The following is a 144,179-nucleotide window of genomic DNA, read 5'->3' as shown; positions in this document are numbered from 1 at the left end:
AGAATCCAGTGTTTCATAAAAGGAACCGGGGACAGCAAAGCCACCTTCAGGAAATTCCCTCCATCCTGGATGGAGATCTAAACAGCTCAGATCCGAGGCCCCTGCTTCTTCCCATCCCTCACCCCAGGCAACCTCTAGGTGAACTTCCTTGATCTGAATTTGAGTGAAGGAGCCCATCTAATTTGCATAATCATTGATATTCATGAGAATGTAGTAGGAAGCAACATCTGTTACTTTACCATTCACAGACTGCTTGCACATAGTTTGCTTTATTCGATCTTTAACCACTTTACAGATGAGGAAACGAAAGCTCACAGAGGTCTCTGTCCCTGGCCCAGATCACACAGTTGGTGAGAGCTACAGCCAGGCCTCTAGTTGATATGCCCAGGCTAGGAGGCCTTCCCTGCCCCTGGTGACCATGCCCACCTCCGGACTGTGCGCTACATCTGCTGCTACTCTCACTTCTCTCCAGTATAAGTCAGGTGTTTATTTGTCTCACAAACAGGAGAAAGTGAGCTTCTGGAGGGCAGGGGCTCCAACCTACCTCCATACACTGAGCTTTTAGTACAATGCTGGCCACCGAGTAGATTGACAGTTAATGTCACTGAATGGATCCTGTGCTATTTCTGTTACACCCAAGGTGGGGGTCATCTGCCTGCTTACAAGACGTGCCAATAGTCAAGAGGCAAGGTGGTAGGTGAGAAAGGGATTTATTACAGCTTGCTAGCAAGGGGGAAGATGGCTCACTAATGTCTAAATGTCCTTGTCCTTGTCTTGTCCTTGTCTTACAGAACAGGGACGACAGGCCAGTTATATAGGGGGCTGGTCTCTGGGAGCAGGGGGCGGGCAGACATCTGGTCTTAGTCCCTGATAATCTTGTTTTCCTGGCTATGTATCAGAGACCGAAGCAATGCCCTATACCCTGATCTTTCAGTTGTCATTGATGGTGGCTATCAGCATAGACTCTTCTGTCCAGGTGTCATCACATTCCTAAGAAACTCAAAAGAACAAAGTTATCAGTTTGTAGCAGCTGGGAGGGGCCACAAAATCTGCAGAGCATGCATATCTCCTGGAGGGTGCGTATCTAGCTGGGTTAGTTAATCAGAGGTCATTCAAAGTTACAATATGGTTTCTTTTCTACAATATGGCTTCCCTTATGTCAACCTTGTGTTGAGCCAGTATCATTTCAACTGCCCCAGAAGGCCAGGGACTCTGATGACCAGAAAAATAATGACAATGGCAACAGCCAACATTTGCTTCTTGCTTATCAGTGCTTTGGCACCAGAGGCACGTTTGATTCTTACAAAGACCCGAAGGCCCTGACCATTATTTCCATGAAGTGGCCCAGGAGACTGAAGCTGAAATAAACCACAGGACTTCTCAAGGCTCTTTGGTGAAAAAGATGGAGCAAAACCTCCAACCCAACTCTTCCAATTCCAAATTCTACATGCTTATATAACATTCTTAATTTTATTCTAATCAATAAATGAATACTCATATATCTCTTGTTATGTGCCAGGCACTAGTTCTTACTTCATTTAATCCTCATGGCAGCTCCGGAAGCAGATTGTAGCATCCCTTACTGAGACTCAGAGTGATGTAGATGGTGAGTGGTGGAGCTGAATTTGAACCCAGGTCTATCTGATTCCAGAACATGGGATCTGTCCTTCCTGTGGCCCTGTACTGGCTTCTTGCTTGTTTTGCAGTGGGCTAAGAGGTGAGTTCACAACCACAGGCCACACCCTTAGCTGTGATTCAGATGTGCTGGGGTGAAGATGAGGTTGGGAGCTGGGGTCTCTGTGGAGCTGGATTTTCTAAGTTAGGAGAATTAAACCTGAGCCCCTAATTTTGGGGCACTGTCTAGGGCTTTGGGAGCAGTGGGAGGATGGGGCACCACCAAATCCTGCAGTCAGGGCTCCAGGCTCTGATGCCATGAAGAGGACAGCACCTCAATTTGAATGAGGAGGGAGCTTGGCGTTAGCACAGCCCAGTTCCCTGGGCCTGTGACCCCTAGGAGCAGGGATGGCTTGATGGCCCTGTAGGGGAGCAGAATTTGCTACCCCAAAATGTGCCTCTTTGACTAGATTATTTTTAAGAACAAAAGACTCAGGAAGAAATTTTGATGTTTCCCCTAGCTGCCTAAAAAAATTTAAGATAGAAGGTCTGTTCCAGGAAGAAGCTAGATATATAGATAACTATAGTGTAGGGGAGGAAGATAATTCCCCCACCCTCTAGGTCCTTCTGGCTGGTCCAAGAATTAAACTGACATGAGACAGAATAACAGGAGAAAGTCAAACAAAGCTTTATAACATGTATACATGGGAGAAACCCAGGAAAGCTGAGTAACTCGCCAGAATGGCTGAGGTTGCCACCTTAAATACCATCTTCAGCTAAAGACAAAGGAGGATGTTGGGGATAGGGGAAGTCAGTTATGGGAGATTACTAGAAAGAGCACAGTAAACAAGAGTAAAGTTATTGTGCAGATTTAAGTCCTTGCCTTCCACATTGATAAAAGAGTTTCTAGAGATAATAGAGTGGGAGACACCTTTACAAATGGAGATTTCCCTTACAAACCTAAATGTCTCTTACAAAGGGTAACTTCTGCTTGGTTTTCAGAGCTTCTCCCATGTCTGCAGTTTTTGAAAAAATAGCCAGCCCAAAATAATCCTCATGCCAAAGAGACACATCTTGAGGTGGTAAATTCTACTCCCCTACAATAGTATAATATGTTGGTGATTTTTTCTTTTTTTTTTGCTGAGGAAGATTCGCCCTGGGCTAATATCTGTGCCAGTCTTCCTCTATTTTGTATGTTGGTTGCAGCCACAGCATGGCTGCCAATGAATTGTGTAGGTCTGCACCCAAGACCTGAACCTGGGTGGCAGGCGGGGAGCACACCAAACTTAACCCCTAGGCCATGGCATCAGCCCACAATAGTATAATATGAACTAGGTGTGGTAGACAGGGAGGAACTTAGCAAGGCCCATTTGATCAAAGTCCTCTCCATGTCTCATTGCTATGCAAGGCATGGCAGACATTTGTTTACCAAACATTTGCTTTTCCATGTCCATGTGAATTGCCTTCCTCCCCTGTGAAGTCCCAAACTAATCCCACCAACATCCTCTTCTGTCTTTAGCTGAAGATGTTATTTAAGGTGGTGGGTCCAGCCATTTTGTCAAGTTACTCTGTTTTCCAGGGTTTCTCCCATGTATACTTGTTATTAAACCTTGCTTGATTTTCTCCTGCTATTCTGTCTCATGTCAGTTTAATTCTCAGACCAGCCAGAAGAACCTACAAGAGTAGAGGAGAATTTCTTCCTCCCCTAAAGCCCCATGCTTCAAAGAGCCCCATGCTTGGTTAAACTCTCTGCTGTCACCTATTGAAATCATTAATTTTTGACAAGGGACCCCACATTTTCATTTTTCACTGGGCCCCACAAATTATTTAGTCAGTCATCCCTCTGAGGGAGGCCTCTTCACTGGATCTTTCATCTGAATCACATGTGCCATTTCCTGGGGCCAATCACACTTTTTGCACCCAGGTTGGCTGCATTTGGCAGAGACTAAGCCCAGAGGGGGTCACTGAGAATGCCTGGACATCAGCTAGGGAGGAGGTTTTGGAGCCTGTGAGAACAGAAGGTGGTGAGGGAACTGGTCTTCAGGTCTAAGTCATCTTTGTGTCCTTGTAGCTGAACCCAGGAAGCTGTGGGGGAAGCACCATGCAGCAGACATGCAGGAAATGGCCAGGGGACCGTGGACTCTGTGACATCCTCCAGCTGCAAGTTGGCTGCACTCAAAATGCATCTCACCACCACAGTCTTGTCCCTTTATCTTTGCTCTTGTCACCTCACTTACCATTCCATAGCTGCTTACTTACCATTCCAAGGACTCAGTTTCCCCATCTTTAATGGGGAGGGAGCATTGGCAGTAGAGACCTAGATGAAAATGCAGTTGAGTGTTTGCCTGTCAAAATGTGGGGTAGAATGGTGTAAGGATAAGGGCAAAGCACAAGTCATGAAGGAGAACAAAGACCACAGTTTGATTACACAGACATTGTACAACTTAACATTTACAAACAAACTCTTGTATACTTAAGAGAATGGGTTATTTAGCAAATTGTATTGCTACTCGTCTGGAGGAAAATAAAACTAGATGTACAACCTCACCATATGCAAAAGTAAATTCTTCATGGGTTGAAAAAAAGGATAAAACTATTAGAAGTGAAAAGATGGTCAGAATTAACTATATAAAAATTTCAAATTAGGTATGGCCAAAGGGAACATAAACAAAGATGAAAGACAAATGGTGGTTGGAGTCAGTGCTGAGAGAACTTTCTGTGGTGGTGGAGATGTTCATCCTGAGCTGTCCAGTATGGTAGCCATTAGCAACATGTAGTGATTGGGCCCTTGAAATGAAGCTGGTGTGACTGAGGAAATAAATTTTAAATTCTAAACTTAAATTAGTTTAAATCTATATAGCCACAGGCAGTTGGTGACTGCCATGATGACCAGTGCAGGCCTGAGAGAAAATACCTAAAACTTATGTGATAGACAAATGGTAATACCTTTAATAAACAAACTCCTACAAAATGATAAGAAAAAGACTAACAGCTCACAAGGGGAAAAAAATAAAGGACATAAAGAGGAAATTCCCAGAAGAGGAAATGTAAACAGAAAATAGACATTTGCTTAAGTTCACTAGTCATCAGGGAAATGCAAATTAAGATAAAATGAAATATCAATGTTTGTAGATGACGATGAAATTTAAGAAATCAGTAGCACCCAGGGCAGTCAAGGGCATAGAGAAATGGGAAGTCATATATTATTGGTAGGACTGTAAATTGCTATAAGTTTTGGGGAAAATTATCTATTGTGATTGAAATTGTGCATACCTTTGATGCAGACAACTCACTTCTAAGAATATATCTTATGAGAATAAAAGCAACAATACCTTAGGATTAATGTCTAAAGAAATAGATTACATCACTCTTTGTAATAGCCTCAAACTGGAAACAACCTTAGTATTCATCAATAAGGGAACTGGGGAGAGGGATTCTTCTTTTTCTTTTTTTCTTTAAAAAGATCCGCTGGTGATTCTAATGACCAGATTTGGGACCAACAGAATTAGATGTACCATAATTGAGTTACCCACTTCTCTATTGAACATTGAGGTTGTTTTTGGCTTTTCGCTACTTTGAAGAATATTTTTGTGGTGAAATCTTAGAGCACATCTTTAATTTGTTCACCAGGATTAGATTCCCCAAATTGGAATGGTTGGATTTAAGGGAACATACATTTTTGAAAGCTTTTTTATAAGTATTGCTAGTTTATCCTCTTCTGACCTATTTTAGCTGATTATTTTGTTTCTTCGTTGTGCCAATTATCTATTTCTGTGTAACTAATCATTGTACAATTGAGTGGCTTCAGTAACAGCCATCATTTATTTTGTTCACAAAGCTGCCAGTGAGGCAGGGCTGGGTGGATATAGCTTGTCTCTACTCCATGCAGTGTCAGCTGGGGTGCCTCCACCTGGGGCCAAAGGATCCTCTTTCAAGATGTCTCACTCACATGGCTGGCAGGCTGGTGCTGGTTAAAGCTGGGAGCTCACCCGGAACACTTACACATGACCTCCTCACGGGGCTGCTTGGGCTTCCTCACAGCATGGTAGCTGAGTTCCAAGAACCAGTGTATCAAAAATACCAGGAAGAATATGCATCACTTTCTATAACCTAGCTTTGGAAGTCACACAGCATGGCTTCCACTGTAGTCACAAATCCAGATTTAAGATGAGGAAACATGGATCCCATTTCATTATAATCCACCACATACTAATTTTGGCAGCCAAGTTTTACCACTTTTCTAGAGTCTGACCTCTGACATTATTTTTCCAGTTAAAAGAGATTTGAGTTATTAAAATCCAAGCTTGTGCCAGAATTTCGTACTTTTAACAAGGATTTTAAGAATGCTAGCTCTTCGGAGTTGGAATAGGCAGCCCTCTGTTCACATCTTTCCAATATCCGTTCACGTCCTGGCACACAGAGAAACATTTGCCTTGCGCGTGGGGGTTAACGGAGGGGACTTGGGGGCATCTATGGGGCTAGATGAAACAATTCGTTATATTTCCTTTATCGTGTATAATTAGGATGAGTGAAATAACATAAAAATGTTATAGAAAATACTAATTATTGGATTTGTATACGTACAAATAAAATAATTTGTTTCTTAATGAGAAACTTGAATTTGCCCCTGTTCTTTTTTAATAATCAGGTTTTATACCTGAAATGGCTACATGAAATTTCTGACCAAGATTTTTAAACTCAATAGACTGACTAGAAATTTGTTCAATCCAGTAAATGATAAAATAAAAAAATAATTATGTTTAAAGAATCGAACAGTCCTTTCTTTTCTTTCTCTGGCACTTGTAATGTTGAAATTTCTTTGGTTAATGTGAATGGATTTTGAATCCAGTCAAACATTTCTATTTGAATTTGTGAAAATTATCAGTGAAGATCTATTTTGCATAAGTGTACTCATTGTTAGAGCAGTCACTTGCAGATATCAGGGATGTCACAAAATGGTGCATTGGCCACAAGTGAGCAGAGATTCAGGATGGCTCCCCACTCCCGCCATTCAGTCATACCTTGTCTATGAAGGGCAGGTCACGTTCAGCAGCTGGCTGCACAGTTGATGCCTAGGTAAGAGGGCACCTCTTGGCAGTGCTCAGGGCTTGCAGCCTGGGGAGGCTGCTCTGGGTCTCCGGCCCCCCAGCCCTGCCTATCCAATATCTTGCAAAGGCCCCAGCACACTGGTTGGGAAGAATTGCTTCCATTCAATGTGCAAATTCCCTCCACAACATGCACTCAACAAACATTTACTGGAAACTTGAGTCCTGGGCAAGAAGCTCCCTGCTAGGGACATAGGGTGTGCAAAGACAAGGTCTTTCCCTCCATGGGTAGAAAAGTGGAATGACTCCAATTGGACCCATTATGTCCCTCATTCAGAGAGCCCTGTCCAACCTGTTCCTGAGAAGAGCTGAGCTTGCAAAAGAAAATAAGCAGTGGCGCAGTCTTCCAATTGGACACTTGAAGCTTTGTTTTGTGATCACTCTGGAAGGCAAGGTTTGCTTTAGTTAGGCCTGCCATTAGGTTTGTCAGGCCGAAGGTCACAGACATTTCACAGCAGAGACATCTCCTATTATCTAAGGCCTCAGTCTGGAGCCTGGGTGCCTTTGTATAGTGGGAACATGATAGGGGAAAAATGACGCTTGTTTTTCAATGGGTTCATTCACACATTCGTCTATCCGTCCAGTCAGTCAGTCAGTCATTCCATTACTCATCCAGCCATTCATCCAAGAAACACTCACTGAGCACCTCCTATGGGTCAAGTCCTCACTGGGTACTGGGGAGAGAGAGATGAATTAGGTTTTCCCTGCCGCTGAGACTCTCTTAGTCCGGGGAGAGAGATGGCGTCCTGAGCAGTCAGTGATCATCCAGTGTGGTCACTGCTGTGGAAGAGAGAAGCCTTGGGACTTTGTGAGCTCAGAGGAGGCCACAGCCTGGTGGCTGGACCAAAGGCACCATGATGCGTGATGTCCTTCAACCTCCAGATCTTTCCCCACAGGTTCTACACTGTGGGGCCTAATAACCAGGGCGCACAGCAACTGGTCAGCACCCTTTTGGAATGAACTTCCACAAGCAGAATGCCACATGGAGGCACTCGGCCCCTTTTCTTCCCTCCTCACTGTCAACTCAAATCCAGACCCCAGCCTGGCATTCCTGTCCCTCCCCAGTGGAAGCTGTCCCTCCACAGTGAGCCCAGCTGGCCTCAGCAGTGGGACCCCTTTGGGCTCTGCTGTGCAGCCGCATCCCTGGTCATATCTGTGGTCCCTGAGTGTGTGCCTCCCTCTCCTGTCTCCAGGTGTTAGAAAGTTTCCAGCCAATCGGTTTTTATTAGCATAACTGGTTTATTAAGCAGTTGCAACTCATCAGAGTATGAACATGAAATGAGTTGTTCTGATTTCCTGGAAACTGTCCCGGCTGTGTTATGGTGAAGGCCTCCCCCTCTGGATAGCAGCAAGCCTGGTGATGGCTCAGCCTACTTACAGAAAGTTCAGTTGCTTGCAATTAGGAAGAACTCAGCTCTGTTCATTTTAAAATGCAGATCTCACATCTATTTAAAGCTCTTCTCTTTCCCCCCAGAGCAGGCTAGACTGGGAGTGCTAAGCATTTGGGATGGAGGCTGCAGGCTGGGTTGAGGGGGCGGGCAGGGCACGCACTGCTCTCGCTGGTGCCTGCTCTCACCATCCTGGCATGCCCCTTGGAGTAGGTGGGTGAGGAGACAGAGGAAGACACATCTCCGTAGCAGTTGTCCTTTGACCTGGCCAGAACTGCCAAGCCACCAGCTACGACCAGGTGGGATCCATTTTACACCCTTTTAGTGGGCAGGGGCGGATGACCCTGGCCCTTCCTGTCTTCCTGTGACCCCGTTACCCCCTCTCTCTCCCAGCTCTGGTCACCTAGAGGCCGGTGGAAGTCTGGAGACCAAGCAGGTGTCTAACTAGGGAACCAAATCTAGTCTTCTCATTTTGAAAGCACCTCCTCAAATTTACATGTTCTCTTGGGACCTCCCTCCTTTTCCTCAGGGAGGAGAAACGCTCGGTTTCCCGTTCCCACAGGGCAGAGGATGACAGAATTCTCTCTTTGTAATAGGGCGTTTCCTGAACAGCTCCTTTCCTCCCTTCCTGCCCTCCCTTCTGTCCCAGGGGCTGGGCGTGGTTGTAGGCCAGGTCTCCAAACTGTCATCTCTAAGCCAGTCCTGCTGTCAGGTGACTGACCCCATTGTTAGTAGTTCTCTGGACGTTAAATGTGGGCTAGTTGCCCACTCTTGTTCTTGGCTGTGGGCTTCAGTGGTCATTTCAGAACAATGAAAAAATCTTGCTGGGTACCATGTTACACTGGGACACTGCTCTTGGCCCTCAGGGTCATTTGTAAAGGAGGGAAGAAGCCTCCAGGCCTGCTGAGATAGGGCGGGGTGCTCTTTCTCCATGCCACCCATCTCTCTGAGGCTCAGCTCACTCACTGTGGGCACAGGGGCAGCTGAAACAGGGTGTACTCACAGTGCTGGACTGGGCATATGAGTGTCAAGCTAACAATTTGGGCCCCTTTAAAACCCTAGTGTTAAGATAATTTGTTCAAAAGTTGTTTAGAGGAGGGGTTGTGTTCTAATGGCGAAGGGCAGAGAAGGAGGATGGTCAGAGGGTGCAACCTCATCTCTCTTTCATCCAGGCTTCAAATCTGCATATGCCCCAAGAGCAAAATATAGCCCTGCAGCTAAGGACCTCTGTCCTCGGAGGGCAATGTATTGCTATTTGAACACTCCCAGGGCCCCGAGGGGCTGGGGTACAATTCTGCTGCTCCCCACAAGATAGCAAGGCACTTCATCCTGACCCTCATGAGGACCACGTGGAAGTTCTGATGGCTTCTGTCCATCTGAAACCTTGGCCTTTAGACCTGTTCGAGCACTGGCAGGGGCTCTCTGTGTGATCTCAGGGCCTCTGTTTCCCATCTAGAGAATGTGCTGTGGCACTGGGGAATTAAAGAAAACCTGAAGCCAAAGCCCCAGGGCTTCTGAACTCTGGCCTTCTCTTGGTTTCCCTGCCCTCAACTACAGCCCCCTTGGCTGGGCCCTGCACCCTGCCCCTGACCTTGGTCCCTCCCCTGGAGCTGCTTTTGCTCTCCATTCCCTACAGAACCAGCTGTGCCAGTGCACCTGTGGCCTGGCTTCCCTGCTGTCTGTGCCCTCACCCTCAGACTCTCTGCCTAGGGCTGCTCAGATGTCCACTGGTACCAGGCTTAGAGGACCCGCCCCTTCCTTCTCTTCATATGCTCCGTGTCCAAGCCTGACTCCTTGGGGCACCAGGAGCTGACGTTCTCTGGAGAAGTGTGACCATCTACCCCCAGGCCACTGTCCATGGTCCTAGCACTAGCCCTGTTGCAGGTTTGTTTTGCTGCAGAAGCTTGTCACACAGGGGCAGGGGCACGCACAGAATCGGGGTAAGCTATATTGGGTGCTCAGGTCAAGGTTATTTCAAACCTGTGTAATAGCTTGGCCTGCATTCCTCTGACCTTCGATGTCACATGACTGTCCTTTTGCCATTCTGTTTGAGCTCATCTTCTCCTTGACAACCTTTGGCACCTGTCATTGCAGAATGTTCTGAAGGCTCCTTTCTTTCGTGATTGGCCACAGTTAGACTCGGAATTCTGTAGCCTCTCTGTTCGTGCCATGTAGGGGCTACAGAACATTGGGGTTCACCTTATTTGTTGCTGTATTTGCTGGGTGGGCATCTGTGCTCTAGCAAGGTCCCTTGTGTCAAGTTCAGGAGCCATCGGTTCTGATTACCCAGGACTGGGAGTCTCAGCAGCTCTCCTGATCATCCAACAGACCCTCAAAAGACAAATCTTTCTAAACTGGGGGCAAATTACCTGTGCAAGCTCACTTTGCTTATCCTCCCTGATAAAGAGTCTTGCTGATTATTACGGGATGTGGGTTGTTACAGCGATGGGAAAGGCCCTGAATTGGGAAGTCATGGTGAATGATGCTGAAGTATCTTGGTTTTCTCTTTCTTTCTTTTTTTTTTTTGTGAGGAAAACTGGCCCTGAGCTAACATCTATTGTCAATCTTCCTCTTTTTGCTTGAGGAAGATTGTTGCTGAGCTAACAGCTGTGCCAATCTTCCTCTATTTTATGTGGGACGCCACCACAGCATGGCTTGATGATCGGTGCTAGGTCTGCACCTGGGATCTGAACCGGTGAACCTTGGGCCCCCAAAGCAGAGCGTGCAAACTTAACCACTATGCCACTGGGCTGGCCCCTGAAGTATCTCGGGGAAGCTTTTGCCTCTGAGCTGGGTTCAAAACCTCACTGTGTCTCCGTTCATGACACTGGTAACTGTCTTGAGGTCCAGAAAGTCTTAAGCATCTGGGAGCTAGACTGGCCTCTGACTTCCCTGCACTTACCTGGGGACTACAGGGAGAGACAGCTATGCTTTCTCACCCCTTCCTCTTCTCTATCATTTCTTTTCTCCCTCCTGCCATAGCCCCCTCTGGGATGGTGGACCTACAGGAGAGAAGGCACCTTCCAGTTTCCTGTTCCCTGGTCTGTGGTTGCAGTTCCAGATGTTCTGCAGTGTCCAGATGTGTGAGCCACCTGAATCAGCCCTGTGGAAGGTGTATTTTTCTTGACCCTTTCTGCAAACATTACTGAATTCTGGAGAGTTTTATGATTTCTTGTGAGTGTTTTGCATATATTAGTCACTTCCAGTCATTTCTTGGAAGGAAGACTGGGCACTTTGGCAACCTCTGCCTCCCTGGCTTGTCTTCTGTCTGCCCTCTTTCCCCTACACCATGGCCTGTAGTTCCTGCCAGCCCTAGGACCTGCAGGAGCCCTACCTGCCCTGAGTGCTTCTCTTTAATCACTTGCAGAATTGCCACGGCAATCAAAGATTGTTTTAACCCTTAAGGTAGTGTCTTCGTTAAGCTCCTGTTGGAAGCGTCTAGAGCTGGAGTCTGTAAGCTACATCTTTAGGCAAGTCCTATAATGTCAAAGGGTCTCTCTGGGTGAGACTCCAAATTGAAAACTATCCTCAGAGCTTCTAAGGAAAGCCATCCAGACAGAGGGCTTGACCTTTTTTCCTTTTGGAGAGGGAAATCTGGAACATTTTTGTTCTCCCACCAGCTTCTCCAAGCTCCATTTTATGACTTTACATACAGCAGGTGCTCTATTGATGCTGGTTGACTTGAGTAGGCTGGCCTTGAACAACATCCTGCCTGTTGATTTCCCATAAGTGATTGGGGTGCCCCTCCTGCACTGGAGTGGCCCTCATCCTCACTAGTCAGCTAGCTAGGTGCTGGCAAGTATGCCAGGCACTGAAGTGGGGCTGTGATGAAGCAGGCAGGAATCTCACCCTCAAGGGTCTCAGAGTGGTGGGAGAGTGAAGGCTTGTACTCAACAGCCTGCACACAAGGCCAAATACTTTACAAAGGTTCCAGAGAAAGCACGGCTCCCACTGGAGCCCTGCCCTGCTCAGAATATTCCAGTGACATCTACAGCCTTCCTGCTGGGCTTCACCTCCACCCATGTCCTGCCCAATTCCTATTCCACTTTGCAGACATACCTCTGTACCATTGACTCTCTTTTGCCCCTGGGCAAAGTCTAGATTCCTAATATGCCATTCAAGGACCTTCATGGTCTCTCATCTTTTCCTGTCCACTGTCTCCCTTTCACTGTATGCTCTAGACAGAGATTCTGATTTAGTTGCTGCTGTGAGGCCTGGCCAACGGCATTTTGTTAAGCTTTCCCAGGTAATTCTAATGTGCAGCCATTGTTAAGAACTATTGCTCCAGCCAAATCAAACTATTTTCAGTTCCCTGAAGACATCATACACTTTTCCACTTCTGGGCTAGTGAACATAACAACTGCTCTGTTTGAAACACTCATCTCTTCTTTGACCTCAAACCCAAACAATCCTAGCCCTAAGATGAATTCCAATCATAACTCACTATTCATTCAGCAACTCCTGCTCCATTGTCTGCCAGGGAGCTCCATGTTTTCTTCGTAGCACCTACTGCTTACTCAACCACTCACTTACATCACCGCTTATGTACAGCAATGCCTTTATTCTCCTCCTCCTCCACTGCTTCATAGGCTCTTGAGGGCAGAAGTTGTGCCTTGTTCAACATTTTTCTTTTTCTTAAAGATTAGTACCCGAGCTAACGTCTGTTGCCAATCTTTTTTCTTTTTTCTTCTTCTTCTCCCCAAAGGCCCCCAGTACATTGTTGTATACTCTAGTTGTAGGTTCGTTCAACATTTAAGAGCTGTGCCCAGCACAATGTTTGGCACATACAAAGGACTTAGAAATGTATTTGTGGAATGTATACTTGGAAAGTAAATGAGATTAACCTATCATGGCTTGTTCTTAATGAACATGTGCTAGTTCCTAGTAATTACCTGAAAGTGGCTATCATCATTAATCTCACAGATAGCTCTGGAATCTTGCCTAAGATTGGTGCTACATTTGCTGACCATAATGTGTGGCATCAACCTGTGTCATTTTTAAAGAGCAAGTTACTAAGCTCTCAATGCCAAATTTTCTTTCTGTGTAAAATGGGGATAATCATAGTACCTACTTTATAATGTTTATGGAAGGATTAAATAAGATAATCCCTGTAAATCCCTTAGCAGTGTGCCTTGCCCACAGGAGGGGCCCAATAAATGTTACCTATCATTATTATTATTGTATAGTTCAGTGATCTCACTTGCAAAGTTTTTTTCAATTCCATTCAGTAGTTACTGAGCTTGTTCTCTGAGTCAGGGGCTGTGACAGGCACTGTCAGGGGAACAAAAAATGGCATGTTCTATGAGATTGCAGTCAAGAGGAGGGGCAACCATTCATGTAAACACCTTGAATTCCAGACAGGTGGTGATAAATGTTCTGGAATAGAGGAATAAGCAGAGATCAAGGACTGGAAGAAGCCCTGGCCCCATTTTGTGTGGGGCTGATGCAGAGAGTCCATCTCCCTGGCTGTCTCCTTAGAGTGGCAATATTTCTGTGTCTTTGCCGATAAAGCTGATCTACAGCCAAGCTGTAGCTCACTAGTTTGGCTGGGTTATTTTTGGAATGGTTCTGTAACAGTTTCGCCTCTATGAGTGGAGGGAAAGCTTAACAAATGTCTTTCCTAACCTATAGTATGCCTCCTGATGTACCCTGAGACACTAATTGGATGCCAAGTGCTCACTTTCCTGCTGAAGGAAATGTCAGGTTCTAATAATATTCCATTATTAGGTACACATAATTTCCTGCCTGGACAATTCTAACAGCCTCATCACTGGTGTTTCTTCTTCAAATACTTTCCTTTAGGGCCTATAGTCAACATTCCCACTTTGGAATTGCCATTTCTCTTCTCAAAAGACTACAATGGTTTCCTATTATATGAGTCTGGGAACTGAGAGATGGAGGAAAGAGTGGCCCTGCTAACATTACTCCCAGTGACCGACTTGGGTAATGTCTGCATCCCATTCTCACAACATTGGACTCTGTGGGTTTAGGGGTCTTGACCTTTGGGCGGGGGAAGTGATTCCACCAAGGGTTATGACAAGAGTTCCATTAAATTTCAAATTACAGCTGCTGCCTGGTCCCTTTGGGCTCTTTGTGCTAATAGGGAAATAAAGTCACCATTCTGGCAATGATAATTGACTCTGATCATCAGGTGAAAATAGGCCTGCTGTCATCCAAAAGGGGTGGAGAAGAACATGTTTGGCACCAAAGTGATCCACTGGGGCATCTCTTAATACTCCCCTGTCCAATTTTGATGGTAAATGGTCAAGTGCTGCAGCCACAGCTTGAGAAGGGCATAAGGATCAGGGAATCAGACCACAAGGTAACCCACAAAAGGAAACCACCTAGATGAGAAGAGGTGCTCACTAAGAGTGAAGGGAATCTCAAATGGATAGTAGAGGAAGGAGACGATGAACACCTGTTGTGACCTTGAGACAAGCTTAAGATAAAGCCATAGTTCACCCCATTACCCTCTGTTTGTAAGTTTCGCCCTGGAAAAGAGGTCCACCAGAATCCCAAAGGAGCTGCTCTTAGAACTTATACAAAGCAAGTGGATGTGAATGGCGCAAGGGGTAGACTGTAGTGGACTCTCATTTGCCACCCAGATTTCTCCCACCTTCAGGACTAAAGCCCTTATTCTTCCAGCTACAGGGAATGGTGTGTGTTGACAGTTTTCAGACGAGTGCTTCTTCTCAGTGATTGTCCTTGGCTGAAGGGAGCCACCTCACTCAAAGTTATGCCCCTTCCTGGTGCAGTCTACATCTGGTGACTGGGTAAAGTGGGGATAAAAAGATAAACTTCCTAGAGGCTGGCCCGGTGGTGTAGCAGTTCAGTTCATGCACTCTGCTTTGGCGGCCTGGGGTTCACCAGTTTGGATCCTGGGTGCGGACCTACGAACCGCTCATCAAACCATGCTGTGGCAGGTGTCCCACATATTAAATAGAGGAAGATGGGCACAGATGTTAGCTTAGGGCTAATCTTCCTCATCAAAAAGAGGAGGATTGGCAGCGGATGTTAGTTCAGGGCTAATCTTCCTCAAAAAAAAGAAAAAGTGTTTTAAAAAGATGAACTTCCTCTAGGATTGGCTGAGGTCTTGTTTTGACACACCACAGTTCAACTTTTCCTTCTGCCCAGTCCTACTTCCTTCACTTACCCACAGGTGTTGACCTCAAGTATACATCCCAATAAACTTCCTGTATGCAAATATCTGTCTCCAAGACTGCCTCCTGGGGAACTTGACCTGCAATAGCTCCTTCATCACCCCTTCCTTCATCCTAGTGCTTGGAACTTTATTATGATGGATGGGGCTCCACCTTGTGCCACGAGGCTGAGGGCTACACTCTAAGTCTGTTGGAATAGAAATCTAGTAAAGCCTGGATCCTAGATGACTGTGGACCTACCACACTGGCCACAATGGCTTATGTCCCAGCTTCTATCCTTTTAAAGTCACCGTTAGTTTGGATCTTTGTTATATGCAACTCAATATTAATTCTGATACAGATACCCAAGTAGAGACGGGAAGTAAGCAGTTGAATCTGGATCTGAGAGGTGGCGGTATGAAGCTATTGATATAAATTTGGGATTTATCAGCAGATAGATGGTCCTGAAAGCCATGGGAGTGTGTATACAGAAAGAAGAGGAACAAGCCAAAGACTGACTGTGTGTGACATGCAGACACTTAGAGGGTGGAAGAGGAGAAGGATTCAGACATGGAGGCCACATTGGAGGAGCCGTTGAGGAAGAAAATAAGGAGAGTGTCCAGTGTCAGAAGGGAAGAGAAGAAAATGATTCAGCAAAGACAGTTTGGTCAGTGGCTCCCCATCACTAACTTGATGAAATACCAGGACTTGTAAGAGGGCACCCAAGGTCCTTTATGGCCACTGTCTGTCCTAGATTTGATACTCCTGCAGTACCAAACTACTTTTGCCTCTTCAGCACCCACCATACTGTTTTTGGCCTCAGTGCCTTTGCTCATGTGGGCTCCTCTGCCAGGAGTGCCTTTGCCACCTTCACTAGGCCAACTTCTACTCAGGGGTTCATACTCAGCTGTGTTTTAATTCCTCCAAGAAGCCTTCCTTGACCTCTCTCCAGCCAGCTCCTCCATCTCCCATACAGTATTAGGTGCCCTCCTTGGGACAGCCATTGAATCTCTATCACAGGACTGATAACGCTGCTTTGTAATTGGCACTTTACTCCCATCTTCACCAGTAGATAGTGAAACTCTTGATGGTAGACAGTGTGGGACAATCAATCATCTTTATATCATAGGTAGTATATAAAACCCAGGTGATCTACAAATGTTTATGGAAGGAAGTAATAGTTACTTGCGACTTAGAGAGCTTGTATAAATCCCTGCATCTATTCGTTGTTGTTGTTGTTAGTGCCCTGGAGTTGACTCTGTCTCCTAGTGACCCTGTGGACAGCAGAGCAGAACCCTGCCTGGCCTTTTTGAACCATCCTCTCACCTTCCAGGGCTACATCAGACAATGCTCCACTGCTATTCATATGTTTTTCATAGCCTTTTGTTTTGGAAGTGGTGGACGTCTTCCTAGCTTGTCTGAGTCTCGAAGATCCACCGAAACCTGTACACCATGGATGACCCTGCTGGTATTTGAAATAGCAGTGGCATAGTTTTCAGCATCACAGCAACATGCAGCTGCTGCAGTATGACAGACAGGTGTTGCAGTTCCCTGACTGAGAAACAAATTTGGGCTGCAGTGCTGAGAACCCCGAATTTTAACCACAGGATCAACAGGACTGGCTTTCCATCTATTTAGGAATCCCATAATAAATCCCTTTATTAGGTTGTCACATGCATTTATCCGTTTTCCTTAAAATGCTAAATGTACACGTTCTTTGCAAGCCGTAAGCTGCCAGATGCATTTAAAAGATGGTGGCAGGGTCAGAATTATGGACTGGCCCCTACTGGTCATCTCTGGGCTGATTGCTGAGCCTCCTTCCAAACTGGTGCCGCTGGTTGTCAGGGGACCCATGGGCTCTTTCCTCCTTCCTGTGGCAAGAACATTACACTCTCCCCACCTACACCTTTAAAATCTTTTCTTTGGAACAGCAGACTTTACCTCCCACTCCAGACAGGTTTCTGTGCTAATCTTAATTTGGAAATAATCACCACAAATTGGATGTCTCTTCAGCACCTCCTACACCTCTCTCTTACCTCCAGTACCTTAACAAATACCAAAATATTCATGCAAAAATATTTCTCCCTTTAGAGAACATCGTTCCTTGTTCCAGCTTCCTCTGTTTAATGCTATTTGAGGAATTGACTATAGATTTAATTATAATTTTACTGAAATCTGACATCTCCGTCAGACATGTAGTGAAAAGAACTCAGAGTGGGAACTAAGAGAGGAGACAGCCGTGAAAGATGGTGGCATACAGAGGAGCGCGTAACCTCCTTTTCTATAAACTTAAAAGAAACAGAAAACGAAGACACACCAGTAAAGGATCAAGTGGTCACGTTCAAATAAATGAAGGATTGCAAACTCTGACCATAAATTTGCAAGGGGTCATCAGAGATGGAAGTTTCTAGGACTCAAAGCAGGGGCTTTCTTCACTGCTGAGAAGCAGCATGTCTGCCACGCATCTCACTCTGAAACCTCCATTTGGAGGGAACAGATGGGGCTAGGTGGGTGGGAAGCCCTGGAGAAAGGTATGGAATAGCCCTCTAGATCAGTGATTCTAAACGGGGGAGATTTGTCCTCCAGCAGGCGTTTGGCAACGTCTGCAGACATTCTTGGTTGTGACAAGCAGGGATGGGTGGTGGGTGGGGGTGCTACTGGCATTTAGTGGGTAGAAGTGAGGGTTGCTGCTACACATCCTGCAGTGCCCAGGACAGCCCCCCAACAAAGAATCATCCGGCCCCTTTTGTCAGCAGTACCGAGGTTGAGACCCTGCTAAGAGGTAGAAGCCGTTATCTTCCTCACACAGATAAACTGAATTCACTAAGAGTGGAGGAATTATTTTGTTTTTCTCTGACCTTATTCTCTGTGTTTAACTTGTTATTTGAACAGTATATATCAGTTCAGTGAAAACCCAGCTGTTTACAAGAAAATTCATCTAAAAAAGGAAGGTAAATCAACAACAGGAAAATGCCAACAAAAGCAGAACTTGTATATTAATATCAATGAAAGTTTAGGGCAAAAAGACAACAAAAAGAGGAAACTTTACAAAGAAAAAATTTATAATTTCCAATGAATATATAGCTCTTCCAAATCCTTAAATACTAAATAAAATAACACCAATGTAAATTTTTAAAAATTCACCAAAAAAAAAAAGGTAGGAGGAAATGAATAGAAACAAAATAATCAGAGGAGATGCTAACTTAGTTCACAGTAGATTCGGTAGTCTCCCATCACAAAATAGATATGGACATTATGAATAATGAAATGAACTCTACCTCCTAAAGATAGACAATTCGTCTCTTTTTCAAGGACCTGTGGAACTTTTATTTGAAAACCGTATTTTGAAAATATGATTAATATTAATACGACATTAAAGAAAAAATTAGCCAAATTAAAAAATGGAAATAGTACAGATCGTATTCCCTGATCCCAATGCAAACTACCAATTAAAGACAAAACATGAAGAAAAAGTCCAACTCTGCTTACGTTTTTAATCTCTCCCTTAGACAATTCTGTGTCAAAGAGGAAACCAAAACAATGTGTAACTTAGTGTAAAAAGCCAGAAGTATTCCCACTAAAGCCAGAAATAAGAACTCCCACTCTCACGGGTGAAAGAGACATAAGAGATGCAAAACTTGGAAAGGAAGAGGCATCTGGTCGTAAATTTATGCAGAAAATCGAACCTTTACTCTATTACAAGTTATAACCAGCTAGAGAATTTGGAGGAAGAAAAGATGCCCTTTACAATACAAACAAAAAAATATTTAGGGATAATGTTAGGGCCCTATGCTAAAAACTTTAAATTCCCATTAAAAGCCATACAAATTATTTCAGTAAGTGAAAACCCTCCCTTGTTTTTCTTCGGAAGACTAGTAGGTAGAGTAGTTTCAAATTCTGAATCTAATCTCTAAATTCTGGGTGTTTCCAATCCAATCACCAATAGAATTTTTGTTTGGAATTTCATAAATTAAAGCTAACTTTTATCTGGTAGAGTAAACACATGATTGGAAGCAGAAAAAGATTTGAAAACGAAGAATAATGAATATGACAATGAAATGATCACATATTAAAACACTGTTCAAGGTCACAGATATTCAATACAATATAATTTTAGAGCAAAAATGACAAAGAGAGGGGGCCGGCCCGGTGGCGCAGCAGTTAAGTGCGCATGTTCTGCTTCGGCGGCCTGGGGTTCGCCAGTTCGGATCCCGGGTGCACACACGGCACCGCTCATCAAGCCATGCTGTGGTAGGCATCCCATATATAAAGTAGAAGAAGATGGGCATGGATGTTAGCTCAGGACTAATCTTTCTCAAAAAAAAAAAAAAAAAGCAAAGCACCTTTTTAGTGTGTGGTGAAAAGCACTAGGAGACAGATCATCCCAAGGGAACTGCGAGATCACAAGAAGGCCTCCTGACAGGTGACTCTGGAAGGCAGAGTTGAAATCACGTATGTGGACAGGTGGGAAGTGTGTTCCAGGACAAGGCTTTCCCCCAAAATGCCCTTCCCTCCATCATCTTTTGTCAAGGTCCACTCCTCCAGAGGTCCTCTGAAGTAGAAATGCAAATAATAAATATCAGACCAAAAAAATTGGCAGTATTAGTATTCAAAAGACACCGTAAAAAAGACAAACAAGTCAGCTGTCAAAAATGAATAGAAATAAAGACATTAGAAAGGTGACTGATTACCGATGAATGCTCTGATATAAGATGAATACCAAGCATAATCAGTTAGAAAATCTATGGCTAATGAGATTCCATTCACAGTAACAAAATATAATAACTACTTTGAAATAAACCCAATGCAGGATGTTTGTGACCGGTAGAGAAAGCCATAATACCTTTGATTACTAAAAGGAGACCAGAATAGAGAATTGCACTTTCCTGGCAAGCAGGAGTAATATTGTGAAGATATTGATTCTCCTCCCATCAATGTCTAGGTCTCATGCGTTCCAACTACAACGTATCTGGTTTTGTTGCTGCTGTTGTGTATTAGCAGTACACTTTCAAGTTGCGTCTATGCAGCTGACCAGGCTACCAGCATGTCTGAAATCTCGGAAATAAGCAGAGGTAGGCTTTCAGTAAATCTATGCTTGATTGGTCCGGCGGCTTTCAAATTCAAGCGGGCACTAGGACCACCTGAAGGCTTATTAAAAAATAGATCGCTGTGCCCCAAGAGTTTCTGTCAGTAGACCTGGGGTGGGGCCAAAGAATTTGCATTTCTAACAAGTTCTCAGCTGCTGCTGCTGCTGCTGGTCCAGGGACTCCACTTTGAGAACCACTGAATTAGTCAAATGTTTTGGAGGCCAGAGGAATGGGATGTCAGTAAAGCAGTTCTAGACTCCGAGGTTCTTAGGATCTCTCTTGAACTTTCTTTTCTATCACTGGACAAATTTCCAGCTTCATCCCCAAGACTTTCTATAGGAGGAAAACCTGGCAAGGGATTGTATTTGGGCACCAAATAGTTGTTATTCTTTACCGTCTTCTTCTTATGCTTTATCGGTGGAGAAGTGTCAAGGGGCAAGTGGGCGGTAGGGTCAGCTTTGTGTGTGTGTCTGTGTGAGTATGTGTGTGTGTGTGTGTGTGTGTGTGTGTGTGTGATGCCAAGTGCCTGAGATTTCAAGGCTCATGAGATTTAGACACAAGTTCTTGAAAGTAAGAGCTAGCCCTAATATCCTCTGTGTAGCCCAGCGAATCCTAATCTAAAGCTCCAAAACTTCTCTTGGAACTTGACAAAAGAGCATAGCTGGGAGAATAAACGGCCAAGGATAATAAACAATTCTGGTGGGAGTGGGAGAGCAGGAGTAGGGAAGAGTTATCTGCCTGGTATAAAAACCTATTTTAAAGCAATAGTAATAAAAATAGCTAGAGTGCAGCTACAAAGAGAAAGCTGTATATAAATCATGCAGAAAAGGGCTAAGATTTAGATCAAATTACATGGCAGCCTGTAACGTATGATGAGTCCAACATCAGTAAGCAATATAGAAGGAAAGGGTAATTTAATAAGCCATGTGGTAATACTGATGATTGAATTAGAAGAAGGAATCGGATTCATACCTTATTCTACTCACCAAAATTAAAGTGAAATATTTAAAAATAGGAAACCATAGGGGCTGGCCTGGTGGCGTAGTAGTTAAAGTTTGCGTGCTCTGCTTCAGCAGCCCAGGGTTCGCAGGTTTGGATCCTGGGTGCGGACCTAAGCACTGCTCATCAAGCCAGGCTGTGGCGGCATCCCACATACAAAATAGAGGAAGACTGGCACAGATGTTAGCTAGGGGCTGATCTTCCTCACAAAAAAAAAAAGGAAAAAAGAAACCGTAGAGGATTAAGTAGCATAGTCAGAATTTACCATTTGCCATACTCCCTTGCAATTAGAGAGGTGAGGGGAAAAAAGCACTTGCTGAGTGCCTACTTCAGATAAGGTAATAAAGTGTATTACCTTATCTTGTTAGTACTATAACAACCCTGTAAGACAGATATTAGCCTCAACTTTCAGATAAGGAAACTGAGGCATGGAGAAATCCAGTTACTTTCTCAAAGTTAAATGGGGAACAATCAGAAGCTTGTCAGCCTGCCTGATTCCACATCCTGTGCTGCCTAACTACTGCCCAGCAGCCCAGGCTGCAGGGGAGACGAAGCCGCCCAGTTCAGAAGACTGGGCCCAGCGCCAGTCCAATCCTAGACTGGCCAGGAATGGTGGAAGCAGAACAATTTAGGACCAAGGTCAAGGTCGAGGTAGCTGCCCAGTGGTACAGAATTGATGAGTCTGGTCAGGAGTACAGGGGCGGTGAGTGCATTCCAGGGGCCACTTGCCTGGAGTTGGGGAGAAGGATGAGAAGCTGGATCCCAGGGAAGGTTGGGAAAGTTGATGGAGACATTGGGGCACATAAGAGCCATAATTTGTGGTCCATCCCTACATACTCCTTCTACCAAACATAACTTTAACTCCCCTTCCTAAGGGGCCTGGAGAAGCCACGTGGTATCTAGAAGATCAGGTGCACAGGGGTCAAGTAAGCTTGGGTTTAATTGTGCTTCTGCCACTTCCTAGGTGTGCGACCTTGATCCAGTAACCTAGCCCCTCTGAGCCTTAGTATCCTAATTTGTACATCAAGATAACAATGCTTACCTCGTGGAATTCACATGGGATTAAGTGAGACAAGCCAGGTAAAGTGTCAAGCACAACAAATGGTGCAGAGTAGGCACTCAATCAATATTTGTTGAATAAGTGAATTTATATATTTGTTCAATGTATATATTTACTGGTTAGCTCTGAAGAAAGCTTGAAGCCTAGGGAAAGGAGGTTTATCTAGCCAGTTCTGCTAGGAAGACAAGAATTTCACATTTTTCATCAGTTGTAGTCTAAACATTCCAGTTTGAGAAACTGGGTCAAGCCATATCACTGTGCGTTAATTATAAGTTGTGATTCCAGCAACCTGTGGAAAGACGAGAAAATGGTCCAGCACCTGCAGTTTCCCACAGCAACAAACGTGCCTCAGATGACAGTTTCCATCATCACCACCCCTTCCAATTGCATGGATCTTGACAATTCACAAAGAACTGTTCACACTCATGATTATATAACTTGCCTTCAAGGAAGGTCATGTTATCCCATTTTGTGCATGAGGAAATTAAGGCTCCAAGAAGCGAAGGCACTTGCTTAGGTCATGCCCAGTGATTGGTGCCAGAGATGGAGCTGGAATCCCTGGGATTTGCACAGACATCATTGCCACCACACGCGTTTGCTTATTACATCATGGAGGATTCTGCCTAGTTCCATCTGCCTCTGTTTCCCCTGAAGCCCTCAGGTGGAAGTTCTGAGGACCCTATCTGTAGATTGTATCCCATCCCCATTCCTGAGCCGGTTTGGAAGGAGACAGAAGGAGTGCAGCAGCCTCAATCCTGTAGACTTGTGTGGCCAGAGGAACTATGTCCATAGTATCATTGCATCCCAGGGCCTCGCAGCATAGCCAGGATGCTACAGTCCACTCTGGAGCTGTGGAAACCTGGCCAGAGAACTTGAGTCAAGTCCAGCCCAGGGTTAGGGGTGATGGGATTTATCTGGAGTAACAGGATGTTACACAGGTGAGGAAGAACCTGCTACTTATTGATCACCTACTATGTGCCATGTCCATACATTATTAATAATCCCCACAGCATATTGTGATCCTATTATTATCATTCCTTTATACTGATGATGGAACAGAAGCTTGGAGAGGGACATCTTATGCATCATCTCAAAGTGGGTAGTTGTCTAAGATTGAAACCCTGTTCTGTTTTCCATGATCCCATGCCTTTCTTTTCAAGGCCCCTGTGACAAGTCGAACTCTGATAGCCTCTCTGTTTTCTGGAGAGAGATGAGCCACAGCCTTCGATCATGACTGCCACTGGCAAGGGAGGAGTTAAGTGTAATGCTCTGTTTGGATCCAATAACTAAATTCTACTCAACAATTGAGTTCCTATAGAGAGCCTGCAAAGTTGGGGCAGGGCCTCCCTCCTGCATCCTGCACATGTGCAGGAGGGGAGGCCAACAGGGAGACCCAGTCTGGAGCCTGGAGCACCAGCAGCCATAAAGATCCCCATGGGGACCCCACATGGGATCCAGCACCTGCTCCCTCCAGAGATGGGATGCCATGGTGTCCTTGCTCCCTGAAGGCTGCCACTCTTTCCCAGCCTGCCACTCACTCTTCCTCCCTGGTGTCTAGGGGAGTGCCTGCTGTAACTGATGAGAGTGGAAAAAGGACCTGAGATTGTGCCTACCAGCCCCTAAGTGTTCTCCCTTTTGACCCTCCTGCACGCGAGCACATGTTTTCCTCCTGGTCCCCTCCGTTCCTGCTGCTCACATGGTAGGCTCTGCCCTGGCCTGGACACGCCTGTAGTTTGCGGTGGGTAAGCCCAATTCAGAGAAACGTATTGGGAAACCAGATTGTGGTTGCATATTCAAGGTGCTTTTCCCTGCTGAACTTTACTAACTATAGATTGGTCTTTGAGGACTCTTTTGTCATTTTTCTGGGGCCCATGGGGAAAAGGGGCTGGATTGAGTTCCATCTCTGTGGTAATAATAAGCCCTGAAATTCCAATGTGGGAAATGTGGGAGAGCCGGGAACGAACCAGAGGTGGCGTCAGGCACACATTCACATTCTGCAATTGTTCCTGCCTCCTGAGATACTGTGCTGCTTGCTCTCCTGCTCCGAAACCCTCATTATTTTCCTTAATACATCCAGGGGCGTCTGGTGTTCCAGGATTCAAGCTCCACCCACCTCTCCAGGCTCATCTCCCACATGCTCTGACCCACTGGGTCAGCACAATGGCCAGAATACCCCTGCTCGATTCCTGCATCTGTGGTACCCTCCCAGCTGGCAATGCTAAGACAAATAATAGACTGTGGAAGGAGCTTTAGAGGTCATCTTGCTCAGCCCTCCATCCAGAGAAGGGGCCATCTGAACTTGGCTTTCTGGTCTTGCTTCTGGGAGCAGTCTCTCCAGTGACTTGGCATTTCTGCTTCTTCTAAAACGTTTCTTCAAGACAACAAGAAATCTCCCTTCTTGCTACTTATGTCTGGTACAGGTGCCTTCTGTGCCACCTACACACATTCTAGGCAGCCCTTCCTGGGCACCTGAACCCTCTCTGATCCCTTGTGCCATAGAAATTAGATGGTGTTTTGACATAGAGCAGGCATGAAACAATACAGCCAGCTTCCTTTATCCCCTCTCTCTGGACACGTGCCTTGTCCTCTCACATGGTTTTAAGCTCATTGGGACTGGGACTGCCCTCGAGCCATCTCTCTACTCCTGGTGCCTGGCTCAGAGGAGGTACCCAGGAAACCTGTTAATTGTCTGGGCCCAGCACCTTGTCCATCCCCTGATATTTCAGGTGCAACTGTGGGGTGAGCCGTGCAGACAGCCTCATTCATTCCTCACCCAATGAGTGTCTTCCACGGGTCAGCCCGGCCTTGGAGCTGCTTACCACCTAAAGGAGGAAACTGACAGGCACGCAGAAAATCACAACATAGTCCGGCCCCTGCTAGAAAGGAGGTATACAGAAGATGCTGAGGGAGTGTGGGAAGGAGCAGTCAGCAGACCAGTGCTGGCATGAGCTGAGCTCCGAAGGGTGAGTAGGAAGAGCCAGTAGGCTGGGGCAGGAAGGGCAAGCAATGGGGAGGGGGGCTGGAGAGCTCAAGTTTCCTACTCCCCACATGTCTCAAACACGGTCTTTTATCTACCAGCGTTGGGCAGACGGCCACAGCGGTACACGGATGGTTCTGAAAGAAGAAGGTCGTCACATGCCTGTGAACTGCTGTTCCACACTTAGGGTGACCAGCTTGTTCTGGTTCACCTTGGGCTTTCCTAATTTTAGCACTGACAGTCCCACTTTGCAGGAAAGGCCCCAGTCCTGGCAAACATGGAGAGATGGGCACTCTACTTAGATCTCAAGGCTGGAAGGGTGGCCTGAATTGTTGTACTCTGTGAACCCTTTCATTCTCTTCTGACCAGCACAATTACACTGCATTGTAATATTTTTGTGATAAAGGCGTTAGTGAGTTAGTTGCAAATGTTTTAAAAACACTGCCTTTTATGAAACTCTGTATGGGGATTTCTTTATGTTTTAAACATACTGAGCACCTCAGGCTTCAAGAGGCTCTGGTAGTGAGCAGAGGATGTGGAAAACGCAGAGGTGAGAGACAGCATGGCGCATTTTGGGGCCTGTGAGGAGCGAGAATATCCAAGGCATAGGGGAGATGCCCTTGTTCAGGAAGGGTTGTGAAGGTGAGACTGGAGGGGTGGGCAGTGGTCACAGGGTTCTATGTGCCAGGCCAAGGATTCTATCTCATAGCCTTGGGGAGCCAAAAAAGATGTCACACAGAGAAATGTCATGGTTGGATCAGAAAGTTCATGTGGATGGAGTTTTGGAGAATTGATGAAGGTGAGGATTGTAGAGGCCAAGATCAGAGCGGAAGACCATTCTGGGTGCTGCTGTCATTACACAGGTGCAGTTATGTAGAGATGGAGAGAAGGGAGCTGGTTAGTAAGAGAAATGGACAGGACTCAGTGATTTGAGAGTGGATGTGTGATGCTGGGAAGTGACTCACTTGGGATCTGGGTCTATGGCTATGACAACCACCAAGACAGGGATTTAAGGAGGAAAATAGATTCAGGGAGAGATGCTGGGTTTGGTTTTGGATGTGTTGTTTGGTCCTGGGACCACCAAGTGGAGACATCCCCCTGGCAGAGGGATATAAAGGTCTGAAACTTAGGAGAGAAACATTCCCCTTCCAAGTCCAAGGTGATCAAAATGGGCAAGTTACTAATGGAGGACGTGAGGGAAAAGGTAAGAGGCTGTAGCCCAGGGACGAGGGGAGGGTTGATTCTCCACCTCCTGGAGGAAGGGCTGATGGCCAAACTGGCTTGACCAGCGCAGTGGCTATTGCTAGTGTCTTCAGTGTGCCTGAGCACAGTCGGATCCCTGGGAACCATTTGGAAAGTCTGTCCTTTTTTTGTGACCCAGTTCTACATAAGATGACACTAATAATACCCATTCACTTCTCAGGACTGTGAGGAGTCAGGAGCTAATGTATGCACTGGGATCATTATGCAAATAACCTGTCCCGCAGCGCACACAGGGCTCACCAATCATTCCTTCCTTCCTCTCCTCTCTCAGGATTTGGGAATTGTCTGCAGCTGCCAACACAGAACCCTTGTCTTCCTCCAGGATCCGAAAGCCTTTACGTGAATACCTCTTGAAAACAATTATCTTAATTGCCAGAATTGTCTTAAAACAATTCTGGCTATGAGAATGCTCAATTAAAGTCAGCTTCTATTTCTAGATAAGAAAAGCCAGTAAAGAGAAAGCATTGTGCTGAGGGACTCAGGAGATGAACGCTGCGCGGGTGACTTCAGACAGGTCTCCCTCTCTGAATTTCCATAAAATGAGGCTGTTGAGCTAGACGAGCTGTCAAGGCCCAGCCCAGACACGCTGGGTAGATGATTCTAGTCAATGCAAACCAGTCATGGCTTACTAGTGCATGAGTCAGAGACATTAAAGCATATTTCAAAACAAGGAGTTAAAAATGGCAATTTTCATGATGTAGTTTTTTTTATTCCATAAATGTATATGGAATACCCATTAAAGGTCAGGCGTTGTGCTAGCAGCAGGCAAAGCAGGGGGAGCAAACACAGGCTCTACGGGCCTCTTAGAGTCCAGTGGGAGGCACAGGACTAAGGCAGTAGCTGCAAAGCATGAGGGCACTGGGGGAGAAGGAGGCAGGGAGGCCCTGGAGGAGGCTGCCGTATCTGTTCCCGGCTCCCTCTGGTAGCTGACAACATCCTGCAAGATGTGCCTGCTCCACCTCTACTTACGTAAGAAAATCTGCCGAACCACCCAGAGGATGTGGTGCACCCCCCTTTGTGAGAAGCACCCCATCCTGGGAGGGACTGTGCCCTCTTGCTAGTCTTTCCATACCACCAGAAGCTTTCCCAGCATCAGTGCGCATTGACTCCGCAACCTGTGCCTGAACTATTTTTAACTGACTGTCACCATGGCAGCGTGAGAACTGCTGGGAAAGATGTGGCTTTTCTGACAGCATTCGAGATGCTGGCTGCCCTCTCGTCTGGCTTAATTCCCCATGCCCTGGGCCAAGATCATCTATATTAAATCCTCACCTTCTACTGGCAGAGCTGGAGCTAGGACTTCTTTCTGGGCTCCCTCATCTGCAAAGGAGGGATTTTAATAAAACAAAAATAAAACCAAAAAAACACACCTCCCTTTGTGAGTCTGTTGTAGAGGTCGAATTTGTTATTAATGCATGAAAGCATGGTGTATGTCCCATGTTAGTTTCTGTTGACCATATCTTAATGGCAACATCAATCCCCTTTCCATCTCTGGTTTATGGGCTGATGCCTGTTAGCATTCTATGGTGTCCATAAAGTCTGGAGACATAGACAATATCATTTACTTTGTAGGGGAGGAAGACATTTCCTCTACCCACTCTGGGTTCTTCTGGCTGGAGAATGAATTAAATTCACATGAGACAGAATAACAGGAGAAAATTAAACAAAGCTTTATAACCTGTATACAATGGGAGAGGCTTAGGCAACCTGAGCAACTCACCAAAATGGCTGAAGCCACCACCTTAAATATCATCTTCAGCTAAAGACAAAAGAGGATGTTGGGGGTGGGGGGAGTCAGTTATGGGAGGTAACCAGACAAGTACAGTAAATAAGAGTAAGATTATTATGCAGATTTAAGTCCTTGCCTTCCACATTGATTAAGAGTTTCTAGAGATAAGGTCATCCCCACTTCTTCCTGGTACAGAGAGGGAGACACCTTTACAGATGGAGATTTCCTTTACAAATGTAAATGTCTCTTACAAAGGGTAAGTAAATTCTACTTTTCAGGGTTTCTTTCTGGTCTACAGTTTTTAAAAGTAACCAGCCGAAAATAATCCTCATGCCAGAGACATATCTTGGGGTGGCCCATTCCAGTCCCCCACAACTTTTTCACAGATTGGCGATGTACTTGATGACATTCCACACATTTTCCTATGTTTCCAGACGTTTATGGACCCCCTGCATTACCAGGTCCAGCACCTGCCTCCTCCAGGCAGAGGTGGGTGCTGAAGCGCACAAGGGAGCTCTGGCCTCTTAGTGTATCACAGTTACACACATACTTGCATCCCTGCCTTGTCTTTACATCCTTCAGAGCAGGGACCGCGTATCTTTTCCCCGTTGTACCCCAGCACCCAGCACCAGATCTTGAGGATGGTTAGACACTGGGTTAGTATTTGTTGCCCGAAGGAGGTGAGGAGAGAATACAAGGGCCAATGGAGAGTGTAGGTGTGGTATTGTGGTTTATAATAAGAACTATATATTTGGTCTCTGTCCCTGTTTCTGGCACAGAGCTTCTAAAACCCTTGGAATTTCCTAAGCCAGGAGAATGATGTCTTTTGTTATGTTAATTAGGTAACTTTTGCATGGCCTCCAGGCCACCTAATGAAGGGAGCTGATCACCAGAGGAACCAACCATGTGATTAGAGGGTTGAAAGTTTCAATCCCATCCTCCTGACCTCCAGGGAGGGGAAAGGGGCTGGAGGTTGAATCAGTCACCAATGGCTGATGACGTAATCAGTCATGCCTATGTAATGAAGCCTCCATAAAGACCCAAAAGGACAAGGTTTGGAGAGCTTCCAGGTGCATGATCTTGTGGAGGTGCTGGGAGAATAGAGTGCTCAGAGAGGGCATGGCAGCTCTCCGCCCTTTCCCCATACCTTGCCTTGTGCATCTCTTCCATCTGGCTATTCCTAAATTATATCCTTTTATAATAAGTCAGTAATCTAGTAAGCAATATGTTTCTCTGTGTTCTGTGAGCCACTTTAGCAAATTAGTTGGACCCAAGAAGGGGGCAATTGGAATCTCCAGTCTATAGCCGATTAGTCAGAAGTACAGGTGTCAACCTGAATTTGCAGTTAGTGTCTCAAGTGTGTGTGTGAGGGGCGCAGTCTTGTGGGACTGAGCCCCTAACCTATGGGATCTGACAATATCTCCAGGTAAATAGTGTCAGAATTGAGTTGAATTGTAGGACACCTAGTGGGTGTCAGAGGATTTCTTGGTGGTGGGGAACACCACCCACACATTGGAATTGGATACAGAATCATAGCAAGCCGACAAGGCTATCTCTGACGGTTGGCATGAGTGAGGCTTCACAACTCAGGACTTGAGTCAGGGCATGGAAGATGGATGGAGAAGGAGGTAACCCCTCCTGAGTACCTCTGATTTAATCCTCACAACATCCCCACTTCACAGAAGAGAACACTGAGGCACAGGGGGCCCAAGACTACGTGGTTAGTGCATGGCTGAGTTGAAATGCACACTTTGCATGGTTTTGCTCCAACGCTCTGGTTCTTTCCTCTCTGCTTGGCCCTCTGGGAGGAGGAATAGAGTATGGGGGTCAGGGGAGAGAATTTCCAGAAGTCGGAGCAACAGGAGTCCAGCTTTGGGGAGAGTGAGTACTACCTTGAGGGCAGGAGCTCTCCCTGCCCAGCATTGCCTGGAGGCCCAGAAACCCCTGGCATTCGGCATAGGATCACAGGTTATGTGGAGGGATGTACATTTTCAGTGGGAGAGACGCACAGCCTTTGCCGGATTCTTGAAGGAGCCCTGAGCCTAGACAAGCACCCTCACGCTGTAGGCAGAGCTTCATGAGAAACCACACAGAGGCCAGATCAGAACAAGGAGCACAGGGGAGCAATTCAGATGAGTTCTGGCTCTGTGCCCATCTCCACATCTCCCCTTGTGTCCAGGATGCCTCTCCTCCTGACAGCCAGTTTTTACTTCTGTCCCTTTGCTGCTCTTCACACCGAAACTCTTTCCTTTACACCTGGCCTAGAATGCAATCTGCCTCCTTTGGGTCATTTTTCATACGCTGGGGTGCAAATGTCTGTGTGGATTTTCTAACTGCACTCTCAGAGGACAATCAGAAATTTCTTTTCAAGTTTTTTTTCCCCATGGAATTATCTTCTAGGATGCTTTAATAAAAAGATATTTGAGCAGCAGGAAAAGCCTACAGAATCTGGTAACTGTAAGTAGCTCGTTCCAAATTTTCCAGCTAAAAACAAATAGTGGCCATGTAGACAATAAACAGGAAGTGGAAGCACTATCTGAAGGTGGCGTCTCCCAAGTTATTTCAAATAGAACTGCAGCAGACAGGGAGCGTGGCTGGGATGCCTGCCGCCAGGGAGATGTCAGCACCTCCACTGGCAGAAAGTGAAGTCTTTCTGGAGAAAAGCTGCCATGGAGGGCTGCTCCTGGGAGCGCAAGCCTGGGATGGAGTGACCACCTGCATGGTGTCATGGAGAATCAACTGACCTGGAAGCCCGACCACAGGCACCTGAGCCCTACAGAGGGACCCCGGGAGCACTTTGAGCTGGCTCTGCAAAGAGCCTGACAAGTATGCCCCGAACTGAGTGTAGGAGCAAGTCCAGAGGGAATGCATCTTCAATGATTTCTCCTCTGGGAGGCCATGGGGAAAACTGGAGGAACGCTCTAACTGGAGAGGCTAAGACCCGGTGTCAGAGCCCCTGAGGCCAGAACAGTTTTGCTTGAGAGAGGAGACAGCAATCCCCATGGAAAATGCTCCGGCTTTTACACGTGCTAAGCAATAGCTGGAACTATCAGGAAAACCAAGGAGACATCCTGCCAGATCTCTGTGTGCTACTGAAAGAGACTGACTCATCCATTCATCCTTTGCCATCCCGCACCCCCAAAGGTTTCCCATGAAGGCTGGACTTGAACAATGGGGGTCTGATCTATGCCGTCATCCTAGTTTCCTCTCCAGGCTTGTTTTTAAAAATAACTTCTATTTTTCTTATAACACAAGTAATTTACCCTTTGTGGGAAATCTAGAAATATAGAAAAGCACAAAGAAAAAGAACGAGCTATAATTCAATCATCCAGAGATAATCACTCTTCACACTGTGGTATCTAGTCTTTTCTCCATGAAGGTTAATGTGTATTATAATGGACATATGTGTATGTATGTGCATTGATTTCTGTGTATTTATTTCTAGAAATATATATTTATGCAATGTATACTTATTTTTGGAAAAAAGGCATCATATTGTGATTCAGAGCTCAGACTCTGGAGCCAGACTGCCTGGGTTCTAATCCTGGCTTTGTTATCTGCTGGCTCTGTGATCTTCATCTTAATCTCTCTGTGCCTCAGTTTCCTTATTTGTAAACAACCTAATTGGTTGATGAAAAATACTATCTTGTTGTTGCTTAAATTTGCAGTTATTTGTTGAGCATTTGTGTTTCTTATAATCGCTTGTTCACACCCCCTGCCCATTTTAGGGTATGCTTCATGTGTGTGTGAGGGCACGTGTGTGTTCTAGGCCATTCCCCAGTTGTGGGCCCTGGACCCCATCCCATCTGCCTCCTTAGCTTCTGATTATCCACCATCTTTGCTGTCTCTTCATCTTCTCTCTATGTATTGGTTCCTGTCCACCAATTAATAAAACCAATTAAAATGTTGATTCTAAAACATTCTTGTCTCTCCCATTTTAAACAAATAAATAAAAACCCTTGTTGAGTACCGGTGACCTCCTTCCTTCGTCAGGCAAACTTCCTAAGAGTTGTCTACACCCACAATTTAACTTCCTTATTCTACTTTCTCAACCTCAGTCTTGTCGCTGCCCCCTCACACCACCCAAACTACTGGGGACAAGGTTACCAATGGCCTCCTTGTTGCCAGATCCACTAGGCACTTTTGCCTTTATTCTCACCTAACCTCTTGCATTTGGCGTTTCTGCCTGTTCCCTCTTTCCCTTAGCCTCCTGGACCACACACTCTCCTGCTTCCTGGTCTCCTTCCCCTCCCCTCTGCTTATTCCTTACTGGTCTTCTTCCTAAGTTTCTCTCCTTGTATGTGCTTTTTCTCAGCCTTCTCTTCTAGTTCCTTCTGCCTTCTGAGAACCTGACTGAACTCATTCACACCCATGTCTTTAAAGCCTTGTGAATTTGAACAATCCCAAAATCTTGGTCTCTAATTCAGACCACTCTCCTAAGCTCCAGACCCATATACCCAACTGGATACCCATTAAGACATTCCCTAGATCCATAAAATCCAACTGTCGCAAACAAAATTAAACGTCTCCCCCACAAATCCGTCTTTCCCCTTTGGGTTCTATCTTTGAAAAGGGTCAGGCTCATATCCTATTAAAGTGCCAGTGACTAATCTCAAAAGAAATCAAAGCTGTAGTTACATTAATGGTTGAATTTTGGAGATGAGAAGATGGGAAGGTACAGGTGCAGCTGGGTCTTCCTGATGTCACTCATCGAAGTGCTACTGTGCTTTGTGTTCTTCTCCTGCAGGAGGCGGACCCTGACGCTTAATAGACCATCAACACTTATAATCACTAAATGAAGGGAAACTCATGGGACCAAGAGTAATCGCTTCTCGTGAAGTGTTTAGCTGGAAGGGCTCTCAAAGATCATCCAGTCCAACAGCAGCCCAGAGAGGGGTCTGTGGTCCTCTGCATATTTCCAGTGGTATAGAGAAGCGACCTCAGACCTCCCTATTTCCCCAACAGTGTGATTTCTCCAGGAGCTACTAGGCACGGCCATCAAAGATACCCACCTCTGCCATTAGCTGAGAGTCTTGGGCCCAGATAAGGGCTTTTGACTGGACTTTGCTCTCCTGTCACCCTCCAGGTCCCTTTTCTTAGATACCCTTAGAAAAAGTGGGTACTCTATATTGCTTGCAGAGCATTTTCCTACTGCTGGCTGGGCTCCCAGGCCCTGAAGTCATGTGCTGGTGTAGTTATCAACATCCCAGTGAGGGAAATGCTCTCTTTTAAAAAATCATTTATTATAGACAATTTGGTGCATACTAAGAAATGAGAGAATAGTACAATGAACCTCCACATGTCCATTACCAATTTCTACTCAATCCTGTCATATCTATCTCCTTTTCCTCCAACACTTTTTTGTTTGTTTGCTTTGGTTTAGTTCTAGATGATTTTAAAGCACTATTTCTCAAACTTTTAGGTCTCAGGACTCCTTTGCGTTTTCAAAAAATATTGAGGACCCCGAAGAGCTTTTGTTTATGTGAGCTGAATTTTTGATATTTGTCATATTTGTTGTTAAAACTGAGAAACTTCTTAAAAATATTTACTTATTGATTCATTTGAAAATTATAAGACACCCAATAAATGTTAATGTAAGTGACATTTTTTAAAATGAAAAATAACTGTATTTTCCAAAACAAACAAAATTAGCAAGAAGAGTGACATTGTTTTACATTTTCACACATGTCTTCAATGTCTGGTTTAACAGAAGACAACTGGATTCTCCATAGAAAACAGGTGGATTCTTCTGTTTGTTCTGCATTCAACTGGTCAAAATATGCTGTTTGATTGAAATACATGAAGAAAATCTGGACTCACATGGATATGTAGTTGGAAAAAGAAGGCATATTTTAATAGTTTCCAGATATTTGTGGCTATTCTTCTTTGGTACTATGTTGAAACTTGATAAACCCTAGTTTCTTAAAGGCCAGTTGCAACAGGGGATCTGAAATTGTATGATGAAACTGAAAATGAACTTTGATATTTTGTTACATTAAGATCTGTTGTTCTCTCTTGCACTTTGAGTAGATCTATGCGATTTGTTTCATCATGCCTTGGTCATTTGGAAAATATTGGTTGCTAAGTTATGCAGATCTTCCAAATGTTGACATATTTCATCACACAATATCAAAAAATTATATTTGTTAGGGGCCAGCCCCATGGCCAAGTGGTTGGGTCCTCGCACTCTGCTTCCGCGGCCCAGGGTTTCACAGGTTTGGATCCTGGGCGTGAACATGGCACTGCTCATCAGGCCATGCTGGGGCAGTGTCTCACATAGCACAACCAAAGGCACTCACAACTAGGATATACAACTATGTACTGGTGAGCTTTGGGGAGAAGAAGAAAAAAAAGATTGGCAACAGTTAGCTCAGGTGCCAATCTTAAAAAAATTATATTTGTTAATATCATCACCAGTTTCTCAGAATGTCTTTACATTCCGACAAGCTGGCATGTAGAAGTTTTCTTAAATTCTACTTTTCACTCGAAAGCTCAAATTTTATGATTGGAAACAAATTTTGTCCATTGTTTTACTTAAAGCGACACCTGACTTTGTTCATTTTTGGGAAAGTGTCTGCCAAATAGGACAGGATCAAGTCTGAATTGACCATAATTTATCTATTAGTCAGTTTTTCGAGTAAACGTCATGCTCCATGGAAAAAGCAGCTAGTTCAGCTCGAAATTCAAATGATACCATAGTTGCTTTTCCTCGAGACAACCATCACCTTTGGGATGCAGCAGAAGTGCTTTTTTCCATCATCACATGGAATATTAAAAAGATGTATTCTAAAAGGTCAAGATTTAATGAAATTAATAGTTTTTACCGCTTCATACAGCACATTCTGAAGTGAAATTGGCTTTTTAAAATGTTTACTATGGGGCAGTAAATAATACAATGACAGGGACAGTTTGGTGCCACTGCCTTGATTTGTGCTATGGCACCAGCAGTTTTACCCACTGTCGCTTTTGCACCATCACTGCAAGTGTCAAAGCGGTGGGAAAAGTAAATAACATCTTAGTAGTGTTATAAAGTAGTTCTGATTCTAGATATCCCTAAATGAGTCTCAGGGGTTCCCTCAGGGGTCTATGGACCTCACTTTGAGAACTGTTGTTCTTAAGCAACTCTTAGACATCATATCATTCACCTGTAAGTAATTAATATGTATCCCTAACAAAGACTTAAAAAAAATAACACAAATATCACATATAACACAATTAATAACATTTTCCTATCATCTAATACTCAGTCTGTCCAAATTTCCCCTAATATCTCAAAAAATTTTTATTTTTGCAGTTCCTTTGTTTGAATCAGGATCCAAATTATGTCCACACGTTGCAGTTTTTGCTGTATCTCTAAAAAATCTATTTTAGAGTCCCTTCCTCCCTCCATTTTTATTCCGTATTTTTGTTGAAGTAACAGAATCATTTGTGCTATAAAATTTCCAGCATTCTGGATTTGGCTGATGGCATCCTTGTGGTATCATTTGTCATGTTTTTTGGTCTCCCATATTTCCTGTAAACAGCTTAGATCAAGAGCAGGGTTTCTCAACCCTACGGTGTTGATATTTTGGACCAGACAGTTCTTTGTGGAGGGAGCTGTCCTGTGCACAGGATGTTAGCAGCATCCCTAGCCTCTAAACACAGGGTGTTAGTAGCTTCCAACACTAACTCCCCCACCCCCACCAAGCCTTGACAACCAAAAATGTCTCCAGATGTTGTCAAATGTCCCCTGGAGGGCAAAGCACCCCTAGTTGAGAACCTCTGTTCTAGCCGTTCTAGAGACTAGACTGGATTCTGGTTCAGGTTTTATACTGGCAAGAATAAGCCATGGGTGATTCAGAGTATTTCTTTTTACATCTTATCAGGAGGCACACGGTATCTGATTGCCCCACTTTTAATGATGTTAAGATTGATCCATGTGTTCAAGCATTGTCAATCTAATCTAGCAACTTTAAATCTCTCCAACAATCCTCCTAAAAGTGTTAGCATTGTCTGTTGATTGCAGCCTACATCCATTATTTTATTAGGGATCGCTAAGTGGTGATTTTCTTTTTCTAATTCAATCATTTGCTTCTGTCTTTATTAGTCAGGATACCTTTCTAAAGAAGGATTTTCCCTGATTAACCATTTGGTTACCCTGAAATAACACCCATACGGAAGAAAGCATGATAAGTGTCTGATTTTTTCTCTTTATTTCCTAATTTGGCACTATAACCTGGAGCTCACTCCACAGCAGAACAGAAGTCTTCCTTATTCACCTTTGTTCAACAGCTTTATTGAAGCGTAGCTTAAATAGCATACAATACATCCAACGTAAGTGTACAATTCAGTGATTTTAGTAAATTTTTAGAGTTGTGCAACTATCACCGCTATCCATTTTAGACAATTTCCATCACTCCAAAAAGTTCCTTTGTGCCGATTAACAGTCATTCCTGCCAACCCCAGCCCTAGGCAACCACTCGTCTGCTTTTTGATTCTTTAAATTTGCTTTTTCTAAACATTTCATATAGTCAGAAGTCTAACTTCTTTCACTTAGTGTAATATTTTTGAGCTTTGTTCATGTTGTAGAATGTGTCAGTTACTTTGTTCATTTTAGTTGTCTAATTGTTTGCCACTGTAGGACTATACCACGTTTCGTTTAGTCATTCACCAGTTGATGGACATTTGGACTACTTCTAGTTTTTGGCTATTATGAATAACTCTGTGATGAACATTCGCATATGTGTCTTTGAATGGACATGTACTTTTATGTCTACTGGCTAAATTCCTAAAAATGGAACTGCTGGTCATCCTTACTCCTTTCTACAGCTGCATCAAACTCCATTGCATAGTTGTATCCCTGTTGTTGGACGTTTGTGTTGCTTCAGTTTTCCTTTTCACTATTACAAAAAGGAGCTACAATAAATAGCTTGTGCATATGTAATCTATTCCTTTTGCCAGTGTATCTGGTTGACAGATTCTTTGATGTGGGTTTGTTGGGTCAAGTGGCAATGACATATGCAGCTTGGATAGATATTACCAAATTCCTCTCCATAGGTGTTGTGTCATTTTGCATTCCCACCAGCAATCTATGAGCATGGTTTTTCCACAATCTTGCTATCAGTATATATTATTCAACTTTTGTATTTTCATGATATATAATAGGTAAGAGATGGTATCTCAGTGTAGTTTTAATTAGGAACGCTCTCTTTTCTGATGTGCCATTTCATTTGTTTGTTTATTTATTCATTCATCCATCCCATACCACAAAGTGATAGCACCCCATAGGTTGCTCTTATTGCTGCTATTACTGTCATAAGTGCCAAGTGGAGCTCCTAATGAGGCAGGAAATATTCTTGACACCTTGGAGCTTACATTCTGATGAGGAAAGACGAACAATATCGTTAATAAGTAAGAAAATGTTCACATAGTGGTAAGCGTTCTGACAAGAACTGAAAGAGGGTGGTGTGAGACATCGATGGATGACATCCATTCATGCATTTGCTGAGGCACACCCACAAGGTGCCAGGCACGGGGTGAAGTGCTGGGGCTTTCTTGGCCCAGGTGTAGCCAGAGTCTTTTGTAAAGATGATGGGAGTAAGTGTGTGGGCTCCAATAGGTCATATAGAGCTGTGGGTACAAACTGATACTCAGGTACTGGGCCCTGGGAACACAGAAAGGATGAGGCGTGGTCTCCGTGCGCAGTCTAGTGGGAGAGAAAGACATGACATCAAGCCATACGGTAAGAGTGCAAGCCTAATAGTGCAGTGGGAGCATAGGCAAAGGCATTCTGGAGCATTCCTCAGCCTGGTTGAGGGTCATAAAAGGCCACACAGGGCCCCAGAAGCCTTGCAGGGAGAGGGCATGTCAGGCTGTCCCAGGGACAGAGCACCACACTCAGGGTGAAACTGTGAGGTAGTGGGAGTCTCTTTGGAACAAACTTCTTTTCGTCCTCCAATTTGCCCACCTGTGCAATATCTGGGGCCTGGTGGCATGTGATCTTGGGCACTTTATTTCTCTTGTCTACATCTGTGGTAGGCAGAATAATGGCCTCCAAATATGTCCATATCCTAAACCTTGAAACCTGTGAAATATGTTACCTTACACGGCAAAAGGCACTCTGCAGATGCGATTAAGTTAAGGATCTGGAGAGGGGGAGATTATCCTCCATTATCTGAGTGGGCTCGATGCAATTAGAAGGGTCCTCATGAGGGAAGCAGGCAACCAAGAGGGTCAGAATGAGAGAAGCAAAGGTCCGAGTGATGCAGCCGTGAGCCAAAGAGTATGGTAGCCTGTAGAAGTTGGAGAAGGCAAGGATCTTGCTTCTCTCTGGAGCCTCCAGAAGGAATACAGCCCTGCTGACACCTGATTTCAGCCCTGTGAGACCCGTTTCTAACTTTTGACCTGCACAACTTGCAAGACAATAAATTTGTGTTGTTTTAAGCCACTAAATTTGCGATAATTTGTTATAGCAGCCCTAGGAAACTCATACAACCCCTCAGTTTCCTTATCCTCGGAATGGGGATGATGATAGTTCCTGCTTCGTAGAGGTGCTGTGAGGACGAAACGGTGTATGCAGGCTGCTCAACAGGGCTCCCAGCTCAGTAAAGCTTTGCTGCTTTTATTCCCACTCAGCTCGGCCTCGGGGCCTGGCTCTCATCTTGTTGCCAACTAGTGCCCCAAGGCCTCTATCTTCGCCTTCATCTCCCTCCTCATCCCTTAAATCTGTGCGACATGAGGGCTTTAATAAATGGCCTTCAGAGCCAGCAGCCTTCTGAGTAGAGCCACTGACCTGATTTCACAGCTGAGGACACTGAGGCTCAGAAGGAAGTGAACTGCCTGAGGTCACACACAAGGAAGGACAGAACCAGGGCCCAATGGATAAGGTTTTACGTGTTCTGACAGGAAACTAAAGCTTACTGTGAAAAGACACAAACGAGAAAGGGACTCAGACCCAATTCCTGATGTGGCCACTCATCCGTTGTGTGACCTTCCCCCCCCCCGCCAACAATTTAGGCCTCAGTTTCCTTTTGGGTAACATAGGGGCAAGAACAGATGATCCCTGAGGCCCTTTCAGTTCTAAATTTCTATAAATTGAGACAAAGAATGGCTCTCTGGGGTAGGACCTAAGGGTGTTGGGGGAGATATTTGGAGTGATGAGTTCTGCTAAAGTGTAGACACAGCTGCTTCCTGGTGAGGCCAACTGAGCTGCTTAGAAAGGTGTAGACACTTGATGACAAGGCCTGGAATAGCAGATGTGCAAGAATCCAAATGTCCATGTGGTTCACTTTTCAAGGGAACATGGGAGAATACAGCTTATCAGCTGTTGCTCTGGGGTCTTTACAATGAAGCATTATTTTAGGAAAGAGACTTCAAGATCTGTAAACACCAAACGGGTACGTTAGGGTAAACTTTTTCTTTCATCAGACTTGAGGTAATGAGAACTCAGTGCCTGTTCATATCTCTTCTCATTCAGTGACACATCGAGCAGGCCCCACTTTAAATTTATTTCAAAAGTAATTTGAATTTGTCTTTAATTAGCAAATGCATGTTCATTGTAGGAAAAAATTCTATGGAAAATACAGAGGAATAAAAACTAAAAATCATCCGTAATACTATCATATGGATATAGCCATTGTAATTTCCAGAATTTTATACGCACAAACACACACTTTTTACACAGACACACACACACGTATCATACATGTCTTCCCTTGTTACGTATTTCTATAACATTGGGTTTAATGGCTTCCTAGAATTCAACTTTAAGGAAGCCATAGTTTATTCAACCTATCCCTGACTGTTAGGCATTTAGAATACAAGGAACATCCTTGTACATATTTCTCTGTATTCTCACTTAATTAGTTCTTTAGGTTACATTCTTCAAATGAAATTACTGGGTCAAAGAGCATGCATATTTCAATGGCTAAACACGCACACACACATGCACACACACGCACACGCATGCGCGTGCATGTTTCTGCACTGAGGTCGAGAAGCGTGTTCCGCTCGCTGCTTCCTGCAGTGGTCTGCCAGTGTCCGCTCATCGCCCCTTCGCTCACATTAATGATTAGCACTGAAATTTTAAATTTTGCTAATCTCTTGGGGAAGAACTTGGGCTCATTGTTTTAATATTCATTCTTTGATCACTAGTAGAGTTAAATTTGATTCACACGTTTATTGTTCATTTGCACTTTTTTCGTGACTTGTCCATATCCTTTGTCCATTTTTCTATTAAAGTGTTCATCTTTTTCTTAGTCAACCATTTGTCATATAAGTTGTGAATGCTTCTTCTAGCTCATCATTTTTCTTTTTACTTTGTTTACGGTATCTTTACTCCAAGATCGATCGATCAATCATTTCTTTTATGGCATCTAACTTTCATTTTATGCTTAAAAGTCCTTCTTATAAAATTTTCTCTACTATTTTCTTGGCCCACATTTATGGTTTATTTTACAATGTAAATTTTAACCTATGTAGAATTTGTTGGTGTAAGAAATGAAGAATTAATTCATTCCCCCAAGTGACTTATTTGTTTTTTAGACATCCATTCCATCACCAATGGTTTGAAATTACATATTCATCATGAATTGACTTTCTATGCATAGTTGGCTTTATCATTCATTAATCTATATCTTTTCCTGCAATATATTACTTCTAATTATCTGTACACTAAATTTCTAGGACAAAAATGTACTAGAACTCTCCCTCTGCCTTTCAAATTATCTTCCTTTTCAACATTTTACATATTTTTCTGAACAAAGTTTGGCATCATTTAGCTAAGTTTCAAAACACTGACCTTTGAGACTTTGATTGTGATTCTAAATTAACTCTGAGGGTGTTGACATCCTTACAGCATTAAGGCTTCTAATTCAAGCACACCTATGTCCTTTGATTTATCCAAATATTCTTTTCTGCACTTCAGTAGTGATTGTGATTTTTCTCAGTGTGATACCATACAAAGATACCGGCTCTTTGTCCCTGGGTCCTGGCACAGAACTCCTAAAACCCTTGGAATTTCCTGAGTAAAAAGAGTGCTAGGAATGTCCTTTGTCCTAATTAAGCACCTCTTGGTGGGCCCCTAGATAACTCCAGGCTGGGGCTAGTCTCCAGAAAATGGGTCTCACTAACCGAGTCTAGTACATCACACTGTACTGACCTTCTGTCTGACATATTGCAGAGTTTCTTAAAGTGAGTTTTCCAGAAACTCTGCATCAGAATAACCTGGGATATTGCTTGTTAAAAAGTTAATTCCTGGACCCTGCACAGGATACATAGAGTCAGAATATTTGGGTACAGCAAGTGACATTTTCGGTAAGCTGCCCAGGTTATTCCTGTGTACACAAAGCTTGAGTGTGACTTTGCTAAGTTGTCAGTTCTCAAAGTGTGGTCCCTGCATCAGCATCACCTGGGAACTTGTTAGAAACGCAAGTTCTCAGGCCTCACCCACGCTTCCTGAATAGGAACTCTGGGGGTGGGCTGGGTACTCCATTTTTGAGAGGGCTCCCGGGGATTCTGATGCACACTCAAGTGTGAGAACTGTTGGATAAAGGCAAGGGTCCTCAACCGAGGCTGTACATTGGAATCACATTAGAGAACTCCCAAGGAGCTCTAAAAATTCCCACTGCTCAGGCCCCAGCGCCCGAGGATCCTGGTTTAAGTGATCTGAGGTGGAGCCCAGGCAATTGTAAGCTCCTCAGATGATTGTAACATACAGCCAGCAATGACAACTACTGGTCTAGGATAGGGGTTCTCTGGGGCAATTTTGCATCCTGTGGGATGCTTGACAAAGTTTGGAGACATTACTGGTTGTCACATTGGGGGGGTGCTACTGTCATCTAGTGGGGAGAGGCTAGGGATGCTGCTAAACATCCTACAGGGCACAGGACAGCCCCCACACACCTGTGCTGAAATGTCAATAGGGCCGAGATTGAGACACTCTGGTCTAGGGCAACAGTCACATGCAAGAATCTCAGCTCCTAGACTTAGCCAAACAAAAGCTATATATTTGCTGAGCATTACTTCATTCTCAGAAACAAAAGACACTACATAGAGCTAAATCATCCCCACCTGCATGACAGCAAATACTGATATGCTTACATACTAACATTCATAAAAAGGCATCCCCAGTAGATATGTAGACACATGCAGAAAGATAGATGTACATGTTTGTCCACATACATGTCAACACATATTTACACACACAGCCATACACCCCACAGTGACTCTCAATCATTAAAGCATGCACACCCACACACTCACACACCGAGAACCCCATTCATTAAACTCCAAGGGTCTCAGGGTCACCCAAAGTTCTCATACCTGTCTTCGGAGGTCTAGGGGTTGGGCCTGACACAGTGGAAACCCCATATGCCGAGGTCACGACTGCATATCCTTGGGGTGCTAACCAATCAGGTAGGGTGGAAGGAGAGCCTCTACTGCTCACAGGGCTCAGAAGCAGCACAGGGGAACAGTGAGAAGGGACTCAGAGTCGCAGGCACTGCAGGAACCTGAGAAGGATGAGGGCAGGGAGAAGGAAAGGAGCCAAACTGAGGCCCAGAGAGCTCAGGGAGGAGAGAGGGAGAGAGGGAGGACAGAGGAGAGGGTGGACCTGGGCTAAGGCACCTGATGGAACACATCATCGCTGTCAGCTTCTGTTGTCTCCTCAGCTCCTACTCAGATTCAGGCAGAAAGAAGACTTACTAAGGGCCCACTCGACACTTCTTTAGACACTTCCATACATATCCTAAAAGACTAGTGGAAAGAGCTTGGGTTTTTGGAGACAAGTAGACCAGGTCTGAATCCCATGTCTGCCACTTGCTGGCTGTGTAATCACAGGCAAGTTTCCCAAACTCTCTGATCCTCGGGTCTCTTATGTGAAAAGTGGGGATCATGATACCTACTCTGAATGGTTTTGTAAAGATTAAATTGCATGTTATGCATAAGCTTTTTTATAAAGTGCTTGCCATAGAGAAAGTCTTTAAGAGTACTAGATCCTTTCTGGTGCCCTTCATCTACTCCAGCTACTTTATGTTAATTCACGCATGTCTGTTTCCTAGAAGGAAAGCCTTTGCATGCATTGTTGAATTGAAAAACATTTCAATTCAATGTTTGATTGCGTTAAAGGATATGACCATTTTGATGATCTTTCATATTATTGTCAATTGCCATTTCTGAATATTTTTTCCAGTGGACATCTCTAAAAGACATGAAAAAAACTTTATGAAGATATTCATTTCAGTGTTATTTATAAACAACCTAATTATACAATAGAAGGATAATCACTAACTTAATCCTTTTAGGAATAAGGCAGCATGTAGACAAATAAGCACTTAATGCTTAAGCCATGTATGAATGATACTACTTCTTGATAGATCATTGATCAGCCATTGAAATAATAAAAACAAAGACTAAGTAGTAAAATTGAAAACTCTACCTGACCAAATGAAAAGAAAACTTGAAATTGTTTCTCAACAATTATTATAATGTTCTACAGTGTTCATTGACCTCCACTTTCCAGGGACACTGGGATTTGGGGCCTACGTGAAAGAACATGTCTGGGCTCAGAGCCGGAGATGGCCACTTGGACACTGTCCCCAAGGCACAAGTTAATAAGAAAATGTCCCGTGTCATGCTCCTTGTCTGGGCTGGTCAGCCCGATGGGCACCTGACCAGACTATAGAAACATCCCATCTGTGGGAACAAAAAGATAAAGACATCCCATCCATGGGAACAAGAAGAAATAACTCAAAGTCTCCAAATGTCTGAAACCCTGAGTCAGAACCCAGAGAAACTTTAGGATAAAAGGGAGGCACAGCATAGAACAATTGGGAGTCTCACTGAGGAGATGACACTTTGTCTCAGATCCTGACAATCTGCCCCCACTGCTGTACAAAACTATTGGGACTTTCCCAGCTGATTGTGGTGTGGATGTTGTAAGCACCGATTTGTTGTTTGCTTCCCCGCTCCTTGTTCTGTCCCCCTTTATCAATAAACTCTGATTGCTTAAACAACCAAGTAGCCTTGGTGGTACCTGTCATTCCTTGCCCTTTGGTGGCTGCTGACATTTTATTTTATTTATTTATTTATTTTATTATTTTATTATTTTTGAGATTAGCCCTGAGCTAACATCTGCTGCCAATCCTCTTCTTTTTGCTGAGGAAGACTGGCCCTGAGGTAACATCTGTGCCCATCTTCCTCTACTTTATATGTGGGACGCCTGCCACAGCATGGAGTGCCCAGCGGTGCCATGTCGGCACCCGGATCCGAACCAGCGAACCCTGGGCCGCCGAAGTGGAACCGGCACAGTTAACCGCATTGCCAGGAGGCCGGCCCCTAAACACAACTTTAGACAACACTTTAAAGTGAAGTTTGGCAAACTTTTTCTGTAAAGGGCCTGAGAGTAAATATTCTAGCCTTTGCAGGCCACATGGTCTCTGTCACAGCTACTCAAGTCTGCTGATGCAGTGCACAAGCAGCCATCGACGATACCGGATGGAGGAGCATGGCTGTGTTCTGATAGAATTTCGTTTACAAAAACAGATTGCAGGCTGGATTTAGCCCGTGGGCCGGTTTGCCAACCTCTACTTCAAAGTGAAAATAATTGTATTGTAAATATATGAGAATATTTTTCTTTGTAAATTTCCTTTTGCAGCTTTACTATATGATTATCTTTTAAAATCTTAAGAAAAAGATGGGCATATAATATAAAAATGGGCAAAAATCCTGACTTAATGATTCACGGAAGGAATACCAGATAATGTAATCATATGAAAATGAAATATTCACCACTTTTCAAATATAAAATGGAACTTTTTTAAACTCTAAAATACTTAGTGCTTACAGAAGTATAGCGAGATAAACATGCTATTACAGTCCCAGTTGGAAAGTAAATTGGCACCCCCTCGCTGGTCAGAAAATTGTTAATATGCCAAAAGTCTTCCAATTGTTCAAGGTCAATAACCCCCATTACCTGTCATTGAGTAATAATTGCAGCTATGGAAAGATTTCTGTTTATTACAGAAAAACAAAAGTAAGCAACCTAAGTATCCAACAATAGGGGAATGGCTCATTAATTATGATGGAATGATAGAATTATGATTCCATATGATGGAATAAAATATATCATTAAAATAATATTTTAATCAAGAATAGGCAGAAAACATAAGTAACGAGGGGTGATTAATCCTACCAAATATTACAACGAAATGTAAAATTAGAATAATTAAATTAATGTGGAACATGTAAGACAGAGCAATGGAAAAGGATAAAAAGTTCAGAAATAAACCTCAAAGCATGTGGGAGTTTATTATATCTTATAGGTGGCATTTCTTATCAGGGAGAAAAACGTATTCCTTATTCAGTAAACAGTGTTGGGACATCTAGGCAGCCATTTAGAAAGAAAGACTGGATTCTTACCTCACACTTTCCTCCAAATTGATTCTATATCAAAGATTCAAATGAAATAAAACTATAAACGTACCTTAAAAAACAAGGGAGTTAAAAAAACTCAGAGAGGAAGGCCTTTTGTAGTATGACAGATGCCATAAACAATACAACTATAAGGTAGTATTTTTCTTAAAAATTCTTTTCAATCATACTCAATTAGATATAAATTTTCAAAAGTTTGATAACATACTATGTTGGGAAGGGTGTGGGAAAGCAGGTCCTCTTAGACGTCACCGTAGTATGGAAATTTGGCAATATCTAGCTAAAAAGACCCACATCCTCTTTGATTCAGCAATAATTTCACTTCCAGATATTTATTTTATAAATATAATTGCACATTTAATTGAAATATATACAAGGTCCTTATCCTTTTCCAAGATAGCTTGTCATAGCAAAAGATTGGAAACGAAACTTAAATGTCCATCAACAGGGGACTTGTTAAAAACAATATTATACAGATTACATATATTCATGCAATGGAAAACTATGAAAATTATACAACTGTATAAAGAATGACAATACTCTAACCTTATTAATATGAAATATTGCAAGGTATCTGGTTAAGTGGAAAAAGGCATGGTGGAAACTTGTGTGTATATTATGCTAAAATATTATGGAGGAGAAAAAGAAAATGTATACCTATAAATGTGTAGACTGTTTCTGGAAGCATATATGAGAAACTTGTGAAAGAGGACATACCCAGGGAGGAGAGATGGGTGGTGAGGCAGAAGAGAGGGAAATAAACTTAATTTTCCTTATATTCTCTTTGTACTTTCTTTGAATTTATAATACAGCGTTACCTATTTGAAATTTAGATTTTCTAGTAATATTTAATGACATAGGGAAATATTTTTCTCAGCTGCATCCCCTACTTCTCCACCTGGATGGCTAAGAATTATCTAAAACTTAACCTGTTCAAAATGGAACTCCACATGTGCTCTCTCTGCCATTTTCCTCGCATCACGTTAATGGCATCTCTGTTCTTACTATTGTTCAGGCCAAAAATCGTGGAGTTATCCTTGGCTTCTCTCTTTCTCTCATATCCCACATCCAGTTCAGCCACACTGGCTTTCTTGCTATTCCTAGAAAATGCCAAGCCCAATCCAGTCTCAAGGCCTTTGCACTGGCTGTGCTCTCCTGCCTAGAGGGCTCCCCCGAAACCTGCATGCTTCACCCCCTCTTCTCATCCAAGTCTTTGTTCATATATCACCCCACAGAGAAGTAACGAGCCCTCTACCCAGCACTCCTGACCCACTTCCACTTTGCTCAAAAAAATTAAAGGTGGGGCCAGCCCTGTGGCCGAGTGGTTAAGTTCACGCTCTGCTTTCACCAAAAACCCAGGGTTTTGCCAGTTCCCATCCTGGGTGCGGACATGGCACCACTCATCAGGCCAGGCTGAGGCATCGTCCCACAGAGCACAACCAGAAGGACCTACGACTAGAATATACAGCTATTTACTGGGGGACTTTGGGGAGAAGAAAAGAAAATGAGGAAGATTGGCAACAGATATTAGCTCAGGGCCACTCTTTAAAAAAAAAAAATTAAAGAGTATCCGTGACTTTTTAGCATAATATACGATTTACTTCCTTTTATATTTATCTGTCTCTTCCCACTTGACTAGGCTTCATGAGGTCATTCATTTTTGTCTGCTTTTTTCATTGTTGTTTCCTTAGTGAGTTCTGGCACATAATAAGCCCATGATAACTATTTGCTGAATGAATGAATGAATATAATGTAAAGTTTACAGATCACAATATAAAACTGCGCCTATAGTATAATTGTAATTTTGTAAAAAATGTATGTAAAATACTTAGAGATTTTTTCTAAAAAAGTTACATTATGGACATTTGCAGTATTTTTTCTCCCCTTGCCCATGAAAGAATATTCTATCACTGATTGCTTGGCTGCTTCTCCTCCTCCAGCTTCCAGGGGAAGGAATGTATCTGCTAGCTCAGATTCTTCCAAGCTAGCGAGTAGAAAGAAAAGGTGAACTGCGAGGAGAGAAACAAGTTTAACTAATTTAATATTCGGAAGAGGAGCAGAGTCTCTCAGAGGAAGAAGACAAACTTGAGAAAGGGGGAGGAGGGGAAAAAGGGAGGGAGACATCTTGACGCCGGGGTTTATGATAGATTTTTGGTGGAAGTTGAGAGTGAGGGGCTCAGAGAGCTTTGTGGAAGCGGCAGAGCACGGGAGGCATCAAGAGAATGGGAGCGGGAAAGGAACTTTAACAAGTATTTCTAGGGATTCTAAATTGGATTCCCTTTGATTTTAAGAATCTCCAGTGAAGATCTCAAGTGCTTTTGATTACTTTCGGATAGCGACTTTTTTTAAACATAACTGTGCTAGGACTCGACCACATGGATTCCTGACTGTTTTGTGGGCGAAAGAAATATATGGCGATACTGTAAACGGTTTGTGCAGGGTTGTTGTGGTTTAACGTGATATTTTAATTTTCTTTATGTTTTTCCGTACTTTTCACAGTTCTTTACTATTAAACCTATGCCTTTTATAATAAAAAAGAACATGCTTTAACATTTTTGTTTTTCCTTACTCCTTTCAAGAGTCTCTGCAGAGCAGCCAGGAGCTGCCCGGGGCGCCCATCCTGTGCTGGCCTATTTTAGGCAGCCTCCTGGGCCAGGAAGGGGAGCGGCCCTGCTGCAGCCAGGGTCTCCTCAAGGCCACTGCTCAGACCTCTTCCCTCGACTCTCACACGATCCTCCCTCCTGCTGGCTCCGTTCTGTGCTTGCCTCAGCTCCCCGGGACCCTCAGCAGCTGGCTGCATCGGGTCAGATCCCTTAGCCCAGAGCTAAGTCTGGCCCTTTGGACTGGTAACTGCAGCTGGATCTACTCTCGTTTCTCCCTAAAATGAGGGTTTGGCTAATAGCTATATCCATTTGACTCATGTACACGGAGACTTTGTGTTTTAAATTTTAAATTTTATAAAATTCCATCATTATACTCAGCTGAGGCTACTCTTGCAGATCATAGGAGAGATGGCTTTGGACGCCACCTAGGCTGAGCAGTTGTTCTGGTTTGCCCAGGACTGAGAGGGTTCTCGGGCCCTGGGCATTTTCAGGGCTGAAACTGTCAAAGTCCCTGGCAAATTGGGATAAGTTGGTCACTCCTGTCATTACAGACACTGACGGACGTTAATGCCACTGTCTTGGTCAACTTCTGAGTTTAGCTGTGAGAAGGGCACCAGCCTCCGTCTCTCTCCAAAACAGGTGAACAACATGCTCATTTCTCGCCTGGGTCACGGCAGGAATCAGATAAAAATGCGGGAACTTTCTTCCACATCTGTTCCTCTAAAGGGAGTGACAAACATGTTCAGAGCAGGACAAGGGGCCCTGGAGAAAACTGACACAGCTGGCTCCGTCCCTGCCCCCACCACCAGCAGAGAAACACAGCTCAAAGGACACCTGGCAGAGGGGCTCCAAAGCGTCTCCTGCTCAGATGCAGCCCCTGGTGCAAGCCCACACAGCACTGCCTGGGGCGCCTGCAAACAAGAGCTGCACCTCCACAAACAGGTCAGCTCAGTGGTCCTAGTTCCTGGAAATTTGCATATGATGAATCTCCATCGGGAGATGAGAAGAGTTTTTAGACAAAATTATTTAAAAACACGAGGTTCTCACAGGACCTAAAAGCACACGCTCACAGCTTCTAACTAGGTTAGCTAAACAAGGATGCTCCTTGGAGGGAACTGCCAGCATGGACTCTATTTTAGGCATTTCAGAGGCACATTGGTGATCATGACTTATACTGGATAGAGTGGCTATTTAGGGACATTTATTTTTGCTGAAATATTTGCTGAATATTTTTATAAAGTACTTCAAATCTGAAAAGGTAAAAATTTCCGTAGGAGCCTTTAGAAGAGGGTGGGAAGGAAGATAGTGACCATAACACTGGAGCATTTGTGTTGCAATGAGACCTTTGATACGATCTCTTTAGAGTGAAGTGAAAAAGAGCCAGAGCAGAGAGGGCAGCACAAATTTGGCATAAAATGAATACTGTGAGCTTGCTGTCTCTGCTGGTTTTCCCAGCGCTTTAGTTTTCCCAAAAGGACAGGATAATATGAAAGAAGTTCCAAGGGGGTTATGATTCCTTCTTGGGAGGAAACGGGCTTTTGGGAATGGTGGATGCATTTAGGTCTTGGGACTCAGGCAGCCTGCTGAGGATGGTTTCCAGCCACCCAGACCACTGGCATTGTGCTACCTCCAGGTGCAGTCACTTTCACCCCTGCTTCTCAGAAAGAGTCTGTCTCAGCAACCTCGGCGGTCAACAGGGACATTCTGATTAGGGAGTCATGGAGGAAATGTGGTAGATCTGAGACCCTTAGCCCTGGTTCCACATTAAAATCATCAGGAGAGCTTTTAAAACCATCCCTGCTTGGGCTCTGTTCCTCTCAATTAAACAACTTCTGAGGGTGGTACCCAGGTATGGGAAGTACTTTTTTTTTAATACCCCAGGTGATTCTAGTGGACAAGCTGTGTCAGAACCACCACAGTAATTCAGCGTGCTTCAAACTTTAGTGTGCATGTGAATTACCTGGAGAGTTTATTTTCCGGATTCAGCAAGTCTGGGAGGGGCCTGTGATTTTGCATTTCTAACAAGCTCCCAGGTGATGCTGCAGCTGCTGGTGCCACACTTTGAGTAGCAAGATGTAGAGTAGAGCATACTGGACTAATTGCTGGGAACCAGAGGGTTTCCTTAACGGTCAACATCTTACCTTAGGTTTACTAAGACTGCAGTTTCTCTGTGCGTACAAAATATGAATTAGACCAAGTCATTGCAAAGGCCTCTTCAAGCTGAGCTGCTCTATGATTTCAGGGGTGTCAGACAGCAGTATGCTGGAGCTGGGTTGTACCAGCTCATGAAAACTGATTGTTAAATTTTCTAGAATTTTGTAAGCTTGTTGTCAAATACAACCCTTACTAAAAATTGTTATACAAACTTACAATTAAACAACTTCTATTAAAAATGAAGGTAGTAGATACTCAAAATTCATCAGTTCCTAATTACTTAATACTTTTCACTATTCTCTATGTTCTTGAGGTTATTTGGTTCTATTGTGTCTATGTGGTGGAAATACTGCAAAATGGTTTGCATCCCTTCCCAGCTCTGCACTCAGTGACAGCCTGTTGGGAGCTTGAAATCAGCCATGATGGAAGAATCTACACTACAGAGTCAGCAAGTGTAACCAATAAGGGCTTGATTTATTGCTTTAATGATCGTCTACACTTAAGAAAGTACATATGGAGAAAAATTATAATGATGCAGACTAAACTTAAAGTCAGTGCTAAAACTAAGCAGGTTTTAGTGTAATGAATGTAATTGGTACGAGGGTGAGAAATAGTGTAACAGTAGATCACATATCTGATGTGATGACAGTAAATTTATTGAGAAAAAGAGTTTGTGGATTGAGATGCAAGTCCATTTGTCAAACCACGGTTAAATTGCATTCATAGGTTGACTAGGGATACAAGAGTTTGCCGCAAATAAATGAAACTATTCTGTGAGAATCAATTGATTGCATGGAATTTACCAAAAAAAAAAAGCTATTGTATATTTTATTATTATTTGTAAACAGTGTACTACACATCATTTATATCAGTCAAGTTTAGGATAAACTTTTATATATGTGTGTGTATAATATACATATGTGTATACACACATATATATACATATACATCCATTTTTCCCACCAGAAAACCAGTGGCATTTACCAGCATACCACTAGATGCAAAGATACTGGTTTTCCAAAATATCTTCCCAAGTTACTTCCCAGGTGACGATACCTTTGAACTCATAATTAAAGGTAAGTTTTGAGAGGCAAAAATCCCTGAGATTCTGGTCCCAAATTCCCACCAAGGTGTTTAGGGTTGATGCCACAGCCTTTGTGACGATATATATCTGTATATACATAAATATATAAAAACGTATGCATCCTCACTGGGTATCAACTTATGTGTGAGGTACCAACTTACATCAATATTACTGCTTTACCTAGGCTAGTGTCCAACTTTTTGAGGGGTTTCAGGAAGGTCTCACTGCTTAGGAAGCCATGTGCCATGATGGTACCCCATGATGGCTGCTTTGAAGGATAATGTCCCTTGGGTGACTTATTCCCATTACTGACTACACGAATCAGAATGGCTAATCCAAGCCATCATGCTAAGTGTTCCCATGCTTATAGAATAGACCTGAAGAGATAAAAGGAACCTAGGAGTTACTGTCAGAAAATACTTTTTGTACTTCTGGAAATCTCATGCAAATAAATAAGCTGTGAGCATCATGGGGACAGAATCATCAGTAAACTGTCTCAGGTGGTTGAACTCAGATAGCTTATGGTCAAGTGTTTGTAGATTGTCTTTTTCTGCTTGGGCTGCCATAAAATACCATAGACTGGGGGGCTTAAACAATGAAAATTTATTTCTCACGGTTCTGGAGACTGGGACATCTGAGATCAAGATGCTAATGGATTTGGTTCCTGGTGAGAGCTCTCTTCCTGGTTTGCAGATGGCCATTTTCATGCTGTGTCCTCACATGGCAGAGAAGCAGAAAACAAGCCCTCTCATTTCTCTTCTTATAAGGGTACTACTCCAGTCATGAGGGCTCCACCCTCATGACCTCATCTAACCCTAATTACCTCCCAAAGGCTCCACCTCCAAATACCATCACATTAGGGGTTAGGACATCAACATACGAATGGGGGTCACAATTCAGTCCATAGCATAGATTTAGCCCTGGGGGCTTATGGCCAAAGAGACATAGGCTTCTCTATGGAGGTCTACACTGCTGTAGTCACTAATCACCTTGAAAAAGACTGGGGTTCTACCCCAGACTGTTCCTGATGACTTTTAAAACAACATGAGATTTTTTCACTGGAAATATGGAGTTCAAATTTATTTTCAGCAATAAGAAGATTGTTTAATAGTATCATAATGATCAGAAAAGAAACAGTATTTGATCAAAAATGTAATCTTTAGAATATAAGATGATCTAAAATTAATCTGAAAGAGCAAATCCATGGTAAAATTCAAGAAGTTTAAGAAAAGGAGTTTAAGGAGAAATCTGTCCTATTTCATTTGAAACTGTAATATAAGCTTCTAATAATCAGAATGAGGTGACATAAGTATAGAGGGAAAGACAGATCAATAGAATAGAATGAGAAGCTCACAGAGAAATTCAAGTTTTTATGTCAATTTACCATATGACGAAGGTGATATTCAAAAACAATAGTGAAAAGGTGGATTCTTCAAAAATTTTATTGGGATAATTAGTTTGTCATTGGGAATGCAATTAATCTTAATGCACATCTGTTAATTGCACAAATTAAATACCAGATGGAGCAAAAATCTAACTGTAAAATATCAAACCCTAAGAGTGTCAAGAGAAGGCAGGGATTTTTAAATAACATTCAGGTCAGAAAATTTCCAAGCATGACACCTTAAAGGCAAGAATTTCAAAGGAAAATATAGATAGATCTGGACAACTTAAAAATTAAAACCTTATTGGGGTCGGCCTGGTGGCGCAGCAGTTAAGTTCACATGTTCTGCTTTGGCGGCCCGGGGTTTGCCAGTTAGGATCCCAGGTGCAGACATGGCACCACTGTCAGGCCATGCTGTGGCAGGCGTCCCACATATAAAGTGGAGGAAGATGGGCACAATGTTAGCTCAGGGCCAGTCTTCCTCAGTAAAAAAAAGGAGGATTGGCAGCAGATGTTAGCTCAGGGCTAATCTTCCTCAAAAAATTTTTTTCTATTATTACTAAAGTGTCATTTTTTTCCAAAAAGTTATTTTCAGTTTGAAGACCAAAAAAGAGGGATTTAACAAAGCTGTGCCCTGAGGATAATTAATGTCCCCAAATGAATTCAATTGTATACAAAGTAAAACAGAATTAAGTATGTATTCAACTTAAAAAGCTACGAAACAAGCAGCGAAAGAAACAAGGAAAATAGGACTATGGAATTAATAGAGATGAAAGTAAAACATAATGAATCAAAAATAGAAAAATGTGGGGCCAGCCTGGTGGCGTAGTGGTTAAGATCACACGCTCTGCTTCTGCAGCCCGGGGTTCACAGGTTCAGATCCCGGGTGTAGACCTAGCGTGGCTACTCATCAAGCCACGCTGTGGCGGTGTGGAAGAAGCGGAGGAAGGTTGGCACAGATGTTATCTCAGCGACAATCTTCCTCAAGCAAAAAGAGGAAGATTGGCAACAGATGTTCACTCAGGGCCAATCTTCCTCACAAAAATAAAAATAAAAAAAGAAAAATGCTACAATTAACAAATGTAAAAGATCTATCTTCGGAAGAAAAATAATTAAATAGATAAGCCTTGATTAAGTCTTATTAAAAAAAAGAGAAAAGAGGTTCCAAATAGCCAACATTAGGAATAAATGAGGATATGATCACAGAAAAAGAAGAAAACTTAAAAATTTGCCTCTCAAATTGGCAAATATTTTAAAAAATAGTATTGGGGTCAGCCCAGTGGTGCAGTGGTTAAGTTCGCACGTTGCGCTTCTCGGCAGCCCAGGGTTCGCCGGTTCGGATCCCGGGTGTGGACATGGCACCACTTGGCAAAAGCCATGCTGTGATAGGCGTCCCATGTATGAAGTAGAGGAAGATGGGCATGGATGTTAGCTCAGGGCCAGTCTTCCTCGGCAAAAAGAGGAGGATTGGCAGTAGTTAGCTCAGGGCTAACCTTCCTAAAAAAAAAAAATAGTATTACTGTAGGGCTCATGAAGGCGTATCATGAATTAATACATTGGTAGCATATTTCAGAGAGCAATTAGACAATTATTATTCAAATCCTAAGCATTTTTGTTATCTATTGGCTCAGAAATCTGACTTTTGGGTATTTATCCAAAGGGAATAATAAAAAAGATAGATACGTAGATAGATAGATCAAAAAATAGATGGATGAATGGGAGATGAAAGAGAGAGAGAGAGAGAAACAAATATATAACCCATATGAATAACAGATAAATAATAGTGATTATCTTTGGAGAGGGAAATTATGAACAATTTTATTTACTTTATGTCTATTTTCTAATCAACTTTGAATCACCAACACCAACCAAAAAATGATTCAAAGACATAAATGAGCAAATTACAGAAAGATAGGCAATAAACATTTAAAAAAATTCAACCTGACCAGTAATAAAAGAAATAAATCAAAACAATAACCTAGCACATTTTTAAATGATCACATTGGCAAATTTCTTTAATGATGAGTCCCAGTGTGGATGAGTTTGCATTTAACCATGAGCAACGGGAAATGAAAATTTGGACAATCTTTCCAGAGGATACATTTGTAATCCGTATCAAAAATATTAAAAATTTTCATACCTTTTAGTCTAAAACCTCAAATATTTTGCTCTAAGAAAATGATTCTGAAATTTGAAAAAGATTACTTAAGGGATCTTCATTGTGGTGTTATTTACAACAGAGAGAAACTATGTGAAACCTTTACATCTTAAACAGAGTGTGGGTTAAAGAAATTATAGTTCATGAATACACTAAAATATAATGCAGCCATTAACAATGAAGTAACGGAATAGCATGTGATGATATGGAAAGAAATTCCAAAGTAAAAAAATATAATCTAAATTGATAGCTTTATAGCTGATTTTTTTCTTTTGAGGAAGATCAGCCCTGAGCTCACATCTGTGCCAGTCCTCCTCTATTTTGTATGTGGGAGGCAGCCACAGCACGGCTTGAGGAGCAGTGTGTAGGTCCGTGCCTGGATCTGAACCCGCAAAGCCCAGGCCACCAAAGCACAGCACCAACTCACCCAACCACAACACCACTGGGCCGCCCCTGATAGCTGATTTTTTAAGGAAGAAAAGAAGGGATATAAGATGAATACAATGTACTGTATTGTTTAATTCTAGTTTTGTAAATTATACTTATATACTATAAAGATTATATGTAGTCTTTTTTCTTGTTCATCTGCATTTTCAAGTTTTTAATAACAAGCGCTGTGACAGTCACACTATCCATTTCCTATTTATTTTCTTGCTAACAGAATTCTATTTTATTTAAAGTGGCATTAAACCAGACCAAGGAATTATTTCCTCATCTAAGCCAGTCATAGCAATCTTGCTTTCCATTTTCTCAACATCTCTTGCATATGACCCATTTTCAATAGAAAGATTCAAGGAGAAGTTGGCTGTGAGATATACCACGGGGAAAGTTTTGCTCTTCTGACGAAAGGGCCGGATGTGACTGGCTCCATTCCTTTCCAGTCTTCCTGTCTGGACTGTGGATGTTACGGCTGGAGCTGTCAGCAGCCTTCTAGCAAACGCAAGGGAAAGCCCACAGGCACCCTGATGGCCCTGACAATTTCGAGCCTCTGAACCATCAGCAGCAACTGCCCACCTTCAGACATTTTGTTACGTGAGAAAACATGTCCTTCTTTGCTTAAGATGGGGTTGTCTGTTACTTGCAGCAAAATGCATCTCTAAGTGATTTAAATGTACAATAAAAACATTTGAAAGAAACTATTTTTTAAAATTAAAAGGTGAATAAAAGGGCTGGATGAATAAGTCCATATATTATCTGTATTTTCTAGAATATACCTGTAACACATTTGTAATAACAATCCAGTAAAAGTTATTTAAAAAATTATAATAGTCTGGAACACATCCAATCCCACAATGCTGGTCTCAGGAGACCTGGCAGCCCTGATGTTGATTTGCTGTGTGATCTTGGGAAACCACTTCATCGTTCCAGAACTTAGCCTCCCAATCTGTGTAGATATAATCAATTAAATAACTCTTAAGGCTCCCTGCTAACAGCTCTAGCTAAGAAGCCCAGGGCTCACCTCTGAGTCTGTCTTTCTCTTTCCTGTGGACAATGACTGACTGAAAATAGACCGTGCAGGGAAACTGCTCAAGAATGGGAAATAAACATGACGCTTTCCCTGGCTCAAAACAGAGGGTATGCTCATGAATACAGGGAACAGACTGGTGGGAACCAGAGGCATGGGGTTGGGGGGAGGTGGGTAGTGGGCGAAATGGGAGAAGAGGGTTAAAAAGTACAAATGCCCAGCTATAGAATAAATAAGTCATGGAGGTGTAATGTACAGGTGGGGACTATAGTTAACAATATGTAGCACATATTTGAAAGTTGCTAAGAGAGTAGATCTTAAAAGTTTTCATCACAAGAAAAAAATTTTTGTAACTATGTATGGCAGCAGATGTTAACTAGATTTATTGTGGTCATCATTTTGCAATATATACAAATCGAATCATTATGTTGTACGTCTGAAACCAATAAAATGTTTTATGTCAATTATATCTAAATAACACAAACAAACAAACAAAAACCCTCAGAGTGCATAGGGAACGATGGCAGCAAGGATTACTATAATTTTCTTTGTGGTGTCAGAATACCATCTGAGTGATTCTCTTCTGGTAAGAGTGGCGTGAACCCTCTCCCAATCTCCTAACCAAAGCCCAAATTCTATAACGTGTCCTTTCTAACACCTTCTCACTGAGATGCCCCCTACTTCCCACAGTGTGCCTTCTCCCTTGCTACAATAAATCCAACTTGCTCAATTATAGGTGTGTTCCTGGAGGTCTGTGGCTGGAGGGCTTTGACTATAGTAGGGATTCAAAAGCGTTTATTGCTACTATGAATGATTATTGTTATTGTTGTTTTTAATTGTGTCTCTAGCATATAAAGTACATCTCTGGGTAAGTGGCTGAGATACCACCAGAAGATACCACCAAAAGGCCTTTTGCCTCTTATTCTCTTGTATGAAATGAGTGGCATGGAACAGCAGAACACTGATTCACACACACACACACACACACACACACACACACACACAGACACAAATGCTAACAAATCTTGATCTTTAGAAGGTCCCGCCATGAAGGCAAAGAACTTGTCTTTTTTGTTCACAGCTGAATCTCTAGAATGCAAAGGAAAGCAGATGAGGTCACATAGCCCAGACTCAATAAATTTTTTCTGAATAAACGAATTCAAGCATCCCAGGAGAATTTAACAGTTTAATTTGAATATTAGTAGATTAGGTAGACATATATAGTGCTTATTGTCTACCAGATACTGCACTAAACACTTTACATTTATTAACTCTTGTCCCAGCCCTATGAAGCTCTTACTATTACTAACTCAATTTCATGGAGGTGGAAACTGAGGCACAGAGCAGTTTAGTGACTCGCCAGAGATCCCATGGCTGGGAAGTGGTTGAGCTGGGATTTAAATCCAGGCGGTCTCACTTCAGAGTCTGTTCTTAACCAGTAAGCTCTGCTGCTTTGCAGTACAAAGTGAAGATATAGAAGGTAATATTAGGCAGTTAACTTCACAGGTGTATGTGTATTGTTCATATCCAAAAACACAGAATGCCCATTTTTTTCTTTATTGAGTATGAGGAAGAACATTCTTTGAATATTTTAATCAGTCATGGCCACAAAGTGAAAATTGTGTAGATCACATAATTCAACCAGAGCAGAATAACATTAGATATAAACGCCAAAAATAATAAGGGGAAAACAACAAAATCAGGAATGAAAAGGGGACATACGGACAGATTCAGAGACGAAAAATTATAAGAAAGTACTATTTGTGGCTTTATGTAAATAAATTTGAAAATTAAATGAGATCGACTATTTCTAGGCAAATATAAATTACCAAAAATTGACTCAAAAAGAGTCAGATAATGTATACTCCATTAGTCATCAATGAATTTGAAAAAATAATCAAAGATCTATCCTTCTAAAATTCGTCAAACTCAGATGGTCTTGTGGATGTATTCTATTGCATTGTCAATGAACAAATAATTATCTTGATAATTTAAAAACACCAGTGTGTATTTTTACAGCAGAATGCTTTGAAAATCATCCTAGGAAGTTAGCCTAACCTTGTATCAAATCTGAATGAGAATCCCACCATCATCTAAGAAAGAAAAAGGAAATAATTTTACTTATTAATTCAGGTGCAAAAAAAAAAATCCTAAAATGAATAAATAATTCCAATCCAGCAGTGTTTTTGCAAAAGAACATACATTGACCAAATAGAGTTGGGGGAATATAAAGTGGTATACAGTTAAAGGAGGCATTTCTAATCAGTGAGAGGAGGATAAACTATTGAGAATTGGTGTTGGGACAGTTGGCTTCTCATCTTCATCAGAGCCTTACCTTACCCTATGTACAAGCATAATTTCCAGAATTGATAATTCTAAATGATGATATCATCATCATCATCATCATCACCATCAACAACAACAAAACTATAAATTACCAGAACATTTAGGGAACTATTCTTGTGATCCTGGGGTAGGAAGTCTCCCTAAGCAAGACAGGAAATCCAGAAGCCATGAAAGATAAGACTTGACTACACAAAACCTTGAAATTGCTTTACAGGGAAAGACTCCAAAACACTATTCAGTGCTTAAAAATACATTTCCATAAGTGATACTATGGAAACACTAAGAAATAAAAGCAAATTACAGAATAATATTTATGCTTTTAAGAGATCAGTAATATTGACAACCCTCCTACATGTTTGGTAAAAAAAGAAAATTGAAGATTGGGAAAGAGAAAACACAAATAAACAATATTAGGAATGAAAAGAGTATAAGAACAATTTCAGAGGAGATGAAAAATTGTAAGGTAATACTAGTTGTAACCTTGTTCTGGTGAGTTTGAAATTGTAAATGAGATGGACAATTTTCTGGGAAAATGTAAATGAGTAAAATCGATTCAAGAAGAAGTAGGACTTCTTTTAATAGGAAAAATGGAACCCATATGTGAATATATATCTAGATAATTAGTAGCTATATCAATAGATTCAATCAGCTGTATCAGTAGGTTCGTTGTTTGCAAATACAGGTTACCTCTGGGAACCGACTAGTGTGGAAGGAGGCCCAGAGGCTAGGGTGGAGGGGTGCACTCACTTTCTAAATAGAATGCCCTGTGTTTTGAGTCATATACCACAACCATGAATTACTTTTGTTATAAAGGAAACAAAAATTGTTGGTAAGTGGCTCCACGGGAAGTCCTGGGAATAAGCAGGAGTTGGATTAAAGGATGGAGTTAGAATGGAACCCTATGGTTTATCTGTGGAAACCAGCAATGATAAGAGATTCCTCCCAAGTCTTACTAGCTCCCCTTCTCTCTCTCTGCTTCCCACACTGTGAACAGGCATCCTGAGATCCGAGGGCGTTTTATGAAGGAAACCAGAGGAAGCTAGAGCAGCGGAAAGAACAAAGGCAACACGAGTTCAAATCCCTACCCCGGACTGGGATCTGCAGTGTCATACTTTGGGAACGTCCCCTCACTTCTCCTGATCCAAGAGTCGCCGCGCCCGAAATGCGCTCACTCTCTAGGGCTCAAAGAGGCTCAAGCTTTGTTAAACGGGTCCGGAGCCCCAAAGAGCTGGGGATGAAGGGGCGGGGCAGCGGGCGCCTGATCCCTCAGCTGCAGGTACACTTCTCCACCCCCGTTGCCCCCTCCTTCCTCCTTCCTCCTTCCTCTCCAGCACACACACCCACACAACCCTCTCCCGTCGCGGCTAGCGAGATGCTCTCAGGCACCAGCGGGCAGCAGTGCCTCGTCAGCCAGTAGAGCTGAAGACGGAGCTGGAGGGCTGGGGCTGCGCAGGAGACCTGCAAACCAGAACTGCAGACAGTTCTTATCTTTCATGCTTCCTTCTTTCTATTTAAAAAAAACTCCCCTGTTCCCACTGCAACTTGGAAGAGCGAGACGTGATTCGAAGAAACTGACGCAGAGGTTTTATTTATGTACCTTGAAGAAGTTCTGGGCAAGTCACTCAACAGAACCCGCGAGGCCTAGGGTAACCCCAGGTCCCGGCGCCAGTTCAGCCTGGCAGTGCCTTTTGATAGTCAACCCGCATCCCGGGCAGGGGTGCCAGGCGCCCCCTGACTTTGCTTTTGGAGTAATGATACTACCTGTGGCCTGGACCCAGGTGGCCTCGCTTGGTGAGCGTCCCCACCAGGTAAGCACACTCCCAGGGGTCTCCACTGGCCACCTGGGTAGGACCTTGAGCACCCAAGAAGTAAGTCCCGCTGTTTAGCTGCAGGCAGGAGTGGGAAGCTGGTAGGAGAGAGTCTGCTTTTATCACAGGAAATTGTGGGGGACGGGAGTGGAAGACGGATTTAAAATTTTTAATTTTTGCATGGACGCGTGGGGATGAGATGCGTAGGGGGTTGAATTTTTGTAGGAAATGGTTGCGAGGCGGGGCTGGGTGATAGGCGTCTGAATTTCTGCAGTAACTGAAGGGGGAGCAAAGTCTAAATCTTTGCAGAAACCCAAGAGGAACGGGCGGTGAGAGGTTATGATCCTGAAAATGGGCTAGAAATTGTAAAGAATAAGAATTTGAGCCTTCCAGAGAAAGGCTGGGAGAAGCACTTACCGCCCTGGTTTCACCCATACGCGGCTTTCTCGAAGATGCCCGGACACTGGCAACAATGGACGCCCGCACACATTGCGGGCGCGCCCGGAACTCGCGGCTTTCAGAACCTCGGACAGAGTCTGCCCGGCCTCGCGGGGCGCCCGGGGAGCTCAGGGCTTCCCGGCTCCTTGCCCCAGGCCACCACTGCTCTCTGCCGAGGGCGGCTACGTAATGCCGCCCCCAGAGCCGGGAGAAAGGATACTAGAATCACAAAAGCAAACGTGGAGCTCAATATCTGATCTGCTTCTAACTGCTTCCCGTGACTGCAGAAGGAAGAGGCGGAGTATAAAGATAGCCCCCAAGTTGCCGCGAATACTATAACTGAATGGCGTGGCCTCCTGGATTTTGAAAGATGTACCCAAACTCCTTCAAAATCTAACATTTATTGAGCGCCTACCATGTGCCAAGGGCCTGTACTAAGTGCTCTACGTGGGTTATTTTATCATTTTAGTACACCGCAAGCTTGTGTACCACTATCCCTATTTTACAGACGAGAAAACTAAAGCAAAAGAGGCTAACTTGCTCAAGTTTGTACAACCACCAAATGGTATAGCTGTGTTCTTAAACACCACACCAGGCTACAGTGGTGGGGAGCTGTGCCTGAGTGGAATTCCCTCTGTGAAATAACTCTGAACTTGGGATCAGAGGAACAGAGTTTGAATCAAAGCTGTACCACTTACAAACGTGTGCTTTTGGGCAAAATACTTAATGTGTCTGAACTTTCAGGCTCTGTATCTGTAAAATTAGGATAATAATGCTTCCTTTGCAGAAGTATCCGGGGAGGGTGGTCAAAGAGATCATGTATGTGGCAAGACTCAACAAGCTGCAAATTGTGGTTGGGTGGTGGAGGCAAGAAGGGAGGGAGCAGGTGATTGGAAGAGAAAGAGAATTGGTAAAGAACACTAGTGGCACTCTACAGAGGGGGCTGGGCATGACACAGAGCAGGGCTCAGAGGTAGGATTCTGGATGAGTTCAACTCAATAAAATAATCACTTAGATTTTATAGGATTTTGTAGATAGTATTCACATATGGCCTATCATTTGATCCTTATAACAATCTTGTAAGGCAGAATTGGAGTTCTATTCATCTGGCAAAATGATGCATTTCCCTCCTTACTCAGCTACCTAGTAGCAGAGCGGGGATTAGTGTCCAGGTCTCCTGACTCTCTATCCTGTAATTCTTCCACCATGACTGGTACATCCACAAGAACTTGGATTATGGAGCAATTACAGCACTAAAGCATATTTTGATTACAGTACTGTAAATATCAGGCTGAGCCATGTGAAACTGATGATTCTTTTTTACCACTTTTGACCTACAGAAACAGCAACTTCATATGGATCAATCCTAATAAATGTTCATTAATTATATTCTATTTTGTTCTACAAAGAATTTAAAGCAATTTATAAAGATCCACAAGATATCAGGTTTACATACATATATTAGAAGTAATTGAAAAAATAGAGGAGAAACAAGATTAAGGCTATAGCCAGAAATAAGATGAATACAAAATATGCATATTATAACATCCTAGAAACTTGAGTCAGTAAGTACAAAAAGTGTCTATTCAGTCCCTTTCTTGGGAATCTAAGGAAGTTTACAGAGTCTGTTGCCCCTCATTTTTTGCATTATTTTTCTATTTGGTCAAATATAAGTAATCTTGAAACTGAATGCAATGCCTCAACCCTCTGAAAGATTTACCACTGTGCCAAACCAGGGAAGTTCAGCTGGAAATATGATGCCGATGTGACTCAAGGAAGGGGAGATAAAACAAATGGTATTTTATCCGCACTGATGTAATTATTAGTTACATTATTTATAATGGCTAACGCAAGCATGGTAATACTTTAAAATTTATAAAAAGCATTTCTACATCCATCAGCTCATTTGAGCTACCTAACAACCTGTAGAAGTAAGAAGCTAGGAAGTGATGGGAAGAACAAAAACACAGCATTGTTACTTGCATTCCACTTATTTTGCTTTTATGCCTAGTGTCATAAACCCACATACCTACAGAGGTTAGGTAAGTAACTTGAATGTGTGAATCAGGCCAGCTGCAACACTACGAAGAACAGCAGGGCCTTTATCAAATTGAACAATGAATAAACCATCTTAAAATAGTCAGATCAAAAAAAATTAAAACACTGTGTCAGTCAAGCAATACAAAACTGTGGGCCACCTTTTGCCCTCAGCCCATTTCTGCATAGCCTTGGTCTTACACTACTCAGGCTAAAGATCTGCAAAGGCATGGGGGTGAAAGAGCCTGGATTCAATGAGATAAAAGACTCCATCTCTGTCTTTAAATTTCCTATTTCTAAACTGGGAAACATTGAGCAAGGTGGTTCATCTCAGCTTCAAAAATCTAAGACTTCCAGAATTTTGTGGACAATAAAATAATCCAGAGGCTTCCGGACAAAAATGGTAAACACTTTCACCATCTACCCCCTCCCTCAGAGAAAGCATCATTTTATTTCTTTGGTGTCGGTGACATTTTAGTTTTCAGCACTTCTTTTCCAGTACCTGTGCCTTTGGAAGGTCTCTTAGACACCATGGTAGTAGACTTGAGTAAACCACACACAGCCCTGAGTACTGAAGGGAATGAAGAGAGTGGAGAAGGGAGCATGACAGGGAAGGAACCAGGCAAATATGCTCACATCTCAGCTTACTCTTCTTCTGAAACACACACAAAAAAAGCCCTTTGGGGTTGCTAATTTTTACAGATAAAAATGTGGTGCCTAGAGTAGCCAAAGTGGATGGGATTTCAAAAGTCTGGGCATATGTCAGCTCTTTTCAATCAAGATTGCTTCCTTTCCCTCCAACAAGCTTAGAAACCCCGAAAGGCATCTGATCTTTCCAGCATTAGCTGTTCTTAATATTTATTCTCTGTGATGCACAATAGGAAATAAATTCCCAAATTAAAGTAAATTAGATTTTGGTTGACTCTCACATCCAATGGGAGTTGAATCACCATTCAATTCTACCCTTTGAACATTTCTCCAGCTTGGTTCTTTCTTAACCTCCTCACTTTGGTGGTTCTGATCCACTTCATCACTCAGAGGCTCTTAGGTGACCTCCAGCCTCCAGTCTCACCCTTCCAATCCTGAATTCTGTACACCTCTTTGTCCTTAACACCCAGCATGGAGTAGATACTCAATATATGTTTGACGGTAAATAAATGAATGAATGAGCAAGTAATGCCAGTGTTTTAGTCAAGGTTTATCTTATTATGAGTGATAGAAATTAATTCAAGCTATCATAAACAAAATGTGGTAGTTTATTAGAAGGTTTCTAGAGTATTCACAGACTCCAAAGGGAGTTAAATCTCTCAAGAGAGAGCGGATTCTCTCCACCTCTCATTTCAGCTTCTTAGTGTGTTGGCCTCACTCTTCTTCCTGTGCACGTCAGCTTTTCTGCTTCTCTGCGCATGTGGCTACCCCCCTGAATGCAGCCTTTTATCCAGAGTTCCTAACACTACAGTTCCTACAAACAGCCCAGGAAAATTGGTGTTTCTAAGTCTCAATTCCAAATTCCACCCAAGGTTGAGTCAGTCATGCACATGGGGCAGGTCAAACAGTACAAACTCACCTGCCAAAAGCTGAACACTGTGTTGGGGGATAGATGTCAGAGATAAGGGGCCACTGTGAGCTGGCATAAAATCTCAGAGGAGTTGCCCACTGATCTCTGAATGTCCATGGGCAAGCCACTTCTTCACTCTTGGCTTCAGCTTCCTCATCTATTAAATAGGGGAAAGATCTTCTTGAAGGGGACATTTGATGCTTCAAGGGAGACAGTTGGCACCAGCCTGCAAAACATACATATTAACACTTGATTGGGTTTTAAACCCTGGGAAGTAGAAATGAGGTGAAGTAAAAAGTGAGTCAAGGAAAGAGGAAGAGCAGGTACAAGAAATACATTATTGAGCTAGCCACAGCTAGATGATAAGTGCATTGATTGCTCAGTCTTGTGGAAGTTGTATAATCTATTGCATCCCACTAAAATCTTTTAAACCCACCAAAACCAGGCTATTTGGGGAAGAAAGGAAAATGAGTTTACCTGACATCTGCTTCCTACCCCCAAACTTCTATTGGTTGACATTTGCTCTAGAAAGGTTTCACTCCCCCACACTTCCTGGCTGAGTGTCCTTGTCTCCCCAGGCACCTGTTGGAGACATTTTAATTATAATGTGTCTTGATGTGGGCCACACTTTGGGTGTATCTTGTTTGGTGCTCTCTGTGCTTCCTGTACTTGGATGTCTGTTTCCTTCCTTAGGTTAGGAAAATTTTTAGCTATTATTTCTTCAAATACATTCTCTGCCCCTTTGTCTCTCTCTTCTCCTTCTGGGACACCTATAATACAAATGTTAGTGTGCTTGATGTTGTCCCAGAGTTCCCTTAGACTGTCCTCATTCTTTCTAATTCTTTTTCTTTTATCTGTTCAGCTTGGGTGATTTCCTCTGGTCTTTCATTCAGCTCACTGATCCGTTCTTCTGTATCATCTACTCTGCCATTGAGTCCCTCTAGTGAATTTTTCATTTCCAGTATTGTATTCATCATTTCTGATTGGTTCCTTTTTACATTTTCCAGTTCTTTGTTGACATTCTCACTGTGTTCATCCAGTCTTCTTTCAATATCCGTGAGCTCCTTGTGAGTTTTTGTTTGAACTCTTCGTCAGGTAGATTGCTTATTTCTGTTTCATTTAGTTCTTTTCTGGGTTTTCGTCCTGTTTCCTTGCTTGGAAAGTATTCCTTTGCCTCCTCATTATGCCTCTTTCTCTGTGGTTATATCTATGTATTAGATGAGTCAGCTATGTCTCCTGATCTTGGAGAAGTGGCCTTATGTAAGAGATGCCTTTTGATGCCCAACCATGTATTTCCCTCTTGTCACCAGTCCAAATGATCCAGGAGTGACCTCTGTTTGGTCTACTTGTGTCCTTCTGCTGTGGCAGGGTTGCCCCTACTGCAGGTACCCAGGGAGTCTACTCTTTCTCTCCCTGGCCAGCTGTTTGTAAACTGGGTTTGGGGAGCCCCAGCACCATTGACTGCAAGATGTAATAGCACACTTCTGTTGCAGTTTTCCTGTTAATTGAGTAGGTACCCCATGTAGCTGGTTGCTAGGATCAGGGGCTTACAGTTGCTGTAGGCCTCAGGTCTGCAAGGCTGTTGTCAGCTCTCTTAGGATTGTAGTTGAGTGGGGCTGGCCCTAGTCATGGGAGAACCCAATTGTTTCAGGCTTTGGAAGGTGGGACTGATCCCCTTTGTGGCTGTTTGTGAAGCATAGGCCTTCTGCCACTGATAAGCTCCATCCCCACAGGTCCACACACACACCATCAACACAGTCCCGGCCCGTGCACACTTCCTGATCCCCTGGAGCATACCCAGTCACCCCACTGCAGAGGCCCCCACCTCTCCACCAATGCCTCCCACAGTTCACCTGGTCCTCACACAGGCCCTGCCCCACAGAGGTGGACACAGTTGCCTGCCTGTAGAGGATCCAGGCACCCAGTCAATGCAGGCTGACTAGTAGCCTGAGGGCTTGCCATTGGGTGGGGCCAGTCCCTAAGGCAGGCTGTCTGCCCTGGTTGAACTAGATTAAATCTGTGCTCTAGTGGGTTTGGCAAACCCCTGGGTTAACAGGACAAGGGAAGAACTTCAATGGCATCTGCCAGCGTCTCTGTCAGACCACCTATACTAGGTCACAACAATGGCTGCCACCAATGTCTCAGTCTCTGGAGAGGTCTCATCTCTCACTGAGATGCACCCAGAACCTACCAGGTGAGTCTCTTTTCACCAAAGGACTGTGCAGCTTCCTTTCTGGTGATTTTAGGTTGTTCTCTGAGATGGGTGAATTTGTGCCTGAGCCCTGTAAGAGCTGGGTTTTTGTCTTTCATCCAATAGCTTTTCTGGGGGTATTCCCTGTTGCAGTTAATAGCCAGTGAAGCCAGACAGTAGGACACTTGTCTCAGTTGTGCTGAGTCTGAAGGATGCTTATAGTGATAATGTGCCTCCGCTAAGGTCCCCACTTCTCTAGGGACGGCTGCATACCTTAGGGTGGCTCCAGCCTGGCTGGCTATGAAACTCTGCTGCTTGCAAAGGTGACTTTTTTCTCTCCACAAGGAATTTCTGCCTCTTCTGCCTCAGTCAGGACTATGCCTTGTTGTGGGGCTTCTTTTCATACAGTTTTCAGTTTTCTCTCCAGCGTAATTTTTCCAAGAACAGTTGTAACCTGGTTGGGTTCATGGGAGGAGGTGAGTTCAGAGTCTGCCTATGCTGCCATCTTGATGAGACCCTCTGTCTCACAGCTGTTGGAGAAACAGTTTCTCCAACAGTTGGTTTCTTTGGGTCAGTCAAAACCAGGTGTGGGACTTGGCCATCTGTAGCAGTGACACCAGCAGCAGTGACTTGTCTCTAAGACTGTAGGAAAGATGTGGACCTTACTAAGGCCGCTCAGGCAAGAAAGCAAGGCTAGTGGCCAATATCCTGAGAAGGGGAAGTAGACACAGCTATGTAAATCTGGGATGATGCATAAAGTGAGTCTGGCATAATTTGTAAGGCTCTTGTCAATTAGCCCTGTGAACTGCAGTCTTTTAAACCCAATATTCTTTTTTTGTGTGAGGAAGATTGGCCCTGAGCTAACATCTGTTGCCAGTCTTCCTCTTTTTTGCTTGAGGAAGATTGTCAGTGAGCTAACATCTGTGCCAATCTTCCTCTGTTTTGTATGTGGGTCGCTGCATGGCTTGATGAGCAGTGTGTAGGTCTGCACCCGGGATCCGAACCCATGAACCCTGGGTTGCCAAAGCAGAGAGCACGAATTTAACCATTATGGCACCAGGTCGGCCCCTAAACCCAATATTCTTGAGATGAAAAGCATAAGATAAATGTAGCACACCAACAGTTAATGTTAGTTGAGCACATTTTATCTGAGCTACAAGAATTACAAGAACGAGGTAAGGATCTGATTCTATCCTCACATAAGGCTCTTGCATTTTATTCATTTAAAGAATTTCAGTTGGGAGGCCCACAGTGAAAAAATGGTTATAGGTAACCTGAAAAATAGCTCGCTGTGCACAGAGGATGTTATATCTATAGATGAGCTAGATGTTCCAGACCTCAGGAAACAGCTTGGATGCCTTGCCTCCATCCTGCTTTCTCCTTAGGAGCTGGGGATAGTGGATTAAGGAAAGGCCTAAGCTCGGGGGAGGAGGTGGCCACTGATTCCAAGTGAAGGGAGAGAACATCTCCTAGATATACCATCCTCTTCCCTCCCTTCCTGCCTCCCTCCCTCCTTTCCTTGACTTTGAGGTAGTTTAGAGGTATGTGATTTGTACCACACACAACACAGAAAGGTAACCCAATTATCCATCCACATCTCCTTCCTACCTTCCTTTCCTTTTTCTCTTCCTCCCTCTTTTCCTTTATCCTACTTTCCAGTTATCACACAGCTGATGAGGGAGAAAAGACAGTATTCCTGCCTCAAGGGCCTCAGAGTTCTGGGGAGGAGGCTGACCCAGATGATTAACAAGATCAATACCCCAATAGAGAAAGTTGCAAAGTGTTAAGGAACCCAGGGGATGCAGTATACATTTTTTCTTTGGGTGTGTTGTGTGCAGTGTCTGCGTGTGTGTGTGTGTGAGAGAGAGAGAATGCAGAGATGGTGTATAGTATTCCCGTGTATGAATATACTATAATTTCTTTATCTGTTTTCTTCTTGATGGGTTGTTTCTAGTTTTTCCTTTTTATGAATAGTGCTGCTAGGCACATTTTTGTACATGTTTTGTTACACATATTTATCATACACATATTATCAGTAATCCTTCACTGTGAACAAACCATCCCAAAATGAATGGCTTAAAACAATAACCATTTATTTGCTCATATCCCTGTAATTCGCACCAGGCTCTGGTAACTTCTTATGCTGGCCTCACTGGGGTTGCCTCCTGCATTTGCAACCATCTGGGCACTGGCTGGTCTGAGACGGCCTCCCTCACACCCCGGGAGGTAGTTGGGGCTATCAACTGGAGCTCCACATGACCTTTCTGGTAGAATAGCCCAGACTTCTTTACATGGTAGCTGGGTTCAAGAGAGCAAATCTGGAAGCTGCAAGGTCCACTGAGGCTTTGCCTCAAGAGTCGCACAAAGTTATCTCTACCTCATTTTATTGGCAAGGAGAGTCTCACGCCAATTCCTCCTCTTGCTGGGAGGAGAGGCGATATCTCATTTCAAGGGATGTGCACACTGGGATGGGAGGACTTTGTGGCCATGCTTTTCAATCTACCGCAGATATAAACCCAGACATGGAATTACTGGGTCAGGGTGTAGGCATTAGTTCAGTTTAGCGGAACCAATTTATGCTCCCACCAACAGGTTCCTGCTGCTTCCCATCCTCATCCACCCTTGGTATTGTAGGCCTGTCTAATTTTAGCCCTGATGATGAGGGTATAATGGTATCTCATTGTGCTTTAATTTGATTTTCCTTGAATACTAACAAGGCTGAGCACCTTTTTATGTGCTTCTCGGCCATTCGTGTATCTCCTTTTGGAGGAAGTGATGTGTGGGCATTCTTTATATAGTCTGCATATGAGTCAGTTGTAATTTTACTCAACCCTCTCTCCTCGATCTTAAATGATTTTCCTCTTGATTAAAAAGGAAGTAACATTTGAGCTGAGGTTTGAAGGATGATGAATAATTAAAGAAGAGCAGGGAGGCCTTATTGTTAGAAACATGAACGGTGCTAAGAGGAAGGAAAATAAAAATGGGGCATTTGAGAAACAACTAGACTTTAAGCTAGACGGAGCGTGAAGAGGACTGCATCAGCAGGGACGACGCCGGGGTTGGGGGGCCAGGACCAGAAGGGCCCATCGATGGAACGGAGAGCAGCATGTTTTCACCACTTGTTCCCTTCCCTTTATTTGGTCCTTGGAAATTATGCTTCTAATGTCAAGAGCTTGGGGACTAACAAGCTTATCAATGCACAGCACTTTAATAAAATGATCATATGTAGGACCACAGGGGAGTTAAAATGATGCAAAGAGAAGAGGGAGAGAGAGAGAGAGAGAGAGAGAGAGAGATCAGTAGGAGATTGGAGAAGAAAGAAGGATAGAGATGGAGAGACAGAAACAGAGACTTATTTTGGATATATTTAATAACATACAGTGTCCTTGGGTGGTGGTATTTTTACGGAAAATCTCATAGGAACACATAAACAACTGCAACAAGAGCAGGCTGAGACGTATTTATTAGAACAATGCGTTTGGGAGAAGCAGAAAGATATACACTAGGCTGTTAACCATCGTTACTTCTGAAGAGGAGAGTGGCTTCAAGGAGGGGTGGGGATTTGTAAAGGAGACTTCCTCTTTATATACTTAAGTGTGGTTTGGGCTTTTTTTTTTAATAGCAAGTATCTATTCATGTATTAAAAATTTTGAAAGGATTTCAAAAGGATTTCTTGGCTCAACTTCAGCCAAGAAAAACTCTTGACTTCCAATTTAATAGAGGAATATAAATTGATCAATAACTACTCAGGGTGGTGGAGTAAGAGAAAGAATGGTGTGAATCAGATGAGGAGGAAAACTCAGGAATTGTGGCCATCTGCTCAACGGAAGCCTGGAAGGACAAAAAGTGCATGTAGAGGGGCCATGCTGGAAGAGACATGGGCCAGTGAAGGACCCACGGGCTGGTGGCGGCATCAGTGCTGGGCAACACCCATCTCTTCTTATTTGTGGAAGGCCTTTCAAGTAACACCCAGTTTGCAGGCTCTGAGTACAGGAATTAGGTAACTGACAGGGGAGAACCAAAACAGAAAACCCAGGTTTGACAAGCCTCAACTGAGGCAGCTCTGGTGTGAACTTTGTTTCTGGTGAGATGTTTGTGAGCACAAATTCAATCCACTGTCCACGCTCTGCCTCATATCTGCTCAACCAGAGGGAAGGCTGTAGTGTTCATTATTCAAGCTATTCCGAAAGTCTGAAAGAGGAGGAGGAGAATTCTGACATCTGCTGGAAAAGTAGGGACTATACCCCGGAAAGGGATAGCTGGATTGATTTTGTTTTACAATAATTTTTTCTGAGTCTGCCCCTATTACGACAGTAACACAGCAGAAAGAAGAAAATGAAAACTATCCATAATCCTATACCCAGAGTAAAATAGCGATTTTGGTGTGTTTCCTACTGGTCTTTTTGATACACACCAAGAACAACAATGCATAACACAACCTATCAAACAGTTGTTTGTGAGGTAACCTATTAAGCGTGAATCATTGCCAAATGCTCAGGGTACAGCAGTGAACAAAACAAACACAAACTTTTCCTTATGGAACTTTGATTTCAGTGAAGCTGACAGACATTAAACAAAGTTTCTTAAAGTACATGTGTGGTAAATATTGTGCAGTCAAAACAACGACAGCTTGCATTTTCTATTGCTTACTATATGCTAGGCATTACGCAACTGCTTTACACGTGGGTAAGTGTCTTACATACACTATCTCATTTAATCTTTACAATGACGTACGAGGTAGCTTACTGCTATGCCCACCCCTCAAACACACACATATTCCAGATGAAGAAACTGACTCAGAGAAGTTAAAGAATGTAACCCAGGCAGCCTAACTTGGGATCGGGCTGGGATATGACTGTATCCAGACGCTGTAACAACCACTCTGCTCAGATCTGCTATAGAATACATGACATTTTTCTCTCTTCTTCCCTTGCTAGGTCTGACTGCCACTGTGGCTCAGAGACTCTAAGCTGTAGTCAGCATGATGGATGATGACACCGAACTGAGGACTGATGGCAACTCACTTTTAAAGGCTGTGTGGCTGGGGAGGCTCAGGCTGACCAGACTTCTCCTAGAAGGAGGGGCTTATATCAACGAAAGCAATGACAAAGGTGAAACAGCTCTCATGGTGGCATGCATCACCAAACATGTGGACCAGCAAAGCATCAGCAAGTCCAAGATGGTGAAGTACCTGCTGGACAATAGGGCAGACCCCAATATTCAGGACAAGTCTGGCAAGACTGCTCTCATCCATGCTTGCATCGGAAGAGCTGGAGGAGAGGTGGTTTCCTTGTTACTGGAGAACGGAGCAGATCCCAGCCTCGAGGATCGTACTGGGGCTTCAGCCCTGGTTTATGCAATTAATGCAGATGACAAAGATGCACTGAAACATCTCCTTGATGCCTGCAAAGCCAAAGGGAAGGAGGTGATTATTATAACAACGGATAAATCATCTTCAGGCACCAAAACCACCAAACAGTATCTTAATGTCCCTCCTTCACCCAAAGTAGAAGACAGACAGTCGCCTCCACTGTGTGCATCTCCCTCAAATATTGAACTGAAGGCTCCAGGCCTGGGCTGTCCACCCAGTGAGAAGGAAGATGACTTCTTCAGCCTCCAAACAGGGCACCCAAGTGGTTGCAACACCTCTAAGGCTCTTAATGAGCTCGAGTCACCCACCAGGAAAGTCGGGAACCTCAAAAGGGCCCGTTTACCCCAACTGAAGAGGCTCCAGTCTGAACCCTGGGGCCTGATCGCGCCCTCTGTGCTGGCAGCCTCCATGCATCAGGATGAGACCCATGGTGCCAGCATCGACAATGAGGTCGTCAAAAGCATTAGTGATGTGTCCTTCCCCAAAAGGGGGCCCCTTTCCAGAACCAACAGTATTGATGGCAAAGACCTCACCCTCTTCCCCCTGGTCACAGAGCAGGTTCTGAAGATTTCAGCCTCTTCAGCACCAGCATCCTGGAAGGCAGCCTATGAGAAAGGTCAGGCTTCCCACCCACGTCTGGCCAGAAGAGGAACTCTCCCTGTTGACCAAGAGAAGGGTGGTATCAGCTCATCCGGTCCCTCTGGACTCAAAGATGCAGCATCCCTCAAACAGCTAGAAAATGACCTCTATGATTTAGATTTGCAGCCAGGGGCTGACCCATCCAACTCCGTTTCCCTTGAATCAGGCAAAGGACCTTTAGATAGAAAGAAGCTCAACAGCTCCCACTTGTCTCTTCTCCATGGCTCTCGGGAGTCCCTGGACACCGTGCCCAGCACATCTCCCAGCTCAGTGCGCCGTAGGCCACCACATCTTCTAGAAAGACGAGGTTCTGGAACTTTGCTACTAGACCGAATTTCTCACACTAGGCCTGGCTTCCTTCCACCTTTAAATATAAATCTGAACCCACCTGTCCTGGATGTTAGATCCAGCAGCAAACCTTCCTCTCCACTTGCTGGTGGCTTAAAATCCATGGTTCCTGTTGCTCCTAGTTCACCAAAGAGAGTTGAGTTGAGAAGTAAAAAGAAGCTCCTCAGAAGGCATTCTATGCAAGTTGAACAGATGAAGCAGTTGTCTGACTTCGAAGAAATCATGACCTAGAAGCTTTTAAAGAGAGTTTTTTTTTTTTTTAAATCTGTATGGTTTCTGAATGGTACCATAATTTAGACTAACACAGCCATGCAGATTTTGTGCATTCTGATCATTCCTTAATGTTGGTGTGTGGCTGCTTCAGAAGATAAGGAAACAGGATGCTGCTCTCCTTTGGAAACAATCTCTGGGTTTTTATAGCCCTATTTGAAAAGAGCGCAGGATAATTGGGTTTTGAAGATGAAATTACCAAAAAAAATTCCCCAAAGGAAGAAAACCTTTGGAATTTGAAATAAGCATAGCAAGGATAATGATCTAAGGCTGTTGACACCAGTTATTTTCTATCAGACAAACAGTAATTTAAGTCAAAAGATGGTATTTGAAGTATGTCATTTGTAATAAATCTACAAAGTGCCTAAAAGAAAATGAGGCTTTAATATTTGTTAGAATGTGCAGAAGCTCAAAAGCAGCCCCTAAGTTATGAAATCTGAGTATCTGAGTTACATCTGGAGGAGTAGAAATAGAACTCCCCATCACAAAGCTTCAGGCATGTGGGTCCTGCCTCTTACCATGTCCTGGGGCACTGTCTAGCATAGCATGGTCGAGATCTTCCAGAACTCTGGTAATGTACTTTGTTCACAGACTAATTTGGATGTGCTATGAGACCCCAAATATCACATCTATATGTCCTCCAAAGTGTAATGTGTCACAGTAGTTGGTGCCTCAGAGATGAATCTTGTCCCTCACACCCCTGTCCTGACACAGGCTCCGTGTTGAAATCTTGTGAAAACAGTCAGGGTCTGTGAACTAATTTGGAGACGAACATGACACAATTTATAGAATAGACCTATAAGAAATGTTTTCTGATTATTCTTAAGAAAATTTGATGAGATCTCTCCAAACCAGAGTGATAAGTGATGACGGGATGTGCATGATTAAAAGGTAGAGTGGATGGCTCTTAGGCCAGAAGCAGTGGGCACCATTTAATTTTGTAGCCTGAAAATTTTAGGGGATACTCATGGTCATTTCCCCACCACTTAGCTAGGTAATGCAAGAAAAATCCGGCTTCTTCTTTGCCTGAATTAGGAAATGGGAGATTTTTAGAAATAACCTGCACAACTCTTTTAACTACTTTGCACAAACCCAAGACAGGAAGCAGAGACTTAGCACATTTGGTATAATGTAGCCACATTTTAGATGAAGATATTCCTGGTTATTTTCCCATCTATTTTTCATTTCATGCTGCTTAGATATATTTGTTCTATGGTTAAAAAAATTCAGCAGTCCTTGGGGATAACATCATATAGAGGAAAGAGTAAAAGCTCTGAGCCTTGGATTTGCATCTCAGTTTCATCATTTACCTGCTGCGTGACCTTGAGGAAGTATCTTAACTTCTCTTAGCCTTCATTCTCTCATCTGTAAAAAGGGGTTAATAATGCTTCCCCTTGGGAGGCTGTGGTGAGAATTAAATGAGACAACGTATGAAAGTGCCTGTTACTGTGCCTGGCAAGGGTGGAAGAAATTGGATAAAACGTAACTAATTTCAATTTACTTCTTCAGACCCCTGAAGCCTCAAAATCTCAAATAATACATAATATCCTACAGAAAGTAAAGGAAAATCTAGCTGAAAAATTCAAGTGTCCTCTTGAGATCCTCAGTGATTATATGAATACTGAGCCCTATAACTCATTCGTAAGGTAAAATAAATTCTGCCATAGAAAATCTACATATCACACCATTTTTATAATGACATTTACTAGAAATTTATCTGAGTATCCCCCCAAAAAGTGCTAATGATGGTTATAAATAAACCAAATGTTTATTTTTTAATAATGCCTTTAGGGCAGGCACATACTCAACCTCAGCACTATTGACATTTTGGATTGGATAATTCTTTGTTATGAGTGGCTGTTCTGTGGATTGTAGGCTGTTTAGCAGCATCTCTGGCCTCTACCGATGAGATACCAGTAGCATCTTCCCCTTAGTTGTGACAACCAAAAATGTCTCCAGACATCTCCTGAGGCAGCATTACCTCGGTTTATCACCACTGTCCCAGGAGAACAACTGTGTACATGGTAGAAATATATCAAGAACAAAAAGCTGCTTGGTCTGGCTGGCTAGCGAGGCTCTCCCACTACCTTAAAGGCAATTCAAATTGTGCTTTAGTAAGATGACTAATTAATATACAACATGGGCCTTCAGGATCCTTGGCAAACACACAAACATGAGTGTTAATGGCCTCTTGTACTTTGCAGGAAGGGAAGAAAATGAGAAGAAAAGCACACAAGCTAGTGAAAACCTGTGGCTCGTGAGCTTGGTCTAGTGTGAACAATCTACATGCTTTTCAGAACCATTAAGTCATTCACAGTTCTTACCAAGTGGACATGATCATAGGCAAAGAAACAACTCTCCAGCGCATTAAAGAGAGACTCACACAGATAACCATTGTTCTCAGCAGCTCAAGTACACACACACTGTACACTGTAAGTAGTTTTCCAACTGTTGTTAGCATCAGTTAAAACTAACCTCTGCTAGTAGTATCTAACTGTGGGGATAGCAAGATACTGCATAGGAGAATTTTCCTAAACTTTTAGCTAAGATTTGAAAGCCTAATTTATCCTAAGTAGTGAATGTGGTACATTCGTAGCAATTAACTTAGGTGAAACACTAAACGTGGTGAGTTGACCCTTTGGAATAGTCTGTCCATCGCACAAATGCATAACACCAAGTACTCTTATGCCACTCATTGCCTGCGCCAGTCAGTTGTGACTTTTCCATTGGCCTTTCTCTAGACAGTTATCAGGGTAGTACCTTATTTCATGACTACTTGACGAGGCCTTAGCTGAATTAGACTGCTCCAAAATAATACAATAATCACAACACTTTATCATGGTTAATGCATAAATAGGCAATTTTGTCCATGTCAACAAATCTCACAAGAACACGTTTTTTAAAGCATAGTTAGATTCAAACATGCTATCTAGATTAGAGATTAGCTTTTCTTTCTGGAATCCTAGAGTCACTACAGAAGGTAGCTGCAAACTATAGTTTCAATAACCCATGTACTTAAGACTTTCTGGAATGTTTATCAAAATATATTATTGAAAATGTGCCTGAAGTTTAAAGTTTGGAACTTCGGTTTGATTTCTATACATTCCAAAGCCTTCTTTTGTTTGTTTGTTTAAATCCATTGTCTATTCTCTTAGAATTTCATCCAGTAAATGGTACTCTGCCAAATACAGGCTGCGTCTGGCCTTCTTCCTTTGTGTGTGTTGGTACTTCAGATGTGTCGTGTGTTGCTTGACTGGCTCTCTACAGTGCTTCATCCTAGTGTCAAGCTGACAATGTGCTCAAGGATGCATCAAAATCCAAGTAACAGAGCTATTTAGATATTTGTCATATGCCAATAAAAGCTATATTGCAATCCTTCAATAGTATTTCCCATTTCTCTTAGTGAAATCTCAATTATGAATATTACTTTTTCCTTAAGATGGGATTGACATGACTGCCTCATGATGCCAACCTTAGCAAACACCCGATATTTTATGTACACATAATTAAAAAAAGAATTTTAATTACATAAGTATTATAGTTTCTCTCCTGGCTAAAAAAACAGAAGGCAAAGAATGAGAAGGGGCATCATCGCTATGAGGGGCAGGCATCTTTACTTGGCCCATGCTGTTTGGGCTCCCCCAGGGCTGCACCTCCTACCTGCTACTGGTAGGGACTTAATGATCACTGGATATCCCTCCTAGACCCTATTTCTAATGTTGATGAGTGTTAATTTAAGCTGTTTCCCTTAGCTCTTACTCAATGGCAGGGCAGCAAAAATCAAAGGAAGTAGCTGGAAGGTCTCCCTTGTCTCTTAAACTCTCGAGTTCTATGCTTTAAATTTCATCCAGACTTCCTGATTCTCTAGACAGTTCTACACCTTACCCTAAAGTTCTTTCCTAGACTGTTGAAACAAGTTACATTGTTTTGTGCCGGTCTTAGCCTATTGATAACCAATATTATGGTTGGACCAGCCCTTGTGGTTATTATGATTGCAAAATGCTCTCAGCAGTAACCATCAGGAAACTTTGAAGAACAAGGTTTATTACCTAACAAGTCCCAGAAATTACATGGCACACTTGGGGCCCCACAGCAAGGTCACAGGTAGAGAGAGTGAGCGAGAGAGGGTACAAGCCCAGGTTTTGCTTTTATTGAGGTCAAGGGTGGGCCCTAGGGTTTCACAGGTTTACTCTTTATTGATGAATTTAAAACACAAGAGCAGGAATTTAAAGCACAGGAAGAGAAAAAACAAGCGGCCCAAATGGTCAGTTATTGAAATCAACCAAGATCTCCAAAACAAAGGAGGGGGCAAGTCACAGCCTGGCTCTTTATCTAGTTGTGTGGCTGGCAAAGTGTTTATTTGAGATAGCCGTCTTTGACGTGAATGCCTCTTTGTAGCAGATGCCTAGCAATCAAAACTTGTCAAGTACTTACTTTACAAAAAGAAAAGCCAACTGTCAAGCTTATACTACAGTTAACAAAAAGAAAAAAAAGGGACTATTTTCACTTCTATACCCAGAAAAAGGAAGCTAATATTGGTTCCAAATCCTTTGAGGAGAGATTATGAGGGACGCTCCTGGAGGAAGAGAAAATGGTGGGGGAGAGGGAGAAGTGATGAGAGACAAGGCCAAAGTGGCAAACCTTGAGTGAGGGAGTGCATTCGAAGATTGATAAAAGGCTCAAAATGTTGGGGTCCTTTGAGTGGAACTTGCTCCTTTCCAGAGCAAAACCTTAGAGAGGAGTGGCTAGATGGTGCATCTTGGGAGGCTGGGCCTTGGTCAAGCTGGGCAGGAGGGCATCGAGCCACTTGCCTTGAAGAAACACTGCCGTTTGGACAGTGAACACATCAGCATGATGACTGGTGAGCAGGAGGATCAAAGGCTCTCAGAACCTGAATGAGGTGCACTGCTTAAGACCTCCATGGGACAGAGGTGGGAGAGCTCCATCATGACGGAGATGGGTTTTCTTACCATCTTTGTGAAGGGGAGGGAGGGGACTAGAATCAATTTTAATTTGATTTAAAAAAGTAAAGAAATGTGACATTTCTTAGATCCAAAGGTAATGTAGTGAGATTCATAGCATTTCATGTATAGTCCAAGTTACAAAATGGTATGTATACAGTAGGAAGGAAAGAGCCTGCATCGCACTTGGAATTTAGTTGGGAAAGACATCAAGAATAGGGTGTGGGTCTTGGGAAATGAAAGGAGGTAAGTGTTTTACAGCTATAACACAGTCATGTGTCACTTAATGACAGGGATGTGTTCTGAGAAATGCATTGTTAGGTGATTTCATGCCTGTGTGAACGTCATAGAGTGCACTTACACAAACCTAGATGATATAGCCTACTACACACCTAGGCTATGTGGTACTAATTTTATGGGGCCACTGTTGTGTATGTGGTCTGTTGTTAATCAAAACATGATGCAGCACAGGACTGTAATATCTGATCAAGTCAACATAGAAAAAATTGTCTGGCAATTCTCACCAGGATGCCTTAGCTGAAGGTGATTTTGTGGTCTAGTTCTAGCAGACTGATTGTGGAAAGGGGTCTTCTGAAATTATAAAGTTAAAATCTAGTGACATTTATTGGAGAAAAGGGTAATCATTATGTATGAGGATTGGAGGGAAGTGGAAGAAGAGAAAAAGATGGAGTGAAAGGCTAGAAGGGGTCAAGGTCTTGCCAGTACGAACCAGTCCAAATAACAACCTGATGAAAGAAGACCACTTGGATATCCCTTTTGGAGTGCTCTGCCTCCTCTAGGATGATGGACCCAGAACCACAGACACTCTTGACCTAGGGCAAAAGAATTTCTCATATGATGAGAGGTAATGGTCTAAATTAATTTTTTAATTATTCCATTACAATTTAATAAGTATTTAATTCTTTCTTCACTGCAGTAGGCACTGTTGGTGGCCTATCCAATTTGATTCATCCTTTCTCCTTCCTATTAAATCCTAACTTTGCTCATGTAGCCACCCTATATCCTTGCAGCCCTTTTGACTCAAGGAAAGCTGACTTCATCCCCAGCTCCAAGGGAAGTTCTGATTGGTCTGAGTTAATTATGACAATCCCATTCTCCTTATCTGTGACTGGCTAAAGGATCCAGCCTGAGCCAATCAGCACATGGCTTTCTCCTTTTAACCAGAGATGAGTACACAATGTAAGTTGGACCAATTGGACTGAAGCAAAGGACATACATCCTATGACTGAAGAAAAGATTTTCTCTTCCTTCCACGCTACATGACCAAATAAACAGGTTGTCCCAAGCTTATTTGTTTGGTTGGACAACATTCTTGTGACAATGAGAGAATAGGGCTTAAGTATAAAGGCAAACATACAGAGGAGGGCAAAGCCAAGAGAAGAGCAGGGAAATGGACTGTAGCCCTGGTCGTGCTATGCCTGGAACCCACATCACCTCTGAACTTTCTGCTATATGAAATAATATATCCTAGGATATATATGTTATGAATAATATATTCTAGAATTCTACATTCTATTTAACATAGATTAAATATATATAATTTAGTCTAGTTGGAGTTTTTTCATTTACATGAAGCCAAAAGCATCCTGATAGCATTCACTGATTTGAAATGTCATCTTTATAATATACTAAATTCTTTCTTTTAAAATCCTTGAGTCTGTTTCTGAACTCCCTCATCCCATCCCATCCCATCCCACCCCACTCTATTCTGTTCCATTCTATTACATTCCACTGATGTATTTGTCTTTCCGTACCATATCACAGCACACTATTTTACTTACTGTGGAGTTTTAAGTCACTTTCACATATGGCGGGTCAAGTCCCTTCTTAATTCTCTTACACTGGACAAATTACTTCTTAAAATAATTTTATTGCGTTAAAAAAGTACTGAGACTATGATTGGTATTCTTTGATATTTAGTTATTTTGGTGCAAATTAACATTTTAAAAGCTTAAATTTCCCAATCCAGACATGGATTGTTCCTCTAAAAATCCAAATCTTCATTTTTTATCCTTCGTTTATTAAACTTAAACTGTTTAGTTTTCTTCATAGGGCTCTTACAAATTTCTTTTTCATCCTATTACTAGGCATCTTATGTATTTTTGTTGCTTTTTTGACTATGATATTCTTTCCCACACCATTGGATATTGCTGGTATATAGCAAAACTGAGTTTTCTTTAAGGTGATTACAATGAAAATATTCACAGGATTTTTTCATTCAAAGTGACAAAACCATTCTATAATTCATATGGATGAGCAAAGAGCTGAAAATAGCTAAGACAATTTCAAAAAATAATAAAAAGATTTGAAGGATTATGGTACCAGATGACAAGATTCAAGAAGTTATAATAATTAAAACAATGTGATAACATGCAATAATAAATAAACTGACCCACAAAAGCAGAGGAAAGAACCTAGATACAGTCCCTCGCATAGATGGAAAATTTTGGTATGATAGAGGTGGCATTGCAGATTAATAAATGGTGCTTGGACAATTTGTTTTCCATATAGAATAAAAATGAAATAAGAATATTTCATAGCATTTATCTAAAAACTTAAATGAAAAGAGCAAGACTAATCTTTTGATTATGATTCTTTTTGCATTTGTATTCATAAACAAGGTTGGATAGAGATAGTATAAATACAGACAGATAGGTCAATGAAACAATTAGAGACACCAGAAAAAACCCCATACATATGTGGACAATAGAATATTGCTCAGCAATAAAAAGGAGTGAACTATTGACATACATTACAACAAGAACACATCTTAAAGTAATTATGCTGAGTTTAAGAAGCTATACTAAAAAGATTGTTCTTATATGATTTCATTTGTGTAAACTCTAGAACATACTAATGAATGTATACTTATAGGAAGCATATCAGTGGTTGGGGGGGTGGAGGGGGAGGTGGGGGAGACACAAGAGGGAGGGATTACAAAGGGAATGAGAAAAGTTTGGGGAGATGAATATGTTCATTATCAGGATTATGATGATGGTTTCACATGTGTATTCACATATGAAAACTTATCAAATTGTACGCTTTAAATATATGTAGGTTATTATATGTCACTTATACCTTAATTTTAGCAAAGTACCATAAGGAGCTCCCCTGATACAAAAGAAGCAAAGAATGATTTTATAAAGGGAGAGGGCAAGGCAACATAGATTATAAGAAGAGTGTGTTAGTCAAGTCCTCCAGAAAAACAGACCACTAAGATATTACATATACTATATTATATATGGAATATATAGGATACGTATGATATATATGAGGCATATATAATAATATGCATATTTTCCATATATATATATATCTATATGAAAAGATTTATTTTATAGAATTGGCTCACACAGTTATGGAGGCTGGTAAGTCCAAAATCTGCAGTGTGAGCTGGCAAGCTGGAGAACCAGGAGAGCTGATGTTCGAGTTCAAGTCTGAATGCCGCCTGCTGGAAAATTCCTCTTGTTTGGGGGAAGGTTAGCCATTTGCTCTATTCAGGCCTTCAACTGATTGAATGAGGCCCACCCACATTATGGAGGGCAATCTGCTCTACTCAAAGTTGACTGATTTAAATGTTAATCTCATCCAGAAACACGTCACAGAAATACCCAGAATAATCTTTGACCAAATATCTGGGCACCCTGTGGCCCAGCCATAATGACACACAAAATTAGCCATCACAAGTAGGTAGAGGTTTTGTGGAGGGTGTGTGGGACAGGGTCCCCAGATGGAGCTGGCAGACCCTCTGAGGTATACAAACAACACAAGCAAAGTCATGGAGTTGAAAATGACTGTCATAGTATGTGGGCTCCAAAGATAGACTGTGGAACTTACTAGATCAGAGGTGATGGTGGGGACTAGTGGCATGATTAGGAGGAGGGGGGTCACGATGCGTCAGTGAAGTCAGGAATTGAGGGGAATGTGGTTAGTGCGGGTAATGGTTGGCAGTTCCTGGGCAGGAAAGGGACATGAAGAGCCTCCAGCCCCCTCTTTCAGGCTCTGTTTTCTGTCTACTCTCCCTGGATGGCTGTAAAAATGAAAATTCAAAATTTTCAGGATTGGCAAATGACCTGATGGGAAAAGTAACATTTGAGAGTACCTCCCTCTCTAGGTTACTACTTTCTCTTCAATTTTGGCATGGTAATTCTTGGCAATCTTGTCAGGTCTTTGATGCTTTCTAGAAAACATTTTTAAAGTTGTATTTTTAGTTATTTTCAGAGGGAACTTAGTTTCAAATAATCTAACCTGCCTTTATCAGAAACTGTCTTTGTTATGTTTTTTATTCTTATTAGTTTACTATCGTGTGATAGATAGAAACAGTATTCACCAACATTCAGTTCTCCCCTCCTTCTGGACACCGTGGAAGGCAAATCTTCCCATTCACCTTGTGATGGAGCAGGGCCCTGAGATGAACGGAGGGAAACGGGCTATGAGTGGAAGTAGCGTATGTGCCTCTTCTGTGCTACAAACACAAAACATTTGAGAAAAGCTATTTCAAAGCATTCTCCTGACCTCGTGCTTCCACAACACATAATTATATAGCCAATTTATCAATAATCATAAAAAAGATTATTTTACTCTAAGCATTGCCTTCAAAAGTACTTCGTGGAATTCCCCATTCCTTCTTGACATTTTGGGCAAATCCTTTGGCTTTCTAGCTGTTTTGGGGGTAATGAAAAATCTAGTCAAATTCCACTTAAGTTTAAAAATCTCAAAGTCTATAGGACCAATGAGAAGAATGGAAATAGAGTCACAAAAGGGGCAGGCCTTCAGACAGGCGGAGTAGCCAAGTCCACTGCCAAAATCATGCCGGAGAAACCCTCTGCTCGGGATGCAGGGGGTGGCACGTCTGCTCCTGGGCACTTGCTCTCACACCACTAGACTTTCCATCTTACCGCTGCCATCAGTAACCTGTGACGTCCCCATGTCTTTGGAAAACCCCCTCGAGATTCAAATCAAAGAACATCCAGTTGGTAGAGCTTGGGTCACATGTCCACATTTCTTGGGGCCTGAAAGCAAAGAGAAAGGGAATATTTGGCCCTCTTTGGTGCTGTGATGAGAGTCTGGCTTCCCACCGAGTCTGGGATTCTCCTGATAGGAAGGATGGTTAAATGCTGGACAGGTACAAAAACAGTTGTTCTGGAAGTTGGTAAGTCTCGGGAGGGCAGTGTGTGTTACCTTTCTCTGGTTTGCTTGTATGGGGAAAGCCTGGTATTGATTATATCTCCATGGTAATGCTAAGTGGTTTGCAAACTTTCTATTTGCCTTAGTCCATGCACAGACAGTGGCTACATTGTTTTCTTTCCTCACCATCAATTACATGTATGAGGCATGGATAGGTACTGATTTTCTTTCAAATCCCAACTGCATGCTGGGGAGTGCTCTTGTTGCATAGGACAATTAAAAGTCCTGCTTCAGGGCACAGATAGGTCCACCTTACACTGCTGTCTCACTCTAATATGCTTACTTTTTAAACCCTTTAAATTGTGAAGTAAAATACACATACAGAGAAGTCATACAAAGTAAACGTGCAGTTCAACAGAGTCACAATGTGAACGCTGGAGAGGCTCTCTTGGGCGTTCCTCCCGAACGGCTGCCCCCTTCGTCCCCTCAGACATAAATGCTATTCTGACTTTCACAGTTCCACTTCCTATCCTTTTATTTCTTTTTCCTGCCTTACTTTACTCCCTAGAATTTCTGGAACAATGTTGAATAGCAGTTGTGATAATGGCTTTCATGTCTTATTCTCAATTTCAAAGGGAAAGATTTTAACATTTTGTCATTGACCATGAGGTTTATAGATAATTGTATGACATTAAGGAAGTTACTTATTATTTCTGGCTTGCTGAGAGTTTTCATTGTGAATGGATGTTGAATTTTATCGCATGTTTTTTCTGCATTTATTAAGATACTCACTTTTATTTAGCGTTTTAAAAGGCCTTCACAGAAGCCAGCCCAATACTAAAGTGGACAGGTAATGTTTTAGTTTTTTTTTTTTCCCCAAGTTCTCCTACTTGTAGCACCTCCAACCATATACAATGGAATGCAAAATTGGAAGGAACCTTAGAGGTCCTCAACCATTACAATCCATCCCCCAGTTCCTGAATCATCTCTACATCATTCCAAGTGGTTGGTTATTTATCCAGTCTCTGCTTGAATATTTTAAGGGATGAAAAAATGCACTACCCCTGTTCATTAAGTTTTGGAAAGCTCTAGTTGCCAGAAAGTTGTTTCTTAGGTTGAGTAAAAGTGTACCTCAGTGTCAGATTCATGCTTTGTCTCAAGTTATGCCAGATGGAACATGCAGGACATATGTACCCCAAAGTATGGCAGAGACAGCATGTTTGGTGGGAAGCAGGTGGCCTGTAGAATTAGGCAGATGTAGGCTCAATTGCTGGCTTAGCCATTAACAAGCTGAGTAAGTTTGGGTACTCTAGCAGATTGTTTAATGGCCACAAATTCCTGCCATCTCAGTATGCCTCTCCTTTGAATGTGACTTTGCAGCTCTTCCCGTCCAGAGATGGAGTCTATTTCTTCACCCTGAATCTAGGCTGGGCTTGTGATTTGCTTTGGCCAACAGAATGTGGCAAAAGTGATACTGGGCAAATTCTGGAGTGTGGTTCTCAGGGGGCCTTGCTGTTTCCATTTTGGCTCTCTTGGGATGCTGCCCTCAGTCTGTCATAGAAGGAAATCATCCAGCCTATAGGAGAGGAGAGGATACATGGAGGAACTGAGGTCTCCCAGCCAACTGTGCATCAGCCGCCAGACATGTGAGTGGGACCATCTTGGAACTCCCAGCCTAGAAGAGCCTCCAGCTGAAGATGGCTGTGAGAGGAAGCCCAAGCAAAGCCATCTGAAGAATACCCAGCCAACTCATAAAATCATGAGAAGTTATAAGTCATTGTTGGCTTAAGCCACTGAGCAGTTTGTTACACGCAAAGGCTAACAGAAACAGAAACGTTATTGAATTAAACATCCTGAGAACAGAATTAAACACTCTGTTTCTTCATTGCCAAAGGGGAAAAAATATTTTTTTGCTTGATTGTCAGTGAGGATTAATTAACGTAAAATATGTAAAGTAGGGCCCGGCCCCATGACTGAGTGGTTGGATTTGCATGCTCCGTTTCGGTGGCCCGGGGATTCGCAGGTTTGGATCCTGGGCGTGGGCATGGCACCGCCCATTGGGCCATGCTGAGGCGGCGTCCCATATGCCACAGCTGGAAGGACTCACAACTAAGCATACACAACTATGTACCGGGGGGCTTTGGGGAGAAAAAGGAAAAATAAAATCTTAAAAAAAAATATGTATACTAAGTAGCTAGCAGTGTGACAGGTACATAGTGCTAAATACAGGCATATCTTGTTTTATTGTGCTTTGCTTTGTTGTGCTTCACAGATATTGTGTTTTTTTTACAAATTGAAGGTTTGTGGAAACGCTGCATGAACAAGTCCATTGGCGCCATTTTTCCAACAGCATTAACCCACTTCAGATCTCTGTGACATTTTGGTAATTCTCACAATATTTCAAACTTTTTCATTATTATTATATTTATTATGGTGATCTATGATCAGTGATCTTTGATGTTATTATTGTAATTAATCTGGGATGCCACGAACTGTGGCCAGATGGCAAACTTAATCAAAAACTTTTGTGTGTGTTCTGACTGCTCCACCGACTGGCTGTTTCCCATCTCTTTCCCTCGCCTCAGCCTCCCTATTCCGAGACACAACAATACTAAAATTAGGCCAGTTAATAACCCTACAATGGTCTCTAAGTGTTCAAGTGAAAGGAAGAGTCACACATCTCTCACTTTAAATCAAAAGCTAGAGGTGCCAGCCCCATGGTGTAGTGGTTAAGTTTGGTGCACTCCACTTCAATGGCCCAGGTTTGCAGGTTTGGACCCTGGGCACAGACCTACACCCCTCATTGGCCACGCTGTGGCAGTGACCCCCAGATAAAGTGGAGGAAGATTGGCACAGCTGTTAGCTCAGGGCTAATCTTCCTCAGCCAAGAAAAAAAAAAAAGCTAGAAATGATTAAGCTTCATAAGGAAGGCATGTTGAAAGCTGAGATAGGCTGAAAGGCAGGCCTCTTGTGCCAAACAGTTAGTCAAGTTGCAAATGCAAAGGAAAATTTCTTGAAGGAAATTAAAAGTGCTACTCTGACACGTGAATGATCAGAAAGCAAAACAGCCTTATTGCTGATATAGAGAAAGTTTTAGTGGTCTGGATAGAAGATGAAACCAGCCACAACATTCCCTCAAGCCAAAGCCCAATCCAGAGCAAGGCCCCAACTCTCCTCAATTCTGTGAAGGCTGACAGAGGTGAGGAGGTTGCAGAGAAAAGTCTGAAGCTAGCAGAGGTTGACTCATGAGGTTTAAGGAAAGAAGCCAACTCCATATCACAGAAGTGCGAGGGGAAGCAGCAAGTGCTGATAGAAGCTGCAGCAAGTTCTCCAGAAGCTCTAGCTAAGATAATTCATGAAGGGGGCCACACTAAACAGCAGATTTTCAATGTAGATGAAACAGCCTTACATTGGAAGAAGATACCATCTAGGACTTTCATAGCTGGAGAGGAGAAGCCAATGTCTGGCTTCAAAGCTTCAAAGGACAGTCTGGCTCTCTTGTTAGGGGCTAGGCAGCTGGTGACTTTAAGGTGAAGCCAGTGCTCATTTATCATTCCACAAGTCCTAGGGCTCTTAAGAATTATGCTAAATCTATTCTGCCTGTACTCCATAAATGGAAAAACAAAGCCTGGATGACAGCGTATCTACTTAAACATGCTTTACTTAATATTTTAAGCCCACTGTTGAGACCCGCTGCTCATAACAAAAAAAGATTCCTTTCAGGATATTATGGCTCATTGACAATGCGCTTGGTCATCCAAGAGCTCTGATGGAGACGTACAAGGAGATTAATGTTGTTCTCATGCCTGCGAACACAACATCCATTCTGCAGCCCATGCATCAAGGAGTCATTTTGACTTTCAAGTTTTATTATTTAAGAAATACATTTTGGAAGGCTATAGCTACCACAGATAGCGATGCTTCTGATGGATCTGGGCAAAGTAAATTGAAAACCTTCTGGAAAGGATTCACCATTCTAGACGCCATGAAGAGCATTTGTGATTCATGTAAAGAGGCCAAAATAGCAACATTAACGGGAGTTTGGAAGAACTTGATTCCAACCCTAATGGATGACTTCGAGGGGTTCAAGCCTTCAGTGGAGGAAGTAGGTGCAGATGCAGCGGCAAAAGCAAGAGAACTAGAATTAGAAGTGGACCCTGAAGATGTGACTGAATTGCTGCCATCTCACAATAAAACTTTAACGGATGAGGAATTGCCTCTTATGGATGAGCAAAGGAAGTGGTTTCTTGAGATGGAGTCTACTCCTGGTGAAGATTCTGTGAAGACTATTGAAATGACAACAAAGGATTTAGAATATTACATAAGCTTAGTTGATAAAGTGGTGGCAGGATTTGAGAAGATTGACTCCAATTTTAAAAGAAGTTCTACTGTGGGTAAAATGCTATCAAATAGCATTGCACGCTACAAAGAAGTCATTCACAAAAGGAAGAGTCTTTGTAGCATGCCTCAACATGGAGGCAAGACCTTCCACCTGCAAAAAAGATTACAACTTGCTGAAGGCTCAGATGATGGTTAGCATATTTAGCAACAAAGTATTTGTTAATAAAGGTATGTACATTGTTTTTAGACATAACATTATTGCACACAATAGTCTACAGTACAGTGTAAATATATATATATTTTTTTTGCTGAGGAAGTTTCACTTAGAGCTAATAATATCCATGCCAATCTTCCTCTGTTTTGTAGCATGTGGCCTGCCAGGACAGCACGCCTGCTAACAGAATTGTCTGGGAATCGAACCTGAGCTGCCCACTGGGGCTGACCCCAAAACATAATGTTTATATTCACTGGGAAACCAAAAAATTTGTGTGACTCACTTTCTTGTGAATTCACTTTGTTGTGGTTGTCTGGAACCGAACCTGTAATATCTCTGAGGTATGCCTATAAATGGAAGGTGTTATGATTGCTGTCATGTAAACATTTAAAGCTAACGCTCTCTCCATCCTTAGTTTTTACTCTTCCAGGTTAAATCCTGTTTCCTTTGACTTTACCTTGTTTGAAAAGCCTTCCCGCCAACTTATTATACTGGGTCTCTTCTAATTACCTCCCTGTGAATATTCCTTCTAATTTATTAATGTCCCTCCCAAAATAGTACAATAAATGTGATCTGATCATTGTCTGTTCAGGGTGACAGTTACTTTCAATAATGCTGCTCTTTTATTAACCCAGTCCAAGTCAGGGTTCCTTTTTCAGTTCACCCATTTCTATTGTCTTATATTCAGCTAACAGTTGATTATCAGTCTTCACATGCTCTGATTCCAGCTCCTGCCAAGTCAGCCTTCCCACCCCTGAGCGTATGCAGGTATTTTCCTGGAACTTAAATGGAGGACTTCACATTTAACCCAGCAAAATTTCTTTTTGTTGGTCTTAGCCCAGTGTTCCAGCTGGCCAAGGTACTCCTGCTCTAACCTCTGTCATGTTTCTCCACTTGTTGCATCCAGATTAGATGATTACTTATGTGCTATCAGTTATTGAAAATAATGTTTAATAGACAGAGCCATGGAAAGAGCCTCAAGGTACATGACGACATGCCTTCTCCAAATATGGTACAGAGCCAGTAAATATTACTAATAATTACATTATGCAGGTATGTTATTTCACAGGCTACAGATTGCTTTCACATACATTAGCACATTGGTCCATGGTCAAATGTGCCCAGTGGCAGTACACTTCAGTCTTATCCATAAGGAGACCTACATGAGCAGTAAAACGCTTTGCTGAAATTAAGATATACTGCATATAATAACACTCTCCTGAAAAAATTCTTTACTGAGTAGCAAGACCACAACCAGTGTTTTTTCTCTTTGTTTTATCTAATCATAGGGAATATAAAACCCACAGTAATGATTATACAAAATATCTTCTTAGAGCAAAGGTAATAGATAAGCGTAAATCAAGGGCCTGCTTGGTGGCGTGGTGGTGAAGTTTGTCAGCTCTGCTTCTGCGCCGGGTTCACCAGTTCAAGTCCTGGGGAGAGACCTACACACGGTTCATCAAGCCATGCTGTGGCAGTGTTCCACACAGACGAACTAGAAGGACATACAACCAGGATATACAACTATGCACTGGGGCTCTGGGGAGAAAAAAAGAAAAAGACAGGCAACAGATGTTAGCTCAGTGCCAATCTTCCTCAACAAAAAGCATACCTTAAAAAAAAAAAAAGACAGCAAATCAATTTATCTGCTTTCAGCGCTTTTGAGAAATCAAAGAGAAAAAAAAAGATTACATCCCAGAAGAATCTTCCACTTGTCCGGACAGCCAAAACATACCTGAAATCGCTGAGCGAGAGACTTGTATTCGCCTCTTCCTGAGAGCATCTGTGTGTGAGCTTGTCCGCTTCCCCCAGAGACTATGGAATTACCAGGTTTTACTTACTCTCACCACCACCACCTGCCACCCACAGCTCACCTTTTCAACTTGAAGGCGAGGGAATGAGGAAAGGAGTGTTCATTGGGTTCCCAGCGTTCTCATAATCTCTTTCCTGTAGCCTTCCTAACTACTGTGTCTAATACCCATTTCTAGACAAGGAGAGAAGCGTGAGACTTAAGTTACAGAACCAGTCGAAAGCCGAGCCTGTAACAGCAAACCTTCCCTCCGCCTAACCCATGCTTCTGCTGCTGCATGCTTGTGCTGCTGCAGCCAGTGGGGACCTGGGGGATGCTCAACCCTGTGGTCCCGGTGCGGGGGGGGGGGGGGCGGGACAGAAAAACGTCTGTCGGGGTTGTTGGGAGGGCGCCATTCTGGATAGCGACGCGCTGGGGAAACCTCCTCGCCTCGGCGGAGATCACCCGCAGAACCGGGCAGGCCGCGGAGGGGTCGAGTCCCCTTTTCCAGCCCAGCCGGCGCGCACGAGCAGCCTGCGGAAGGGGCCCGGGAGGCCGCGGCGCGCTTGGGCCTCGGTCCCGGGCCCACCCTGCAGCGTGCGGTTGCGCACTGAGTCGCCCGCCCTCCCGGAAGCGCAGCGCGCGCCTCGCGCCACGTCTGCTCTAGCGCAGCCTGCCAGGTCCTGCAGCCGCCGCCCCAGCCGCGGTCCGTGGGGCTCGACCGGGAACATCATGGACAGCGCGGCTCCGCGCTCCACCTCCGCGCTGCTCCTGCTGCTGCTGCTGCTTCTCCTGCTCCGGGCCGAGCGAACGCGGGGCGCAGAGCTCACCTTCGAGCTGCCCGACAGCGCCAAGCAGTGTTTCCACGAGGACGTGGAGCAGGGCGTGAAATTCTCCCTGGATTACCAGGTGAGGCCCGGGCGCCAGGCAGCGCCTCCTCTCTCTCCCCCTTCCAGGTCTCTCCTGGGCACTGGTGCGCCCCTGACCCGAGTGGCTGGAATTAATCAAAGAGGCTGCAGCGGGTGGGAATGACGGGAGACGAGTTGACATCCCTGTGTGGAGGAACGTTTTGATAAGAGCCCACTCAGAGACGGGCCCGGTTGGCCCGGGAGGTAGCGCCGGAGTTGTGTACCGGGGATGGGGATGCCCGGGGGCGGGTCCTGGATCCTGTGGAGTTGGCCCGAATGACTTCCTGCAGGCCCCTTGACGCTAAGGAATGCCAGCTCTCGTCAATGGACTCAGGCAGTCTGCCCCAAGTCTCTTGGACTACTTTGTCCCGGGGTGTATTGAAAAATGGCAGCGAGAGGAAGTGGGTTCATAGTTTTATTTTAACCGTCTCTCCAGCGTTTAAAGTCCGAGGCGGGGTGAGCGCAGAAGTGGTGAGAATGGGCGCTTTGGAAGGGAGGTCTCAGCACAGCCTTTGAGCCCTGGCAATATTTACAAGCAGTGGTGGTGTGGCTGCCAGATTCAGCTGTTGCCGTATGGTTCAGCAAAGCTCCCAGTTCTTGCGCTGCCGGCTCCTTTGACAGATCTCTAGGCTCACAGTTTGTGTGGAGCAGGTCCTGGGAGAGGGATTTGCCCCTAAGGTTTAGTGAGCAGATCTAGGTTTGGGGGGCTGAGTGGGAATCACACCCAGACAACAATTTGCCTGCGGATGCGTGCTGGCAGGCATTCCAGAGATGAGGTGGCATGGGCAGCAGGAGTAAGGGCAGGCCATTTGATGGGCCCTCTCTTGTCAAAGTGACTAAAAGAGGCTTGAGCTTGGGGACAGTGTCATATGTGATGGTCTCCGAGTCGCTGATTTGGGCACTTTTCATATCTCTGTGGACAATGTACAAACTGTGTCTGGGTTAACAGACGCAACCTAGGTACAGTCACCAAAAAGTGATCATTGTGAGGCTGGAGGGGCCTGAGAGGTCTTCTGGTCACTGCTGGGCCGGGCGTAAACACCTCCAGCATCAGAAAGTTCATGAATCATGAAGCAAATTTTATCTAGACAAAAAGGAAATTTTAAAGATTTTATTTTTTTTTTCCTTTTTCTCCCCAAAGCCCCCCAGTACATAGTTGTATATTCTTCGTTGTGGGTCCTTCTAGTTGTGGCATGTGGGACGCTGCCTCAGCGTGGTTTGATGAGCAGTGCCATGTCGGCGCCCAGGATTTGAACCAACGAAACACTGGGGTGCCTGCAGCGGAGCGCGCGAACTTAACCACTCGGCCATGGGGCCAGCCCCAAAAAGGAAATTGTAAAGTTTGGGAGCAGATGGAGATGGTTGGTTGTGTCCTCTGATGGCCCTTGGTTACAGCATTGACACCTGTGCGCCTTTGCCCTCGTAGGTCCTGCCTTTCTGTGTTTACAAAGAGAGTTTGAACTAAATGACTTCTGAGGACTCCCACCTCGGCAACTAGCTGATTCTGTGAACCCTACCGTCTACATTCGCCTTCTCCTTGCATTCCACCAGTAATAATACTAACATGTACTAGACCCGTTCAGCAATTTACTTAATCTCGGAGCCTCAGTTTCCTCTTCTGGACAATGGGAAGGATTAGGCTCATTGCACTCTTGCAGAGCAAAACCTTTGGATTCAGGCAGACATGGATACAAATTGTAGCCCTGTCACTTTCAAGCAGTGTGATCATGGCCAATTTACCTAAGGTCTCTCAGCCTCAATTTCATCCTCTGTAAAATGGGGAGCATCATAACACCTGCTTTAGAAGGTTGTGAAGATTAAAAGACAAAAATATTTGTAAAGTCTAGTCACAGTGCCTCGTTGGCATTTAGTAAGTGGCGGCTGCCCCTCTGGTAGCAGCAGACTGAGGGTGTCTTTTGTGGTTGTCAGGTTATCACTGGAGGTCACTATGATGTTGACTGCTACGTGGAGGACCCCTTGGGAAACACCATCTACAGGGAAACCAAGAAGCAGTATGACAGCTTCACGCACCGGGCTGAGGTTAAGGGCGTGTATCAGTTCTGCTTCAGTAATGAGTTTTCCACCTTCTCTCACAAGACCATCTACTTTGACTTTCAAGTGGGCGATGAACCCCCTATTCTCCCAGACATGGGGAACAGAGTCACAGCTCTCACCCAGGTGAGTGGACATTAATGGTGACAGGCCGGGCTGAACCCCCCTAACCTGTTCCTCTTCTCTATCCCCATCTTGGCTGAGAAGCAGAGGCACCATCCACCCAGCTCCCAGTCTGAAGTCTCAGTGTTGGCTTTGTCCTCTTTCCACATCCAGTCCTAAAGGATACTGTGTTCTCCTTCTGATCTTCCTCTCCATTCTTTAACCAGATCCCTGCAATACTCTCCTCTGGTATTCCTGCCTTCCCATCCAGTCTTTCACACAGCACCACTTTCAAAGTACCTATCGCGTGCACCTCTCTGCTTATATGATGTGTCTACATCAGAAAGACCAAAGTCCTACTTTGTATGGTGTATTAGTTAAGGTAACACAAGCTGCTGTAACAAATAAACCCTAAATATCAATGGCTTAACACAATAGAAGTTTTTTCTCACTCAAATAATAATCTAGAGAGTAGGGGTAGGGGTGGAGAGCTTTCTTCCATGGACTGAGTGACTCAGGAATCCAGACTCTTTCTTTCTTGTCATCTTTCTACTATTCTTTAGTACTTCAGAGTCCTCTGCTTCTAGCCACTAAAAGAAGGAGAGAATGAGAAAGCCCCAACTGCTTCTTAAAAGTCCTGGCCCAGAAGTAGCACACATCACTTCCACTCATATCTCGTTGAAAAATAGTCATGTGGACAGTCCGGATGAAATGAGGGCTGGCAGGTACAGTCCTGGTTAGGCAGTCAACTCCTAGCAACATTCTGGAAGAGAAACAGTGACATTTTTGGGGGACAGATAGTCATCTCTATCACCCATGGCTCTGCAGGTTAATTATAATCTCATCCCAGCCTCCTGCATCAGTCTTCCCTCTTGCTATTTAAGTTCCTCCCTCTCTCCCATATGCAGGCTCTGAGCATCCCCAGGCTGGGACTCTGTATTATTTACCCTTGTACCCCCAGAGCCCCGGTTGGACATGTCACAGAATAGGAGCTCAGCAAATATTTGTCAAATGACTGAGTGGCAGAGCCCAGGGAAACCTGCAAGACAGGAATGACCATCCATGGCTGTGCTTGTTCCAGAACCAAAGCCAGAGCATCTGAGTCTCCACCGAGGCCAGATTACCTTCGTGGCTGCCCTCCAAGGTGACCACATGCTCCGTTCCTCTGTGGCTTTGACCATGAGTTCATTTGCCCTGTCTTGGACCCTTCCTAAGCACTTGGAGGTTAGTGCTGCACTCTTCAGTACAGTAACCACTGTCCACACATGGCTATTTAAATTTAAATTAATTAAAATTAAGTTAAAGTTCACTTCCTCATTTGCTCTATAGCAACACTGCTGGTGTTCAACAGTCACAAGTGGCTAGTGGCCACACCTACAGAGTTCCATTGGACAATACTGGGTCTGAGTTTGGCAATGTTTATATGTACATGTGTCTATGTCTTTGCACATGTTTGTGTGTGTGTGCATGGGTTTATGTACATGAGAAATGTATGCCTTTGTGTATTTGTGTGTATACATAAAACTGTAGGCAGCAATTATATACTATTATTATATACTATTATATACTATATATAATATATATAAAAGTATATATTATATAGTTTATATATTATATAGTATACTACTATATATTATATACTAATTATATACTATATAATTATATATATAGTTATATACTAGAATGAACAGTAGATTCAGAGTCCAACACAACTGTGGTTTACTTCGAACTCTGCTGTGTTTTAGCTGTGTGACCTTGGGCAAGTCACATAACCTCTTTGAGCCTCAGTTTCCTCATCAACATACGGAGTAAACAGTCAGCCCTCCTTACCAATGGGTGTAATGATCGCTGTCTCTCAGGGGTATTGTGAGTATTAAATAAGAACACAGGGCAGTATTTGAAAGCCTAGGCTCAGGACGTAGAGAGTTGAATTCAAATCCTGAGTCTGCCATCTACTAACTGTGTGACTCTGGGCAAGTTAGTTAACCTCTGTGAGGCTCACTTAGACTTATTATGAAGGTTAAATAAAACCCTTAGCACAGACACATAGTTAGCATTTAGTAGAAGTTGCCTAGAATGTTGATGATAACATTCGCTACGCGCTGGATTCCACTCTTCTTTTCTCAGGCTTAGCACTGTGACTGCTTTTCTCTTCCTGCTCAGATGGAGTCTGCCTGTGTGACCATTCATGAGGCTCTAAAGACGGTGATTGACTCCCAGACGCATTACCGGCTCCGGGAGGCCCAGGACCGGGCCCGTGCCGAAGACCTGAATAACCGAGTCTCTTACTGGTCTATTGGTGAGACAGTCGCCCTGTTTGTGGTCAGCTTTAGCCAGGTGCTGCTACTGAAAAGCTTCTTCACAGAAAAACGACCCGTCAGCAGGGCGGTCCACTCCTAGTCGAGGCCTGGGTCTCCAGGGCCCCTCACACCCCAGGATGGAGTGGCTCTCCTCGGTCACAGGCTCCTGCTGGGTTGGGGGGTGCAACCCAGGGTGGAGGCAGAGCTGCTTGGAGGAGAGCACGGGGTGACATGCTCTCACCTCGCCCTCTACTTAGATTCTTAATCCTTGTACTGCAGCAGCCAGAGCTCACAGAGCCCGGTAATGAGAAGGCACCCAGTTGCATTATGTAACACTGAAGGAAAAAAGTTTACACTCAGGTGAGGGATTGGCCACTGTGGGAGGGCATGTGGGCAGCAGTCCAGGCCTGGTTGGTAGGAGGAACCCCTAGCACCCAGGCCTCCGGGGGACAACTTGGGGCTTTCCCTCTGCTCTGTGATGCATGAGTTATTGGCTTATGTGTATCCTATCTGGTGTGGAGAAGAAGGGGGCCCTCAGTCTGGCCTTCCCTCACAGAGAGAGCTCTCTGTACCTGAGGAAACCAGGCCCTGAAACAGCTCTGTAGAAATTCCCACCCCAGGTGAGCAGTGGTATCCGCTGTTCCAGGGGGAGCAAAATGGTGACTGGGTGTCCTCGGTTAGCTGTGTATCTCCTAGGAGGCGGAACTCTGGCTAATAAAAACTAAGTGTGAATGCCATGGAGACTTGTGCCTTTATATCTTTGCCCTAAAGGGGTTCACAGCTTAATGGGGAGCATTGATATGTATATAGCTAATTCGAGTGCAGTAGAGCAAGTGGTGCCCTGGGATGTGTGTAGGATGCTGTGTATAGACATTTGTGGGGGAACAAATTACCCTCCTCTCAGGTGAATGAGAGCAGTCAAACAGGGAGTAGTTATTTTGTGGTCTCAGATTCCAGAGACCACTGTCAACAACTGAGTCATCATTTAATCCAAATATGGGTGCTAAGAACAGAACATGAAGAGAGAGCAATAATGAGTGGCTGTTCTGAGTGCCATTTGCACAGCAGCCACAATGGTCTCTTTAAAACTTAAGTCAGACCATGTCACTGCTGGTCAAAACCTTACCGTGGCTCTGCATGTCATTCAGTTCATGGCCAAGTCCTCATTGTGGACTATAAAGCTCTGCATCATCTGATACACCTGCCTCTTGCCCCACGAGTCATCTCCTGCCCCGCTCCCCCGACTCCCCTCATGTCTGCCTGGTCTCCTTGCTGTTCTTATCACACACTAGGCCACGTTTCTGTCCCAGGGCTTTAGCACATGTAGTTTCCACTACTGGAACACCCTCTCCCTGCTGTCTGCTCCACCATTTCCTCCTGATTAAATGGCACATCATCAGTGAGGTCTTCACTAACCACTTTATTCAAGATGGCACCATCTCACCTGCCCCTAACCCTCCGTGCCTCCCTGTACCTGCTTTACTTCTCTCTGTGTCACTTATCACCATTGATAGATATGTTTACCTGTCTGTTTATTGTCTCTTACTCCATTAAGATCTAAACTCCATGAAGGCAGGGACTTTGTTTACTGCTGTATTCCTAGTGTTTAGGATAACACCTGATAGATCCTAAGGTCTTAATAGATGTTAGTTACTGAATGACTAGCCTTGCCCATGAGTGAGAAATTAATGAATACTGATCAAGTGTCCATGTAGTAGGTCTTGAGGGAAGATACGATGTCTGTCCTAAATAAAACCTACCAAGAAATCTGAAATCCTGAGCTGTCTGGCAAGTGTTAATAGTGCATTGTAGGCCAGGGAACAAAATAAACCATCCCATTAAAAAGAAACTACATAAGCCTTTCTTAGCTTGATTGAAAGATAAATACTGCATACCTGCTTGTATTTTTTTTTTTTTCTGAGGAAGATTAGCCCTAACATTTGCTGCCAATCTTCCTCTTTTTGCTGAGGAAGACTGGCCCTGAGCTAACATCCGTGCCCGTCTTCCTCTACTTTATATGTGGGATGCCTGCCACAGCATAGCTTGCCAAGCGGTGCATATTCTCATCCGGGATCTGAACCGGTGAACCCCAGGCCGCCGAAGCAGAATGTGCGAACTTAACCGCTGCGCCACCCGGCTGGCCCCCTGCTCATATATTTTTGATGCTGTTTCTTCTCTCTTAGTTTAAAATTAAGTACCAAGAGTATATAAAAGATTATTTATGAAATATGTCTGGAGTATAGTGAAAAACAGTACAACACATCTGTGTGTACCAACACCTGGATTAAGCAATGGAATGTGACTGTTACCTCTGAGAAGCTCCCTGGCTGCTGTCACCGTCGCCTTCCCTCTCTCCATGCTCTGAGGGGACCACCAGCCTGGCCTGAGTGTTTAGCAGCACTGAGAAGAAGTTCAAAGAAATGAGGACATCGCTCTGCGAAAACTCCTCCCACCTTCCCATTTCTGATGAGAAAAGGTCCTTCAGTGCTTACAACCTTAAACAACCAAAAAAAAGCAATAGAATTGCTGGTAATCCCTGTTTTATTTATATGACCCTGTAATCATTCATCCGTAAATATGTGGACTGACTGGGGGAAAAACCCTGCCCTTCATTGAATTAGGAGATGATGTTTGCAATAAAATTTACTTTTCATGTTTACTGTTTATTGAATGTTTATATTTTGATCAATTATGTACTAATATCAATGTAATAATTACCCAATCCAGAAGAAATACTTTTTAACACTTAGTGCTTTACAATTACAGGACATGAAAGAAGTTTTAAAATTTCAATGTATAATCATACATTTTTTGGTATAGAGAAATACAGTAGGGTGCTCAATATAAGAATTTCAAACATAAAACGATACAGTTCCATTTGTGGTGTTGGTGCTGTCAAGTGGATTCTGACTCCTAGTGACCCTGTGTACAGCAGAGAGGGTCCGGACCCTGCCTGTCTTTTTTATGCCATCCTCTCACCTTCCAGTGCTGTATCAGACAATGCTCCACTGCTTTTCTTAGGGTTTTCATGGCCAATTTTTTTGCAAGTGGGTGGTCAGGTCCTTCTTCCTAGTCTGTCTTAACCTGGAAGCTCAGCTGAAACTTGTCCGCCGTGGGTGACCCTGCTCGTATCTGAAATAGCAGTGGCATAGCTTTCTGCATCACAGTAACCTGCAGCCACCACAGTATGACAATCAATAGAGGGGTGGCATGGTTCCCTGACCAACAAATGAACTGGAATCTTAACTACTGGACCACCATGACTGGCTTCCATAGGAGAGGCGAAATGGAAATATGAAGGAAAGGGAAAGATGGAAAATTTCTGAGCATGTATTTATGGATGATGAGGGTGTCAAGTCATGATAATTAGAATACACTAGATACATTTAAAATAGTGATGTAACTTAAAAAAAAGTTTAAAATATGCTAGAAATCACCCTCTTTGTGACTATTTAAATTCATGATGAAAAATTTTAAATGTCAGCTTAAAAATATATGAGCCTTTTATAGTTTCTCAAGTTCTCTTAGAGGATGCCAAAGAAAAAGAAATTGAATACACCGCTTCACTTTGCACCCAGATTCCCTAGGGAGACTCTCTCTCCTTGGCACCTTGGTGGACAAGGGTGTGCAGCATTGCCACTTGAGTAGAAAGAGTACTGGGTTGGGACTGACCTTTCTGGATTTGAATCTACCACATGCTAATTGTGTCCTCTTGGGCAAGGTACTGAACTTCTCTGAACCTTAGTTTCCTCATCTCTAAAATGGACAGAGGATATTTTGCCTGGGCAAGGCCGTAGGTTTATGTGTCATTGGCTAGCAGAGTAGGGATTTACCCTTTCCCAGTAGAATCCATTTGAATTGGAAGCCTGGATGGGACTGAACTGACACATTTATACAGTGTTGCAGCATAGCTCAAAGACAATGAAAGCCTAGATCAGATGACCTGGAGGGGTGTCCAGAAATGCATAGTTTTTTAATTAAAACTAAGTTGTTTTCCTACCACATGAAAAGGGGCTAAAGTGTCACCCCCTGGGGAGTGGCAGTGATTTCCAGTTTAGTTAACAGCAAGACCGGCTGTTCCGTCTTCTCTCTCTGGTTGCATTAAGGCCCATCCTTTGGCTTCTGTTGGCCTGGGGAGGGAGCAGCTTTCAGCTATTGCTAGTCTTGGGGCTTCATCTGAACTCTTCACTTGTTGCTTCCCTTAACCGTGACAACCTTTGTGAGTAGTCCCTCCATTGAACTCTCCTCAAAAATAGGGAAGAAGGAAAGAGGGAGGGGGGCGGGAGGGAAGAAGGAAGGAAGAGTCAGTTGTTGCAGACTCTAGGAAGCAAGAAGGATTAGAACAAAACTGTGAATACATAAAATTACTCCCAGAGAGGGCAACTCCGGGGAAGGCTGAATGTTCTAATTGTACAAGTGGGTCCTTGGAGTGTAGAGATGTGTGCACTCAGTGTATTTCTTCCAGCCGTGCTGTTTGTCACAGACGTGAATGTGCCTAGCACAGCACTGGTCTAAAACAAATGCTAATTTCCTGCTCTTTACTCACATTCACCAAACAAAAGACTGATAAATAAACCAGATGATGGTACCTGAGAGGGTTTGAACATCTAAGCCCATTTGTGAGAGCTTATGGTCAGACATTCATGCTACCCCTTGTTGAAACTTACAGTTCAACAGCTTTTATTTGCTTCTCGCCAGAGTTTCACTGTCCATGTGCTGTACTCATTTGAGGGATGGTTCACTTAGCCTTATCCTAAGCAAGGCTTTCAAAATGAAATAGGAAATAGGTGCTTCCTTGGGATTAGTTAAGGTGGCAGTGCCCATCCAATGGCCATACCTTTTCCTAGGAAGATTCTATGTTTTTGGGGGCTTGTGTAAGAATCCTAAGAGCTATAGAAATAAAAATCGTAGTTAGGAACTGCCAAATGGTATATGAACTGTTGGAGTCTCTTTTGTTGTTCATAGAAAATGAAGCTGATACAGCTCCAGCTCTCCAGTGAGGGCCAAAGTATATTATTTTCTCTTGAAATGTGATTCAAGATTCCTTTTAAAAAGTTAGCTTTCTTGTTAATAGTCTCCATTGCAAAACGAAAGAGGCACAAGTGGGCCGGGGGGCTTGTGTAATACAGGAGGGAGGAAAGTCATGGTTTTGCCTCTGGGATTGCCAAGCAACCTTCTGATTGTAATCTGGCTTCTCGTGTAGTTTGCCTTAAGACGGGAATATATTTGAGTTTGATTTTTAACTGCAAAAATATTAAAGGCAGATTCTTAATTTATGAAGTCATATTTCAGACAATTAAAATATTAACTAGAATTTACCTATTCTGCCATCTCCCATGCAAGGCAGCTCACCCTTAACAGGGCTGGTCCTCAGGCAGGTCTGAAGCCTGGGTGGGCTCCACCTGGGAAATGGCCTTGGTTCATCCATTCTCACAGCCACACTCGGGAATGTGCTGGGTTTTTATTGCACTTGATAGACAGGCAGCTGGAGGCTGCAGAACAGTGGAGTGTGTGTGTGTGTTGAGAGGGAGAAGTTAGGATAGATGTTGGGGGAATAAGTGTACAAGGATCCCATGTCATCTTCAGAGTGGTGATCTGGCAAGGTGAGTATCCTCCAAATCCAGCCTGGAGAAACTATAGAAGCAAGAAGGAAGCCTGATTCTGAGGACCTCTCAACTCTAAGAAACTGGAGCCACACATGTGAAGAAAGGTGAGAGGGCCCTTTGGCCCAGGGCAGAGGCCCCAGCCAGCACTGAGACTGAATTAGGTTCTGTGCCTGCTTCTCCGCATATTGCCTTGAGGCTACCATGGCCTCCTGCTTTGCCCTGAATTCAGTGGCAATGGCCCAGGCTGCTGGTGTCTATGGCATAGTATCAGGACACATCAAGGGCCCTGCTCCAGGGTGGTGAGCAGTTGATGAAAACAGGGACAAGCTGACCAGCTGCCTCAGGGCATCAACTCTTCCCTGTCCTCCCCTCCCTAATATCCAGGAGTGGTGGATTAAAAACTAAGGCCCGTTTCTTCATTCTGTTGCTGTTCTTTTTCTGATTGTTTAAGGTGAACTTTGAACAAAGTTACCAAGTATTAGTAAATAGAAGTCATCCATTGTGATTCTCCATCCTGGAGCTCCTCCTCCTTCCCTCTCCTTAACCTCTCAGGAGTTTAAAGGCCTGGCCTTTAGCCCTTGTCAACACACATTCCCAGACCCCAGGGGAGCGTGAATGCACAGGCCCAACAACCAGACCCCAGAGTATACCGTAAAAGAGATACAACACTGAACGTGGTACATCATTTGAAGCAAAATTGTTGGAAAATGTGGACCAAAATTTTTAAATAACACGATAAATATACTCTAAAAGAGAGATTTTAATGATATTTTGCTGTAACAAGAAGTCTTAAAAAAGAACCAAGTGGAAATGTTATGTATGAGAAATATAAAAGTAGACATGAAGACTTATCCCAGAGGAGGTTCAAGGCAGCATGAAATATAGCTAATCTGCTGGAAGAAGCCTCCTAGAAGACAGCAGGAAGGAAAGGAGAAAATATATATATATAAAGCTAAGAGATATGGAAGGCGGAAGTAGAAATGATAAGAGATGGCTAATAGGTGTGCCAGAAGTAGAAAAAAAATATTTGAAGAAATAATGAAAATAAATTTCTCAGATTAAAGAAGGATGAAAGGTCTCAGATCAAAGGGCTGATGGAGTAACAAACAGGATTGAGAACTGACAAACCACCCCATGGATACATTATACTGATGTGTAAAGATACCAAATGTAACCGACTGGTTACCTGCAGGAACTCAAGGGTGGGTTTGGAAGCATTTAACTGTTTTTCCGAATTGTTATTTTTCCTTTTGTTATCTTAAGGAAATGCAATCACCAACCTCCCTGAACCAGAGCAAGCTACGCCTATGCCCTTGGCCTTATTTTCAATGCTGAGATCTCTCCAGGAGGAGCTTGGGCCTTATTACCGTAACCTGCAGTGTATGTGGAAGCATGTTTTCCAACTGAGCCTGTGCAAGAGAATACCCTCCTCTCCCTTTTGAATATTCACTTCCCATCTGAAATAAATGTCCCTGCTTCCCTTTGTTCGGGATGTCATGACTTTGGAAATGATTCTGCGTGGTCTCCTATTTGCTGCAAATATATTTTGTGAGACAACTACTTCTGGTGGAGAGTCTGGTTTAACTCCCCAGGAGGAAACCCATTTTGGTTCAGTAACACACATGCAAAGAGAAGATTCCAAATGCCTCCAGAGAGAAAGAAGAGATTCCTGCAATCAGGTTGAAATTGGATTTCTCAGTATCAACACTGCATGCAAGAAGAAAATGGGGTCATATTTTTAAATTAGAAAAGGCAAAAAACTGCTGAATTTAGAAATTTATGTCTAGCCAAACTGTAAATATGAAAGTCCACTAAAAATCTTCTCAGGCACACAGGGTCACAGTAGGGGAGAAGAGAAATAAACCTTGGAGGCAGCTGTAAGACTTACAAGAACTAACAGTTATACTTTAGTGATGCTTATGGTTGTCTAAAAAATCTAGAATCAGAGAAGAGGAAGAATGAAAATACGCATGTGACAACCAAGAACTACCATTCTGAACAAAGTCCACAGGTTTACAGATGCAGGTGGAGAGACCAAGGGGCATGAGGGTGTGCTAAAAGTTCCTGTCTTGTTTGGGAAAAGATATTGATATTGATGAGATTAAGAAATCAGTGAGGGTAAGTAAATATGAATTAGGGCCTTAAATTAAGAGCGACCACCATAAGAACAAATTAAAAAGATAATTTTGAAATCAGTAAAAGAAAACTCGATCTATCCAATGAAAAACTGAAAAGAAGGAAAACAGCGTAGGAGAAGAAAATAGGAAAAGAAAGGTAGAAATGCATATGTATATTTCTAATAAAAGAATAATTACAATAAATGTAACCAATTAAATGGGAAAGACTCTTAGATTAATAAAAAATGATGAGATCCAATAACATATTTTCTTTAAGAGAGAGAGTTAAAAGGAGACACAAACGTTGAAAATAAAAGGATGAAAAAGACTTGCCAGGAAAATATCAACTAAATGAAAATGAGGTAGTAATCATAGCATCTGACAAAATAGAAGTCAAGGCAAACTATCACACTAAACAGGAGCATTACATACTAGTTGTGAAATAATGAGAAATATATTTATTGGTGTTTGCCCCTGGTTCTTGACACAGAGCTCCTGAACACTTGTAAATAGGGGTGCTAAGAGACTCTTTTGTTCTAACACTTAGTCTCTGGCCCGGGTTCCTGGCACAGGGCTCCTAAAACACTTGTAATTTCCTAAGTGATAAGAGCACTAGAAGCATTTCTTGTTCTAATATTTGGTCTTGACCCTGCTTCCTGACCCAGGGCTCCTAAATCTCTTGGGATTTCCTGGGTGAAAAGAGTCTCTTCTGTTCTGAGGTGACTTTGGGTGGGCTTCTGGATGGGGGAGGGTCACCAGAAAGACCAAGTCATGATTAGAAGCTTGGAATTTTCAGCCCCACCCCCATTCTCCAGAGAGAGGAGAGGGGCTGGAAATGGAGTTAACGATCAATCATGGCTGTGTGACGAAGCCTCCATAAAATCCAAAAGTATGAGGTTCAGAGAGCTTCTGGGTTGGTGAATACATGGAGGTGCTGGGAGAGTGGCATGTCCAGAGAGGGCAAGGACGTTCCATGCCCTTCCCACATACATTGCCCTACACATCTCTTCCATCTGGCTGTTCATCTGTATCCTTTACCATATCCTTTTTTAATAAACTGGCAAACAGTAGGTAAACTATTTTCCTAAATTCTGTGAGCCGCTCTAGCGAATTAGTTGAACCCAAGGAGGGCGTTGTAGGAACCCCTGATTTATAATAGGTCTGTCAGAAGCACAGATGACAACCTGGACTTGTGAGTGGCATCTGAAGTAGGGGAGAGCAACAGTCTTGTAGGACTGAACTCTTAACCTGTGAGAACCGATGCTATCTCCAGGTAGATAGCGTCAGAATTGAGTTAAATTGTAGGACAACCAGCTACTGTTGCAGAATTGCTTTGTGTGAGAAAACCCCCTCACATCTCTTGTCAGAAGTGGTGTCAGTGTGGCATTAGTATAAGACTAAAGGAGAAACGCATAGGACAAAGACTGAGTTTTTCCTACTCACTAGTGTTAAAGGAAGTAAGGAAAGGAACGATAGAACAGGTGGATGTCACCACCATCCGTGAATGCCGCAGAATAACAGCACAGAAACACCTAAAGCAATAGACACAATTGCAAGGACTCGTCAGGTGCAGCAGAAGGAAATGCTGCACAGTTCCTGCCTGAGCCTTCAGACAGCATGAGGTCTCACTCCCACGCTCCACATCAGTCACTGCAGAGGCTTTTCAGCTTAAGTGAGGTGGATGAATTAGCAGTGGGAGTGGAGGGGAGTTAGGATACGTTCAAGCTGTTGACGAAAATAATCCATAACCAATCTATAAATGAAAATTTGGGAGAGTTTATTCTGAGCTAAAATCTGAGGACCATGGCCCGGGGCCTTTTTTCCTGAAGGAAGAAAGGGCACCGAAGAAGTGGGGTGCACAGAGTGGTTATATACCCCCAAACAGGATGTTTCACATAGGATTGAAATGTCCCTTTTACAATAGTTGTGAGACTGCTCTGTCGGCACAGCGATTGATGGACACAGCAGGTAGGTCTGCTGTCTCTGTGGACACAGCAGGGTGGCAGGTCTGTTGTCTCGAGCTGGGTGGTCACAGGTGAGTTGGGTGGTCACAGGTGAGCATAGCAATCAGTTCCTAGCCTAAGGAAAGATGCTTATCCCTAAGGAAATGCCAATGGGGGGAAGTTGCACCTTTATCTTAAGGCCATTTGTTCTTGCCATAGTAAATGTTTTAAAGCAGATATGCAATGCATGCTCAACGGCCACAGTCAGGCCCTTTTGGAAAAAACAAAGTCAGGTCGAATTAGGTTTACACCAAATGGCTTCCTCATATACTCCAATATATCATATTGCTTGCCATTTCAATTTGTCAAAGCTGTTATTTTACCAGAATCTTCTTCCCTCTGAGACATTTTCAAAGGGTTGATTTTTCTCTTAAGGACGGCCCTCTGTTGTTATGCCCAGATATGGACAGTAACAGATCAATAGTTCACCGTGGTCAGGAATATATTGCCTTCCAAGACAATTGCCCTCACAGCTGGGGCAAGACGAGCGACTTTCCAGACCAGTCAAAACCTGCAGCCTCATTCCCAGTTATCACTGAGATGAAAGTGGGTAATGGTTGCCTCATTCCAGGCCCAGGGACCTGGTTGCAATTTCCCATGGGTTAATATCTTTTTCTTGGAACACAGTTTGGTGAGGTTCTGAACAAAAGCACTCTGATCTAGTATTTATGATGTTTTATTATGGGCTTTAGTATTGTATGATATGGAACATGGAGTCTAGAAATTTAGTTTCCTCATTTTCAAAGTTTCAGGTCTATCTTCTTTCTGGCCATAAGGAAAAATATGGCTGAGGTGAAGTCCATAGGCCCCAACTGCACTGGGATGAATGGCCACTGACTGCCCAGGGTTCCATCTCCCCTTGATTTGCTTCCTCTGTGCTTTGACGTTTATATAACTCCTATCCTCACGCTCTCTATCCGACTGCATAGTTACAATAGCGCAATCTTTAAACTTTATGTATTCTAGGAGCATAATCATCTCTGGAGAGCCATAGACCAGCGTGCATAGATGCTAGGACTTCACCCGGAGCGGATCTACCAGGAAGACCATTGCCCTGTGACATTTCTTTAGGCAAAATTTAAGAATGCCTTTAGAGCCTTCTTGGCCAAACTCACCTGCCAGCACAATCTAACACAGTTGAATGACAGGTTATGGAACAAGTTTGGGGAGAGCTTGTTTTTCTAGCTCTGGTGGCTGGCTGTAGTTAGCCCCTACCTGCTCTCCACGGACCTACAAATTAGAATTTTTGGTTTACATGGAAAGCAATCATCTTTCGCTTATTGTAACTCTAGACATAAGCCTTTCTTCTTTTTTTTCTGAGGAAGATTCACCCTGAGCTAACATCTGTGCCAGTCTGCCCCTATTTTGTATATGGGTCACCACCACGCATGGCTGATGAGTGGTGTAGGTATGCACCTGGGATCCGAACGCGTGAATCCGGGCCATCAAAGCAGAGCTCGTAGAACTTAACCACTATGCCATGGGTCTGGCCCCAACATAAGCCTTTTCATACCCTGAAAACTCCTGAGTCATTAGAATTTTGAATTCCAACACAGTTTTATGCTATTTTCCTTCTGTTGGTTTGTGTTTCTCAGTTCAATATTTGACCATAGGAGAAAATAGACTTCACATATGGCTTGCTTCTTCATCAGTAACTATTTTTACACTTTCCATCACATGGTGGGGAAATCATCCAAGAACTTGATAAGACTGTTTACATTGTTCGCAGGTCTATTTCTGGCTCTCAATAGTGTGTAGACCTCATCCCCAACTTCTCCAGCACAATTTTTCAGCAAATCAGTGGCCTGGATGACAAAAGGACTAGGATGACAACCGAGGACTAGGAATGAAAGCAAAGTAACAAATAGAAGGCAGGCAAAGAATGTATTTTGGGAGAATTACTCCAGAAAGCAGAACAGCGCAAACACACAATTTTCCCCCGTATTGTTAAAAAAAGAAAAAAAGACAATAAGACTTCAAAAAAGTATTACAAGGAATCATAGAAGAGGTTATAATACAACAAAAGAGATGAAAAAGAGCTGTCAAGTCTCAGGGAATATGTAGGAGAGAGAAAAACCATTACGGAAACAACAGTCAATTTGAAGATGCCAAAAAGAGAACAGGTTCTGCTGAAATCACAGGTCAGGACACTAAAGAAAGGCTTGGGAAAAGTGTCCAACATAAAGCGGAAAAAGAACAAAGTGCTGGAAATTACTAGGGAGAAACTAAGACATTTGTACAACAAAGGCTATCCATGATGCAGATCATAGGTGATGCTGGAGAAGAAAAGAGAACGACTGCAACAAGTTCAAAGACATAAAAGAGAAAGCTTTAATAAAAATAAAAGAAGACCTAAATCCTGAGGGTTTTTTTGTTTTTTGAGGAAGATCAGCCCTGAGCTAACTGCTGCCAATCCCCCACTTTTTGCCGAGGAAGACTGCCTCTGAGCTAACATCCATGCCCATCTTCCTCTACTTTATATGTGGGATGCCTACCACAGCATGGCGTGCCAAGCCGTGCCATGTCCACACCCGGGATCCGAACCGGCGAACCCCGGGCTGCTGAAGCAAAACGTGCACGCTTAACCACTGTGCCACCAGGCTGGCCCCAAATCCTCAGTTTAAAAGAGTACCTCGTGTTTCAGGAAAAACTGAAGTAGAATGATCAACACAGATATGTCCTGGTGAAGTTACTGGGCTTTAAGGAAAGCTAATGAAACTTCGACATTTAAGTGACATTAAAAGAAAACAGACAAAAAAGTAATCTTTAAGAGAAAGAAATCATGTGATTCCAACTTTTCCATGACATTTACTCCAAGAAGACAGCAGAGAAGTATCTACAAGGGACTCGGGTAAAGACAGTGTAGACCCAAGAGGATGAGAAACTGCCAAATTGTCATTCAAGTACAGAGGCAACAGGGGGCCATTCTAATCCTGGAAGGGGCTCAGGGGAAGAGCACTCATGAGCTATTCTTGAATCAGCTATCCCAGGAAAACTCTAGCAAGCTGGGAAAAGAAAGAAGCTATCATAAAATGGCAGGTGATCAGCAAAGGTTTCATCCGTTAAAATACACAACTGAGACTAGACAACTATGGAAAAATGAGTTAGAATAAATTTTATAAATGCTAATAATTTAAAAATAACAGCACAGCAAATTGAAATTGAGAATTAGGGGGCGAGGGAAGATAGGAGAAAGAGTGAATGCTAACTGTCTTATGTTTCCTGATAGAAATTAAAGAAAGAATACTAATTATAATAACTACAAAGAAAATTATATCGAACTCTTACCAAGTGCCAACCATAGTTCTAAATGCTTTTGTGTGTAATTTCATTTAACCTTCAACAGTTCTATGACACAGGAACTATTAATATTCCCATTTTATAGATGAGGAAACTGAGGCACAGAGAATTTAATCAGCTTTTCTCAAAGCCATATAGCTAGTAAGTGTAAAATGAGGAAAGCTATTGATCATCTCAAGAGGCTCTAGAAAGATAATAAGATTAATAAAATCCATTTCTGACGAAAACATTTGATAAAAAAATTGGTCAGGGAGAAGTAAAGGTGGCAGATGGAGTGTGGCTGCAGGCTGGAGCTACTGATTCTGTCCTTTGTGACTCTGGTGTCACCGAGGTGAGACATTTCTTCTAGACTGGTGTATTTGTCATGGTTTCTGGAGAAACAGAGCCAATAGGATATATATAGATATATATGAAGAGACTTATTATAGGAATTGAATCCCATGGTTGTAGAGGCTGAGAAGTCTCCTGATCTGCTGTCTGCAAGCTGAAGGACCAGGAAAGCTGGTGGTATATGTCAGTCTGAGTCCAAAGGCCTGAGAATCAGGGTGCCAATGGTGTAAGTCCTGGTCTGAGTCTGAGAGCCCAAGAACAAGGAGGGCTGATGTCCGAGGGCAGGAGAAGATGGATGTCCCAGCTCAAGCAGAGAGAGCAAATTCACTCTTTCTCTGCCTTTTTGTTCTATTCAGGGTCTCAGTGGGCTGGGTGATACCCACTCACCTTGGTGAGGGCCATCTTCTTTACTCAGTCTACAGATTCAGATGCTAATCTCTTCCAGAGACGTCCTCACAGACACACCCAGAAATGGTGTTTACCAGCTATCTGGGCATCCCTTAGCCCCGTCAAGTTGACGCATAAAAGTAACCATCACACCTGAGTTAGAAATTTCCCCTTCTTCGAAATTCTGTGACTTTAGCAGGCAAATGTGAAAATGTCAAAAAGAAAGGTAGGGCCCCATAGGCTGGCTAGTCAGCTGCACCTGCAGGGCTTCCTGCACCTTGGTAGAGCCATCAGCAAATCACACTATTACTCTATAGACAGTGCTCAAGGTGGATCAGATCCTGAAAACTCTACCCACCAGAGTTGAGTGATTGATTTACAAAACTGAAGGACATGGATATTTCCAGTACCCAAAATACTTAGTACTCCTCCATGCCCCAACTTCCGAGTATCAAGCTACCAACAGTGATTATTCAAAGTTGCTCTGGGAATCTGTCATCAGAGCAGGGGGCTGGACATCTCCGTTAGATATTCCATCTGGGCTGTGGAGGACCCTGCAGGAACCACACCTTACTACTACCATGCCCATATCTTGACTGACTTGACTCAAAAGTATATACCCACTTTAGCTGCTCTCCCTCGCAAAGGTGTATTAGTTTGTTAGGGCTGCCATAACAAATATGTCAGACTGAGGGGCTTAAACAACAGAGATTTAATTTCTCACAATTCTGGAGGCTGAAGTCCAAGATCAAGGTGGTAGCAGGGTTGGTTCCTTCTAGGCCTCTCTCTCTGTCTAGATGGTCATCTTCCAGTGTCTTCATATGGTCCTTTCTCTGTGCATGTCTGTGACCTAATTTCCTCCTCCTCTAAGGACACCAGTCACGTTGGATTAGGGCCCACCCTAATGACCTCATTTTAACTTAATTATGTCTTTAAAGGCCTTATCTCCAAATAGAGTCGCATTCTGAGGTCCCAGAAGTTAGGACTTCACTATGAGTTTTGGGGGGACACGATTCAGCCCAAAACAGATGGTATACCCAACTCTTTTAATTTATACTGTTTTTTAAAAAAGTTAAATTATATTCTATCCAGAACAACCATTTTGTCAAGACTAGATACATTTCATAGCTTGAATTAACCCTTTTTTCTGGCTTCTTTTATGAGATATTAGTTATACTCCAGTCTCAGCAGGCACATACACAAACGACACCTGCAGTACGGAACAGTTTGGTAGCAATAAACTCCTCACTCTGCCACCTGAGAGCAGTGTGAGGATGGGCAAATCACACGATCTCCTCGCTCTGGGCCTCCGCTGCTTTGCTGATGATAATTTGTATATTAAGGGACACATATAATGATGTTCATGGCAGCACTGCGTATGGTGATTAAACATTGAATATAACCCAAATGCCCATCAGCAGAAGGACAGATAAACAAAATGTAGTATAAATATGAGAATACTTTACAGCAGTGAGAAATAAATGGAATAGCTCCCAATCCAGCAACATGAAATGGTATTGAAAACATACTGTTGAATGAAAAAGAGTTGCAAAATGTTTCAATGTGATACCATTTATATTTTACTAAAACACTCACAGAAATATAGTATTTTGTATAGCTTATGGAAACATATGTAAATATGTGTGTGTATTAAATATACTATAAATTTATATACTAAAATTATAAAAACACAGATTGGATACATACAAAGTTATAAAAAAAAGGTTATCTCTGGGAATGGAGGATGAGAAATGGGAATAAGAGGGATACAATGGAGACTTCCAGTTTATCTGTGGAGTATTCCTTTTTCCTTTTTTCAATAAAAATCTAAGTACGTATCTCAAAATATTAGTATTTGTTGACTCTGGGTGGCAGTTATGTGGGTGTTTTTTATGTTATCTTTTGTACTTTTCTGTATTAAAAATTTCAAAAGCAATGTAAATAAAAGCATGGTAAGAACACTTATGTCACATCTTAAGGCTATTGCAAGGTTTCAGTAATAATATTTGTGAAAGTTCTTTGCAAAATGAAAAGCTTTGTACAAATATTAGGTTTTATAGCTAATCTGTTCCATTTGCTGTTGATTCTATTAACCTCCATTTCAAAAGTCCACATTGTCTGATAGCTCCAAAAATTTGGTGTTGGCTGTGATCACGGTAGTGGTCATGATGGAGGTAACAGTGATGGTGGTGGTGGTAGTGGTGCTGCTGCTAGTGGGTAGTGGTGATGGAGTTGTTGTTGGTGATGGTGGCGGTGATGGTGGCAATGGTGGTGGCGGTGATGGTGGTGGTGAAGGTGATATGTATAGGAGTAGAGAGTCAAACCTTTGATCTACTTCTGCGACACACCATGCATGCCACATAATACAATACACCTCTGGGCTGAGTGTCTTACTTCTATGATAAGACTAAACTCTCTAAAGGGAAATTGCATGAATGTTTATCTCCCAGTACTCCCAGAACAGTAAAAACTGTTCAAAGTACTGCGTTTAGTACTGTAATTGTTTTTTTCTGTAAATGCCAAGGGAATTTCATCTTTTTCTTAGAACTGCAGCAATATGAGAAATTACCACAAGAGGACAGTAGAGAAACATCAATAAAGCTCAGTTTTGCCTTAAGAGTTGGACAGGTACAAACCATAGTCTCTGCTTCTGAGCAGAGAGAAATGTGTCTCTGCAGAGAAACTCAGTTTGTGGGAATTATTCAGGGTTATTCCATGTATCACATAACATCATGGAATTTAAGAGTTGTTGAGAACCTCCTAGTTCAAGCTCCTCAACCCCAGCCAACATCTTCTGTACAACTTCATGAGAGATCCTGAGCCAGAACCACCCAGTTAAGTCACTATTGAATTCCCGACGCTTAGAAACTGCAATAATACGTGTTTGTTTTTGCAAGCTGCTCAATTTGAGAGTAATTTGTTATGCAGCAATAGATGACTGACACCTGATGTAGTCAACAGTCAATGAGTTAGCTGTAATTGTTATTCAGGTGACTGCTAAAAGCAAAGAAAGTCATTTTTCTGGGTTTTTCTCATTAAGTATAAGTGCTTTTCTCCATTCATCTCAATTTGGCATAACTTGAAAGTGACATCATTCATTCATTCATTTTTCAATAAGCCAAATGGCTGGCCAGAATGACATCAATGAGAAAAATAAATCATTCATTCATGCATCCATTCACTAATTCATCTACCGGTCAAACATGCTTTCTGACAGAGGTCCAGGGTCAAGGCAGAGCATGGCCAGTTGATTGGGAGGGGTCAGAGAATGCTTCTTGGAAAAGGTGATTCCCAGGATGAAAGCCAGCGGGGAAGGAAGAGGGCAAGTGAGGAAAAACAGCATGAGCAAAGGCACAGAGGTTTCACGTGGCCTCGAGCATGCAGGGGAAGCTAGGACTTTGGTGTGGCTGGACCATGGGAGGAGAGGGGAGATGGGAACAGGTGTGCGATGAGCAGTGAAGATGGAGAAGCAGGCAAGGGTCAGCTAAAGACTCTTCATTACCATAAGAGGGAGCTTGGGCTTCATCCCTTGGAGGGATTTTAGGGGTAAGGCTTTCAGAAGAGCACTGTGGCTCCTGTGAGGGAGGCAGATGGAGGAGAGAGACTGCACTGGGAATAGCTCAACAGCTGTGAAGCCCAGTAGGCTGGGGAGAAATAGAGGTTACAGGAGCTTGTTTACTCCCTCACCTGTGCCACAAGGAAAATTCCTGCTTGATTGCAGCACGAGCTCATCTCCACACAAGCAGAATTCACCTTTCTCAGAGATGAGCAACCAAAAGGAAGGAGTATGCAATCTATACCAGAAGTTCTCGGCCAGGAATGATGTTGCCCCTCAGGCGACTTTTGCAATGTCTGGAGATAGTTCTGTTAAAACTGGGGAGGAGGCGTCTAGTGGGTGGGATCCAAGGATGCTGCTAAACATCCTGCGATGCACAGGACAACCCCCACAATGAAGAGGTATACAACCCAAAATGTCAGTGGTGCCTAGGTTGAGAAGCCCTGGCCTATCTAAAGATACAACAAAATTAAAAAGGAGGAAACACCAGGAAAAACACATTGAAAATGAAAAACACTTGCCAAAAATGTTGGCATGGGGCAGATGAAAATTATAACCAAATATGTCATTATCAACTTAAAAATAATAAAGTAACTGCTTTTACAAAAGAAGAGTTTGAAGTGGAGATATAAGCTATAAAAATAGTGTAAAAGAACTCACACCTAGCATATCTGACATACAGATAAATGTAAATGGGCTAAACTCATGTATTTGAAGACAAAGAGTTGGATCACAAAGAAAAACTCAATTTTATGTTGTATACAATATATACAAGATGTGGTGTGCAAGAAGCACAACTAAAAGTTGTCTAGTGAGCTTGAAAATAGAAGGGTTGGCAAAGGTATACTATGTAAATAAGAACAAAGAGAAAAAGAAAGTAGTGGTCACAACTTCAAGATCAGAAAAAGTTATCTCTGCTTCATACTTTACGTCATATAACTTTCAGATAAATAAAAAGTTTAAGCATTAAAAAGAAAAAATTGAAATACTAGAAGAAAAAATTTTAAAATAATCTTGGCCTAGGAGAGGCCCTTCTAAATATGACACACTATCCAGAAGAAGAGATGAAAATGTCCAACTACATAAAATTTCACATTGTTGTATGGTAAAAGCTGCAAGCTCACACACACACACACACACACACACACACATACTCTTTCTCTCTCTCTCTCACACACACACATGGTATAAACAAAACCAAAAGACAAAATGTGAAATGTCCGTACCACAAAAGGCCAATAGTCTTAATTAAATAATTTACTAACCATTTATTGAGTGTCTACTATGTTCTGGGCACTGTTAAGCACTGGGAAGGTAAGAACCTATAAACAAAGTTCCTGCCCTTGTGAAATTTAACATTCTATGGAACAGTCACAAAAAACAGATCACCCAGTGAGTGTACGTGATGTCAGGTAGTGAGAAGTGCTGTGAAGACAGACGGAGTTGGGTGTGGAGATGGGGATGAGATAGAGTGAGAAAAGATATTATTGAGATTGGAGTAAGGAAGGTCTTACTGATGAGATGCCGTTTGAGCAGGGAACATTCCCGCTAGAAGGAAGAGCAAGTGCAAAGGCCCTGAGATGGGAACTTAAGGGCATGTTTGAAGAACCTCAGGAAGGTAAGAATAGGTGTGACAGTGAGCAAGGGGGATGGTGGTAAAGGCGAAGCTCAAGAGGCAGCCACGGGCCAGCTCAGGTAGAATGTCTAGGCCCTGCTAAAGCTACAAGCTTTATTTTATGCAAAATTGAGATGGGAAGCCAGCAGAGGGTCAAGAAATGATAGTCAAATTGTGTTTTTAATGTTTTACTTTTTTAATGCTTTTATTTTGAAATGATTATAAGTTTACAGGAAGTTTCAAAAGTAGAACAGAACACCCATTAGAATGGCCAAATTGGGATCACTGACAACACCAAATGCTGGCAAGGGTGTGGAGCAACAGGAACTCTCATTCACTGCTGGTGGAAACGCAAAATGGTACAGCCGCTTTTGAAGACAGATTGGTGGTTTCTTACAAAACTAAACCTACTCTCACCATATGATCCAGCATTTGCACTCCTTCATAGTCCCCTGAAGGAGTTGAAAACTGTCCACATAAAAACCTGCATACAGGGGCTGGCCCTGTGACCGAGTGGTTAAGTACGTGCGCTCTGCTGCAGGCGGCCCAGTGTTTCGTTGGTTCGAATCCTGGGTGCAAACATGGCACTGCTCATCAAACCACGCTGAGGCAGCGTCCCATATGCCACAACTAGAGGGACCCACGATGAAGAATATACAACTATGTACTGGGGGGCTTTGGGGAGAAAAATGAAAAAAAAAATAAAATCTTTAAAAAAAAAAAAAAACCTGCATACAAAAGTGAGAGGTTGAAGATCTCCTTAAGGTGGTGGTGTGAGCAGACATTGAACTCATCTCCTCCCACGAACACAACAAGGTTACAACAGCTTTTGGAACAATTACCCCAGACTGAAAACTGACAACTGGATAAAAAGAACCCCCACAACAAGGGACAGTCCTGACTAAGGCAGAAGAGGAAGTAATTCCTGCTGGAGAGGAAAAAGCCACCTTTGGGAGCAGCGGAGCTTCTCAGCTGGCCGAGTGGGAGACACCCTAAGGTGCACAGCCCTCCCTGGAGGACTGAGGTGCGGAGTGGGGCCGATACTGCTATAAGCATACTTCAGACTCAGCCCAACTGAGACAGCGGTCTCACTGTCTGGCTTTGCTGGCTATTAACTGCAGCAAGGATACTCCCAGAAAAGCTATCAGCAGAAAGCCAAAAAGACCCAGGTCTTGAAGGGCGCACGCACAAACTCACTCATTGCAGCAACCTAAAATCACCAGAGAGAAGGCTGACAGTCCTTTGGTGAAACAAGACTCGCCTGGTGGGCTCTGGGGGCATCTTGGTGAGAGGAGGGACCTCTCCAGAGACTGAGACATTGGTGGTGGCCATTGTTCTGAGCTGGTCCAGGCATGCTGACACGGACCCTGGTGGGCAACATTGAGGTTCATCCCTTGGCCTGTTAGCCCAGGGGTCTGCCACGCCCACTAGAGCACAGATTTAATCCAGTTCAGCCAGGGCAGGCAACCCACCCTAGGTAGTGGCCCCACCTAACAGCAAGCCCTCAGGCTACTTTTCAGCCTGCATTGACTTGGTGCCTTGATCCTCTACAGGCAAGCAAGGGTGTATGCCTCTGTGGGGCAGGGCCTGTGTGAGGACCAGGTGAACTATGGGGGGCACTCGTGGAGAGGAGGGGGCTCTGCATTGAGGTGTCGGGGTATGCTCCAGGGGGTTGAGAAGCGCATGGACCAGGACTGTGTTGACGGTGTGTGTGGTCCTGTGGGGGGTGAGGCTTATCAGTGGCAGTAGACCTGTGCTTCACAAATAGCCATAAAAAGGATCAGTGCCCCCTTCCAAAGCCTGAAACAGTTGCGTGCTCCCATGCCTAGGCCAGCCCCACTCAGCTGTACTGCTAAGAGAACTGACAACAGCCTTGTAGGCCTAAGGCCTATCACAACTATATGCCCTTGAGCCTAGCAACCAGCTACACTGGGTACCAACCCAATTAAGAGGAAAACTGCAATAGGAGTGTGCTGATAGACTTTGTAGACAACAGTACTGAGGCTCCCCAAACCGGATTTATAAACGGCTGGACAGTGAACGAAAGATTAGACTCCCTGGGTACCTGCAGTGGGAGCAACCCTGCCACAGCAGAAGGACACAAGTATCCTACAAAGGGGTCACTCCTGGTTCTTATGGAGTAGTGACAAGAAGGAAGCACACTGCTGGGCCTCATAAGGCATCTCATACATAAGGCCACTTCTCCAAGATCAAGAGACATAGCTGACTCACCTAATACATAGAAATAAGCACAGAGAAAGAGGCATAATGAGGAGGCAAAGGAATACTTTCCAAGCAAGGGAACAGTACAAAACCCCAGAAAAAGGACTAAATGAAACAGAAACTAGTGACATACTCGACAAAGAGTTCAAACAAAATATCATGAGGATGCTCACAGATATGGGGAAAGAATGGATGAACACAGTGAGCACATCAGCAAAGAACTGGAAGATATAAAAAAAAAGCAATCAGAAATGAAGAATACAATACTCAGAATGAGAAATTCACTAGAGGCTCTCAATAGCAGAGTAGAGGAAGCAGAAGAACGGATCAGTGAGCTAGATGATAGACTAGAGGAAATCACCCAAGCAGAAGAGAAAAGAGAAAAAAGAATGAGACAGAATGAGAACAGTGTAAGGGAACTCTGGGACAATAGCAAGCGTGCTAACATTCGGATTATAGGTGTCCCAGAAGAAGAAGAAAGAGACAAAGGAGCAGAAAATTTATTTGTAGAAATAATAGAGGAAAATTTTCCTCACCTGAGGAAGGAAACAGACATCCAAGTTCAGGAAGCACAGAGAGCTCCAAACAAGAGAAGCCCAAAAAGGCCCACACCAAGACATGTTATAATTAAAATGTCCAAAGTTAAAGACATAGAGAATCCTAAAAGCAGCAAGAGAAAGGCCAGAAGTGACATATAAAGGGAAGCCCATCAGGCTATCAGCAGACTTCACAGCCGAGACCCTACAGGCGAGAAAAGAATGGCATGATGTATTTAAAGTGCTAAAAGGAAAAACCCTACAGCCAAGAATACTCTATCCATCAAGGTTGTCATTCAGAATGGAAGGAGAGATAAAGTGCTTCCCAGACAAGCAAAAATTAAAGGAGTTTATCACCAAGAAACCAGTTCTGCAAGAAATGCTGAAGGACTTATTTAAGTGGGAAAGCAATGACCACAAATAGAGATTAAAAAAAATTATCAAAAAAACAAAACAACAACAAACCAGGCAATAAAATCACTTGTAAGGTAAAAATATAGTAAGGCAGCAGATCAACTACCTGTGAAGATAATATGAAGGTTAAAAGACAAATGTATTAAAATCACCTATTTCAGTGATAAGAGGGTAATGGATAGACACACACTAAACAAGAGACTATGTGTGATTTGAAAAACATATAATGTGGGAGGAGGAGAGTGAAAAAGTAGAGCTTTTAGAAAGAGGTCAAGGTAAAGAGTCTATCAACTCAATACAGACTGTTATATACATAGTATGTTAAATAGGATCCTCATGGTAATCACAAATCAGAAACCTATAACAAGCAAGAAAAAAAGTAAGGCAAAAGAAATCAAACATATTACTAAAGAAAGCCATCAAACCACAAGGGAAGAGAGCAAGAGAAAAAGAAAGGAACAGAGAAGAACTACTAAAACACCCAGGAAAAAGAAAGTGACAAAATGGCAATAAATACATGTTTATCAATAGCTACTTTAAATGTCAATGGACTAAATGCTCCAATCAAATGCCATCAGGTGGCCAATTGGATAGAAAAACAAGACCTATGTATATGCTGCATACAAGAAACACACTTCAGACCTAAAGATACTCACAAACTGAAAATGAATGGATGGAAAAAGATATTCTATGCAAATGGCAAAGAAAAGAAAGTGGCGGTAGCAATACTTATATCAGACAAAATAGACTTTAAAACAAAAACTGTAATAAAAGACAAAGATGGGCACTACATAATGATAAAGGGAACAATCCAAAAAGCAAATATAACTCTTGTAAATATCTATGCACCCAACATAGGAGCACCTAAACATATAAAGCAATTATTAGCAGACATAAAAGGAGAAATAGACAGTAACACAATAATAGGAGGGGACTTTAACACTCCCCTTACACCAATGGCTGGATCATCCAAACAGAAGATCAATAAGGAAACACTGGCCTTAAAGGACACATTAGACCAGATGGACTTAGCAGATATATACAGAACATTCCATCCAAAAATCACAGAATACACATTCTTTTCAAATGCCCATGGAGCATTCTCTAGGATTGATCACATATTAGGCTACAAGACAAGTCATAATAAATTTAAGAAGGTTGAAATAATACCTTGCATCTTTTCTGACCACAAAGGTATGAAACTGGAAATCACCTACAGGAAGAAAACTAGAAAAGCCACAAAAATGTGGAGATTAAACAAAATGTCACGGAACAACAATTGGTCAATGAAGAAATCAAAGAAGAAATCAAAAAATTCCTGGAGACAAATGAAAATCAAAACATGACATGCCAAAATCTGTGGGATACAGCAAAAGTGGTTCTAAGAGGGAAGTTTATAGCAATTCAGGCCTACCTCAACAAACAAGGAAAATCCCAAGTAGACAATCTAAAAGCGCATCTAAAGGTACTGGAAAAAGAACAACAAACAAAGCCAAAAATCAGCAGAAGGAAGGAAATAATAAAAATTAGAGCAGAAATAAATGATATAGAGCCTAAAAAAAAAAAAGAAACATTTAATGAAACCAAGAGCTGGTTCTTTGAAAAGATAAACAAAATTGACAAACCCTTAGCTAGACTCACCAAGAAAAATAGAGAGAAGGCTCAAATAAATAAAATCAGAAAGGAAAGAGAAGAAATTACAGTGGACACCTCAGAAATACAAAAGATATTAAGAGAATACTATGAAAAGCTATACGCCAACAAATTGGATAATCTAGAAGAAATGGATTAATTCTTAGAAACATACAACCTTCCAAAACTGGACCAAGAAGAAGTAGAAAATTTGAATAGACCAATCACCAGTAAGGAGATTGAAACAGTAATCAAAAACCTCCCCAAAAATAAAAGTCCAGGACCAGATGGCTTCCCTGGTGAATTCTACCAAACATTCAAAGAAGACTTAATACCTATCCTTCTCAAACTCTTCCAAAATATTGAAGAGGAGGGGAAGCTTCCTAACTCATTCTATGAAGCCAACATTATCCTGATACCAAAACCAGACAAGGACAACACAAAAAAAGAAAATTACAGGCCAATATCACTGATGAATATCAATGCAAAAATCCTCAACAAAATACTAGCAAATCGAATACAACAACACATTAAAAAGATCATACATCATGATCAAGTGGGTTTAATTCCAGGGATGCAGGGATGGTTCAACATCTGCAAATCTATCAATGTGATACACTACGTTAACAAAGTGAAGAATAAAAATCACATGATCATCTCAGTAGATGCAGAGAAAGCATTTGACAAGATGCAGCATCCATTTATGCTAAAAACTCTAAATAAAACGGGTATAGAAGGAAAACACCTCAACATAATAAAGGCCATATATGACAAACCCACAGCAAATATCTTTCCCAATGGAGAAAAACAGAAAGCTATCCCTCCAAGAACAGGAACCAGACAAAGATGCCCACTGTCACCACTCTTATTTAACATAGTATTGGAAGTCCTAGCCAGAGCAATCAGGCAAGAAAAAGAAATAAAAGGGATACACATTGGAAAAGAAGAAGTGAAACTGTCACTCTTTGCAGATGACATGATTTTATATCTAGAAAACCCTAAAGATTCCACTAAAAAGCTTTTAGAAACAAGAAAAGAATACAGTCAAGTCGCGGGATACAAAATCAACGTACTAAAATCGGTTGTGTTTCTATACACTAACAATGAAGTAGCAGAAAGAGAAATTAAGAATACAATCCCATTTACCATTGCAACAAAAAGCATAAAATACCCAGGAATAAACTTAACGAAAGAGGTGAAAGATATGTACACCGAAAACTATAAAACACTGTTGAAAGAAATCAAAGAAGACACAAAGAAATGGAAAGATATTCCATGCTCTTGGATTGGAAGAATTAACATCATTAAAATGTCCATACTTCCTAAAGCAATCTACAGATTCAACACAATCCCTATCAAAGTTCCAACAACATTTTTCACAGAAATAGAACAAAGAATCCTAAAATTTATGTGGAACAACAAAAGACCCCGAATAGCCAAAGGATTCCTGAGACAAAAGAACAACACTGGAGGTATCACACTCCCTGATTTCAAAAGCCATAGTAACCAAAACAGCATGGTACTGGCACAAAAACAGACACACAGATCAATGGAACAGAATCGAGATCCCAGAAGTAAACCCACATGTTTATGGACAGCTAATATTGGACAAGGGAGCCAAGAGCATACAATGGAGAAAGGAGATTCTCTTCAATAAATGGTGTTGGGAAAACTGGACAGCCACATGCAAAAGAATGAAAGCAGACCATTCCCTTACACCATGCACAAAAATCAACTCAAAATGGATTAAAGACTTGAATGTAAGACCCGAAACCATGAAACTTCTAGAAGAAAACATAGGCGGTATGCTCTTTGACATCAGTCTGAGCAGCATATTTTCAAGTCCCATGTCTGACCGGGCAAGGGAAACAAAAGGAAAAATGAACAAATGGGACTACATCAAACTAAAAAGCTTCTGCTCAGCAAAGGAAACCATCAACAAAATGAAAAGACAACCTAACAATTGGGAGAAGATATTTGCAAACCACATGTTAGATAAGGGGTTAATATCCAAAATACACAAAGAACTCATACACCTCAACAACAAAAAAACCAACAATCCAATTAAAAAATGGGCAAAAGATCTGAACAGAGATTTCTCCAAAGAGGATATACAGATGGCCAACAGGCACATGAAAAGATGCTCAACATCATTAGCTATCAGGGAAATGCAAACCAAAACTACAATGAGGTATCACCTCACTCAGGTCAGAATGGCTATAATTAACAAGACAGGAAACAAGAAATGTTGGAGAGGATGTGGAGAGAAGGGAACCCTTGTTCACTGCTGGTGGGAGTGCAAACTGGTGCAGCCACTATGGAAAGCAGCATGGAGTATGCTCAGAAAATTAAGAATAGATCTACCATATGATCCAGCTAGCCCACTGCTGGGTATTTATCCAAAGAACTTGAAAACACAAAGGCATAAAGATACATGCACCCCTATGTTCACTGCAGCATTATTCACAATCGCCAAGACTCAGAAGCAACCTAGGTGCCCAGCAAGGGATGAATGGATAAAGAACATGTGGTATTTATACACAATGGAATACTACTCAGCCATAAGAAGTGATGAAATCCAGCCATTTGTGACAACATGGATGGACCTTGAGGGCATTATGCTGAGTGAAATAAGTCAGAGGGAGAAACTCAAATACCGTATGATTTCACTCATAAGTAGAAGATAAAACCAACACCAAACAAACACATAGCATTGGAGATTGGATTGGTGGTTCCCATCGAGGAATGGGAGAGGGCAGAGGGGTGATTAGGCTCACAAGTGAGGGGATGGACTATAATTAGTTTTCGGGTGGTGAACATGACGTAATCTACGCAGAATTCAAAATATATTATGATGTACATCTGAAAATAAATAAATAAATAATAATAAAAAAGAAAGTGAGAGGTTTAATTTTAGATGTTTTGGCCAAAACAAACATCATATTATAAATTAAATGTCAGAGATGTCAGCAAAATAATAATCTTCTTACCGAGTTCTTCCTTATTATTGGGAGAACTGGCCTTAATGGGACATTGTGATGATCCATTTGCTCATCTTCCAGCATGTGTCTCATGTGGCAAAGTCCGCATGAAGAGACCACCTCTGGACTTAGAGTCGATACGTGTCTGTGTGATGCTTTCCTCCTGGGGTGAGGTGATTCAACAGAATTTTGTCAGATTGCAGAGGAGAAACTTTGGAGAGTTCAAAGTGTTTTCCAGCCTCAAACGTCGCTCCATCAGAACAAGCCCTGTGTTCATTCAAGAACAGGGTGGGATATTTGTCTGTTTTCATTAGTGCTGTATTCCCAGTGCTTAGAACAGTGTTGGCACATAATACTGTTAATTTATACATAATATTTAGTGAATGAATGAAGGAATAAATGAATGAAAAAAATGTTTATTTGACACCAATTTTGTGTTAGACACTCTTCTAGGACGTAGGTCACACCAGTGAGCAGCTGCGGCAGTGAACCGACAGTTTCAGATGGGGAAGATGAATGATAAACAAATAACTGAATACATTCTGTTTCAGATGGTGATGAGTGCTATGGAGACCAAAGAATGGGGTTAAGGGGTGGAGAGCGTCAGGACAGGGGAGGAGAGACACGGAGGTGGGGAAAGCCCCCTCTAAAGACTACAGTTGAAAGTGCTCACTCCCTTTAACTTACATTTCCATTTTTAGGAATTTATCCTACAGAATCTCAGCAGCGCACAAAGCATGAAGATTCTCACTGCAAAATTATTGATAACTGTCCCAAACTGCAAACAATCCAAATGTCCATCAGTAAATTAAATAAGTTATGATATAGCAACACTACAGATTACTATGCAGACATTAAAAAAAGAGGGACATTTATATGTGTTAATATAGACAAAATATGCTGAATATATTAAGTGAAATAAAGAAAAGCAAATTGCAGAACAGAATGTATAATATGAGCCCTTTTTTATGAAAAAAGATATGTCTATATGTATGAGCATTTATAAACAAACATGCAAACATATACAAATATGTGTATCTTTCTACATGTGTAGAAATGTTTGAAAGGATACGCCAGCTCAATAGCGAGTACCTCTGGGGAAGGGAGATTTATTTTCCATGTAATACTCTTTTATGCTCTTTAAAAAAATAACAAGCATGTATTAGTTTTAGAATTGAGAAAGATTTCTTTTAAACAAAAACCAAAACCTACTCTTCTTGAGCTAATATTACACCTCCTTCTCCTTAGGGCCTGCTGTCTGTAAGTGTGCCCTCACCGCCTCCCAGGGGACTGTAGCGCTGGGGCATTCAGAGTCCCCTCTGCTTCAGTTGCTGTCTGAGGCAGCTGGAAGAACACTGGCCTGCAGTCAGGAACCCTGGGCTCTACTTCTTCTTAATGATTGCAAAGCACTGCGGAAGTAACTTCCCATATCTGAGCCTCAGCTTCCCCATCTGGGAAATGGATGTGTTGGTCTACAACATTGTTGAAGTCCCTCCATGCTGTCATACCCTAGGATTCTTTGGTCCTGTGAGTCTAAGTCTCCAAATGCCATCTTTGAAAATTCTGTAACATCCTTCTTGGGAGATGTAATGCTTTATTAACCCACTGGTCCCAAGCTTTTGCATGAACAGATTCATTTATTAACAGACAGCAAACTCCTAAGAGAATGGCCACTTAAGGGTGCCTGTTTATGTTGAGAGGGGAAGACCAGGGCATGGTGGATGGACCCAGGGGAACATACTTGCCAGCTGTCCTCTACCAGTGGGGAACTAGGCTGGGAGGAGGCTCTGGCAGAGGAAGCCTCTGCTGGCCTGTCTATCTCAGAACCTCTGTGAACAGCCAGCAGAGGAGAGCTGTAAGGTGAGGAGGCAGTGTGGCATGGTGGACAGAAGCCAGGACTTGTGCGAGGACCATTTGCTGGGACACCCATTTTGCCACTTCAAAGCATAAGGCTTTAGGTGACTCACTTTTTATTTCTGGGGTTTCAGGTACCAGACCTACAGGGTGTGTATAGGCAAATGGTCCACAGATGGGGCTGACTAAAGAAAGCTCAACTTTATTGGCTATGAATTGTAGCCTAGACTGAGCAGGCTGAAAGTGACCAGTATCTGGCTGGGGTAGACAGTGTCATGGATGGAATGTATCTTTTATTGCAGCCAACTGTTGGATCCAGCTTCAAGGTCAGGAGGTCAAGGATAAAGGCAGACCCCAGCCTGGCCCAGAAGGAAGTCGTGGGTCCACCCCAGGCCCTCTGACAACTGCCTTCCTGGTGAACAGTATTTCTATCAGTTATATTCAGCTAAGAATAATTACTTTCAAAGATCCCAACATTTCAAAAGGACGTTCCTGAAGCGTAAGAAAGAGACTGGCTCTGTGTGGCCCAAAGGGCAAAAGAAAAGGGGAAATAATAGCTACTACTGAGGGTGTTTGATAGTTCAGGCATTGTAATAAGGGTTTTACATGTATTTCCTCATTTATTCCTCACAAGAATACACTGTGGCATAACGCTGTGACATGGACCTCTTTCCATATCATTAAATCAGAGCATCCCCACCACAGCCTCAAATGGCTCACGATGTCCTGAGCTGGCTGCTCAGAGGCGGCCAGAGCCACAGGCCGGTTGTCTGCTCAGTCCCCGTGCCATAAAATATTATAATTTTTTCTGTGTGCCATGATGTGAAAAACAATAGAGAAGCACTGAATTGCACAGTATTCTATAGAATCACATAAAATAAATGTGTAATATTGCGTATGATATATGTAGTCGATATTTTTAACCAATTCTCTGAGTTCAAGTGTCAATTCTGCTATTTGCCAGCAGTGTGGATTTAGCCTGAGTTGCTTCATCTGTAAAAAATGTATCCTAAATGTTATCTCATCATTTTTGAGAGAATTAAATGAGGTAATTCAGGTGAAAGCATTGAATTTTAAATTGTGGAATTATTTAACCACTCAACATTATAATTTATACATATTTTGCCACAATAGCTCTTAAATTGATGCCCTCAAGTTATCTCAAGAGAATCAAATCAAAAACTTAGAACTAACATGAGATTTCAGAATGTGTCCTGTTATAAAATAAATACAGCAAACTGACTATTTTCCTTTATAAGAGTGTTAATCACTTGGAGCATTAATATAAGGAATAGAAGATCTCATTAATTATTGAAAAATAAGGTACTACAAGAATTAACAAAACTGTGGTCGATGAGAAAGAGATGAAACTGCTGAGGTCGTGAACTCTGACTTGAAGAGGTAGAAAGACACTATTTATAGTTCTTGGATAGCAAGCTTGATATGGCAAACCAGTCGACTTATTGGAATTAGTTAATACAGTTAATATAATTCCAATGGGATTTTTGGGGGGGAACTTTACCAAACTATTTAAAGTTAATATAGAAGATTTATTTATGCATATAAATAGTTATAGACATTAAAATAAATGAGGGACAATGTATTTTACCATAAAACATAAAATTTCAGTTACAGTATGAAAATCGTGTGATCAGGTACAGATCAGCAAAAGAGAAGAGTCCAGACTCAGATGCAGATGTACATGAGAACTCATTAGATGAGAAAAGCAGCACTCTATGATAGGGAGAAAAAGGATGGCCTAGTCACTAAATAGATGAGGAATAACGAATAACTATTTGAAAAAAAATAGATTTTTTGCCTCATACCGTATATTTCCATAAATTCCAAGTGGATTTAAATGCCAAATAAAAACAAACCAACCTATAAAACCACTAGAAGGAAATATAGATAATTATTTACATAACTTTTATTTTAGAAAGGACTTTCTAATCACAAAACAAAGGTAGAAATTATAAGAAAAAAGATTGGTAGATCCAACTCATAACTTTTATAACTTTTGTATATCAAATAGCAAAAATGACAAAGAGCAAACCAGGAAAAATGCTTGCAAACTGTATCACAAGGAAATAGCCAATAGCTTTAATATGTAAGGAGGGCTTACAATTTGCTTTTTAGAGCTCCAAGTGAAAAATGATGGCAAAATGCAGAAAAAAATCATTCACAAAACACAAATAGACAATAAATATATAAAAATGATTTTACCTTCTCTAATAATATATAATATTTATACTAAAACTATAAGATAGTTTACAACAGCAGAAACAATACTTTGAAAAGCAAATTCTCAATTTTCTTCAGTTTTAATGTAAAGCAAAAGCACATTTGACTGCTTTTGTCCTCTGAGCTCTCTTCCATTACATTTTTGGGAAGCCTAGTCATTTAGATCCCAAAGCTAAGCATGAGGTGGCAGCTACTCGAATGTTAGGCACAGAACCTGGGGCTGGCTTCACAAATCCTATGCTCCAAGATGATGGTTACTGTCACGTTGTCTGTGTGACCTAGAGGAAGGAGTCACAGGACCCTTGGCACTTCTCAGCAAGCCAGCACCCCTTTGTCCATTTAATGGGCTGTACTTTAAGATGCATTTTTTTTTCTTTCATGAATCTCCAAGTGACTGATTTTGAACTCATAGGATGGTAACTTCTAAGTCAGTTGCAGAGAATAATGATGCCTGGATCATTGTTTTCAGAAAGCACAGGACAGTCTTGATTCAGATTTATATGCTCCCTCAGGAAGAATTGATTTTTTAATATTTCTGCTAAGGAAAGGTTGGAGATGAATCTGTGCATTGTAGATTGTGAAGAGACAAGTAGAATTTTCTGGTGATGACCCCAGGGGCCCTCCTCAGGTTGTCTGGAAGTTGGCTACCTGAGACAGAATGTCACCCGCACCAAGTGAGAGAGGCTGAACATGCACTCAGTTTCTCATGGAACTAGAGGCTCCTGTGCACCAGAAACTAGAATGCCACTTCTCACAGTGTCATCAAGTCCTAGTTTCTTGTGTCTAAACTCAGACTGCATAGCACCTGAACACTGGTTGTTTTCACCCTGCCTGCCAGGCTGCTCTTGTGCTGCACTGTGAAGAGGAGAGCAGCACAGGGAGGGCGTTCCCCTGGAGCACAGCCTTAGATTGTCCAAATGTGCCCTGGTCCCTTTGCATTTCTCCATGGATGAGGACAGAGCAGGGGACTACATGCCTCATCAGACTAGCTTGTATGTTTCCCAATAAAATGCATTCCTTACACCCAGCTGAGTGACAGGGTGGTCTTTGGCCTTACCTCTTTCCACATGAGGGGACCCTCATTCTAAAGTAGGTCTAGGCACCCTCAACATTCAGAATGGACTCAATACTTGAGTTATTTGTATATTTTAGTTTACAGGGACCATGCTTGTTTAAAGCCACAAGTAGCCCTTGGTCCTAGAGAAAGGCGTAGGGAGTGTCTTCATGAATATTAATAACACTTGGTAATGATCAAATGAAATATTATTGCTTTCATTTCTGTATTTGTTGGGTAAGCGGACAAAAATAAAACCTTCCAGGATGTCAAGTTCCTAGACAAATAATTTGGTACAGACTCCTGGCTCCAATCACCTGTTCCAGAGAGCTGAGAAGGAATTTTAATATTTCAATGTGTCTACGAGAAAAAAATCCCTCATTGGTCCTCAACTTTCCAGGGTTATCCTGGAGTTCCAAAGTTCTTTACCTTATTCTGAATTATAAGCGCAAATACTAAACATTCAAAAACAAAATACATAAATATATAGAGCCAGATCCCACTTTCACCTGTTACATTGGAGGGACAAGTTTTGCATCAGTAGTTTTTGGAATCTGTTAATTCCAAAAACCATGACATGACCATGACAGACCTGGGTCAATGCTGATGTTGATGACAATGACAAGCAAAAAAATGGCCTGGGAGGGTTTTTTGGCATGAGTAGTAGCATCGAGAAAGAAGCCAGGAAATGCCCGGGTTCACACCCAATGTAGGGAGGTACACAACAATAGCAGTTAAGAGTGCTGTAGTGGACATCTACTGTTTTTCCCTGCTCAGATCCTTTTTCCCTAATTCTGATCACAGCACCTCTAGCTTTTCTTGGGAACTACCCTTTTCCCACTCTTAGTCCTTGTGGTTCAATTAGAGCTGATTCTAGCCCAAGCTCCATTTTCACCTAGCCCAGGCTTCTGGGTCCTGGATTAGTCATTCAATATTACAGTATAGAGCTTTCCACTCTTCTTTGCTGGTGAAGGACGTGGGTGGAGACCTAGAGGCATCTGTAACTGAATGCATCTCATCCTGACAAAGTCCAATATCATGCAAGTACTACAGCAGGGAGTCAGCAGTTGACTAGATATGATAGAAAATTGAATTAGTGAAGTGGAAATTATTTTAGCACTCAGAGGGAAAGGATAAAGAGATGAGAACAAGGAAAACTGATGAGAGCAAAGAGGAGAGACAGGGAGGACAGATCCAGGTGATTTAAAACAAGCATTGTGTAATTCCCCCTGTCTACCGACCCCTTTTTTGTAGTGTGTGGTGACACCTCAGTAAGCCTTGGTTCTCATCCAGTGCTTAATTGCCTAGACTATGCCAGATGTGTGACAACCACAGGACTTTTTGAGCATTTTTTTGGTCACCTTTCCAAGGTGATGGTCTGAGTTCAATATCCCTCACTGGCAGCAGATTGGAAGTTGGCAGTGTAAATCCCTCCAGCCAGAGACCACTAGGAACACACATGTGCTTGAACAGGTTGGATTTAGTACTTGCTACAGTGAAGGAGAACACACACCATGGGACCTGGAGGATGTCTCAGCAAGACAATGTTAGAAGGAAACTATTATAAGGTTTGGGCTTGTGTAGGTGACTCTGGTGAGAGTTTAAGGAAGAGGAGATTTCTCTGTATTAGATGCTGCCAGGAAGCAAGAGGGTAATTCAATGATTAGGTATCTTAACAAATCTAATCTAGAAGGAGGAAGGGTGACTAGGGTGAGGCCCAAACTGTCATTGGCGAAGAAGCAGAAGTCACTCATAACAGCCATAATGGGGCATGTTTGGTCTGGTGGTTTGCACAGTGTTCAGGTTTTATCTGTGTTCACACATGGTTATGGAGTGCTCTTGTTTTTGTATTATACCAGCATGGTCAAAGTGAGTAGCCTTCTGTGATAATGATGTTATGTGAAATGGTTCATGTTCACAGGAGAACTCCAAGGCCTAGCTGTGCATGGCAAGTCAGCTCCCATGCACAGGGGCTGCTTTTCTCTTTTTCAGAAAGAAGAGATGCCTTTTTAAAATTTCTACTTCTAAAGTCCTCTCCAGGAGAGTGTCAAGATGGTGGCATAAGTGGACTCTGAACGCAGCTCCTTCCATGAACTCAACCAAGTTACAACTATTTTTGGAAAAATTAGCCCTGAGAGAGAACTGAAAACTGGATAAAAAGGACACCTGTGACAAGGGACAGTCCTGACTGAGGTGGAAGAGGCAGAAATTCCTGTCTGGATAGAAAATAGCCATCTTCAAAAGCTGTGGTGCTTCATGTTCAGTTGGCTTGGAGCAATCCTAAGGTATGAAGCCTTCCCTGGAGGAGTAGGGGACCTGAACAGGGGAGTGTTGCAGCTATAAGCATCCTTCGGACTCAGCACAACTGAGATGAGTCTCATAATATCTGGCTTTGCTGTTTATTAACTGAAACAGGGAATACCCCTAGAAAGCTATTGGACATAAGCAGAATAAAACCAGTTCTTAAAGGACCCAAGCATAAATTCACCTGTTTCAGAAAGAAACCTAAAATCACCAGAAAAAAAAGGAGCAAAATCCTTTGATAAAAAGAGATTCACCTGATAGGCTCTGGGTGCGTCTTTGCAAGGTCAAACCTCTCTGGAGACTGAGACATTGGCAGCAGCCGTTATTTGACCTAGTACAGGTGTGCTGACACAGATGCTGGCACATGCCATTGGAATTCTTCCACTGGCCCATTAACCCAGGGTTTGCCCCTCCCAATAGAGCACTGATTTAATCCAGCTAAGTCAGGGCAGGCAGCAGCCCTAGGGAGTGGCCCCAGCCAGCCAACAGCAAGGCCTCAGGCATCTTTCTGGCCTGCATAGACTGGGTGCCTGTATCCTCTGCAGGCAGGTGAGTGGGTCTGCCTCTGTGGGGTAGGGCATGGGTGAAGAGCAGGTGAGGACTGTGGGGCATTGATGGAGTGTGTGTGGGCCTCTGCAGTGGGGCGACTGGGTCTGCTCCAGGGGGTTGGGAAGTGTGCACAGGCCAGGACTGTGTTGAAAGTGGGTGTGGACCTGTGGGCCATGGGCTTAGTGGCAGAAGACCTGTGCTTCTCAAACAGCCACTTGGGGATCAGCCCCACCTTCCAAAGCCAGAACTACTAAAAACCCAGAAAAAAAGTAAAAAAAAAAAAAAGGCAATAAGTACATATCTATCAATAGCTACTTTAAATGTCAATGGACTAAATGCTCCAATCAAAAGGCAGAGGGTAGCCAATTGGGTAAAAAAACAAGAACCATATATATGCTGCATACAAGAGATACACTTCAGACCTAAAGACACTCACAGACTGAAAGTGAAGGGATGGAAAAAGATACTCCATGCAAATGGCAAAGAAAAGAAAGTGGGAGTAGCAACACTTATATCAGACAAAGTAGATTTTAAAACAAAAACTGTAACAAGGGACAAAGAAGGGCACTACATAATGATAAAGGGAACAATCTAACAAGAGGATTTAACACTTGTAGATATCTATGCAACCAACATAGGAGCACCTAAATAGATAAAGTAATTATTAACAGACATAAAAAGAGAAGTAGACAATAACACAATAATAGACTATTATTAATGCAACTCTATCACTCCACTTATACCAATGGATAGATCATTCAAACAGAAGATCAATAAGGAAACATTGGCCTTAAAGGACACATTAGACCAGATGGACTTAGGAGATATATACAGAATATTCCATCCAAAAACCACAGAATACACATTCTTTTCAAATGCACATGGAACATTCTCCAGGATTGATCACATATTAGGCCACAAAACAAGTCTCAATAAATTTAAGAAGATTGAAATAATACCAAGCATCTTTTCTGACCATAAAGGTGTGAAACTAGAAATCAACTACAGAAAGAAAATCAGAAAAGCCACAAATATGTGGAGATTAAACAAAATGTCACTAAACAACAATTGGGTCAATGTAGAAATCAAAAGGGAAATAAAACAATACATGGAGACAGAGGCTGAGTGGCCTCTGAGAGGCTGTGGCCAAGTGGTTAAGTTCGTGTGCTCTGCTTTGGTGGCCCGGGGTTTCGCTGGTTTGGATCCTGGGCATGGACATGGCACCACTCATCAAGCCATGCTGAGTCAGCATCCCACATAGCATAATTAGAAGGACCTATAGCTAGAATATATAACTATGTACTGGGGGGCTTTGTGGGGAAGAAGAAGAAAAAAAAGAAGATTGGCAACAGATGTTAACTCAGGTGCCAATCTTAAAAACAAAAAAACCTGGAGACAAAGGAAAAGGAAAATATAACATAACAAAATCTGTGGAATACAGCAAAAGTGGTTCTAAGAGGGAAGTTTATAGCAATGCAGGCCTACCTCAACAAACAAGAAAAATCCCAAATAAACAATCTAACAGGGCACCTAAAGGAAATAGAAAAGGAAGAATGAACAAAGCCCAAAATCAGTAGAAGGAAGGAAATAATAAAAATCAGAGCAGAAATAAATGAAATAGAGACTAAAAAAAAAAAAAAGAAAAAAAAGAAAAAATCAATGAAATCAAGAGCTGGTTCTCGGAAAAGATAAGCAAAACTGACAAACCTTTAGCTAGACTCACCAAGAAAAAAGGGAGAAGCCTCAAATAAATAAAATTAGAAATGAAAGAGGAGAAATTACAACAGACACCTCAGAAACACAAAAGATTATAAGAGAATACTATGAAAAGCTATACGCCAACAAATTGGATAATCTAGGTGAAAGGGATAGATTCTTAGACTCATACAATCTTCTAAAACTGAATCAAGAAGAAACAGAGAATTTGAATAGACCAGTCACCAGTAAGGAAATCAAAACAGTAATAAAAAAGCTCCCCCAAAATAAAAGTCCACGACCAGATGGCTTCCCTGGTGAGTTCTACCAAACATTCAAAGAAGACTTAATACCTATGCTTCTCAAACTCTTCCAAAAGATTGATGAGGAGGGGAAGCTTCCTAACTCATTCTATGAAGCCAGCATTACCCTGATACAGGAACCAGACAAAGACAACATAAAAAAAGAAAATTACATGCCAATATCACTGATGAACATCGATGCAAAAATCTTCAACAAAATACTAGCAAATTGAATACAACAATTATTAAAAAGATCATACACTATGATCAAATGGCACTTATTCCAGGGACGCAGAGATGGTTCAACATCTGCAAATCTATCAACATGATACACCACATTAACAAAATGAAGAATAAAAATCACATGATCATTTCAATATATGGAGAGCAAACACTTCACAAGATACAGCATCCATTTATGATAAAAAACTAATAAAAGGGTATAGAAGGAAAGTACCTCAACATAATGAAGGCCATATATGACAAACCCACAGCTAATATCATTCTCAATGGAGAAAAACTGAAAGCTATCCCTCTAAGAACAGGAACCAGACAAGGAAGCCCACGGTCACCACTCTTATTTAACATAGTATTGGAAGTCCTAGCTAGAGCAATCAGGCAAGAAAAAGAAATAAAAGGGATCCACATTGGAAAGGAAGAAGTGAAACTGTCACTATTTGCAAACGACATAATTTTATATTCAGAAAACCCTAAAGAATCCACTAAAAAAGTTTTACTAACAATAAATCAATATGGTCAAGTTGCAGGACACAAAATCAACAGAAATCAGTTGTGTTTATATACACTAACAATGAAGCAGCAGAAAGAGAAATTAAGAATACAACCCCATTTACAATTGCAACAAAAAGAATAAAATATCTAGGAATAAACTTAACCAAACAGGTGAAAGATCTGTACAGTGAAAACTATAAAACATTGTTGAAAGAAATTGAGTAAGACACAAAACAATGGAAAGATATTCCATACTCTTGGATTGGAAGAATTAACATTATTAAAATGTCCATACTTCCTAAAGAAATCTACGGATTCAATGCAATCTCTATCAAAGTTCCAACAACATTTTTCACAAAAATAGAACAAAGAATCCTAAAATTTATACGGAACAATGAAAGACCCCAAATAGTCAGAGGAATCCTCAGGAAAAAGAACAAAGCTGGAGTTATCACACTCCCTGATTTCAAAATATACTACAAAGCTATGGTAACCAGAACAGCATGGTACTGGCACAAAAACAGACACACAGATCAATGGAACAGAATGGAAAGCCCAGAAATAAACCTACACATTTATGGACAGCTAATATTCGACAGGGGAGCCAGAGCATACAGTGGAGAAAGGAAAGTCGCTTCAATAAATGGTGTTGGGAAAACTGGACAGCCACATGCAAAAGAATGAAGCTAGACCACTATCCTTCACCATACACAAAAATTAACTCAAAATGGATTAAAGATTTGAATGTAAGACCTGAAACCATAAAACTTCTAGTGAAAACAGGCAGTATGCTCTTCGACATCAGTCTTAGCAGGATATTTTCAAGTATCGTGTTTGACTGGGCAAGGGAAACAACAGAAAAAATCTACAAATGGGACTATTTCAAACTAAAAATGTTCTTCACAGCAAAGGAAACCATCGCCAAAACGAAAAGACAACCTGACAACTGGGAGAAGATATTTGCAAACCATATATCTGATAAGGGGTTAATATCCAAAATATATAAAGAACTCATACACCTCAATAACAACAACAAAAAACCAATTGAACAATGAGCAAAAGATCTGAACAGACACTTCTCCAAAGAAGATACACAGATGGCAAACAGGCACATGAAAAGATGTTCAACATCACTATCAGGGAAATGCAAAGCAAAACTACAATGAGTTATCACCTCACTCCCATCAGGATGGCTATAATTAACAAGACTAGAAACACTAAGTATTTGAGATGATGTGGAGAGAAGGGAACGCTCATACACTGCTGGTGGGAGCGCAAACTGGTGCAGCCACTATGGAAAGCAGTATGGAGTATCCTCAGAAAATTAAGAATGGATCTACCATATGATCCAATTAGCCCACTGCTGGGTATTTATCCAAAGAACTTGAAAACACAAAGGCATAAAGATGCATGCACCCCTATGTTCATTGCAGCATTATACACAATCGCCAAGACTTGGAAGCAACCAGGTGCCCATCAAGTGACAAATGAATAAAGAAGATGTGGTATTTATACACAATGGAATACTACTTAGCCTTAAGAAACAATGAAATCTGGCCATTTATGACAACATGGATGGACCTTGAGGATATTATGCAACGTGAAATAAGTCAGAGGGAGAAAGTCAAATACCATATGATCTCACTCATAAGTAGAAGATGAAAACAACAACAAACAAACACATAGAGACAGAGATTGAATTGGTGGTTACCAGAGGGGAAGGGGGGAGGGAGGAGGGTGAAGGGGGTGATAAGGCACATGTGTGTGGTGATGGATTGTAATTAGTCTTTGGATGGTGAACATGGTGTAATCTACACAGAAATCAAAATATATAACAAAGTATACCTGAAATTTATATAATGTTATAAACTACTGTTACTGCAATAAAAAATAAAAATAAATAAAAATTAAGTTACCTCCAACAGGTGGCAACAGCAGCTCCCAGCCAATGGGGGCTCTTGGGTTCTGCTCAAGCAGGGCGGCAGCAGCAGCAGCAGCATGGAGCTTGGGCTCTGCTCCAGCACAAGCAACATCTGGTGACCTTAGTCTCTTGTGTTCCTGCAGCTTCCACAGACGAGCAGACTCCAGCATTCTGCAAATTGGCACAGTCAGTAGCAGGGGCTCCATCAGCCTCAGTGATGGGCTCTAGGGTAAGACCATTTTTGTTTCTGCTTCCCCAGTCATATGGATTTAACCTCAACTTTCTCTTTTTGCTCCTCCATCCCTTCCAACACTTTGAAATACCTAGAATGGTTTCTGTTTTCCTAACTGGACACCGATTGATAATTTCCCTTTATAGCCAGTCCTGCTATTCAATATCAAATGCTTTCCTCTGCTTTTTTGACCTCCTAAGTGACAGAATTTAATTATTAATGAAGTATTTTTCAAATTGAGGCCATAGAACTGGAGGAATCCATAGACATCCTCTTGAGTCTGTGAGTTCTTAAATGGGAGGGATGTTGGTGAAGCCCTTTGGCTTCTGGTGGCTCTGTGAATGAAATAGTCAGTCTTATGAACACTTTCTGCTTGTATGGCTTGGCTTGGCATGGACACATGTCGGCTTTTCTCCTTTGAGGTTGTCTTCCATCACCTGCATGTAGCAGCAGCTCCTGCACTGACCAGAGTGCAGTCAGAGGGAATGTGGAAGACATCTGATTGTAGTGTTCCTAGCCAACTATTCCAGAAAGGTAGACGTGCTATTAATAGTCTGGTGGTAATCAAACTGAGACAATATCCATCGGGCTCTTTTGAAGCTGCCTTAAGTTTTGAACTCTAAAACATTCGTGACTGTATCTTTTAATTTGCCAAGCAGACCCTACTTCAAGAAAACCAAATACACAATAATGTGTATTCTTAAAGGGATTAATTAGGCTGCATATTTTAAAAGTGAGCTTCCTAAGTAGGTTTAGAAGATGATATGATGAATTCAAATCTTTAGAGACTTGACTATGTTAGGGAAATCCATACAAAATGCCTTCTGTTGATGATGGTCAGAGGCTGGTGACTTTTTGGGTGACAGTGAGAAGTGGTGGAGACGCAGCATCTGGGGCTCCAGGTCAGTAGATGAATTATGAGGTGAGTGGAAGCCTTACTGGCCAGGATGAAAGGATGAAGGTAGGTGGTGGAAGTCTCTGTGAGGGTGGAGAATTTGTGATGTGGGAGCAGTTCAATGAGAGAGGTTGAAGTACAGGTGTGTTGAATTGAATTAAATACTCTTATTGTTCTCGAGGCTCTCAACTTCTCCACAGAGCTTTCCATAATCCTCCACACCTCTGGGACTTCAAGTCGCCTACCAGACACCGAGCCCTGAGAAACAGGATCTAGGGGGTGCTTTGAACAGACTAGTGTGCTCTGTTCTTGGAGAGAGCATATTCTCTGAAGCCTTGCCCTTCTCCCTGCCCTGGTTGCTGATATATGATAGTCTGATATATATGCTGATATATATGCTGATATATGAAGGTCTCTTTTCTCCCTCCTTAAGCCTTCACACCAGAGCCAGCCCTAAAAGGCTAATCCTATGCCTCAACAGTGCTGGACCCACCCTGAACTTTTTATGGTCTTTAGAATTCCATAGTCATGCAACAAAGCCTCATCCCCAAAGCATCAAAGGCCCACACAAAGGGCCCATATTTGGAGCACAGTAGAAGCCAATTAGGCTGACATCTCTCTGGCCTTTTAAGCCTTGTCCTATCAGATGCAACTCCCCAGTCCTCTGGTGCTGGGCTTTTAGGAGGGAGGAGGAATAGAAACTGTTCATCCCACTTTCCACAGGCCACCAAGTAGCACAATGTCCCACTCTGCTCAGTCTCTTCCTGCCTAGATAACAGCCACATTCCCTGTGTCTTCATATCTCCTTGGTTGATTCCAGGGCCTCTGCCTGTGCTGCTTGGGAAAAGAGGGTAGTATGGAGTCAAAGCCACTACCATCAGGAGAACTTAGAGGACATGCCTTTATGTGGCAGCAGAAGCCATTCCGAGAAGGAAGATGGGTGACTGATTGTCCTACCCATTCCCCTCTCCCCCCACATCCAAGGTAAAAGGTAGAACTCCAGCAGCCTTGGGATCCATCCGTTTAGAGTTGGGGTTATCTAATCCAACTAGCTGCCCTTCTACCGTACCTCTCCTGCAGATCACTCCCAAGTTAGGGGATTCATAATCTTCAAACTTACTTTATTTGTTTAATAAAAAATGTTTCTTCACAGTAAATTAAAGTATAGCACTCTGTAATTTCTGTAGACTATGCTCTGAAGATCAGGACCTCTATTTGATCACTTCTGGAGTTCTTGGGTTGGAGGCCATTAAGAGAGAGATACTATTGGTCACTTTTTGAAAGATTTATTTGTCATTTTGTGTATTATATTGCAGGGGAATTATGCAATGTCAAAAGAGTTTGTAAACTCAGGCATTACAATAACATCACATCTTTCTCATCCCAATTTGATCCCATAACTACCCATGTCTTTGAGTGGTGGCGGTGGACGGATTTTACTAGGAAACTTCAGTTTGTCAGGGCTGCTTACAGAGTGTGGCACTCACAATAGAATGCACTGTTGGCCGTGGTGATATGACCAGCACAGACAGATCAAAAATAATCCCTCTGTTGTTCTGGAACAAGGCTTTCATGAATGCCTCTAAAATAGCCTTAAACTTTTGGCAGTCTCACTAAACTGTTGACATACCGAGTTAATATCAACCATAATCTCAAAATATCTTTAATTTAGCATTTTTATTGTTGTCTGTTTTATTACTTTTTAATTGGTGCTCAGACCTTGTTCCTCCTTCCTCACCTCACTTAGCTAGCCTAGATTGGATCAGTTTTATAGTTTTTGCAGAACTCTAAGATTCCCATTCAGAAAAGCCTTGGTTCACTTGGCCATTTCAGGTATGAACTGTATCCAGTGGCTCCTCTAATCAGTGGAAGTTGGGATAGAGGATGTGAATCCAGTTACAGATGGGTCTTCAAGAAGCTGAGGAAACCTGGGATTACTATTGGCTTCACCACTTTGGGGAGAACTAGAGAGATACTAGGGAGTAAAGGTCGCAAATATCATTAAAAAGCACAGTATGTCTAGATGAACAAGACAGCTCTTTTCCTTACAGTTTTGAGTTGAGCCACTTTGTTGCTTACGCAGGCCCATTTTCTAGGGTGGAGTGGATGTGCCAGTCTATGTGTTCAAAATAGCAAACTCCAGATGGATTAAAGACTTAAACATAAGACCTGAAACCACAAAACTCCTAGAAAAAATCATAGAGAAAAAGATCTCTAACTCTGGTCTTCACAGTGATTTTTTTGGATTTGACACCAAAAGCAAAGGCAACAAAAGCAAAAAGAAACAAGTGGGACTACATCAAACAAAGGAAACCATCAACAAAATGAAGAGCAACCTGTGGAATGGGAGAAAATATTTGCAAATCGCATATTCAATAAGGGGTTAATATGCAAAATATACAGCTCAATAGCAAAAAACAAATAACCTGATTAAAAAAATGAGCAAAGTGCCTAAATAGACATTTTTCCAAGGAAGACTTACAGATGACCAACAGGGACATGAAAAGATGCTCAACATCATTAATCATCAGGGGAATGCAAATCAAAACTACAATGAGATACCACCTCACACCTGTTAGGATGGCTATTATAAAAAAAGACAAGGGATAACAAGTATTGGTAAGGGTGTGGAAGAAAGGGAACTCTGTGCACTGTTGGTGGGAATGTTAACTGGTGCAGCCACTATGGAAAACAGTATGGAGGTTCCTAAAAAATTAAAAATAGAACTATCATATGACATAGCAATTGGCTTGGGGCTGGGGGAAATGGGGAGATTTTAGTCAAAGGGTACACACTTTTAGTTATAAGATGAATAAGTTCTTGGGATCTAATGTACAGCATGGTGGTTATAGTTAATAACGCTGTATTTATACATACTCGAAATTTGCTAAGAAAGTAGATCTGAAGTGTTCTCACCACACATACACGGTAACTATGTGAGGTGAGGGATATGTTAACTAGCTTTATTGTGGTAATCATTTCACAATGTACATGTATATCAAATCATCACATTATATACCTTAAAAAAATCATGTTGTATGCATGATTTATTTGTTAATAAATATATCACAATTTTTATTTGTCAATCATACCTTAATAAAATTGGGAAAAAATTAAGAAAATAGAACACAATTGCAAACTCCAAGTGTTGTGTACATGTGTGGGAGGGCAGGACTCTTGAGTGTAGATGTGGTATTTTACCTTTGCAACCTTACAAAGCCTCTAATACAGAATCTGGCACAGAGAGTAATCAACAAGTACATGTGAAGTGAATGATGGTAAAGATACCTCGAACTGCACATATAGATCCACCACTTACTAATTCATGCTTTCGTAACATTTTGTATATCTACCATAGGATATAGATTTTTAAAGTATTAAACTATTTTAAAGAAGCAGTAAAGAAGACTTTGGTAGCAATTCAAGACAAGATATCATCCTTTAAAAATTATACGTGAACAAATTCTTCTTTAATATTAGGATATTTTATATCATGCTTTTCTCCTTGAATTCATTTTGCTAGTTCCCTTCCATTACATAATTTTAGCCTAATATGATACATTTTTATATTTATTGATCACCCCAGCCAAATTTCTCTATATCAAAATTATGAATACAAATGGAAATTGAATTTTCAAGTAATTTCCCACAGCCATAAAGCTCTGTTAAAATTTTTTTCTGGATTGAGTTATTAATACAATTCACTATTAACACACGTTTGGAGAAAAGCAACACAGATTTATTACAAATCCTGATAAATCCTTATTAAACATTGTATTATTTAAGGTAATGATGGCTGCTCAAACAAACCACCAAATTCCAGTCCAACACAATCGAAGTTTATCTTTTGCTCACTTACCAGTCTCAGGTGGATGTTCTGGTCTGTGTGTGGCTCTCCATCCAGTGATTCAGAGACTCAGGCTGCTTTCTATTCTGTGGCTCCTCTATTCTTGAAGGGCTTCATCATCTTAGCAGAACCCAGCTGGGGGAAAGGAAGGGAAAAGGTAGAGAAGACACACCCCCTTCTTAAAACTTTGGCTTGGAAGTTACCCACACCACGACTTCTCACTTTCCATTGGTGAGAAGTAGTCACATGACTACTCTATACACGAGGTCACTGGGTGAGCAGCAGCTCCCCAGGGAAAACTATAGGATGAGGCCTGGGGAGCACAAATTTTGGCAGGCAGATATACAAACAAAGCAACATACATACAAGGTACAACATACAAAGCAATGTTTTTGAAAATACATCTTTTAATGTGATGGAATGGCTTTTTAAAAATTATATCATATTCCATTGATGAATTTTACTTCTTGCTAAAATGTGACATGATTTAGCATCTATTCTATTTCTGTTTTCTATTTCTACAGATATAAATGTGGAGAAAACTTGTTCTCAAAAATATGTGGAAGGGGATAAAAATTATGTTATAGAATTGTTACTCAATTCTTAGAATTCCTTCTGAGTTATATGTCAAAAGTGATATCCTTATCTATCACCAAAGTTGTTTTATTTTTAAATTGATAATCAGCTGATGGCTTAATTAGGTCCTCCTGCAATGCTGTCGAGATCAAATAATTGAAAACCACCTTTTTTTGCAAATCGATATTACTCATTCATTAAAGTTATTCCTTATTTCAATTTCTGGGAAATATAACCAAACAAACTTTCACAATATGTATTAAGTGACAATTAATTATACCTGTCACCTCTTCACTTCCAGTCACCTTATTTAATCAGAAAGGATTGGGAAAATTGAAATTTTAATTTCAATATAACTTTGTCAACACAATATTATTTTATAAAATGTCTTCATCATTTTACCTATTTTAGAAATATTTTTATTTTGGTTGAAACCTTGAAACCGCAGATTTAGCTTATTAAGTTGATGGACAATGTCTGCCATATAACCCCATTAGCAAAGCTAGACCTTGTTGGCAAACTAGTCAGTCAAATCAGGCTTACTTTCATTTTTTAATAAAATTAGAAAGGACCAACTTTATTTTCCAGGGTGTTTTAAAGAATATTATTTTCAAAGGACCATTAAGAAATAACTTAAAGAGCACATCTTGTAGGATGTATTACTAAAAGCAATCATTAACAAAGCAATATATAGCTAATATAATTATTCCTCTTTATTTAGTAATATGCAATGTATAGTTAAAATATTGTTATTTATGAAGCTAGGCATATGAAGCATAGTATGTGGAAAATGTGTATCTGCTTGTATATTGAACACTGGCATCTAGCTTTCTGAAATAAATAAGAATCATGCATAAAAATCAGAAATGATTAATTGCATTAGCTATCATGGTCAAACTTTTCATATATATTTAATTAAAGTGTAAGAATGAATCAGTCTGACAACTAGCATATAACTTGTTTTTTTGTTAAAAGGAGATAGAAAAATATTAAACATCTTATGAAATGAAGTAAGATAACATTGGACTCTAACTGGAATGAATATTTTGTGACATGATGTGTTAAAATAGGCTTTAACTACCTTATTGAAAGAAGGACACCAAATTTGAAAGATTGCAAAAGGTTTTTGTCTGCAGGATTGAATCAGTGTGTACTGAAGAATTCTGGTAGCTCAGAAAGCATTCCGGTCAAGCTTAAAAGAATCAGCATCAGTAAGCTGTACAGGTCCTTGGGATATAAACATATCTGAGAAGAATCACTTACATTTAAATATTGGGAGGGGACACATTTTCTGGGGCTCTCTGTTCTGTTCTCAGGGCATTCCTCCTCAAGTGTGATGCTTTATTTGACAATATTTGGGGGATGAAAGAGAGGAAAGCCCTCACAGTGCCTCAGTCTACAATGTATCCAAATTCAGAACAGCCCAACACAGACCAACAGACCCAGGTTCTAATGCCTCACTCTACCCTGGCAGAAATATCTCCAAGACCTGCAGACAGAGACAAGCCCGAGGCCCTAGACAAGCCTATGGTGCTCTGATTAATCACTAGACGAATTGTCTCCAAAGACAGTATTTTACATTGTCTGTTTGGCGCCCTGCAGTTTCACAGCTCAGAGGTTGGAAGTTAAGGAGGAGTGAGGGTGTGCTTTTCTTTTTTGTCAAAAAGACCATTGTGAAAGGGAAGATGGAAAAGGAAAATCTACATGATCATTCTGCCGTGTTCTGGGGCAGATGTTAGGAATGGCACTGGAGACATCTAGAAGTTGATTCCCATTCAACTCTCTGTGCAAGGAGCATCCCTGTGAAACCGCCGCCTCCTCCTCCTCCTTCTTCCAGGACAAGGGAAAAATCTCATTTTATAACTTAAAGATCCACTATATAGGCCGAGGGTGAGTAAGGCATCCTTCAGGAGACTGAAGTCTTAGAAATTAGTTCTGAGGGATTTGAACATGGTTTTCTTACAAATAAAGTTGAACTCATTAAGCTATCCCAGCTTAACAAACAAGTTAAAACTATTAAAAACAATTTCCAATAAAATATCACTTTTATTTTTTATTTTATCTTTTGAGTATTTTGTTTATTTATTTTCATTGAGGTAATGTTACAGGCTCTTAACACCAGCCCTGAGATTAGTTCCCCTACAGTGAACCCAGCATACATGAACTGGAACTAAAAGCACATGCTCCCAGCTCCCTGCTTCTTTAGTTACACTCGTATGTAAATATTTGTTTCTTTAACCTCTGACTCCCTGAGCTTTACAACCAAATAGAAGTTACAAATTGGTAAAACCCACATGGCTCAAGCTGGGCTCCTACTAAAGTTGTGGCTAATCACAGTTCTTTTACAGAGAAACTAACGTCCAGAGAATATCAAGAAACCAGAGCTTTCCAGGCCCAACTTCACGGCTTCCTGACGTCAGAGTCTACCTTCTACCATGGAGATAAACAGCCAAGGATGTCCATCTGTGGAATCCTTTGTCTCCTCCGCCTTGGAAGCAGTCCTAAACGCAGGCTGATGGGAAAATGCTGACCAAGAAGTCCACAGACCCCTCTCCTACTTAAAGCCCCCAATAAAAACCCCTACCCGTTTCTTAATGGGGAGCAAGCAATTCCTGAGGCTCTAGCTATTGTTTTGCTCCTTCCACTTTGCTGCAAAGTAAAATTGTCTTTCCTTTTCACTCGAGACTCTGTTCTCATTATTTGGATTGGCACTGGGTTCAGAGACCGAACTTTCGGTAACAGTAACATTGGTTTATAACGTGATATAAATTTCAGGTGTACTCATTATATTTCGATTTCTGTGTAGACTACATCATGTTCTCCACCCAAAGACTACTTACCATCCACTGCTGTACACATGTGCCCAGTCACCCCTTTTGTCCTCCTCCCTCCCCGCTTCCCCTCTGGTAACCACGAATCTAATCTCAGTATCTATGTGTTTGTTTGTTGTTGTTGTTTTTATCTCCCACTTATGATTGAAATCATATGGTCTTTGACTTTCTCTGTCTGACTTATTTTGCTTAGCATAATATCCTCAAGATGCATCCATGTTGTCACAAATGGCAAGACTTCATCTTTTTTTATGGGTGAGTAGTATTCCATTGTCTGTGTATATACTATATCTTCTTTATCCATTTATATGTTGATGGGCACTTAGGTTGTTTCCAGCTCTTGGCTATCGTGAATAATGCCACAATGAACGTAGAGGTGCATGCATCTTTTCACATTCATGTTTTCATGTTCTTTGGATAAATACCCAGAAGTGGAATAGCTGGAGCATATGGTAGTTCTATTCTCAATTTTTTGAGGAATTTCCATACTGTTTTGCATAGTGTCTGTGTCAGTTTACTTCTACATTCCAATATCACAAAGACAAATACATTAATTTAAAAAAGATATGTTTTGTTCAATCAAGGATACTTGAACTTTCAGATCTTAAAGAAGAGTATGTTCTCATAGTTAATTTCCTTTTTAAACATGATAGTCAACTAATAATTAAACAAAAGGAAGAAGGAAAGAGAAATCTGTAATATTTTTAAAACTTTTGCTTTTGTTAGCCAAACATCACATGAATGTGCTTTTACTGCATTTGCTTAACTTTGAAGACTCACTATTTTGTTCACTCTTGCTCTGCAAGTTTATTTTTATTTTTTAAATGTTTTAAGAGTCTTTTATCTCAATTTGATGTTCACTGGTTTAGATTCCTACACAAGGCAATTTGCACTGCCAGGTGGCAGCGTTCCCTAGCTGTCTGTGAGATTTAAGGAGGGGAAGAAACTGGGATTGATCCATAACCTCAACAGCCTTGACCACGTGGGCCTGAGCCAAGACAAAGTGC

General features: G+C 42.3%; 2 protein-coding genes and 2 long non-coding RNA genes across 7 annotated transcripts in view; 3 read left to right on the top strand and 1 right to left on the bottom strand.

The window, feature by feature from the left end:
- The window catches only part of LOC138924331 (uncharacterized), a 7,862-nt gene extending 3,701 nt beyond the window's left edge, over positions 1-4,161 (top strand). Inside the window, exons 1-2 of the long non-coding RNA XR_011439336.1 lie at positions 1-1,717; positions 3,686-4,161. The exon at positions 1-1,717 is cut by the window's left edge and continues 3,701 nt beyond it. This is a non-coding gene — a long non-coding RNA (uncharacterized lncRNA). The remainder of the gene's footprint in view (positions 1,718-3,685) is intronic.
- Positions 4,162-71,977: 67,816 nt separating this feature from the next.
- ANKRD34C (ankyrin repeat domain 34C) lies at positions 71,978-73,585 on the top strand. Its single transcript, NM_001257082.2, is given in 1 exon segment — positions 71,978-73,585. A coding segment is annotated over 1 exon segment (1,608 nt).
- Positions 73,586-89,222: 15,637 nt separating this feature from the next.
- On the bottom strand, positions 89,223-90,356 carry LOC138917211 (uncharacterized). The gene is made up of 2 exons (XR_011424913.1): positions 90,163-90,356; positions 89,223-89,827 (listed from the first exon to the last, which is right to left on the bottom strand). It is a non-coding gene; the product is annotated as an uncharacterized lncRNA (long non-coding RNA).
- A 129-nt stretch (positions 90,357-90,485) lies between these two features.
- Positions 90,486-143,019, top strand: TMED3 (transmembrane p24 trafficking protein 3). Of its 4 annotated transcripts, none has more exons than XM_070232357.1 (5): positions 90,494-90,986; positions 92,915-93,163; positions 95,303-95,438; positions 134,935-135,020; positions 142,690-143,019. In XM_070232357.1, exons 1-5 carry the CDS (start codon positions 90,810-90,812, stop codon positions 142,696-142,698), a joined length of 657 nt encoding a protein of 218 aa, XP_070088458.1. In that variant the 5' UTR covers positions 90,494-90,809; the 3' UTR covers positions 142,699-143,019. The 4 variants fall into 4 exon arrangements, with proteins under 4 accessions (XP_070088463.1, XP_070088458.1, XP_070088443.1 ...); XM_070232342.1 differs by having other exon boundaries at positions 142,679-143,019; XM_070232362.1 differs by lacking the exons at positions 134,935-135,020; positions 142,690-143,019 and adding an exon at positions 97,477-98,103 and having other exon boundaries at positions 90,486-90,986.
- The last annotated feature ends 1,160 nt before the right edge of the window (positions 143,020-144,179 follow it).

The sequence above is a fragment of the Equus caballus genome, chromosome 1, assembly GCF_041296265.1.
Source record: "Equus caballus isolate H_3958 breed thoroughbred chromosome 1, TB-T2T, whole genome shotgun sequence".
NCBI classification, from domain to species: domain Eukaryota; kingdom Metazoa; phylum Chordata; class Mammalia; order Perissodactyla; family Equidae; genus Equus; species Equus caballus.
This window is presented reverse-complemented; position numbering and strand designations above follow the sequence as displayed.

Bases quoted from the DNA above. Each gene is read 5' to 3' on its own strand.
- TMED3 (XM_070232342.1), top strand. From the start codon at position 90,810: ATGGACAGCGCGGCTCCGCGCTCCACCTCCGCGCTGCTCCTGCTGCTG. The intron at 90,987-92,914 runs GTGAGGCCCGGG...TGTGGTTGTCAG, and splicing joins AATTCTCCCTGGATTACCAG to GTTATCACTGGAGGTCACTA. The intron at 93,164-95,302 runs GTGAGTGGACAT...CTTCCTGCTCAG, and splicing joins GAGTCACAGCTCTCACCCAG to ATGGAGTCTGCCTGTGTGAC.